Raw genomic sequence first — 129,736 nt, 5'->3', positions numbered from 1 at the left:
CTGCCGTGGACACCCTCACGCTCTTGCCAACACCAAGAATTAAAGTTCTTTATTTTTGCCAACCTGATAGGCACTATAGTTTGAATATTTATGTTCGCATTTCTTTAATTATAAGTGTAGCTGAGCATTGTATTGATTCTTAGGAACTGTTTTTGTTTCTTCTGTGAATTATCTGCTTACTGGCTTTGACACTTATTTTTGTTAATTTGCAGGAGTTCTTTATATATTAAGGAACTGTCATTTCCCACAGGATAAATATAAGATTGTTCTCATAATAAATGCTCACTAACCATTTGTTGATGACTTAATTTATGATTTAATCTGATTTCTCTAAAGCAATTTTAACCTACTTTTCCTCCAGGTTTTAAACTCTGAGTGACCTTCTCAACAGGAGCAACAGGACGTGACGTGCACTGGAAAGGCTGTTGTGGAGCCTCTGTGACACTGGGGCCTGTGAATATGTCAGGTGAGAGAGCCACCCCCCCCCATGCCTCCTTTGACTTTAAACACTTAGGAGGGAGACTGTAAGAATCTCTGCAGTGTACTTTGTCCTGGAATGGGGATAATTACATCAAAAATTAGCATTCAAATATAGATTCACACTCAGAAATGATAAAGTCACAGGCTTTCCATCCCATCAAGAGTACCCGTTTTTTGTCCTTCTGAGGAGCCAGAAAGACCAGAATTGGGGCTGAGGGGAGAGCCAGAGGCTCGGGTGTCCATTTGGAACTCACGTAGCTCCATTTCTTGTGAGAAACCCAATGCCCGGCCACAGAGCTGTCACAAGTGCCCCACGGGAGCTTTCTCTCCCCTTCTGGGGGAATCCTCTGACCCCACCTCAGGAAGGAGGCCACCTGGGGCAGTGGGCAGGCTTTCACCGGCACAGCCAGGACTGGTCACTTGGCATAGGAAGGTGGAGCCGCAGGCCGAGTGCCCAGCTGCCCTGTGTGGCTCTGAGCAGGTGGCATGGGACTAAACTACAATCAGAGCCCAGTAGCCAGTGCAGAGGGTGGGCAGTGTTGATGGGGCGGTAGGAAACAGGGGGAACCAGAGGTGCTCCACAGAGATCCCTACCTGGGTGTTGGATTCTGTCTACCATCCCCCACCCCTCTACCCCCAAGGGTGTGACTGTCCATGGGGCTGTGCTGGGAGTCAGGGAGGCCTTACGAGGTAGCAGGGGTCGGAGGGCAGAGCCAGCTGTCCAGGTGGGGACAGCCTGAGCACAGACAGGTATCACCTATCTCACCTGACCTCAGACTCTGTGAAGACTGCATAACAGAGCCCTCACTCAGCAGTTAGAGAAGAAAGTTTCTTTTCAAGTATACAAACACGCCTTTTGAAAAATGACCTCAGCGAGTGGCAAGGACTCGGTGTGGCACAGCCTGTGTTCTGTGGCTACAATGCCATCGGGTGGTAGATCAAAGATCTAAGGCGGCCTCAGAGGAACCCGTTTGGGCATTTGAAGCTCCTGGCGTGTCTGGTGTGGAGGGACGGAGAACCTTGTCCTCTCTTAGTGCCCTAAAGTCCCTTCCAGGCAGTCGCCAGGGGCACCCATCCTCATGCTTGTCTCTGCCCCACAGGGAACGCCACCCCGGTGACCCCCCCTGTCCCTGTGCCTCCGTTCCCCGGTGTGGACCCCGCGAACTGCAGCGTGCCCTTTGAGGACAGCAGGGTTTTCGTGGTGACGCTGTACTGTGCGGTGTGCGCGCTGGGGCTGCCCGCCAACTGCCTGACGGGCTGGCTGGCCCTGGGGCGGGCCCTGCGGGGCAACGTGCTGGCCGTGTACCTGTCGGGGCTGGCGCTGTGCGAGGCGCTGTACGCCAGCACCCTGCCGCTCTGGGCGCTGTACGTGCAGAACCAGCACCGCTGGACGCTGGGCCCGTGGGCCTGCAAGGTGACGGCCTACATCTTCTTCTGCAATCTGTACGTCAGTGTCCTGCTGCTGTGCTGCGTGTCCTGCGACCGCTTCGTGGCCGTGGTGTATGCGCTGGAGAGCCGCGGCCACCGGCAGCAGAAGACCGCCATCGTCGTGTGCGCGTCGGCCTTCCTGCTGGTCGGGCTGGTCCACTACCCGGTGTTTGACACGGAGCACAGGGACACCTGCTTCGAGACGGTGCCCATGGACGGCCGGACCGCGCGCTACTACTACGCGCGCTTCGCCGCGGGCTTCGCGGTGCCGCTGTCCATCATCGCCTTCACCAACCAGCGCGTGCTGAGGAGCGTGGAGCTGAGCGAGGGCCTGAGCGCCGCTTCCAAGGCCCGTGTGAGGCGCACGGCCGCGGCAGTCGTGGGTATCTTCCTGCTGTGCTTCGCGCCCTACCACGTGCTGCTGCTGGTCAAGGCTGCCGCCTTCTCCTACTACAGAGGGGACAAGGTCTGCGTGTGCGACTTCGAAGTCCGAGTGTGCACGGTGTCCGTGGTGTCCCTGTGCCTGTCCACGGTGAGCAGTGTGGCCGACCCCATCATCTATGTCCTAGCCACGGACCACTCACGACAAGAGGTGTCCAGAATCCACAGGGAGTGGAAAAAGTGGCTTGCCAAGACCGATGTCACCAAGGTCACGTGCTTCAAGGACTCAGAGGAGGAGTGCTCACCCATGTCGCTGGCAAATGGCCACATGTTCCCCAGGCCTGTCCAGCCCCCAAGGCCACAGCCGGACACGTGGGCCTCTCTGTGTAGCCTGGAGAGGCTCGGGGAGGAGTCCTGCTGAGTCTACCAGCCAATGTCCCCAGTGCTGGCCCTGGAGGCCCTTCTGGGAGACGTGCCACCCAATTCTCATGAGCCCCTGCAGCTTGGGTCCCTGCCCCCCAGGCTTGCCCACAGGGCCCCACACAGCAGGTGGCAGCATGCCCAGGGAAAGGGTGACTGTCCCAGGCTGCAGGGAGGCCCCTCATCCGTGGCTTGTCCTGGCCAGCTCACTTGGCTGTTGGCAAACAGCAGGGCTTTTGTCAGAGGCCTCGTGCCCGCCTGCTGCTGCTGGCAGCTGGCACATGCCGTGCTCAGGGAGGTGCCCGGTCAGCATCTGTGCTGATGACTTTATTTTCCAAGCTTTGCTGTGGGTGTTGCTTGATGACTGTGGCAGGGCCTTTGTGCTTGTGTCTTAGAACGTCTACAAACTGCACACCTTCACACATGCTTGGGCACTGTGGGGCCTCTGCTGGGCTGGCTCTGTGCCAAGCAAGTGATTCTGAAGGCTGCCGTGGACCCCTCAGGGGAGCTGTGGCATGGGTCCCAGCGGCTCTGGCTTCCAGCAGTCAGCCCATGTGTCGTCTGTCAGGAATGCATTTTCAGGAACACCAATGGCTGGAAATGCCGGGAGCCCCCAGGAAGAGTAACAGCAGCCAAGGAGGCTCAGAGAATGGCGGCAGTCCCTTTGTGCCAAGGCCTCCTGGATCATTGTCAGCGAGGCAGCCGCAGCCTCGGGACAGGGCGAATGAGGAACAAGCAGGTAATGGACCCTCGGCCTCCAGCCCTCACCAAGGTGTGACAGAGCGCAGGACTGGATCTGCTGTGTGGCCACGAGAAAGTGGGCTCCCTGGGAACTGCACAACTCAGACACAGATCCTGGCTCTGCCCCTGACAAGCCTCTTCTAGGCCAGGTCACATTGCCACCTCTGTTTCCCCATCTGCAACAGGGCCAATGACACCCACTTCACCGGTCAGCGTAAGGGTTGACCCCACCATTGTCTCAGGCACCCCGGGAACATTCAAGCTTTGTTGTCCAGCCTGTGGGCCGTTGTGTAAATGGTGTTCTTGTTTCTGTGAGGCAGCTGCCCACTGTGTTCTCCACGACACACTGAGAACACACATATAGAAACTGGCTTCAGAAATAAAAACGCAAAAATGCATGCGTCAGTCCCATCTTCCTCTTTAAATGAAATAATGTCATTTTGCCTTCTCATGTAAACGTTTCCCTCCAGGGCTCTCTCAGAGGCCAGGCTGGGGACAGGGGCATGTGCCCTGGGCTTGCAAAGTGATGGGTGGGGGTTCTAGAACAGTCTGGAATATTCAGGGCTGGGGTGAGAGTAGACAGTGAGAGGGACAGGTAACGAAATTCTGATGGTGGGTCATGTATTAGTCTCTTGGGGCAGCTGTAACTAATAACCACAAACTGGGTGGCTCACAGTTCTGGGGGTAGGAAGCCCAAGAGGAAGGTGTCTCAGGGCTGGATCCTCCTGGAGGCTCCGAGGGACAGCCTGTGCCAACCTCTCTCCCAGCTCCCAGGACTGCTGGCAACCGTGGCCTTCCTGGGCTGCTGGCCTCATCACTCCCATCTCTGTCTCCGTCCTCAGGGAGCCGCCTCCTCTGCATGTCTCCGTGTCTTTGTTTTTATTAATTAAATGTTTATTGGGGAATATTGGGGAACAGTGTTTTTCAAGGACCCATTAGCTCCATGTCAAGTTCTTGTTTTCAATCTAGTTGTGAGGGGAGCAGCTCAGCTCCAAGTCAAGTCGTTGTTTTCAATCTAGTTGTGGAGGACGAAGGTCACTGGCCCATGTGGGATTCGAACCAGTGACTTTGGTGTTATGAGCACTGTGCTCTAACCACTGAGAAAACCGGCCACCCCCATGTCTGTTCTTTTTTAATTTATTTACATTTATTGGGTGACATTCGTTAATAACATCTGTAATGCATCATCTGTATATTGCATTATGTGCTCACCACGCTCCCCTCCCAGACGGTTAGTGATGACCTCATTGTGACCACAAACCTTTCATCTCACACATATGCTAATGGAAACTTTGCAGGAGGGACCAGCAGTGCTGAGAGCCACAGACAGCTCAAGTGTGAGACTTTCACTCACTCACTCACCCACCCATCCATCCATTCACTGGTTCATTCCTTCCCTCCCTGTCATCTGTCCCCTCCACAATATGCTACCCAAAGTGACTGAAGGGACGAGGGAGGCAGGGACTGTGAGGTCTGCCCTTGAAGCCCTGAGGTCTGTGCAGGAAGGTGAGAGCTTAGGAGGGGAGTCCTGAGGGTCCCGCAGGGGACCCTACCTCCCCAAGCCACCCTACACTCTGAGCTCTTCCCAAAGGTGTGTCCCCAGACTGGGGCTCCCAAGGGACTGGACACCTGCTATTGATTGATTGCTGTACTCCCAGCACCCCGGACAGGATCTGCCCCTGACTAGGCCCCTCATTTCTCCCCAAGTCACGATGTGGGGACAGATGGCTGTGCATGGGTAAGGCCTGTGCCAGCCAGGCCCCCTGACTCTTTCAGCACTCACATGAGTCCAATATTTAACAAGTTACCAAACAACCTAATGGACCTTCAACCAGACACGTTCCAGCTTCCTACCCTGACAAACACAGCTGCAAGATCAGGCCCTGCTCGGCTCCCCTCCACTCCACTTGGTACTGCCAGCGCCTGGGGGAGGCTGTGCAGCCCGAGGAGGTGGGCTCAGAACCGTTTGGCTGGGGACTCTGGGGTCCCACCATCTGAATTGGTCTCAAAGAGGTGGCATGGCCCAAGAGGGCATACCTGGCCCAAAGCCTCCCGACCCTATGGGAGGGATGTACCAGGGGAGGGTCATGGGGTTGCCGCCTATGCCAGGCCGTCTGGAATGTCAAGTGTGCTGGTGGATGGCTCTGGGGTGCTGATACCTATCGGAGAACTTAGTCCTAGTGGGGCAGTGGCCCAGGCTGCCTGGCATTACCCTAACGCCATCTGAAAACCCCCAGGACTTCTGAAGACAACTTCTTATGGACAAGCTGTCTCACCCCTCTGTGCCTCAGTTTCTTCACTAATTTGGGAATGGCCGCCATCCCTGCTCGCAGGGCTGTTGGGGCATTAATCAATATCATGCCTGTCCTGCTTAATTAAGGTTGCTTACTACTGAGCGACCAGAGACACACAGTGGTGGCTCCCGGGTGGTCTTTCCAAGTTCATTCATACAAAGGCCGTGTGTCCCCGTGGTGGCCCCTAGAGGGCGCCGCGCGGCCGAACGAGCCCTTGAGACTCGGCCGCGGCCTCCAGGGGCAGCAGGTACAACGGAGTGACTGTGCTCCAGGTGTCGGCCGCGTGAAAACTCGGGCTTGCGGAGCCGGCCCACCCAGAGGCGACCGACCCCGCGAGTCCCCCGGGCTCCACGCCGCGTCTGAGAAGGAGGCCCACTGACACAGACAGCCACTCTGTCAGTGACCGTGACCTTAGCTGGCCCCTGGCCTCAGTGTTAACTGCGAGAACCTTGGGGCGGGGTGGGCATCAGGGCTGGGGTCAGGTGGGGAGGGGAGCCTGGAGTCCACTCCTGGGTGGGAGGGACCAGTGGGGCAGGGGCAGCCACGCATGGACAGACCTGTGGCCCAGGTCCCAGAGGGGCACAGAAGCCCTGCAGGGCAGCGTGGCAGTGGCCAAGCGTGCAGTGGGGACACCCTCCTAGGAGGCATCTGGTGCTCACCTGCCACCTGCTGCCCATCACACAGGTGCCTCCGTGCCTCCCTCAGGACTCATGGCCTCCACACCCACTGGGATGGCCAGAGCCATGAATTTGGACCCCGTGGTTATGGTGGGTGTGGCAGCTACGATGGAAACAGTCTGATGGCTCTCCAGATCAAACGTGGAGTTACCCCACGACTGGCAGTGCCACTCCTACGTTCTCCCCAAGAGAAGGGGAAGCACAGTGCACCCCATGATCACACAGCACTGTCCACAGCACCCCAAAGGGGAAAGCAACCCCCCACCTGCCCACATGTGCCTCTCCCACCCCCACCTGCGCATGTGTGCCAGTCCTGCTGGTCCTCCACGCCCAGCCACACATGCATAACAAGACGTGGCGCATCTCGCAAGGGAAGATGACTCAGCACCAGCAACCCACAACGTGCGGTAGCCCCCAAAACACCATGCTGCGTGAGAGAGCCCAGATGCCAGGGCCACACAGCCACAGTGCCACGTACATGAGGTATCCAGAAGAGGGGAGTCCGTAGCGATGGAAAGTGGGTTAGCAATTGCCAGGGCTGAGGAGGGGACAATGGGACAGCAAAGGGCACATGGCTCCTTCTGAGGTGATGGAAGGTGCTGAATGGCTGTGGTGGTGGCTGTACGTGTGGAAGTGCACTGAAAACAATGGCTGTGTGGCATGCGATTACATCTCAGTGAAGCTGTTTTAAAAAAATAGACACATAAGGCCCCCTCCTGTCCGACTGTGGCCCCAAAGCCCTGCAGAGACAGTCCATTGTCCTGTTGAGGGCATTGGGGTTGTTTCCAGTTTGGGGCTACAACGGATAGCCCTCCTAGGAATCTTCTTGTGCGAGCCTTTCTGTGATCGTGTGTACACACATCCCCAAGGAGCACAATGGCGGAATCATAGACTGTGTGGCTTTGCCACGTGGTTCTCCAAAACTTGTCCCAAATCATAGCTTTGCTGACCTCCCTCCAGACTGTCTTGGCTTTATGTATTTCCGTATCAATTTTAGAAAGCAAGCAAGCTGGGATCTCAATGAATTGCGTGAATCTAAAGGTAAGTTTGGTGAAAGCTGACACCTTGACAAGATGAGTCCTTTGATCTGTGGCCCTGGTATATTCGTCTACCATTTACAGAGTTGTTAATTTCTCTCAGCCGTGATTTGCACTTTTCCACATTCAGGCCTTGTGTTTCATTGTTAGATTTATCCCTGGGCGCTGATGTTTTTGATGCTTTGCAAATGGTATCATTAAAAAAATTTTTTAATATAAAAATAGTTTGTTACTTGTATAGAAATGTAATTGATTTTCCTGTATTGACTGTTTATCTGACAGTTGTGCTTAATTCTTTATTAATGTGATCTTTATTATCTGGAGATTTGCTATGGACTGAACTCTGTCCTACTCAAATTCACGTGTGACTGTCTTCGAGAACAGGGCTTTTAAGAGGTGACTGGGGGTAAATGCGGTCAGAAGGGTGGGGTGCTGATCTGGTAGGATTGGTGGCCTTATTAAGAAGAGAAAGAGCTATCTATCTGTCTCTCTCTAAACTGCTGTCTGCAAGCCAGGAAGAGAACTGTCACCAGATGCCCAACCTTGTTGGAACCTTGTCTTGGACTCCCGGCCTCCAGAATGATGAGAAGTACATTTCTGTGGCTAAGTCACCCCCCATGGTATTTTGTTACGGCGCTGAGCCAGCTGCGACAAGATTCTTTGGATTTCTTCTCTTCAGGGAATAATGATTTCAGTTATTTTTAAATCTTATACCTGTTACTTCCTTTTCTGGCCTCTAGGCCCTGCAGCATAAGGTTGGCAGGAGTGGGGGGAGCAGACATCTTCCCGACCACAGGATGGAACTTCCACATCTGCACTGTTTCACTACGCATTTGTTGACGCAAGAAACACCTCAAACTGTGGATAACTTTTATGAGTTTTTCTGCGCTAAACTGATGATTTCTGGGAAGCAGGATCTCAAGGGATTGAGAAAATGCTCCAGAGAATGGCAGTTTTGCAGCTTATTTTATACATTAGAATCAAAGGAGGAGACATAAGGGGGGTTTATATGGAATCCACGGGTGGTACGTTAAGGGGGTGGGAGACAGCAAAGCGGGGAGATGTCTGGGGGAGATCTCTCGGATAAAAAGGAAAACGGAGAGACACACACTCCTTTACATGGGTGGGTACAGGACAGACAACAATTAACACTGCTGCTAACCTGCACATGGAGATGGTATGGGAACAACAAAATAACAGTGAGGGGATCTGTGGTCTGGGCTCTGGTGGGAGGTTGTGCCCTGAGGGGTCTGGGGAAGGAGATTCCTCTGACATTTCAAAGGTATGTTATCTTAGATGCAAAAAGACAACAGACAGGCTCACTTCAGGTAAAGAGAGACCTTTGTCAAGGAAGCTACAGGCGTAGGACGTGACTACCCGCCATGACCCGCCTTTAGTTAAGAATTTTGATGTTCAGACCATCCTGTGTTCAGACCATCTCATTACTGAGCTTGTCACTGCCATGTGGCCCTCCTGAGCTTGTCAGGTTTAGTATGTGACCCCTTTCTAGTCCACACATTACACCATTTCCTACAGGTTTTTTGTAAATACACTTTATTCAGCTACAGGGAGGTCCCTTGTTGTGCAGTGAAGAAGTGATCCATGCCAAAGGCCAGGTCTGGTCCTTGCCCTGGCATCCTGGGAGGTGATCTCCAAACTCTCGGGACGTCCTGCCTGCTAGTGGTGTCTGTTAGCTAGCGGCCAGGGGCTGTCAGGTGTGCCCGCTCCATGCATGGACCCTCCTGGACCCTGCCCCATGCACCTCTTCTGGCTGACTTTAACCTGTATGCTTTCACGCTAATAATCATAACTGTGAGTGTAACAGTTTTCAGCAAGTATTTTGAGTCCTAGTGAATTACTGAAGCTGAGAGTGGTCTTAGTGACCCCCAAGAGTGCAGTGAATATCAGAACCGAGGGTGGTTCTGTGGACTGCTGCTAACCTGGCACCTTACTTTCAGGTTCCTACATATTTTATCATGAATTTGTGTTGAATTTTATCAGATAATTCTTCTCCACCGGAGATGTTTATTTTTTTATTCTCCTTCATTTTATTAATGGGATGCATTACATTGGTTTGTTGAATGTTAAAGCATTTCTGGAATGCTTTCCATTCCTGGAATAAACCTAATTGGTAGTGATGTGTTCTTTTTTTTATTTATTTCTGGGTTTGATTTGCTACGATTTTGTTTGGAATTTTGAAGGATGGTTGCAAGAGAGACTAGCCTGTAGTTTTCCTTCCTTGTTATCTTCTCAAGTTTTAGCACCGAGGTTAAGCCGGCTCCTGATAAGCTGGGGAGAATTCCTTCTTCACTACCTGGAAGACTCTGTATAAGGTTAATGCAATTTCTCCCATTCTTTATTCTCCTTGTCATTAATTTTCTTGAATACAACAGTTCCTTAAAACAAATAAACAAACAACGGTAACTCCAATATTGTGGCCAACCATGAGTCTGTTATCTGGGTTTTTTCCCCCTTTTTTGCCATGTTTTGCTCTTGTGTCCTGTTAATTTTTTTTAATTTCGTGCTGGAAATTTTGAGTGAGAAAGAATGAAGGCTCTGGAAGGTTATCACCTTACTCCAGAGGGCATTTTGGATCTTTGCCAGTCTGGCAGTGGAAATCCACGTAGCTTCACTTGCGTGGCTCTTGCTCGGAGGCTGAGTGCCTTCAGTCCAGCTTACCAGCATATTTTTTCCTTTGCTCTGAACCGTGTGTCAACATCCTTTGCACTTTCTGCTGGTTTGTTGGTCTTCCTATTTGCAGAATATCCAGGTATTAAGAAATTCAGTCTTTTGTGTGGCATATGGTTGGGAGCAAAATTTTCCCCTAGTCTTTCCCCTGTTTGACACGCATACCCTTTAAATATTTAGGTCATCACATTTATCACAGCCACTGACTTTCACCCCAGGACTGCGGTGACCTAACTGGGCGTTCTACTTCCGCCTCCTCCAATCAATTTCAACAGTGATTCTTTTCAAGCCCAGTTCAGGGCCCGCCCCTCTTCTGAGCAATGGTCTCCATCGTACTGCGAGGAAAGCCCACCCTGGCTTCAATATTCTGAGTGACAGGCTCCCTCTCAGTGCAGCGAGGCCCCTCCTCCTCACCTCCCGACTGGTCCAGCCGGTCCCTGTGCCTGGAACTCGTCCCCTCCCTCCGTTTGGGCGTGTTCTCAGAAGCCGCCGGGGAGGCCTGCGCGCACAGGGCCCGCACTCGGCTTGTGCAGCGCTTCCCACCGAGGTCGGGGCGCTTCTACTGGGAGAGCACTGCAGCCCCGCCCGCGTTTAAGAAATGGTACTGGGATGAACGGATTCCGGATTTTGTATCCTATTTCACACCCTTTCCACTAAGAAATAATGTAAAAAACAAACTCCCGTTTTCTACTTTTATGGTTTTGAGAGTTATTTTTTGGCCAGTCGACCGTTTAAGTTCTTACACGTAGACCTGGGAGGCCCCTGTTGGGACCCGTGCTGTCCAGGGAGCCGCTGCCCGGCCCTCGCCTCCTTTGCTCTCCCCGCCGCCCTTCTCTTCTCTCCTCCCCTCCCCCCCCCTCCCCTCTCCCCTCCCCTCCCCTCCCCTCCCCCCTCCCCTCCCCTCCCCTCCCCAAGGCCCCGCCCCTAACTCCCTAAAGCCCCGCCCTGATCCTCCTGCTCCTCCCGTCCCCCTTCCGGTTCTCTCCCACCCACGCCTCCCGCCCCGCCCTGCCCCCGGGTGGCAGGGCGCAGGCGCCCTAGAGCCGCGCGCGGGGACGTGGGAGTCGGTGGGGGCGGGGCGCTGAGGGCTCCAGCCCAACGGCCAACGCGGCCGCGCGGGAACTCCGGAGCCAGGCCCCGCCCCCGGTTTGAATCGGAGGCCCCGTCCCCTTGCTCAGCCAATCAGCGGGCGGGGCGGGCGGCGCCGTGGCGACTCTTTGTGGGCGCTGAGCAGCCCCGCCCCGGTCCCGCCCCTCCCTCGGCGGCGGGCGGCGGCGCGGACGACGGGAGGCCAGGTGAGCGTCCGAGCCCGGCGCCCGGTTCCTCCGCCTCGGCGGGTTCCGGAGGGCGCGCTGGCACGTGCGGGCGGCCCTGGGGTGCTGGCGTGGGCGGCGGCCGGGGGCCGGGGGGCAGCCTGGGGGCTCGGGGGCCGGGGAGGGGCCCGGCCGCGGGGGCGAGGGGGCGGCTCGGGGCTGGGGGCGACCCGAGCGTGGGCGGCGGGCGCTGGGGGGGGCGCGACCCGGCCGACCGGCGGCCCCCCGCCCGCCGAGGCGTAAGCCACCGGGGATTCCCCGCGTGCTGCCGACGGCCTAAGCCTGCGCTTCCCGCACCGGCCCCGGAAGGGAGGCCGCTGCGTGTTTGACCGCGCTGGGGGCGCTTTACCAGGACAGCCCTGGACGCGGGCTTGTCGCGCGGCCCGTGAAGCGGCGGCCCCCGGCGGGGACCCGCGCGCCGTCTTCCCCGGGACTTGGTGAAGGTCAGTGCGGGCTCCTCCTGAGGCCCCCGCGGAGACCCGCCTGAGGACCTGGGGGCCGTGGCTGCCCCTCCCCCGGCGGTCGTGACCCGTCGTGGCCGTGTCTGGGTTGCCTTCCCACTCTGCACTCCTGCGGAGTGGGGTGTGGGAAAGGACGTCGGCAGGCAAATGCTGCGAGTGCATCGAAGGTCCTTGTAGCGGAGCTCGGTTTTGCTGGTGACCCAACGCCTTCCAGATGGCCGGGTCTGGGGCTCCTTTCCCAGGGCGGCCTGCCTGTGAGTGTTCCCTTCCTTTGTTGCCTGTTTTAACTGCTTTGAAAAGCAGTGTTAGGATCTTCTCAGTGGTGCCCCCCTGTCCTCGGCAGGTCAGGGAGTAGCCGCCTAGGTGCCGGCCTGGGCCTCCGGGTCTGAAGCTGGTGCCCTGCCTGCCTGGGGTGCAGTCCGGCTCACGCTGCCCAGGCCGCTGCGGACTGCGGGAGGGGTGGGCAGAGGAGGCTCCCAGAGCCGGGCGAGCGAACTGTGCAGTGGGCTCCTGTGCTGCCCGCCCCGCACATGTCCCCTGGGAGGCAGCTGCCGGGACTGGGAAAAGTACCAGGAGCCTGCTTCCACAGCTCAAAAACAAGCTCGGCTCTACATTTTCCAGAGCTTTTTGGATTACCAAGAAGAGTCCCCCAGGTAAGTTTGCTGGGAGACGCTCTGCTCCAAGCAGTGTTCCCCGCTGCATTTCCTCTGCTGGTAGCATGTGTGCTGCAGGCCTGAGTTCACGGCTCTTCTCAAAGGAGCCAAGAAAAAAAGGAAGTCTGGCGTTTTATAAATGTCCAACATACAACTGCTCTATTTTTAGGTTTGCCATGTTTTATAATTAAAGTTGAAACTCAGAATAAAAAGTCTGTTGTGACCTTTGCAGGTTTATCTTGGAAAGAGGGCAGGCAAGTTTCCCTCACTTGCTAGTGGAACATTCACAGGCAAAGAAAGTTTGTATTTCATTCCAGGTAATAAAAAAGTGCCCGAAATTCATTTTGTAGAAACATCTTAGGAGAAATGTCAGACCGCAGCAGGGCACCACGTCTCACCTGGGCCCCGTTCTGGGGACCTTGCCAGCAGCTCCATCTTGTTTCCTTTGAATGTTGCGTTTCCCAGCAGATCTCATGGTGGTGTTGAGTTGCCGCGGCTCACAGGAGTGCCTCGCGGTGGCTGAGGGTCATGGGCACAGCTCGAGCCTGTGCCAGCCCGACTGCCTGGAATCTGGGGATCTGCGTTTCCCACTGGCCATATGGTGTGAGGCGACCTGGCCGCCTGGGTTCTCTCTGCCTGGGAGTCTCTGGGTGGGCAAGCATAGCATCCTCGCTCCACGTGCCATGTGGAACTGCTCGGTCCCTCTGCTTTCTCTGGTCAGCCCTTGGTCTGGAGGAGGCTGAGGGGCAGTCCTGCATGTTGACTTTGGAGGGTTTTGAGGGGAATACCTGCAACCCTGAGCACTTGGGGGGATTGGGGCATTTCACTAGGTAGGCAGCAGCACCTTCCGGCCGATTGTGGCGACAGTGGAGGGGGAAAGACCTAACAGTTCTGTTCAGAATTAATGCGAGGCAGGCCGTGCAGTTAGGACAACCTCAGAGCAGCTCGTTGGGTCCCCATGTGAGCAGGGTTCAGTGCCCTCAGGCCACAGTCACCTGGGCTCCGCCGAGAGCTGTGCCCACCTAGGGGTCTTGTCCTCATCTTTGCCCCCCCACTCCGCCGGGTCGCTGCAGAGCCATGCTGACTTTGCCCCAAACACATGTATGTGTCTGAGGCCCTTCTCCTGGGCTCAGCCTGACCCCTTCACCCAGGCGCATGGCCTGCCCTTGAGCTCCTCCCTTCTGTAGGGTCAGCCTGCCTGCTTTCTTGTTAAGTGGAACAGCACTGGCAGTGGCTGGCATCGGGGACATAAGAGCAGTGATTCAGAATGACTGAATGTGTCTTTGTCCTGCTGCGTGTGCAGTGGGCGGTACCTGAAGTGGTTGTTTTCAGTGGATGGTTGCCTCCCCAATCAACTTATTTGTCCCTTTTGTGCATCAGCACTGTGTAAGTTGGGACAGTGAACAGGACAGATGCCATGTGCAGGCTCCTCGGTTGTGACAGTGCACGCACTCGGAGCCATGCCGCTCACACCGCTGTCCTGGCCAGTTCTCTCCGGACAGTGTGCTGTCTTACACTTGGGTCAACTGTGCCTGTTCCAGAAGCTCACAGAAGTACCGTGTTTTCCTGAGAATAAGACCTAGTCGGACAATCAGCTCTAATGCGTCTTTTGGAGCAAAAATTAATATAAGACCCAGTCTTATTTTACTATAAGACCGAGTTTTATAGTATAGTATAGTATAGTATAGTATAGTATAGTATAGTATATAATATATAATACTGGGTCTTATAATTTTTGCTCCAAAAGATGCATTAGAGCTGATTGCCCGGCTAGGTCTTATATTTCGGGGGAACGGGGTAGAATCCAATGTGTTTTTCCTTTTTTATTCAGCATGTTTTACGATTCATCACGCTGTTGCCAGGCTGTGTTCCACTGTTAAATAATCACGATTCACCATTCCATCTGGGTGGGGACAGGCTGGTGGGCCATGGTGGGGAGCTCAGCAGCACATGTGACAGCACAGAATCTGCTGCAGGGTGGAGGGAACAGCCCCTCCCTGTGTCCTAGTAGGTGCCCTGAGGGATCCTGTGCTGGGCTGTCCACACAGCCCCGTCAGAACCCACGTCACTAGCAGGGAGCTGGTGAGCGGTGTCTGTGGCACGGATGAGGGTCACTGAGGCACACTGTTTACGCTGGGATAAATGCACAGCTGTGGCAAGTGGTGAACTTTTATGTGACACAGAAAATGTGATGATGACAGCTGTCAGCTCTGCAGACCAGAAATGCTCAGAGAAAAGGCTGGAGGGAGCTTGCTGATTATCCTCCCGTTAGGGTCCCAGTTGTCTTACTTTCTGACACTTCCCTGTTAGCTGTGAGCTGCGGGAAGGCGGGCGGAGGCCACCACCACTAGGCAGAGAACAGGAAAGGGAGCCCGGTCCCTGGTGAGACTGGGGGCCTGTGGGGTTGCCTGGGGACACATTTGGCCTTCTCTGCCCCTCCTAAGCTGGAAGTGCAGACAGTTAGGGAAGCCGTCAGTTACGGATCAAGCCTGGCTTCCAGGGCTGTCCCTCGGGCCAGAGGTCTGACTGCAGCAGGCTTTGCAGGGACCCTGAGTGGGTGCTGGGTGTCTGTGTGTAGCTGCTTTGCTGTTCAAATGTAGGCTGGGCCTCTGGCCACCCCACCAGCCCTTGTGGCCTCCTGACCTTCCCGAGACCCTCGCTTCTGTCAGCAAACGAGGGCCTAATTACGTCATTCCAGTGAGTTTAGTTTGGACCCTAAATGAAATCCATCCTCAAGCAGAGTTGGAATTTTAGATGAGGTTGGAAATACTAGAAGCCAGAAGTGAAGTGACTACTGCGGAGGAGCCCTTGAAACTTGATCTTTTTCCTCAGTGTGGGTCCTTTTTGTATCAGTAAAAGTCATTGTGCTTTTTGCAATTATTTTTAACCTTTTAAACCACAATTAGTTTTGCACCTATCGAATAGTTTGACATAATCTTATATTTATTCTTGATATACTTAGTAATTTTAAGCCAGTGGCTTTTAAACAAATGATGGGGGAGGGTGTAAAAGTTGAATTTGCAGCCCAAACAAAAAGTTTAAGTCCTTTATTACTAGAAGTAGTTGGAACATTTTTTATGTATTTCGGTGGTAAACTGTTTCGTCATCCACATAAAATAGTATGCAGGCAGGAGAGTGCGCGGTGCTGGCAGAGAATGGCAGTGGGTTGGGCTGTCCTGTGCTGGTGAGGAAGCCCTGTTTGCTGCTCTGGGAAAATTAGCCTGTGAGGGAAAGTTAGCTGTGGTCACTTGTGTAATATTTTTATTTTGAAATACCTATAGATCTACAGGACGTAGCAAAGGAATGTCTCGGAGGTTACCCTCCCCTGGTGGCCACAGAGCTGCTTCACGTGGCGTGTGCGTGCACGTGTGCATTTCGGGGCACTTAACACGTGTAACCAAGGACCCACCGCCACAGTCCCTCGCAGAGTGACTTGCTGGCCACACCCACTCATCTCCAGGTCCTGTTCAGACTGTCACAGTGATGAGACTTAATTCCCTTGAGGTCCGTGCAGGTTTGAGGTATCACTGGCCACCCCTGCCGGGGGTGCAGCAGCTTTGCCAAGCCCGGGAAGGCTCGTTCCCCTTTGGGGCCACGAGCGCAGCTGCTCTGAACATTCTTGTACATGTTTTTGCATGACCATTGGTTTTCACATCTCAAGGTTAAATGCCCAAAAGTCACTTAACTTTTCCCAGTGTTAAGTACACGGGAGGTGAGATCAACCATGTTTCCCTGAAAATAAGGCCTAGCCGACAGTCAACTCTAATGTGTCTTTTGGAGCAAAAATTAATATAGGACCTGGTATTATATTTATTATAAAGACCCAGTTTTATATTATAGTAAAATAAGACTGGGTCTTGTATTAATTTTTGCTCCGAAAGACGCATTAGAGCTGATTGTCCCGCTAGGTCTTATTTTCGGGGAAACACGGTTACGAGGCTGAAAGGAAATTCGGAGGATGGGGACCTTTCTATTTAAGGGTGAGGCTGGCACGCGTGAGCCTTCAGAGGCTCCTGGGCAGGTGGGGAGGGCGGCAGCCAGGCCTTTAGGACAGCACTCTACCATCTTGGCGGCCACCCGCTTCCACCCCATTCTTGGGGAGCCCCTGGGCACATGGCCAGCTGTCGTGGGGATCCATAGGGTTGGTATTTTTAAAAGAGGAAACAAAAATTTGCATAGTAAAAAGACTAATCCTCTGAATAACACAAATATCTGCAATAAAAATGTTTAGCTACTTTACAAACTTGAGAAGAGAGAAACTTAATGCTCACCTTGTAGAAAAGGGGGCCTTTGGGAGGCGCGGCGAGGCAGTGTGGGGGAGGTGGCCCTCTTCCCTCTCGTCTAGTCCGGCCAGTTCAGGAGAACGGCGTCCCCGTCTTCTGATTCTGAGAGTAGTGCACGGCCCTGAGCCTGCAAGGAGGACCCCAGCCTGCGCCGTTCCGTGCGTCCTTTGAGGCTGGAAGGAGTTGGCATGGCGTGGTGCGGTGTTCTGAGGCTCTGGCTGTGTGCGCTTGTGCCCCCCTCACCTTGGCCGTCGTGAACGCTGTCCTGTGCGCTTTGGTGCAGCTCCTCTGGGCTGTCAGCACTACGGGAGGGGCTTCTGTCTGAAAGCACTGGGACAGCCCCCTCTGGGCGGCACCCTCAGTGGCAGGCTGGGCAGAGCTCTGCTCTGCTCTGCTGGGGAGTGGTGCTCAGAGCCCGCCTCACGTTGCTGTCCTCATGGGCAGTGACACTAGGTGCTCTTTAAAAAGGCACTTCTGTTTTTAGTCATTTGTCTTTTCTAATGGGGACAGTAGTGCTGCTGTCCAGAGGTGGCTGTGCGTGACTTAGACTCCTGCCGTTCCCACCTCTCCCAGGGCCCCGTGTGTGCCAAGGTCACCTCTGTGACGGATGGAGACTGGGTCTGGGCAGGGTCTCCCAGGGGCTCTGAGATGTGCTAAATGGCGTCTTCCTGGGTTTCCCTAGGACAATGTTTGCCCGAGGGCTAAAGAGGAAGTGCGCTGACGGTGACGACGCAGAGGGCGCCTTGGCCAGCCTACAGCGGCAGTCGCTCCTGGACATGTCTCTGGTCAAGCTGCAGCTGTGCCACATGCTGGTCGAGCCCAACCTTTGCCGCTCGGTCCTCATAGCCAACACCGTGCGGCAGATTCAAGAAGAGATGACCCAGGATGGGACTTGGCGGGTGGTGGCGCCCCAGACTGCAGGACAGGCGCCACGGGACCGCCTGGTGTCCACGGAGATTCTGTGTCGCGCAGCCTGGGAGCAGGACGGGGAGCTCCCTGCTCCTGGCTCGGCTGACGGCCACGCACCAGACCTGGTGTCCCATTTGTGTGGGGCACCGAGTGCACCGGCCCCAAGGATCACACAGGGCTGTGTTTGGGACGTGGACGGCCCTGGGGAGGACAGGGGGAGCTTGCAGAAGTCTCTGGATCAGATATTTGAAACACTGGAGAGTAAAACCCCCAGCTCTGTGGAAGGGCTGTTTGGGGACATGGACAGTCCTTACTACGACCTGGACGCTGTGCTGACCGGCATGGTGGGCGGCAAGGCGGGCCACGGCGACGGGCTCGAGGCCTTGTCCTCTGTGGCCGCCCCACCCCCCAGCTCTGGCTGCAAGTCGGACCTGGGTGAGCTGGACCACGTGGTGGAGATCCTGGTGGAGACCTGAGCCGGCTGCCCAGCGGGACAGCGGGACAGCAGGACGTGTCACGACCCCACGACCCCGCCGCCTGACCCGGCAGCCTCTGCTTCGTCTGTGATTCCCAGCTGGGCCGGGGCAGCATCCAGTCTGCCCGCTGCCCTCTCCCCTCCTGTCTCTCGGCGGCAGGGCTGTTTCCTGCAGGGTGCCCGCCCGGCCCGGCCGGGCCCTTGTCCTCTCGGAGTCCCGCCGCAGCTCCTGGAGGATGTGAGCCGCCAGCTGCCTCCAGCTTCGTTTAACTTTAGATAGGTGAATTTTTTAAATTAAGTTTTATATGTTTTGGGCAATATTTGGCTTAAGATATATTTTTTAAACTTTTTATACTTTTATCTCTAGATTTTTTTCAGCTATTTTCTTAAAAGTATATTTTTTCTATAAACATCCTCTGCTGCTAATTAGAAACGTTCACAACCTGAACACTTACAGTGGGTTTCAGTTTTAAGGTTTTAATAAGGAGAGCTCTTTTTCATGAGCTTCGCTGTACCCGAGTCAGCAGGGTTCACGGGTCACAACTTTTCTCTTCAGATTGACATGGGCCGTGTCATCCACTGCTCCGGTCAGCGCCAGCGCGGTGGACGGTGAGCCTGCTCTTCTGAGTGTCCTGACCGACGTGCTGTGCCAGGCTGGCCTAGGAACTAAGTGTAGGATTTGGAGCTTTAATTTATGCCTATTTATATGTAAATGTCATTGTGTGGAAGTCACTGTCCCCAGTTGATGTTGGGACACCCAGGTGTCGCAGCTCCCTGAGAAGCTGACTCGGGGGTGGGGCCCCGCCTGCCCGCGGCAGGAGCCTGGCTGTCTGCCATGTGCCAGGTGTGCTTGTCTGCGTGCTGTGCGAGTGAAACGTGCCCACGCCAGGTCTGGGAAACTGGTGTTGGGACCCAGTTTTAAGATTAAATGTAAGTCTAGAATTAACTGGACACAGGTCATTTATGGCCACTCGATCTTGAGGGTAGTCGGCAGTGGGATTGGTGGGGTGGTGCCACTTACGGGAGCTTGTGTTGGCTGCGCCCGTGACCTTGCAGGACCCGAGATGGCCCACACCTCCTACATCTTTTTCTCCGGTTTACGTGTACGAGACTGTACTCTTCCCCACCCCCACGCTTCCTGTTACTCATGCTTTTTCTTCCTTCCCAAGCCCTTAGTCAAAAAGGTTTGTTTTCTTTTGTGCATATGGCCATTCTTTAATATCAGTGATGTGCACCTCACTTTATTAAAAGGTTATTCAACAAAACGGAAGCGTGCTGCGTGAGTGCATCTGTTTTCTGGACATGGGAGAGGAGTTTCACTTAATGTATTAAATGGCCAGTGGGACCACACAGGTCCCAGACGATGCTCCCTTCCCCCAGGTCTGTGCCTGAGGGCAGCGGGGTCGGGATGGGTGAGAAGTGCAGGCGGCCTGCAGGGTGGACTGTGGCGTCAGCATTCATGGATTGCTCCCTTCAGGTTTTGACAGTATTTCCTTCTCCTTAAAGTGTATGTGTCTTAGAAGCAGTACACCTAAAGCAGTTTTTGTGTCTTTTAATAGCATTTTTATGTTTTAAAAATACTTGTTCAATTCCAGAGTAGCTGGGGTGTCCATTTTGCCAGCCTTCAAAGTACGAAATATTCAGAGGATGTGGGCAGGGAGGGCCGAGCAGGCCTGTGGGTCAGGCTTCAGCTTTGAGGCTCCTACCCCAGTGCCACAGCTGAGCCTCAGAGGCAACCTTGTCCTGCCAGCACCCCTCCTTCCCCCTTGGCTCTTGTGGTTCTTTCTCAGCTACCCACTCATGTTGGGTCCCCTGGACCTCCCGGGCTAGCTGATGGTCCTCCGTGGAGGAACAGGCGGGTGGCCAGTTGCTGCCGATGGGTTTGCACAGTAAGTGCAGGACTCAGGCCCTTTAGGCCCCTGTGTGCACATGGTCGTGGCTTTCTGTAAACTGCAAAGGAAGGCCACTGTCCACCTCCCACCCCTCCTGCCCCTGGCCTGGCCGGTGGAGCGTTGTGCAGTCGGAGCTGCGGGGAAGGGCAGCTGGGCCGCGTGCAGCGGGCACCATCACCTGTTTCCTGTCGCCTCGGCCGGGAAGGACTTTGGGGGTGTGCTGACCAGTGCCACGCCGGGCACTGGGGGGCATGGGGAGGGCAGGGCAGGAGCCAGGTTTGGGGGCTTCCCAGCCCTGACAGCAGTCAGCGACCACAGCCTGGCCAGTGACAAGTCGCTAAGCTGACAGAAACTTCTGAGCCGTCAGTAATAAACAGACTACATCGAATTACCTTTTTGGGTAGTGAGATTACGAATACTGTCACATGAAGTGATTAAAAAATTCACCGTCAAGTGCAGGAAAATGTATTGAGATGCGTCAGGAATTAAAGTATTATTTTTCTGGAGTTTGTGGAATTTATTGGTTTTGCCTTTGTATAATCCTTTGTTTTCTCATTCTATTTCAGCTTTCCCTTTGTCTCATTTTGTGCGTATGTATTCTTAGGAAAGAGCCCCCAAATGTGTGCCCTGCAGCCCTCCCTGCCCCCCCACTCCTCCCCAGTTCCCACAGAGCAGCAGACGGGACAGGCACCAGGCATGCACATTGGCCGCTGGAAGTTGGGAGGGCTGCCCGTGCCATGGCGGGCGGGCCCAGCGCCTGTGAGGGGAGGACCTTGGGATCCAAAGCAGATTTGGACTGTTTCCAGGCCTGGGACGGGCATGCGCCCCGTGCCGTCTACTGGCGTGCCTCCGGCTCTTGGCCTCCTGCTTGAGCACTCAGCCAAGACGAGCCCCTCCTGTCTGCTGGCCACGAGGCGGGCGACAGTCTTCACTAACCGCCTCGCCGGGTCCTGTCCCTCCCGCCCCACATGGGGACCAGAGCTGATGCCGGGGCCCCTGCCGTTGAGAAACTCACTCAGGTTTCTTTCAGCCCTGAGCTCCAACGACTGTGAGCCATGATTTTGTAGTTGATTGGGCTTGTTCTGGTCAGGGTGGAGTGACTGCTTCTTACGACTTGTACATCTGAATTGGGTGATCGGTCAGCACTCACACCATGTCTCTCCCAGGTCACAAAGCCCTTCCCGAGCAGACTGGCCAGATGGCGGGACAGAGCCAGACTCGATATCTGGTTGGACGGGGAGGGGAGGGCGTCATGGCTTCTGGCTTGTGGGGCTGGGTGGGTGAGAGTGGGAGGAGCTGGGCGGGGGCATGAGGCTCAAGGGGGTCTGGAGGTGCTGGCTTACCCAGAGTGTGCAGGTGAAGGGCCAGCATCCACCTTGGAACCTGGGGGGGAGGCAGGACGCAGAATGGTGTTTTGGGTTGTCAAGTCGAACAGCCTGGAAAACCACAGCGTGTCCCAGCAGGCCTCTGTTGCCGGGGCCCCAGGAGTCCCCAAGGTGGTGACGGAGGCAGCATGGCAGAAAAAATTAACCAAACGTGCGGCACCAAAATGTCTGCATTACCCCTTAACATAGGCCCCCAAACCACATGCAGCCTGGAGGAGCTGCCCCTGCGGGGAGCCAAGGGCACCAGGGTGCTGAGTGACAGCTAGTTCCTCCCTGTGGCAGGTGACATCTGCCAGTCACTGGCTGTGATCTCCTGGCCTCCAGTGTGGCCTTGGCAGCACAGTGATGGCTGGGGTTGCACTGCGTGTGCTGGGTGCTCCGCCCACCTCGGACCCCAGGCCTCCCCTGAGGCACAGGGAAGGGCTGCTGGCAAGGGCAGGCTGGAATGACAGCATTTCTGGCACAGCCCCCACAGAGCTGATGAATCAGCAAGAACACAGGCGGATCCAGGCCATTTTATTTGCTAAAATGTTACAAAAGTCACTGCCTATTCTGGCTCTGCCTTCGGAAGGGGATCTCCAAGGCTGATGACCAGGGACAGCTCGCCCACAGGGTGCAAGGCCACTGGGCAGGGACCCGGAGCCCTGGGCAGTGCAGCTCAGGCAGCCAGGCCTGGGTCCCTCAGAGGGTGTCCCCCGGCTGGCAGCACCTGCACTGGGCAGGCTGGGGGAGTTCCTGGGGACCCCGGCGCCCATTCATGGTGAGGTGGTGAGAGCTGGCTCTGCCCAAGGACCCTCCCCTGAAGCTGACCCAGCAGGCGCAGACTTGGGACTGGTCACCACCAAGTAAAGCAGGGGATGTGAAGTCCTCAGCTAGCCGGTCATCCCGTCCCAGCAAACGTCACTAGGAAACAGTGTCATTTTCAGGTTACGGCGACTGAAGAGCTTCCTCCTTGGCGCTGTGACGCACCGCCCGTGCCCGTGGAAGGGCATCTGCAGAAAAAGGCTGTATGTGACGAGGCTCCCTGCCTGTTGCCTGACGTCCCTGAGAGCTGGCATGGAGACGGCACACAGTCAGGATATGTGGCCGCCCGCCTTGGCCCACCCACCCGCTGTGGGCCCCCGGCAAGGCTGTGGGCTTTTCTCTCCGGCGCTGCTGAGACACCTGGCCATGCAGGGTGACCAGAGGCATGGGGACAGGTACACAGCCGTGACTCAGCAAATGCTGGGACCCCGCCCACCATGGAGGGCCACACTGTGCAGACCAGGCCAGTCTCTGTATCCCAAGAGACTACAACCCCAGCCTGTGGCCCTCAGGATAGTGGTGGATCCCGTTTCCTAGGTGGGGTCACATGGCCATCATGGTGGGCGTCTGGTCTTTGTAGAGGACACTGCTGCCCTTCATGCTCTCATCCCCAGTATCCACTGCTGGACTGACCATGAACAACCCCCACAGCCGCTGGGGCATTTGTCTTGGTGCTTTAACACAGCCTGTGCCATGCACCTCCAGAACTTTCTACCTCTTCCCATGCTGTCTTCCTAGAGCAGATGGACACAGAGTGCTGGGCACCCCTGAAGAGGGCCCTCCTGTAGCCCCGTGGTACCTGTCAACCGACACCAAACTTGCCCATCTGCCCTCCTTCCCGTCCCAACTCCAGATCAGGTCCTCGTCTCCCCACCCCAGTGGCCTCTGCCTGGCCCTCACCGGCAGGGCTCTCTCCCCGCCCAACATCAAAGCAGATTGTGCTGGACCCACCACCACGTGCCACCCCTGCCTTCTGGGGTGGGGTGCGGTGTGTAGAGTGAACCCCAACCATGCTCTGAGGCCCCTGGTGGGGCAAGGAGCCAAGGGAGCCGGCTGGTTACGGCGCTCCTCAGAAGACCTGCTCCAGGGGCAGGCAGGAGACCCGTCCCGGCAAAGTCTTCCCCTTGCTCTCCCTCTCCCACCCACTTGTCTGTCCCCTCCTGCCTGAGCCCCTGTGGTAGGTGCCACTACAGCTGTTGCAGGACCGTCAGACCACAGAGAAAAGCTGCAGAACAGGACATGCCTCCCTGCTTCCACCAGGTCCCCTGAGCCCCCCCCCCAGCTCTGCCCTTCGGGTCTTTGAGGGTGACATGTTTGTACTGCAGTGGCCCCCAGGCGGCCGGCACAGCCCCCCCACGGCCGTCCTGTGCTCACCTGGGTCTGGATCAGCGCTCTGCAGCCGTGCACGCGGACGCTGGACACCCCAACTTCTGCAGCCTGCCGGAGCTCGGAACCTTGCAAACCGTGACCCTGGCCTCCGGAAAGGCTCTAAGACACACACCAGTCAGCCAGCAGGGCGGCGAGGAAAGGGTTGTTTCTGCTCCCCTTCTTCCAGCAGCCTGCTCTTCCCTCAGCCTTGGCCACTGCCACCCACCACCCTCCTGTCACCTGTCAGGGGCTCACGGCTGTCCCCTCCAGGACTGCAGGGCCGCTGAACCTTCACACCTGCAGGCCTGGAGCTAGCTGTGCCACCTCTGAGCCTCCAGGTCAGGCAGCCTGCCCTCCGTCCTCCCAGCTGGTCTCCTGGCACTGGGACACAGCCAGGTGACGCCTCTCAGGCTCCTTCCAGTCCCTTGCTTCCTTCCTGGAGAGCCCACTGTGGCCTCATCTCGTGCCCCACCTGCCTGCGCCTTCTGTGTTTTCCATGTTTGGAAATTTCCATAATACTTAAGCATGGAAAAGGGTCTTGCCAATTTGACTGCCCACAGCCAGCCCTCCTTAAAATCCTCACTTTCTTTGATGACTTCCCAGCAGGACTGCTGCCTTGTCCCCTTCCCCTACTCCTCAGGGTTACCCCACTGGGATGCCTGTCAGGTGCCCATGGGCACGACCATGGCCCCGTCTGTGGCCCCACCTCGCCTTCCCCACCTGCTGGCCTTGTCCCCCACCCTGCAGGAGCCACCTTCTGACAGAGGCTTCGGTCAGGAGGGGCAGTCCTGGAGGTGGGGCAGGGGTGGCCTCCCACAGATGGCTGTCGGCTTTCGGGTCGGAGGCCACCTACTGCACCTCACCTGAGCGGCATCTACTCCGAGGACAGGGAGCAAGTTTTCTTGGCAGCGGGACTTGCGCCACAGGCAGTGGGACGTGGCCGTGCTATTTGCGCTCTGAAGAGCTCTCCAGAGTTTTCTGGATTCAGGACTGGAAAAGGACGCACGAATTAAAAGCAGCCTTGAGAGCCTTCAGAACAGGAGACGAGTGGGGCCTGGCCCTTTGGAATTCTGAAAAGGGCGTCCCCTCAGTTATTTGTCCATTTACTCCAACGCCTGCCCGCAAACACCAGCACCTCCTCCTCCCCGCGAGCATGTCCCTCACTTGTCTGCACACCGGAGTGTCCCCTCCTAGGGGCAGACACCTGCCGGCCAGGTGTTTCACTGGTCGTGTTCCCTGTTGGTCTCAGGCACCTACACCCATGCTGGTCACAAAGGTGGCACAAACCAGGAGCAGACTGAATGCCTAGCCCCGCAAACAAACGATGGCTGTGCACTGTGCCATCCACCGTGCCAGGCCTGCATGGAAGGGAAGGGGACAGCTAAGTGCCTGTCATTGCCCACTCGCCCCAAAGTCACACCAACGTCCCATCTCACAACACTGTCCAGTCCTGCCCAGTCCCGACAACCAGGACCACCCATGCCCCTGGGTGTCCCAGGGTCACACTGCTACCAAAGGCTCCTCTGCCCACCTGCTGGCTGGACCATGCCTTGGGGAAGCACCACATCCAGAGGGCACACCAGCCATCTGGGCACTGCTGGTGGCAGCTTCCTGGGTTCAGGCCTCCATCCCCAGGCCTTTGCCAGGGGTGTCCTGGGGCAGGCGCTGGTTCGGACCACAGCAAGCAGCTGGGACTGGAACTGGGGCTGGGGCCCAGAAGAGCCTGTTTGCACAGCTCCCTGACAGAGTCGGCCTGTCTGCAGGGCACACAGAGGGACCAGGGGAGCCAGCTCATGCCGACCTTCACCTCCTCCCTCCAGGGCCTTGACCTCCAGCTGCACAAGTACTGCCACCCTCAAGTGACACCTGTTTTTCTCTCCGTGCTCAGTGACAGGATATCTTAGAAAAGACCATCTGTAAACAATTTCTTTGTAATTTCCGGTGGGTGATTGGCCCCAGGCACCACCAGGAGCACCAGGCAGGCTGACCCTGTGGGTTGAGAATGTCCCTCCAGGGCACGGGGCCAAGTGCCCAGGAGATCCCTCTCTCGCTCCACCAGCACTCACACTGAGACCTGGTCACTTTGTTCCAGGTGAGCTCGCCGGGGGCGGGCAGAGGCTGACCATGGCTCCGAGAGGGAGGGCCACAGTCAGGGCATCAGCCATGCCACCGGGCCCTCCCAAAGGTAGTGGGGACTTCAGGAGAGACGACGCTCTCTTTAAAGATAAAAACAAAGGCCTCGTGTCCATTTTGTCAATCAACAGTGTAGACGCAGAGTTGCTATAAACTATTAGCCCCAGTTGAAGTTCATTACCAGCATTTGTGTGCAGACCCAAGGCCTGGTTCCTCACCGCCAATCTCTAAGAGATGACGTAAGGTGGGAACATCATCAGTCACCTGCTGCACTGGTACTTCTTGAAAAGCAAACCTAAAAATGTTCTCATAGCTGAGAATGGGCTGAAAAAGGAAAGAAAAACATACCAAAGTTAGGAGAAATACGCACGTCATGTCACCTGATTCCAAATACATACTTTCAGTACAAGTAAAATCTATAAATGATTGTACTGTCATATGACATGTTCATTCCCCAAAGTCACCATGCTGTGCACAACCACGCAATGAAAGCCACAGGGTGTGTGGGAAGAGCGGGATAGGGCACAACAGGCAGACCTTGAGACGTGAAAGACAGAAAGGCGCCAATCAAAACGTTAGCACCATTTCCCTGTGGTAAGTGGTTGAGCTCCATCCATACAATAAATTGGGCACTTCTCGGAGAAAGACCTGAGGTCTGCAGGTTGTGAGGGAGCAGGAGGTGCAAGAGGAAGAGCTGTGAGGCAGGTGGGACCCTCGCCCCAGGTGGTGACGGGTGGGGGAAGCTGAGAAGGCTGGGCGGCGCCTGGGACCTGTGAATGCATGCAGCTTTCTGCATTCACCTGGTGTTTCTGCAAAGTGTGTGTTACATTCAGACTGTTCCCTGATACATCAATCACGGTGGAAGCAAGTCCTGCTTCCAAAAGAAGTGTGATAGCAAAGCTGCCTAGAGAGGGTCTAGAACCAGCCAAACCTTTTCTTTTTCTTCTTTCCTAGTTCTTATGGAGTTCGGGGTAAACCATTTGGGAAGAGATGGCAGAGAGACGGGGGTAATGGAACAAAGAGGAAGAGAAAGGATCAGAGGCAGTCACAAAACAGGTGGCTACTGGTGGTCAGGCTGGGAAGGGCAGTAGTGAGGGGTGAGGGGACAAGGCCTGGGCTGAGGCTCCGTCATGACACACACTGAACTGTGACTCTGGGTGAGACTCTAATAAGTAGCTGGGCGATTCAGACAAAAAGCTCTTCCTCCTACCCCCTCTCTTTGCCGGCTCTGAACTGGGGCCAGAAAAGCATAGCCAGGTGGATGGGCAGTGGGCGGACTGCAGGGTGGAGGTGAAAGTGGGGAGAGGAGGGTGGGAGGCCGGTGGAGCTGAGGAGTGTGCATGGTTGTGGCCCAGCCTGAGTTGCCCCCCCACCCCGGGGGTGACCATTTCTGCAGCCTCATTCCTTCTCTGGCTCAGGAGGATGGGACTGCTAGCCACATGGCCTGGGACAAAGGCCAGGACAGGAGCAGACCCTGACCCTGGTCAGCGCACCCCAGCCTGAGATCCGCTGGCCTTGCAGCATATAAACACCTCCTGCGTACTCTGTAGAAATACCTCAGAAGCTGAGATGGCAGCAGTCCCTGTCACCCAAGGTCCGCCCTGGTGAAGTTGCTGAAAACCACACTCGTTTTGGGCGGAAGCAGTTCTTGGCCCCTCGGGTGCTGTGGCCCTCACTGGGAGTTCAAAGAACTGAGAAAATTGTTCCAACTTGGCTGAAGACTCCTGGAAGCATTCAAACTGCCCCCAGGCACCGCTGTGTTCCCCCGGGTGCAGACCACCCGAGGTGCAGGTGGACAGGCCCTCACTGAGCCCAGAGGTCGTGGCTTCCCCATCTGATGGAGGAAGGTGGGAGCGCCTCCTCACGCACTCCACGTGGGCAACACTCTGTGTCCCAGGGCCCGCGCCTGCACCGCTGTCTCCAGAGCCCTGCTGGAGGGGCACGTCGCCTGCAACGTCTGCGAGGTCACTCAGAAGCCTGCTTAGAAGGGGCGTCTGGCCGGGCTCTCCGCCCAGCTCCTGCGGGCCTTCCATGTTGGTGTCGCCAGGCCCGCATCGACGGGAAGATGCCCGGGAGACACACACCCTGCTGTGCCGCACGGCCCAGCGCCGGACACGGCCTCGGGGAGTGCTGATGCCTGGTGGGGGTCCAGTGTCGCTGGGGAACAAACACAAACCACGTACAGCCTGGTCACCCAGGGCAGGGGACCGAAGTCGCTGCCGGGAGCACGGAGGCTTGTCTTAGGGACTAGCTAGAGGCTGTGGGACGGCCCGGCCTGGGAGGCGGACGAGCTGGGGGTCCTGCCTGGGCCAGGTGGGCAGAGGTCAGGGAGGCCCACTCTGGCCGAAGCGGGGGAGTCCGGCACCCGGGGAGGTCACCGCCCAGAGGTCCCCTGGCGGGAAGGGCCGGACGGCAGCCGAGCGTCGGGGTCAGCCGCTGAGGCCCCCGCGGGGGCCCGGCCTGCGGCTCCGACCGGCACCCACCTTGGCCGCGTCCCCCCTCCGCCGGCTGAAACAGCCCGCCGTCGCTGCGCGAGCTCCGGCCCGTTGCCCGGCAACGGCGCGCACCAGCCCCGCTTTCCGGCGTCGCCGCCGTGACGTCACGTTCCGGCGCCGCGCGGGGCGTGGCAGCGCCAGGCCCCGCCCCCTGGGCCCCGCGCGCGAGGTGAGTGGCTCGGCGTCCTGCACCCCGGCACCTCCCGGGCGCAGCGGGAAGAGGGCCTCCTAGTCAGTCGTGCGTGTCGTCGTGCCTCGGCCCCGCGCTGCCCACGTCCCCCCGCGGCCCTGCCCTGCTGCACCGCCGCAGGGTGCTGTCGTGCGGCGTGTGGGGTCTATTCCGCGGGCTCCGCAGGACGGCGACCTCTGCCCTGCAGACTCCACGGGCCCCGTCCTTCCGAACGTGTGCAGAGATGAGGGGCCGCCGCTCCCTGCCCGACCCCGTGCAGTGCCCTGACTCTCGCTCTGGTCACCAGCCCTCCTGCTGCCACTACTCGGCGAGGGCGCCAAAACCAGCCCGGCCCGCCTGCCAGCCCCCTCGCAGGCACGCCGGGCTTTTCCCCATCCGCCGCCACCCCCGTCTTACGAAACCAACTTGGGTGTGTAAGGTTCATTCCAGCCTCCCCAGAAGGGACCGTCGGGCCTGGCGCAAGCCCTGATCCATACCCCGTCCCCCAGACCACCTTGTGCTCGCCTGTCCCCACCCTGTGACCTGGAGCCCTGCCCTGCCCAGGCCCTGTCCTACTTGCATGAACCACCCACTCTCTCCCTGGTCCTTCTCAGCCGAACTACTGAAAATACTAATTTTAAATATCACCAGATGAGATCATTCTCTGAAGCCTGGACCACAGCCTCCGCCCCCTCCCCTGCTTCCTGCGGGGCCCAGCGGCCTGCACTGCAGCGAGCGAGCAGTGCGGTCACACTGCCCAGCACTGCTGGCTCCCTTCTGCCTCACTCGAGACCACCTCGGCCCCAGTGGTCCTGCTGTCCACCCACTGCTTGGAGCCGTCATCCACTGTCCTTGCCTTCCTCAAATCCAGGGAGTTGCAAAGGGATAGGAGTGTTGTCCTCGTGCAGCTGGGGAAACTGAGGCCCAGGCCCAAAGACCTGAGTGAGAGGTGTTGCCAGAGCTGGAACCAGCTCTTCCACAGCTCCCCACGCCCTGTCTGAACCTCAGTGGACAGTGAGGAGGGCATGTGGCCCTCAGGGTGCAGGATGAAAACATCACCTGGTGTGGCAGCTGCTGAGTGCCCCCCAGCGAAGTCCATGGCCTGAATAAGGGACCTTCCAAGGTAAAAGGGACCTTACAGACGTGCTTATATTCAGGCTCTTGAAATGAGAAGACGGTCCTAGGGTATGCTGTTGAGCCCAGTGTCATCACAAGGGCCCAGCCCTGGCTGCAGGAGGAGTGGGGGCAGCCCAGGTGACTGACAGGTGGCCTCTGGCTCCTTGGGCCAGCACCTGGGCAGACTAGGCATGACATGGGGCACCAGCCAAGGGCCAGGCCTCCAGGAAGGTGGGCAGAGCAGGCAGCTGTTCAAGGTTAAAAGGTTTCACCAGCTGGGGGGACTGGCCGGAGGGGCAGGTCCTCATTACAGTGGGGGTGCAAGCCATGACTCCCCAAGGGGCCACGGAGGGGGTGGGTATGGTGTGGCTCTCCCAGGCACCTCTCAGGAGGGACGCCTTGGTCCATCCCTGAACCCCAGTAGGGAGAGGACAGCTTGTATGCCGTCCCTGAGTCAAGCCTCCTGTCCTAGCGTCAGGAGGCGGGAGTGGCCTCCCTCCAGAGCCCCTCAGTGTCTCTGATGAGTGATTGTGAGGGATCCCTCGTCCCCAGAAACACTAGGTGTCCTGCTCCTCTGGGGTCCTCACCCCACTCCTTGGGGTGAGTCGAGGAGGGTGCCTGTCCCCAGGCTGGGAGTGGGCACTCAGCTTGGGGGAGAGTGAAGCAGGGGCCAGCATCCCTAGAGCCCTCCCGACCACCTCTGTGCAAAGGGCCTGGTAGGAGGACAGATGGCAGCTGAGCAGGTGCAGGTGCCCCATCCACCCTGTTGTGCCCTCTACCTGGGCTGGGCCAGGGCAGGGAGGATGGCAGCAAGAGCTAGTTTTGCTTATGCCGCTGTCTGCTTCAAGGAGATATCAATCACTGATGCACTGGGCGTTCCTGGGGCAGCCGGCCACGGGGCGGGGGGGCAGTCGGGGGGTGTTCTGCAGAGGAGCTGGGCCTGCCAACATGTGGCTGGCAGCCACTGCTCCTCACCCAGTCCACACCAGTGCCCTGCACTGCAGTTCCGGCACCCAGGTACCCAGCCTTGGGAAACTGTGGGCGTCTGGGACCCCGGCCAGGGCCAGGGCTGGGTGTGGCACCCGGTGCCCCTGGTTTAGTGGTCCCAGGGAGGATGTGGAGCCTGTGCGAGTAACTGGAGCGAGTCCTGCTGAACCACCGCAGGCCCCCACCCCATGGGCTGCTACTGGGAGATGTGTATGCGCCAGGGATGGCCATAAGTTGGGCCCTTGTCTCCATGCCTCTGGGGGGCACAGCAACTTCTGAGTCATGCCCAGCTACTGTGGCCATCACAGTGGGGCATCTATCCCCAGAGGGGGACATCAGGATAGGGCCAGAGCTGGGCATGATGACAGGAGCTCCTGGCAGCACAGGGCTCTGCAGCATTCTCACTGCCAGGCTTCGGATGGGGTAGGGACAGTCGGGGGTGGCACAGACGGGCTTCCTAGGTCTCACCCAGGCAGCTTTCTCCCGTCTGGCCCTGTGATCTGGGGCCAGGCTGGGACTTCTGAGGCACATGCAGGCAAAAGAAGGGATGGGGAGGGAGGAGGAATCCGGCAGAAGTTGGCAGGAACCAGTCTGGCGGGCCCTGAGGCGGGAGGTGGCAAGGGCCAATTTGTGGGCAGTCTCCCTCTGCATCCTACAGCCGACCATCTGTGGGTTACACTGCCTGGGGGGCCAGGCCCTCCCAGAGATGAAAAGGGGCCCATGGGGGCTAGTGCAACAGGTGATGCTAGCCTTCTGCCTCAGAGCAGGAGGTGAGGGGAAGGGGCAGCCCCTGGGTTGGGGGGGTCCCTGCCCACCCCCATCCTGGGACCCAACTTTCCAACTTCAGAATAAGCAAGGCTCCTGCAGGACAGTGTAAGCCAGCCCAGCCCTCACCAAGGGCCCTGCCCCCAGGACCCCAGGAGGGTCCCTGCCCCAGCCTCCCCCAGGCCCTGGCTGGCCAAGGCTCCCAGGGACCACTTAGGTGCACAGGGGCCAGCAGTGTGTGGCTCTGCTCCTCTCTCAGTGGCCATGTGAAATCCCCTCCTCCTGGCCTCTACTTGGGTGGGGCAGCCCCCAGCCACCCTCCCAGGACTCCATCTTCCCCCTCCCCAGAGCTGAGGGGAGCCCCCGTGCATTGTGCCTGACAATTAGTATATGTCACATGGAGTGAGGCCACTTCACTTTGATGGGGCCCAGGGTCCAGTGGCTTTGCCAAGGTTCCATGCCTAATGGGGCATGGGGACACAGAGCTGGGTCTGTGTCTGAAGGTCTCTGATTGCACAAGTCTGCCCCTTGTTCCCAGACCACCACAGCCAGACGGGCAGGCTGAAACCCCTGACAGACTCACACAGACGGTGGACACACCCATGGACATAGACAGCTCTCCCCACCCCCCACTCTGGGTGCACACAAGGGACTGGCTCCCATATAGGCAGAGCAGAGCAGGTCCCCAGGAAAGGAGATGGAAGCAGGGTCTCTGGCCCCAGGTCATGCTGTCCAGCCTGAGAAAAGACACCAGGGCAGGAGAGGTGAGACCTACTTGAAGGACGGGGCTGTGCACCGTCATGCCATGGGTCAGAGACACAGGAGGCTGCCAGGGCCTCTTCCCGGCAGTGATGTGAGTGCCTGTCTGACCTGCTGCTGGAAGGCTGCCCGGCCACAGCCCACTAACGGGAACTGCCGAGCATGAGTCATCTGGAGACAGGCTCACCTGGGCCCTGATGGCCGTGTGCATCCCAGGGAGCCCAGGATGGTGTGTACCCGTGTGTGCACATGTGCATGTGTGTGTGTCCTCAGCCTGCTGTGCATGTCCCGGCACATGGGCCCGAGGGGGTGCACGTGTGTGTGTGCCTGTCTCTGAGTGCATGGGGACATGGCCAAGTAGATCTGTGTCTGTGTGTTGGTGTGTGTCTGTCTCTGAGTCTGTGGCAAGTCTGTGTGTCTGGGTGGCCCTCCTGTTGCAGCCTGGCCTTCAGGTAAAGGTGTGTGTCTCCCTTCATCCATCTCCGCACCATTCCCGGGCAGCCCCAGGAATGGCCCTCCTTGGCAGTATCCGTGCCCTCCTGGGTGTGTTCTGGCCCAGGCTCCCCACCCCAGTGCCCTTACACCAGCCTGACCCTCAGCTAATGGCCTACTACCACAGAAAGGGAACTCTCTGGGGGCCTCCCCACTCCCTGCCCACTCCCCCAGCCCTGCCACCTTCTGCACAACCCCCAAGCTCGAGCCCAGGGTGCCCCCCAACCGTCCAGCTCCAACTCTCACCAAGTCCCCTCTGCCAGCTTCTAGAACATCCTGGGAGCGGCCAGCTCCCTCCTCCCGTGGTTGCCCTGGTCTAGGCCCCCTACTCTTGCAGGGTTCCTGACTTCAGCAGTGCCCCCAGGCACACCGCCAACTGCCTGGTGGTCTCTCCTCAGCTCCCAGTGCCCAGTCTCGCTGCCTCCTGCCCCACTGGGCCTAACTTTCAGCGGGTGAATCAGCCTCGGCTCTCTCATGCCCGTCCTCTGCACACGCAAGACTCGGTTGTCTCTGCCCGTTTCCTCTCTCCCGAGGTCCTAACTTCGACTGTGTGCCAGGAGCCTCCCAGGACCGCTCCCACGCTCCCACCCCCACGGCTGCACCTCGCTGCTCCGCAGAGCACAGCTCCAGGTCGGGAGGCTGCAGGGCAGGGTCAGATCATAATGCACAGCCTCTTTCCGTACCGCCCCTCCCCCAAGGACGCCCCGCATCCAGTTTGTCACTAAAATGTCTGTCTCCGGCTTGGGAGGTAAGACTGCGGCGCGCGGACCGAGTCCGGGAGCCTCCGCACCGCCACTGGACACCCCTCCTGGGCAGGGGTCCAAAGTCAACTCTGGACCGGAACTGCGGGGCTGGAGGGATGGGGGCGGGGCCGAGTTAGGGGCGGGGCGGGCCTGCCGCGGGCACCCGGCCGGGGGCGGGGGTCGGACTAGAGAAAGTACGTGGGCGGGCCTCGGGGGGGGCGTGCCGTAAGGGGCGTGGCCTAGTTCTGGCGGGGAAATTGCCTGGTGGAGGCGGGTCTTGGGCAGGGCCTGGCCGCCTGGGGGCGGGATCAAGAGTACTGCAACCAATGGGCTGAATGAGGCCAGCGGCACCGCCCGTTCTCGCTCCGCACTGGCGGAGCGCGAGCTGGGCGGGCCGGGGCGGGGTCCCAACAGTGGCTGGGTCGCTGGGCGCGGGCTCGGTTCGCAGTCCGAGGCCCGCTGTCAGGGCAGCTCAGGCCAGCTGAGGTTTACCGCGGCGCCCGCCCGCTCCCCGGGCCCCGGTGCGCAGGGGCCGGACCCACGACTGGACGCGACGGGCCGCCGCCGGCCCGCACCGCCCCGCCGCCAAGATGTGCGACTGCTTCCACATGGTTCTGCCCACCTGGCCTGGAACCCCCGGCAGCGGTGCGCCTCCTCCACGCCTGCAGCCTGCTCCCCCGGGTCGGGTGGGCGGCGCAGGGGCGCGCGCAGGACGGGTCTGGGGCGCGCAGTGCGAGCTGAGCTGCGGAGCTGGCCGGGGTGGGGGTGCCTGGGGGGCCGGCCTGTGGTCTCGCGCGCGTCTCTGCGCCGCGGTGGCTGCTCGGTTCTCTGCCTCCCTACTCCTACGTCTCGCCTTTTACCTGTTCCTGTCTTTCTGCCTTCCACCCCTCTCCGCCGCTCACTTTGTCTCTCCGGGTCGCTGATTCATCTCTACCACTCTGTCGCTCCGCGCCTTTCTCTGTTATTCACAGTCTCTGTCTGTCTCTCTCCCTCTCTGTCATTGTCCCCCTGCTGTAATCCTCTGGGAAGTTGACCTGTCCCTAGAAGCGGCAGCTTGGGGAGGGCAGCATGTGTGGGTGGGGCAAGCTAGCCGAGGGTGGCCAGTCCTGCCCTCTGACATGTTTTAGGAGAGAGGACTTGGAGATACTGGCCTTGGTCCAGGACTGTTAGGCTGGGTGGGGTATGGTCCACGGTGTGGCTGCTGTATGGCTGGGTCACTGGTTGGGGGGGGGGGCCTTGGCAGGACTGGACCTGAGGTCTGGGGCTTGGTGAGGGGCTTGAGTGGGGTCAAAGCTCAGGCCACAGGGTCCCCAGTGCTGGGCAAGGGAAGGTGAGTGTTGCCCGTGGGGCAGTACCCCTCCCTGTGCACCTCTGGCCACAGAATGGGAACCAGGTGCTCTGTGTGTCTGGCATCTGTGTGTCTGGCACTGGGCCTGGTGCCAGAGCCTGGTCATCTCAGCATATTGGAGGGCAGGGCGGGGCAGGACAGGGGCAGTCCTTCCAGCTGCAGGTCGGTAATGCGACAGCCTGGCCACACCCAGGCCACCTGGCCAGCTGCCTGCAAGGGGCTGGGGCCTCGCTGTATTGGCGCAGTCTGGACCCCACTCCTTGGGGAAAACAGATCGATGATGATAATGGTGCTACTGATGCAGAGGGGGTGGGCCCTCGTCCTGGGCATGCCCTTGCAGCTACAGCAGGAACCACCGTGGCCTCCACTGTTGCCCATTTGTCTGGTTAGCATTGAAGCCCAGCTGACCTCCTGTTGGCCCCCCCACCCACATGGGAGCCCAAGGCACCCTGATTCTTCCTGCACAGCCAGCAGCAGAATGATGGCCAGTGTTGGTCGGTGGGCCCCAGCACTCCCTCCCCAACTGTGCCGGTCCTGGCCCACATCACTGGGGCCTCTGGGGATGGTGGCACATCACAGGGAGAGGAGATGGGGCCCGAAGGACCTGGATTGTTGCTCTGCCTCCAGCTCCCGTGCTGGCCTCTTCTCCATTCACAGGCTGCCCAGAGGCCCCCCAGGCTGCAGAGTGTAGGGTCCATCTCACTCACCCTCCAGCCTCGCAGAGGCCCTTGTTGGGCGCTCCTCCCCAGCTGAGGCCCTTGTTCTCCACTTGGACTCAGTGGTTCCCCGGCCTCCTTGTGTCCAGCCTATAGCACCATTTGCTCTTAGAGAAGAAGCTCAGTGTCTCTCCTGGGGCATTGGTAGGAGATCTGCTGGATCAGAGCAGGGGCTGGTGCAACATACAGAGTCCCAGCCACCTTTGCACGAGGCAGGGAACATGCATTCCTGATAAGTACCCTGAAGGTTTATTTGGCCCAGGCCTTTTCCAGCCACAAATCCTTCCCGGCAGGCCGGGACGGGTTTCCCACCCCGCCCTTCTGCGCAGTCCGAGCCTGCCCGCCTGTGCCCACCACGTCAGGTCCTCTGAAGACCCCCCCAGAGCCTGTCTGCACCTCTACCTGAGGTTGGGGGAGAGACACTCCCGCCTAGCCTCCACGCAGAGGCTGCGCCCTGGTGGCTGCTCCGGGAACATACCAGGCGTCCACCCAGCGTCACTGCGCCTGGCCACTGGAGCGCCCCTCCCTCCAAATGGCCCTCCCAGGTGACCCTCCCTTGTTCCTATGTGAGAGAGGAACTCCACCTGGGTGCACCGCCCCCATGCAGGGCACCAGCCACTGCATCCCATGATGGGCACCAGCTGTCACACCTCTTCCTATCCCAGGGCCTGATGGTTCCTTCCAGAGGCAGTGCAGGGTCCTGGGCAGCTAGCCTCCTGACTCCTCCCGGCCTGAGCCCCCGCTGAGGGGGGGTGCCTGCCACCCATACATCCATCTGTGTGTTCCAAGGGCCCTGGGACTTGGGAGATCATACATCAGGGAGCAGGGCCTCACCACTGTTCATTCAGCAAAGGTGAGTCAAGTGTGGGTTCCACCATCAGTTCAGCCTCAGGTACATGGAGGAGTCAGGGAGGGCTCCCTGGAAGGGACAGTAGCGCATACAAGATGCCTGGAGAGAGGCAGCTGGGGAGCAGCAAGGGGATTAACAGGGTGGGCCTGGGGGTGGGGTGGGAGTTACGAATGGAGAAGGGCAGCGGCCAGGCTATTAGGAGGGAGAGCTGTGGTTTGAGGGCACCAGGGAGCTCCAAAGGGTTTTAGGGAAGTTCCTGTGGGAAGAGAGGAGGCTGAATGAGAAGATCTGGGGGCTGAGAGTGGGAGGTAGGGTGAGCTCAGAGGGGCACAGTGTGGACAGGGAGCCTGAGCTGGACACAGCGAGACCTGGAGGCACTCCCTGACCCCATCCCCACTCCAAGGGCAGCTGCCCATCTTGGCCAGGGGCCTGGTCAGAGCCCTCAGGGGCCTCTGTGCCAGGCCCTACACACCCCTGCCTCGACCTACAGGTTTCCTTGTTTTTCTTTTTTTGGAAGCCACAGGCACTGGGAGCCAAAGGTCTACCTCATTGGGATGAATATTTAATACAAGCACTTTCGAAAATGGAAAAATGGAGCTGGGCCCAGGAGGCCTGAGGGGCTGACACGGGTGGGAGGTGGTGATCTCTGCGTCTGCACCTCCCCCCCCACTGGCCACTGGTTCCTACCCTGTAGGGAGTCAGGGAGACCCTGCTGACCCAGTGTGCGTATGTGAGGGGTGGCCTTGGGCCCCTCTCCAGAGAGCTTTTTGGAAGGGACCCAGGCAGGCATGTCCTGCCCAGGCGTGATGATAGAACTGTGAGCAGAGCTGCTGATTCCCCAGCAGCCAGCAGAGGCAGGCTGGCGGCGGCCTCCTGGGCCAGTCAGAAGTCCTGGGAACGGTCCTCAAGCCACACTCCTGCCTGGACACGGCGCCAGGTGTGGGTGTCCACTGCTGAAAGGACAGCTGAGGCTCAGAAAGGAGTGGGCCTGGGACAGGAACCTGGTAGGGTCCTCATCTGGGCAGAGTGGGGTGCACCGGCTGGCTCAGGCCCACTGCCTGCTGGAGGGGCTGCCCAAGCACTCGCGGCTGGGTGGGTCAGAGGCTCTACCCGCTCAGCCAGATCATGGCCCCTTTTGGCTTCACCCTTGCTGGCCACCTGCTCGAACATGGGTTCTGGGAGCTCTGCCCCTCCTACCTCCCCTGAGCCCCTGATGCCCTTGCTCCCCACAGCTACCAGTCTGGCTGGACCCTCAGGGGTAGGAGAAATGGCCTCCCAGGGCACCTGGCTGTGGGACCTTCAAGGGCATCCCCCTTCCTGTCAGGCCTTACTCCTGGGTGGTGCTAGCACCCGAGGGCTCCTCGTGACACATCCCTCGAGAATGCCATGCTCAAACCTGGCCTTCTTGGCAGCTGACTATCAGCTGCCCCTGGTCCTGCTCTGCCCCAGCCAGCAGCCAAGTTCCCATGGTGACTCCAGGCAGGGGCCTGGGTTCCAGGCAGCTTTGAGCTACAACTGCCTGGGCAGAGGGCACTGCAGGCACGTGCTGGACAGCTTGGATCTCAGGACCCCTGGTGCCACAGCTTAGCACATGCCCGGTGACTGTCCTTTCAGCTGGTCCAACACTTGCCGCCCCCGGGGCCTGGCCACCTGAGCCAGGGGTCAGGCAGGTGGGGTCCCTGGGAGCTGAGGCAAGTGGGCAGGGCCTTGCTCGGAGCTGTTCCTTGCTGCGGGACTGGAACCAGCCCAGGGCAAGGTGTGGCAGGCAGCTCCCTGGCTCTTGCCCCTACAGCATGACAGCGGTCCTGACCCAGAGCCCAGTGCTCCCAGCCAGTCTGCTTGTGCACCTGCCACTGCCCAGCTCCTGGCAGTCCCGGCACCACAGGTACACCAGCCCAGGGCTGTTGGCGCTGGCTGCCTGTGGGGAGAGTCCAGGGTCTGAGCTGGGAGGACGCGCCAGGCAGAACAAGTGGCATGTGCTTGTGCCTGCAGTTGGGAGAGGGCATATGGGGGCGCAGAGCATGGGGGTGTGGGAGGGTGGCATCGCTGGAAGAGAGGTTCCCTGACTGCTTGAGATGGGGGCCCCGCCAAGGCAATCCCATTGGTACCGGCCAGCAGGCAGGGGGACAGTGGGGTTCAGGGATGGGGACGTGGCTTCACTGGTTTGGGCACCCAGGCTCAGGAAAGAGGAGGTGTGGTGACCCTCTGTGCCAGCATCTTGCCCCTCCTTCTAGCTAGGCTCAGCCTCTGGGACCTGCTGAGTCAGCCAGCCAAGCCCTGCCCGGCGGGGCCGTGACAGTCTGCTGGGATGTCAGGCAGTAAACAAAGAGTTCCCAGGTGAGAACTGCCTGGGTAGTGGGAGTGAGTGAAGTCACTGGCCAGCATGCCTGGCCAGCTTCCTGTCTCACTGCAAGTAGAGTTGTTTGTGACCTTGTGACCGTTAGGTTGTTAGGGCTAGGGGAGGCCCGAAGGCATCTGGGTTCCCTCCCTCCTTCCAGGGCACAACGTGGCACAGCCCAGGGCCTCTCACCCTCTTGCTCACTAGTGGCCCCTGCCCGGGCTGGCTGAAGCTTTCTACCTGGGAGCCCTCTGAGTGGCCAGGGGCCCTTCCCTTGCTGTCACCCCCTCCGGCTACTCCTTGCTTCTTGTGTCCAGGTGGGGGCCTAGCGCCCAGCAGCTCTTTTCAGTGCCTGCTGTCCTCCTCTGCTCCAGGAGCCCCCAGCTCTGCAGCTACCATTGGTGACCCTGGCCTGTGGTGGGCAGGGGTGTGGGTGTGGGGCGTCCCATCACTGCCCCGCCTGGGACTGGGCCTAACCCCTCACTGCCCTCAGACCCCAGGATGGGCCCTCAGCTGTGCCAGCCTGCTCAGACCTGCGTGTGGGGTGCAGGTGTTTACAGCCAGCTGGGCCCCACCCCACAGGGCCGTGGGGTGCAGGGTGGGGTGGCCCTGGCCCTGGGACCCAGCAGATCTGCAGATAGCACAGCCTGTGCAGTCCTGCCAGGGCCTGCAGGGCTTGGAGCTGGGAGGGTTTTAGGAGCCAGAATCGAACCCCTCACCCCCACGCCCCTGCGCCTGGGGGACACTGAGTCCTGGGGGCTGGCCGGGGAGGTGACAGCAGGTAGAAGACCAGGCAGTAGGATCTCTGGGGAGCTGGGGACTTGGGGGTGTGTTCCTCTGCCACCAATTATGTGCATGTGCATTGGGGGAGGGGGTTGAAAATGCTGGTTCCAGGGCCCCCACAGCAGTACATCAGACACCTGGAGCTTTGTGCTGTGGGGGCTGCTGAGTTTTGGCTGAGAGGTGTGGCCTGGGTCATGCTGCCCTCAAGGGGCACAGGGAGGTGGCCGGTGGCCAAAGCCACTTCTCCCAAGGTCAAGTGGGTGGGCTTGGTCCAGCCCTGCTCTGGCCTTGGTGGTCCTGGCTGTGGAACAGGCTGGCTATGCCCTGGACAGAGGTCTCAGCAGAGCCCGAGGGTCCCTGTTGCCCCGGGATGCCCCGTGGAGCAGGGATCTGTGCCCATCTAAGGTCCCTATCAGAAGGGCAGCCACAGAGAAATTGAGGCAGAGAGCCTGTGCACAGCCTGCCTGGAGGGTCCTGTCTGATATCTGAGTGTGTCTACCTGTCTGTCCACACAGCAGGACCAGGCTGGACTGGACTGGACCGGACCAGGCTAGGCCAGGCTGGTGGTGGTGACTCAGACATCCCCGTGCTGGGCTGGGTTTCCTCCCCAAGTCAGCTGCTTGGGCTGGGGGGGTACTTTGGGGGAGGGGTGGGGTCCCAGCTTGGGCCAGTAAGGAGGCCCACTCCCTCTGGTGGGGCTCTGGGCCAGCCTGGGAGGAAGGCTGAGGGCGGGGCAACAGAGGGAGGGACCTGGGAGGGCAGCTGCTAAGCCACGAGCGGAGCCCTGGCCCTCACTTCTGGGCAAGCAGGCAGGACGTCGGCCCCGGTAAGTGGCAGCCACTGTCCTCTGTACCCACCCGGCACCCCTGCCCCCAACCCCTTCCCGGGTTCAGCCTTGGTTACCGGCCATCTCACCACTTAGCAGGCCTGTGGGGGCTGGGTGGGGGCTCAGGGCGGGGCACACAGCTGAGCTGGACATCTCCCTGCCGCTCTGGCCTGCCCCAGGCCAGCCTCCAGCTTATGTTGGAGGGCGGGCTTGTCAGTTCAGCAGTACCATCTCAGTCCTAGGACTGGACCAGGCAGGTCCCAAGGCTGGACCAGGTAGCCTGGAAGGGGGTCCTCAGATGATGGTCCCTGTCTTTGTTTGGCGCGCTGGGACCCTGGGGGTGATGGGGGGCAGTTCAAGCAAGGCTGCTTATCTGCAGGTGCCAGGTGGGCTGTTGGCCACCCCAGCAGGGGCAGTGCTGTGCTGGGTGTCTGGGGTGCTGGTTCCATCTGGGAGGACAGGACCTTGGGGGCCGCTCCTTTCAGCTGCCAGACTCTTTGGAGTTGGTGGGCTGGCATGCCTGCCCTGTGCCTCAGTTTCCCCACGGACTGAAGGAGGTGCGTTGGGCCCACCTGCTGCCCCTCCCAGCACCTGTGCCTTCAGGCTGGGCAGAGCTCACCCCTTTCCAGGAGGGCTGCCTGCTCCTTCCCTTCCCCCCATCTGCCCCTGCACAAGCATTCATTATGCACCACTTTGTACTGGGCTCTGAGTGCACGGTGAGTAAGGTGTTCTGGGGACTGGAGACCAGGCAGTGGCCAGAAGCAATAGCGGGGTGGCCAAGTGTTGTCTGTGAGCTGGTGGAGGAAACATGTGCGGGGTGCAGAGGCTGGGGTGAGGTGGGGAGGCAGGAAGCCTGGGCGTGGAGCTGCGAGGGGCTGGGGCACAGGCCGCAGCAGTGAGGCTGGGTAGGCTGCTGCGGGGGCTGGGCCAGGCTTGGAGGAGCTCCTCTGAGGCCAGACTGACTGACAGACTGACCGACGACAGCACCAGGGAGCTTTGGAGGGGTGCTGCAGGGCACAGTGCCCCAAAACCTCCTGGTTGCAGCTGGGGCGGCACTGGTAGTGCCTGCTGGGTGGGTAAGGAGCCCTGGGCCCCAGGCCTAGGGGACCAAGGCTGACTCCCACCTTCCTGGAGCCTAGGAGGCACAGCAGAGCCTGGCCAGCCTCCCCATTTCAAAGTTATCTTGAGAAATGTTGGGGGGGGGCAGGCCCTCAGGCACTGCCTGCTGTTGCTTCTGAAAGTCTGAAGGTCTCATGACTTATCAGCCCAGCCTGGCAGTTTCCTCATGAATTTTCAGGATGGGGTGACACCCAAGTGTCCGCATATGCCCATGTGGGTGCTGGGCTCTAAGCCCGGGGGCTCCATTCCCATGGCTGCCTGGCCAACTGTGCACTCGTGTTTGGGGGAGGGGGTCCCAGGCCCAGACACACCCCGTGGCCACACACGCACACGTACGTTGAGGGTGGACCTCTCCAGCCACCATCTAGGGCCCCCTTTGCAGCTATCCTCTCTGCCAGTGACATGTTCCCCAGTGCCACCATTGCCCTGGTGACATGCAAACTTGCCCCCTACACCTGGCCCCACCTGAAGGCCGGCCACACTTGGGCCCCAGGGGCAGCCAGTTTGGATGCAAACTTGGGTTTTGCTTAAGCAAAATTGCCCCACCCATGGGTGGCCCTACTCTGGGATCCCCCCAAGAACTCCCATTTGGCTGGTGCCACTGGGAGCGTCCGCAATTGGTCCAAAGCTCTGTGGGCAACTCATCCTGGGCACAACCGCCTTTCTGCGTTCCCTCCACCTGGTCCCCCAGCAGGCCTCCAATGGTCCTTGGCCCCGCCCCCCTCCAGACTCTTCCTGGAGGCCCCACCCCAGAGGACTGCAGTCCCTGGACTACAGCTTTGGGTGGGGGGCACCCAAATCCCCCAGGCCCTCCTCCCCCTAGCATTTAAGGCCTGACTAGGTGGCATCTGAGGCAGAGGAACGGTTAGGGATGGGTTGGATGGACATGCAGCCTGGCCAGGGGGCTGGGCCTCGGTTGGGCCCTGAGCCAGGAGGAGTGGGGCAGGGCACTTGGGAAGGCACAGGTGCCAGCAGCCAGACCTGCTGGGCCTGGCTCAGTGTCACCTCCACATCCTCTCTATAAAGTGGGGCTTGGTGACCTTATTATTATTAGTCATTACCTTAGGTGGCTGCTGGGGCGGGCTGTGTACAGAGCCTGTCTGTGGGGTGTGGGACACTGGGCCACCCACCAGTGTGGGGTGGGGGCACTGGGCCAGCTCAAACAGGCTGACGGGACAGCTCCCCTGCATTAAGGACTGAGGAGTGGCCCCGTCAGGACCTGGAGACTGGCAGCACGGTGCTCTGGGGGGTCCTGGGGTTCCTCCGCCCTCTGCAGGGCACGGGTTGGAGGCTGGCAGAGCTGTCAGCTGCCTTGCCCCATGATAGGCAGGATTTCCTCCTTCCTGTTTGTGCACCCCTGGATGAGGCTGGGTTTCTGCCTTAAGAGGCACAGAGGAGCCCAGAGCTTGAAACTATAGCAGGCAATTTCCCAGCAGTGTGGCCTCCCCAGCCCTCTCTTCTTCCCCATGGGTGGAGGGCCCTGCATGGGGCTGGCTACAGTGGGGCTGGCTGGGCCTCCCCATCACAGGTTCCCAGCCAGGGTGTGCCCTGGCCTTCCAGCTGTCAGCACTGTCCTCACAAGCCCATGATGCCCAGAAGACTCCTCTGGAGTCTATTTGGGGGTGCAGCTTCTCAGGGACTAGAGACCCTGCCCTACTCCAGGGGTCTTCCACCGTGGTGCCCCTAGCACATTGCACCCTGCTCACTAGCCTGGTGCAGTCCCTGCCTGGGTCCCAGAGCCTTTCCCTTTTCGACACTGCCCCTTGGGGATATGCCTGCCTGCCCAAGAGGGCGGTCACTGGCCCTTGTTTTGTTGTCTGACTCAGAGACAAGGCTGTGAAGGCTGGAGGAGGTGGGGGCTGGGTGTCTGGGTGCACTGGGAGCTTCCAGTCTGCCTCCACCCCCTGGCCCCAGGCAGGCAGGGACCCTCAACTACCCCAGCCAGGTGAGGGGCAGGCAGGGCAGGGCATGTCCAGTCCTTGCTCCACCCCTTCTGGCTGGGCCAACTTGGGCAAGGGACTTACCCTCTTGCAGCCTCAGTTTCCTCATTGCTTACCCACAGTGCACCCACTTTGGGGATCGGAGGTGAGGGTCTGGATAGAACTGGAAGGGAAACCAAGGCCAGATAGAGTGAGGTTAGCTGGTGGCTTCGGCATAGGAAGCAGGCTTGGTGTGGAACGGGCTCCAGTCTCCACCACTCTCTCCTGCAGGGCAGGAATCAGGGGCGGGGGGGCGGAGACTCACTCCCCACACCCCTGTGCAGCCCGTCCGTTCTTCTGGATGGGCAGAGCAGCTCTCTGACATCCATGGGGAAATCAAGGCTCCAAGAGGGGACATGCTTGCTGAGGGTCACACAGCAAATTGGCCGGAGAGTAGCAGCCCAGCTGCACTTCTCCAGAACTGGCTTTCCTGCGTTGGCTGCATGAGGACAGGGATATGTCCAGGCCCTGTGCAGAATGCCCACCCACTAGGTCACCAGCACTGCATGTTCCAGAGCTGGTATGAGACCTGCACAGTTTCTGGGAATATTAGTACAATTTGGGGGAGGGGTGGGGCCTGGTGTGTGTGTGTGTGTGGTTTAAATAAGTGCTTGATTGTTGAGTCACCACAGAACTATTTCAATTGTCTGTTTCTCTCCTGCAGGGTTGGCAGGGTGTTTCTCTAGGAATACATCCAATTCGTCTAAACTTTCAGATTTATTGATATAAAGTTTGTAATTTCTTCACTTCAATTTTATGTAGAATTTAACTTTTTTTTTTTTCAAAAAAGGGTACAAATCTTAAGTGTGTAGCTTGCGGCGTTTTCCCAAGGTGGGTACTCTCGTGTAACCAGTCCCAGGCTCGAGAAGCCGGCCCTGCCAGCCTCCCCCAGGGCTCCTGACTAGTGAGCAGGATTGTGTGGGACTGTGAGCTGCACACAGAGTGGTTGTTGGAGCTCCTGCACCACCAGGCACTATATGTCAAGGTCATGTTCAAGGACTTGGTCACGTGGCATGCGCAGGTGGTTCATTTGTCGGCCTCACTGTGTAGTATTCCACTGTACAAAGCCCCTCGCACCCCACCGCCAGCCCCGTTGTTTTTCATTCTCCTGTTGATGGACACTGGAGCCTTTCTTGTTTCTGGGCACTGCAGTACTGCCCGGTGGGCATTTGTGTGCCCACCTTTTGGGGCATGTACTTCTGCATTATTGCGGGCCGTGCACTCGGGTGTGGAGCTGCAGGGCTCAGCCAGACATGGGTAGATACTGCCAGGCTGTTTTCCAGAGTGACAGTTCCAGTTCAGCTCAACCGGCAGCACCGTGTGTGGACGCCCTTCTTATGGGAGTTGACTGGTGCCTGCTGTGGTGTCATTGGCACTAACCTGATGATTAGGGTGCTGACTGCCTCTGCAGGTGCTAACTGGCCCGCTGGATGTCTTCCTGTGTGAATCGCCTTCCCAGGGGTTTCCTGCCTGGATGCCTAGCGGCTTGTCCATCTTTCTCTTTGCTGTGTGGGAATTCTTGGTACCCTCAGGGTAGGAGGCTTTTTTCTGGTCAGTGGGTTGCAAGTCTGCTGGGTCCAGGGCTCAACTTCACTCCCTCAGTGGAGTTCCTTACGAACAGAAGCTCTTCATTTTAACATCAAACAGCACTTTATCAGTCATTTCTCTTCAGGCTAGCTTTTTGTGTCCTTGTTAAGAATTGTTTCCCTGCCCCCAGACTCATTTCCACTTATCTTCTGGAAGCTTGATTGTTAAACCATCCACATTGGCTCTATAATCCACATGAAATTAGTATTTTCTGTGGCTGATATAAGAGTCGAGATTAACCTTTCTCCATATGACATCCAGTGGACCCAGCAGCAGTTATGTAAAGACCTTCCACCTCCCACAGCTTGGTGTCTAGATGAATCTGCTTCTGAGGCCTTTGTTCTGTTCTGTTGGTTTTAGTTTGCATTTCCTGATGACTAGCAATGTTGACAATTTTTTCTTGTGTTTATTGGTACATCTTTTGAGATGCTTCTTTTTTGTTTGTTTGTTTGTTTGTTTGAGATGCTTCTGTTTGAATCTTTTGCCCATTTTTTTTTAGGCTTTTTTTTTTTTTATTGGGGAAGGGGAACAGGGGAACAGTGTAATTCCAGGATTTTTTTCCAAGTCAAATTGTTGTCCTTTTAATCTTAGTTGTGGAGGGTGCCGTTCAGCTTCAAGTTGTTGTCCTTTCAGTCTTAGTTGTAGAGGGCGCAGCTCAGCTCCAGGTCCAGTTGCCATTTTCTAGTTACAGGGGGCACAGCCCACCAACCCTTGCGGGAGTCGAACCAGCAACCTTGTGGTTGAGAGGACGAGCTCCAACCAAGTGAACCATCCAGGAGGCAGCTCAGCTCAAGGTGCCGTGTTCAATGTTAGTTACAGGGGGCGGAGCCCACCATCCCTTGCGGGACTCAAGGAGTTGAACCAGCAACCTTGTGGTTGAGAGCCCATGCCTAGTGGGAATCGAACTGGCAGCCCTCAGAATTAGGAGCACGGAGCTCCAAACTCATGAGCCACTGGGCCCGCCCTCTTTTGCCCATTTTTAATTGTTTTTTGTCTTTTTCTATCCAGTGGTAGGAGTTGTTCTGGGTGCAAGTTCTTTGTCAGATGATATGTTGCCTTACTAATGTCTTTCAAGATCAGGAGTGTTTAATTATGATGAAATATAATTTATCCAACTTTCTTTTATGTATTCTAAGAAAACTTTGCCTCCCCCAAAGTGGCAAAAAACTTCTCCTGTTCTCTTCTCATTCTCTAGTTTTACGTTTCACATCTAGCTCTGTGATTCATTTTGAGTTAATTTTTATGTGTGATGTGAGGTAAGGGTCCAGGATGTTTCCCCCCACAAATAAATATCCAGTTATCCCAGCACCATTGTTGAAAAGACTGTAATTTGCCTGTTGAAATAACTTGGCTACTTTGTCAAAAATCCATTGATAACACAAAGTGTGAGACTCCTATGGATTTTATCCCGCTCACTCATCTTTCTGTTTATAACATACTGTCTTGATTCCACTGGGGGTCAAAGAAAATGCACAATATGATTTAAATTATTTTAAATTTATTGAGCCTTTTTTTAAAAAGTGTTTTTCTAGGACCCATCAGCTCCAAGTCAAGTAGTTGTTTCAATCTAGTTGTGGAGGGTGCAGCTCACAGAGGCCCGTGTGGGGATCCAACCGGCACCTTGTTGTTAAGAGCTCTGTGCTCTAACCAACTGAGCCAACAGCTGCCCCTGTTCAGGCATTTTTCAATGTCCCAGCATATAGTCTATCCTGGTGAAGGTCCCATGTGCACTTAAAGTAATGTGTATTCTGCTGTTGTCAGGAAGAGGGATCTTTAAGTATCTCATTGGCTGATGGGTGAGTGTTCTCACCTTTTCTGTTTTGTGAGGCTGTGGGTTACTGAGAGGGCTGTTAAATCTTCTGCTGGAATTGTGGATTTGTCTACTTGTCCTTTCAGTGTCACCAGTGTTCCCTTAAGTGTCCCTAAGCTGTGTTAGCAGGTGTACACATACTTAGGTTTGTGTTGGAGGAGATCATTGAGAGGACAAGACTGCTGGCTGACCCTCAAGCTGGACCCGGGTACTCAGTCTCGTCACCACCTCTCCCATCCTTGGAATATCTGCCCTCCTTACCGTCCCACCATGGGAGCCATTTTCAAGGCCAGTCTGGAGCAAGTGATGTGCCGTTGAGACTATGTGGAGGCCTTTGTGTAAACTTTAAGATTCGGGTGGGTGGCGGGGAGATGAACTGGTCTTGCAGTTGCACAGACCTGCCTCTTATGTAAGTTCCCTTGCTAATGAAGCCAGCCACCTACGAGTCTGGAATGACCTGCTCTTTCCTCAGTCTCTCCTTGCACTTCCTGTAATTGGGGCCTGTTTCATTTATACCTGGGAAGCTCCCAAGGTTGCAAACTAACAGTTTATTATGGGTTTTTTTGGATGAATTATCCCCTATTTATCATTATGGAATATTATGATTAGTTTTTGCATGCTATATATTTTTCTTTGCTTCCACTTTTAAACTATATATATTTATAGCCCAATTCTTATGCGTAGCATATAGCTAGGTCTTGCACTTTTATCTCGTCTGACAATTTCTACCTTTTGATTGGCACTTTGAACCCCACTGTGATTAATGTAGTTGCCCATATGGTTGGCTTAGATCCTACCATCTTGCTAATTGCTTTCCATTTTATCCCATCTATTCTTTGCTCCTCTTTCCCTCTTTCTTACCTTGTTTTAGGATTAATTAAATATATTTGCATATGTAATCACTCAATAATATAATGATATATACATTACATATGTTTGTATATAATGTATTTTTAGTATCCCAGTTTATTTCCACTACTGGCTTATTAGCTATGATCTTTTTTTAACAGTTGCTTTATGATTTATGCTATGTGGCTTTCTTCACGACAGCACACCGTCAGACATTACACTGCTGCTTGCTGAACGTGAGAACGTCACAGAGTAACCTCCCTCCAGCGTCCCCAATCCCATTCTTCATACTGTACTTGTCACATGCTTTACATCTATGTATGCAAAATTCTACACTTCTTGTTTTTGTCTTATGCAGTCAGTTACCTGTTTTTTTAAGCTCTACTGGAGTGTAATTTACATACCATGACCCCACCCACTGTAAATGTGCAATTCAAACATTTTCAGTAACGCTGCAGAGCGGCACAGCCAGTCCCAGCAACTTCCACCCTCCTCAGATTCTCCTGCTCCTGTTCAGGGTCCATGCCACTCCCACTCCTCGCCCTAGGCAGTGTTTACCGGACTCTGGTAAAATGTAGAGACTGTCATCCAGTACATATCCTTTTCCTCCCCGCTGTTTGCTATTACTATCACATGCATACTGCATTTCTGTATCTTAAAGTCCCAACAACATGGCATGAGAATTCTTGCTTTATGTGAGGAGCTGACAGACTCTGGCCTGTGTGCTAAGCCCTGCCAGCTGCTGGTTTTGTGGATAAGGTTGCACTAGATGCAGTCAGGCTTGCTCATTTGCATGCTGTCCACAGCCACACCCGAGCCACAGCCCTGGGGGTGCAATGCACAGACGTGCAATAGTGCCTGTGGGGCTGAAACACTGCTGGCCGGCCTTTGACAAGACGAGTCTGCTGAGCCCTGCTTTATAAAACCTCTTGTCTATTAAAAGGAAGTTAAGGGATGGAATGAGGAAAAGGAAATGTCTATAGCATATTTTATATTTGCCCACATAGTTACCATTGTCTTCATTCTTCATGTTTTCCCTGTGCATTTGAGTTTAGTATCTGGTGTCAGTTCCTTTTCTTTAGCATTTCTTGTGAGGCAGATCGGCTAGCAATGGATTCCCCACGTTTCTTTATTTGCAAATGTCTTTATTTTGCCTTTATTTTTGAAGGCTATTTTACTAGACAGAGAATTCTTGGCTCACATTTCCTTTCAACCATTTGATTATGTCATTCTCTCGTCTTCCAGCTTCCATGTTGTCAGATGTTCATTGTATTGTTGTGCCCTTACATGTGATGGGTTGTTTTTCACTTGTCGCTTGCAACGTTTTTCTCTTTCTCGCACTCATTTTGACTGTGATGTGTGTAGGTCTGGGTCTCTTGGTGTTTGTCCTGTTTGGGATTTGTTGAGCTTCTTGGATCTGTAGATTGTTTTCAGTCATTATTTCTTCAAACATTTTTCTGCCTCTTTCTCTCTCTCCTTTCCTTCTGAGACATCGACCACACACAGCATTGCTATTCTTAATGTTGGCCCACAGATCTCCGATGCTCTGTCACTTTTCTTCAATCTTTTTCTCTGTTCTTCAAATAGGTTAATTTCTATTAATCTACAAGTTTTTCCATTTTTTCTTCTGGCACTTCAGTGCCACTGTTGAATCCCTGTAGTAAATTTTTACCTCTGGAACTGCCACTGGTATTTTTTATAATTTCTATTTCTTTACAACAGTTTCCTTTCATTGATCCATTATATTTTCCACTAAATCCTTAAACATGGTTTCCTATAGTTTTTTGAACATGTTTATAATAGTTGCTCTGAGGTCTGTGCTAAATGTAGCCTCTGTGGACACTCAGAAAGTTTCCATCCACTACTTTGCTCCTGGACACAGCACACACTCTCCTGCTTCTGTGGCAACCATGGCATTTTTGTTGTGTGCTGGACGTTCTACGTTCTACATTGTAGCAGCTTGGGTTCTGAGTCCCCTCAGGGTTTGTTTATTGCTTTGTTGGTGTGTTTGCTTAGTAACTTTCTTGGACTAAATCCGTGGAACCCGTCACTTTGTCCGGGCTCCTCCCCCTCCTGGCTCACCGCCCTCTGACCTGAAGTCACAGCCTCTGCAGGCCCCTGGCTATGGGTCCTCCCCTAATGCCTGCATGCACTCTAAGACCCAGCGTTCAGAACGGGGTGACAGCATCTCCATGGTGCTCATGCTCCCCTGGTCCCCCACCCGCAGGCCCCCGCCCGGGGTCTACCATCTGGCCCACCCCCAGACCCCACCCCTGGCCCACTGTCTGGTCCACCTTCAGGCCCCACCCGTGGTCTTCCACCTGCACGGCTCCGCTGACCCAGCCTCTCTCTCAGCAGTGTCCGGCCGGCAGCTGCAGCCTGAGGAACCAGATGCAGAAACTGAGGAGGACCATTCTGTGAGTGAGGACTACGGGGGCCCATGCCCACCTCATGCCTCCCCCATCCTCTCCTGGGCCTGGGCAGAGCCCGAGTGGCTGAGGGTAACCTGATTCTCTCCTCCTGCAAGGTGACTGAAGGGCCCGTGGATGAGATCATTCGGCCACGGCCGCAGGGGTCTTCACCTGTCTATGAATGTGTGACTGAGGGTGCCGGCTTTGAACTCCTGGTAAGCCTGCTGGACAGAGACCCATAGGCTGAGGGAAGACCAAGGTGTGGGACCACAGGCAGCCACGTCTCCTCCTGCATCGCCCTGTGTGCACAACTCACATACTTGTCTGTTCAGCCACGCCCCCTGCCCTGCTGCCCACTCAGCCATCCTGTCTGACTCCTCTGCCCCCTCCCAGGACCCTCCCTTCAGCCAAACACAACCAAGGTGGCGCATGTGTGTTTGCAGTGTGTGCATGTGGGGAACAGCCCTCACGCTCCTGCATGTGGTGGGGCACGGGAGGTGTGTGTGCATGCCGTCTCTGGAGAGGAGATGCAGACAGGGTCCCCACAGCTCGCGCTGGGCTCCCTCTGCACGCAGCTGAGCTCTTGAAGTTCTCAACCTTTGAGCTGAGGCCCCTGGCCTTCCCAAGACCCTCCCATCCCCTGGGCTGGGGCAGGTGGGTAACCCTCAATGTCTGCGGTTATAGGAAGACACGTCAGACAGGCAAGGCTCTTCAGGGAGACGGAGATCCTGGTGGAAGCGGGATTCAGGGGACTCACGGACATTTTCCAGGATGAGTCATTCAGAGGTGGGTATGGTGGGAATTGGGGGCCAGGAAGGTGGACCCCTTCACCAGGGCCCCAGCCAGGGGGTTGGAGGCCAGAGCAAAGAGAAAGGAACAGGGAGGCTGGCAGAGTGCCACTGCACCCTGTGGAATGGCATGCCCATCCCTTGTCAGGCCTGAGGGTGGCAGAGGCTCTAGAAGACTGGCCCAGGCTTCTGCCAAGACCCTATGTGCTCATGATGAAGATTCCTGGCCAGAGGGCTGGACTCCTTCACAAGTCCGCAGCCAGGGGACCTAGGTGCACAGACCTCAGTGTTCGCAGCTGTGCATGGGCACAGCCGCTGCCTGGAGTGTACGGGCCACAGAAGTTGGTAGTAAGGCGGGCACTGCCTCCTGAGGCAGACTGTCCTGGCATGGGCAGTCCCGGCACTTCTAAGGCTCCACTGGCCCCCAAGGCCCCATCATGTCTGAAGTCAGGCCAGCTGCACTGTTGGTTGTATTTCCCTCAGAATTTATGATATTCCATGGCTTGAGCAAGAGCTGCTTTGTTTGCTGTCAAGCTTGGAGCATGTAAAGAATGAATGAGGAGCAGTAGAGGAAGGCTCTGACCGTTGCCCAGTCCTGCTGTGGACAGGCTGCCCCTGAGTCCTGGCAAGTGAGGGTGGGGACAAGAGGAGGCTCCTCCCACCAGAGGTGGCTGCAGCTGGCTTCTTGCGAAGCTCGGACACAGCAACCCAGGCCATCCTGGCTGTGGGCCCTACCCTTGCCTGCTGTCACCTGGATGATGGGCAGGGCTGTGGGCTTCCTGTCCTCAGGGGAGGCAGCGCCCTCAGGACTGATGCCCATGGTAGGACAGGTATGCTCACCATGGACCTGATGTGCTTCTGCTCCGTCCACGCAGGAGGCGACATCTGTGACGATGAAGACCGAGGTGGAGGCTGGAGCGAGTGGCTACAGTGTCACGGGTGGTGGGGACCAGGGCATCTTTGTGAAGCACGTTTTGAAGGACTCCTCAGCTGCTAAGCTCTTCAGCTTGAGAGAAGGTGCCATGGTCGCCCCATCCCTGGAGTCCCCATGGTCCCCATGAGGATGGGAGGGACCAGGAGGGGGCTGGGCCACACCTGGAGCTCAGGATAATCACCTGTCATGCTGGTTTTTCCCACCTGTGAAACAGGTGGGCTCCTGCCCACCCAGGGCTGAGTGGAGGGAAGGGCTGGGCAGCGTGGCAGGCATCCTTCCCTTCCATGCACCCCTGTAGAGCCCTCCGTCCCAGCAGGCATGCGATGGGGGAGCTCAGGCCTGAACCCCACTCTGTCTTTGTCCAGGAGATCAGCTGCTGAGTGCAACCATATTCTTCGACAACATTAAGTATGGAGATGCTCTGAAAATCCTTCAGTACTCAGAGCCGTACAAGGTTCAGTTCAAAGTCAGACGCCAAGTGCCCACCAGAGTGGATGTGAACAGGGCTGCCAGCGCAGCTCAGCATGCCCCAAAGCCGACTGAGAAGCAGGTGAGGCAGCTGGCTGGGGCCGAGGTTGGCATGGGCCCCACTCACCCCCTCTTCCCCTAAGCCCAGGGCCACAGACTTTCTGGACTGCCACCAACAAGTTCATTGTCCTCGTGTTTCAGGGAAAGGACATCACTGATGGGGGCACCGCCACACCCACAAAGACGATGGAAAGCAATGGGGACCAGGACAGACTCATCGACAAGCCCAGGGATGGCAGAGGCAGGAGGCCCCAAAAGGACAGGCTCTCCTGGCCCAAATTTCAAGCCATAAAGAGCAAGGGTGGGCGAGGGCCCCGGAGGTCACACAGTTCCTCGGAGGCTTACGAGCGGGGGAAGGTGCCTGCTCTGGGCCCCACAAGCTCAGACACCGAGGCCGAGTTTCCACCAGACGAGCAGGAACAGGAGGCAGGGACAGGCAGCCGACGCAGGAGCAGGTTCCTCAACCTGAAGTTCAAAGTGGGCTCAGGGAAGGGCCCATCACTGGCAGGGCAGCCAGTCACAGGGTCCCAAACTGGGGCTGTCCATTTCAGAGTGCTGGAGGAGGCGGGGTCCTGGGATGCCAACCAAGAGGCCACTTGGGCTGGTGCACATGGCACAAAGGACGACAGGACAGCAGAGGCTCAACAGGGGACACCTGCTCTCAGTGGACAGTGGCCCACAGAGCCTGCCCTCTCCTATGAAGCAGACTTAGGGGGTGGGTCAGACATGGCTGCCAGATCCCAGAGGAAGACAATGGAGAAGCGAGTCCGGGAGGAGACAGTGACCGAAGGGAAACCCAGGGCAGGCCGAGTCCCCACACAGAGCAGAGGAAGCACTAGGGAGGGAATTAAAGTGCTGGACATGGAAACTGCCACATTGCCTCTGCAAGACAGGGCAGGTGAGGGCCACACACAGGGCCACCAAGCAGACGTCCAGATACAAATAGTCAATCTAAAGACACCCAAGTTTGGATTTCCTAAACAAAAAGTGCTGGAGACAGAAGGAAGCATAGCAGTGCTGGAGGGGGAGCCGAGGCAGGAGAAGTCAGCCACCAATATCGTGATAAAGGGTGACAAGAGCCCAGACACAAACAAAGACCGAGACCTTGCAGTGCGTCAGACCAAACAGGATAAAAGGAGAGCAGAGAGATCCATGACAACAATGAAAGGAGGAGACACAATAGCTTGGGAGGAGAACATGGAGGGAAAGGAAGAAAAGATGAAAATACCAAAGTTCAAATTGCCGTCATTTGGATGGTCCCCAGGAAAGTACGCAAAGTCAGTCACAGAAACACCGAAAAGCGAAATAGAAAGGGAAAACCAGAGACACACTCTCCTGAAGGAAGTAAAATTAGAGTTGCATTTAAAGAGTAGTGATGAAGATGAAGAAAAAGAACAGAAAAGACCATCAAAAATAAAAGAAGAACAGGAGAACGAAGAAGGGAAAGAAAGAAAAATCTCCCTGGGAGACAAGGAGATGGCAGCCAGGGACAGCAAGTTAAAAATGCCCAAGTTCAAGATGCCCTCCTTCGGCATGGGAGCGCCAGGCAAGTACAGCGACGCCTCGGTCGAGGTGTCCGGGTCACAGGTGCAGGCGGACGGGCGCCTGCCCTCCATCCAGACTGACGTCAAGACCTGTGACCTGAGCATAGACCTGCCATCTGCCGACGTGGTCGTCAAGACCGGCGAGCTGGGCGTGAAGCTCCCGGAGGGCCATGTGCCCGAGGCAGAGCTCCAGAATGGGGACGGCAGAACCAAACTGAAAGGGCACCTGCCCTCGGTGCACATGCCCAGCATCAAGATGCCCAAAGTAGATATCAAGGGCCCCCAGGTGGACATCACAAGGCCCAAACTGGACCTGAAGGGTTCCAAAGGCGAGGTGCCAACCCCCGACGTGGGGGTGTCGCTGCCGAGCGTGGAAGTGGACATCCAGGCGACGGGCGCCAGTCTTGACGGTGACGTGGCCCTGGGAGACAAAGAGATGGCCGCCAGGGACAGCAAGTTCAAAATGCCCAAGTTCAAGATGCCCTCCTTCGGCATGGCAGCGCCCAGCAAGTCCAGCGACGCCTCGGTCGAGGTGTCCGGGTCACAGGTGGAGGCGGACGGGCGCCTGCCCTCCATCCAGACAGAAGTCAAGACCTGTGACCTGAGCATAGACCTGCCATCTGCCGACGTGGTCGTCAAGACCGGCGAGCTGGGCGTGAAGCTCCCGGAGGGCCATGTGCCCGAGGCAGAGCTCCAGAAACGGGACGCCAGAATCGGAATAAAAGGGCACCTGCCCACGGTGCACATGCCCAGCATCAAGATTCCCCAAGTAGACTTCAAGGGTCCCCAGGTGGACATCACGGGGCCCAAACTGGATCTGAAGGGTACGAAAGGTGAGGTGCCAGCCCCCGACGTGGGGGTGTCGCTGCCGAGCGTGGAAGTGGACATCCAGGCGCCGGGCGCCAGTCTTGACGGTGACGTGGCCCTGGGAGACAAGGAGGTGAGCGCCAGAGACAGCAAGTTCAAAATGCCCAAGTTCAAGATGCCCTCCTTTGGCCAATCGGCATCAAGCAAGGATTTGGGAACATCCGTGGACGTGCCCGTGCCCAAGATCACAGGGGAGGTGACCCTGCCCTGCCTGCATGGCGAGATGCAAGCCCCAGAGGGCAGCGTGCAGCTGCCATCTGCTGAAATCGAGCTCCCAGGGGCTGAGGTTGAGGTGACTCTCTCCGAGGGGAAGGTGACGCTAGGCGAGCTGAAGGGCAAGGCAGAAGGGGCCAGGTTCAAGGGCCACATGCCCAAGGTGCAGAGGCCCAGCATCAAGATGCCCAAGGTGGACATCAAGGGCCCCCAGGTGGACATCATGGGACCCAAACTGGACCTGAAGGGTGCCAAAGGCGAGGTGGCAGCCCCCGACGTGGGGGCGTCGCTGCCCAGCGTGGAGGTGGACATCCAGGCGCCGGGCGCCAGTCTTGACGGTGACGTGGCCCTGGGAGACAAGGAGATGGCCGCCAGGGACAGCAAGTTCAAAATGCCCAAGTTCAAGATGCCCTCCTTCGGCATGGCGGCGCCCAGCAAGTCCAGCGACGCCTCGGTCGAGGTGTCCGGGTCACAGGTGCAGGCGGACGGGCGCCTGCCCTCCATCCAGACAGAAGTCAAGACCTGTGACCTGAGCATAGACCTGCCATCTGCCGACGTGGTCGTCAAGACCGGCGAGCTGGGCGTGAAGCTCCCGGAGGGCCATGTGCCCGAGGCAGAGCTCCAGAAACGGGACGCCAGAATCGGAATAAAAGGGCACCTGCCCACGGTGCACATGCCCAGCATCAAGATTCCCCAAGTAGACTTCAAGGGTCCCCAGGTGGACATCACGGGGCCCAAACTGGATCTGAAGGGTACGAAAGGTGAGGTGCCAGCCCCCGACGTGGGGGTGTCGCTGCCGAGCGTGGAAGTGGACATCCAGGCGCCGGGCGCCAGTCTTGACGGTGACGTGGCCCTGGGAGACAAGGAGGTGAGCGCCAGAGACAGCAAGTTCAAAATGCCCAAGTTCAAGATGCCCTCCTTTGGCCAATCGGCATCAAGCAAGGATTTGGGAACATCCGTGGACGTGCCCGTGCCCAAGATCACAGGGGAGGTGACCCTGCCCTGCCTGCGTGGCGAGATGCAAGCCCCAGAGGGCAGCGTGCAGCTGTCATCTGCTGAAATCGAGCTCCCAGGGGCTGAGGTTGAGGTGACTCTCTCCGAGGGGAAGGTGACGCTAGGCGAGCTGAAGGGCAAGGCAGAAGGGGCCAGGTTCAAGGGCCACATGCCCAAGGTGCAGATGCCCAGCATCAAGATGCCCAAGGTGGACATCAAGGGCCCCCAGGTGGACATCATGGGACCCAAACTGGACCTGAAGGGTGCCAAAGGCGAGGTGGCAGCCCCCGACGTGGTGGCGTCTCCGCCAAGCGTGGAGGTGGACATCCAGGCGCCGGGCGCCAGTCTTGACGGTGACGTGGCCCTGGGAGACAAGGAGGTGAGCGCCAGAGACAGCAAGTTCAAAATGCCCAAGTTCAAGATGCCCTCCTTCGGCATATCGTCACCAAGCAAGGATTTGGGAACATCCGTGGACGTGCCCGTGCCCAAGATCACAGGGGAGGCGACCCTGCCCTGCCTGCGTGGCGAGTTGCAAGCCCCAGAAAGCAGCATACAAATGCCATCTGCTGAAATTGAGCACCCTGGGGCTGAGGTGGACGTGACCCTCCCCGAGGGCGAGGTGAGGCTGGGCGAGCTGAAGGGCAAGGCAGAAGGGGCCAGGTTCACGGGCCACATGCCCAAGGTGCAGATGCCCAGCATCAAGATGCCCAAGGTGGACATCAAGGGCCCCCAGGTGGACATCACGGGACCCAAACTGGACCTGAAGGGTGCCAAAGGCGAGGTGGCAGCCCCCGACGTGGGGGCGTCGCTGCCCAGCGTGGAGGTGGACATCCAGGCGCCGGGCGCCAGTCTTGACGGTGACGTGGCCCTGGGAGACAAGGAGATGGCCGCCAGGGACAGCAAGTTCAAAATGCCCAAGTTCAAGATGCCCTCCTTCGGCATGGCGGCGCCCAGCAAGTCCAGCGACGCCTCGGTCGAGGTGTCCGGGTCACAGGTGCAGGCGGACGGGCGCCTGCCCTCCATCCAGACAGAAGTCAAGACCTGTGACCTGAGCATAGACCTGCCATCTGCCGACGTGGTCGTCAAGACCGGCGAGCTGGGCGTGAAGCTCCCGGAGGGCCATGTGCCCGAGGCAGAGCTCCAGAAACGGGACGCCAGAATCGGAATAAAAGGGCACCTGCCCACGGTGCACATGCCCAGCATCAAGATTCCCCAAGTAGACTTCAAGGGTCCCCAGGTGGACATCACGGGGCCCAAACTGGATCTGAAGGGTACGAAAGGTGAGGTGCCAGCCCCCGACGTGGGGGTGTCGCTGCCGAGCGTGGAAGTGGACATCCAGGCGCCGGGCGCCAGTCTTGACGGTGACGTGGCCCTGGGAGACAAGGAGGTGAGCGCCAGAGACAGCAAGTTCAAAATGCCCAAGTTCAAGATGCCCTCCTTTGGCCAATCGGCATCAAGCAAGGATTTGGGAACATCCGTGGACGTGCCCGTGCCCAAGATCACAGGGGAGGTGACCCTGCCCTGCCTGCGTGGCGAGATGCAAGCCCCAGAGGGCAGCGTGCAGCTGTCATCTGCTGAAATCGAGCTCCCAGGGGCTGAGGTTGAGGTGACTCTCTCCGAGGGGAAGGTGACGCTAGGCGAGCTGAAGGACAAGGCAGAAGGGGCCAGGTTCAAGGGCCACATGCCCAAGGTGCAGATGCCCAGCATCAAGATGCCCAAGGTGGACATCAAGGGCCCCCAGGTGGACATCATGGGACCCAAACTGGACCTGAAGGGTGCCAAAGGCGAGGTGGCAGCCCCCGACGTGGTGGCGTCTCCGCCAAGCGTGGAGGTGGACATCCAGGCGCCGGGCGCCAGTCTTGACGGTGACGTGGCCCTGGGAGACAAGGAGGTGAGCGCCAGAGACAGCAAGTTCAAAATGCCCAAGTTCAAGATGCCCTCCTTCGGCATATCGTCACCAAGCAAGGATTTGGGAACATCCGTGGACGTGCCCGTGCCCAAGATCACAGGGGAGGCGACCCTGCCCTGCCTGCGTGGCGAGTTGCAAGCCCCAGAAAGCAGCATACAAATGCCATCTGCTGAAATTGAGCACCCTGGGGCTGAGGTGGACGTGACCGTCCCCGAGGGCGAGGTGAGGCTGGGCGAGCTGAAGGGCAAGGCAGAAGGGGCCAGGTTCACGGGCCACATGCCCAAGGTGCAGATGCCCAGCATCAAGATGCCCAAGGTGGACATCAAGGGCCCCCAGGTGGACATCACGGGACCCAAACTGGACCTGAAGGGTGCCAAAGGCGAGGTGGCAGCCCCCGACGTGGGGGCGTCGCTGCCCAGCGTGGAGGTGGACATCCAGGCGCCGGGCGCCAGTCTTGACGGTGACGTGGCCCTGGGAGACAAGGAGATGGCCGCCAGGGACAGCAAGTTCAAAATGCCCAAGTTCAAGATGCCCTCCTTCGGCATGGCGGCGCCCAGCAAGTCCAGCGACGCCTCGGTCGAGGTGTCCGGGTCACAGGTGCAGGCGGACGGGCGCCTGCCCTCCATCCAGACAGAAGTCAAGACCTGTGACCTGAGCATAGACCTGCCATCTGCCGACGTGGTCGTCAAGACCGGCGAGCTGGGCGTGAAGCTCCCGGAGGGCCATGTGCCCGAGGCAGAGCTCCAGAAACGGGACGCCAGAATCGGAATAAAAGGGCACCTGCCCACGGTGCACATGCCCAGCATCAAGATTCCCCAAGTAGACTTCAAGGGTCCCCAGGTGGACATCACGGGGCCCAAACTGGATCTGAAGGGTACGAAAGGTGAGGTGCCAGCCCCCGACGTGGGGGTGTCGCTGCCGAGCGTGGAAGTGGACATCCAGGCGCCGGGCGCCAGTCTTGACGGTGACGTGGCCCTGGGAGACAAGGAGGTGAGCGCCAGAGACAGCAAGTTCAAAATGCCCAAGTTCAAGATGCCCTCCTTTGGCCAATCGGCATCAAGCAAGGATTTGGGAACATCCGTGGACGTGCCCGTGCCCAAGATCACAGGGGAGGCGACCCTGCCCTGCCTGCGTGGCGAGTTGCAAGCCCCAGAAAGCAGCATACAAATGCCATCTGCTGAAATTGAGCACCCTGGGGCTGAGGTGGACGTGACCCTCCCCGAGGGCGAGGTGAGGCTGGGCGAGCTGAAGGGCAAGGCAGAAGGGGCCAGGTTCACGGGCCACATGCCCAAGGTGCAGAAGCCCAGCATCAAGATGCCCAAGGTGGACATCAAGGGCCCCCAGGTGGACATCACGGGACCCAAACTGGACCTGAAGGGTGCCAAAGGCGAGGTGGCAGCCCCCGACGTGGGGGCGTCGCTGCCCAGCGTGGAGGTGGACATCCAGGCGCCGGGCGCCAGTCTTGACGGTGACGTGGCCCTGGGAGACAAGGAGATGGCCGCCAGGGACAGCAAGTTCAAAATGCCCAAGTTCAAGATGCCCTCCTTCGGCATATCGTCACCAAGCAAGGATTTGGGAACATCCGTGGACGTGCCCGTGCCCAAGATCACAGGGGAGGTGACCCTGCCCTGCCTGCGTGGCGAGATGCAAGCCCCAGAGGGCAGCGTGCAGCTGTCATCTGCTGAAATCGAGCTCCCAGGGGCTGAGGTTGAGGTGACTCTCTCCGAGGGGAAGGTGACGCTAGGCGAGCTGAAGGACAAGGCAGAAGGGGCCAGGTTCAAGGGCCACATGCCCAAGGTGCAGATGCCCAGCATCAAGATGCCCAAGGTGGACATCAAGGGCCCCCAGGTGGACATCATGGGACCCAAACTGGACCTGAAGGGTGCCAAAGGCGAGGTGGCAGCCCCCGACGTGGTGGCGTCTCCGCCAAGCGTGGAGGTGGACATCCAGGCGCCGGGCGCCAGTCTTGACGGTGACGTGGCCCTGGGAGACAAGGAGGTGAGCGCCAGAGACAGCAAGTTCAAAATGCCCAAGTTCAAGATGCCCTCCTTCGGCATATCGTCACCAAGCAAGGATTTGGGAACATCCGTGGACGTGCCCGTGCCCAAGATCACAGGGGAGGCGACCCTGCCCTGCCTGCGTGGCGAGTTGCAAGCCCCAGAAAGCAGCATACAAATGCCATCTGCTGAAATTGAGCACCCTGGGGCTGAGGTGGACGTGACCGTCCCCGAGGGCGAGGTGAGGCTGGGCGAGCTGAAGGGCAAGGCAGAAGGGGCCAGGTTCACGGGCCACATGCCCAAGGTGCAGATGCCCAGCATCAAGATGCCCAAGGTGGACATCAAGGGCCCCCAGGTGGACATCACGGGACCCAAACTGGACCTGAAGGGTGCCAAAGGCGAGGTGGCAGCCCCCGACGTGGGGGCGTCGCTGCCCAGCGTGGAGGTGGACATCCAGGCGCCGGGCGCCAGTCTTGACGGTGACGTGGCCCTGGGAGACAAGGAGATGGCCGCCAGGGACAGCAAGTTCAAAATGCCCAAGTTCAAGATGCCCTCCTTCGGCATGGCGGCGCCCAGCAAGTCCAGCGACGCCTCGGTCGAGGTGTCCGGGTCACAGGTGCAGGCGGACGGGCGCCTGCCCTCCATCCAGACAGAAGTCAAGACCTGTGACCTGAGCATAGACCTGCCATCTGCCGACGTGGTCGTCAAGACCGGCGAGCTGGGCGTGAAGCTCCCGGAGGGCCATGTGCCCGAGGCAGAGCTCCAGAAACGGGACGCCAGAATCGGAATAAAAGGGCACCTGCCCACGGTGCACATGCCCAGCATCAAGATTCCCCAAGTAGACTTCAAGGGTCCCCAGGTGGACATCACGGGGCCCAAACTGGATCTGAAGGGTACGAAAGGTGAGGTGCCAGCCCCCGACGTGGGGGTGTCGCTGCCGAGCGTGGAAGTGGACATCCAGGCGCCGGGCGCCAGTCTTGACGGTGACGTGGCCCTGGGAGACAAGGAGGTGAGCGCCAGAGACAGCAAGTTCAAAATGCCCAAGTTCAAGATGCCCTCCTTTGGCCAATCGGCATCAAGCAAGGATTTGGGAACATCCGTGGACGTGCCCGTGCCCAAGATCACAGGGGAGGCGACCCTGCCCTGCCTGCGTGGCGAGTTGCAAGCCCCAGAAAGCAGCATACAAATGCCATCTGCTGAAATTGAGCACCCTGGGGCTGAGGTGGACGTGACCCTCCCCGAGGGCGAGGTGAGGCTGGGCGAGCTGAAGGGCAAGGCAGAAGGGGCCAGGTTCACGGGCCACATGCCCAAGGTGCAGAAGCCCAGCATCAAGATGCCCAAGGTGGACATCAAGGGCCCCCAGGTGGACATCACGGGACCCAAACTGGACCTGAAGGGTGCCAAAGGCGAGGTGGCAGCCCCCGACGTGGGGGCGTCGCTGCCCAGCGTGGAGGTGGACATCCAGGCGCCGGGCGCCAGTCTTGACGGTGACGTGGCCCTGGGAGACAAGGAGATGGCCGCCAGGGACAGCAAGTTCAAAATGCCCAAGTTCAAGATGCCCTCCTTCGGCATATCGTCACCAAGCAAGGATTTGGGAACATCCGTGGACGTGCCCGTGCCCAAGATCACAGGGGAGGTGACCCTGCCCTGCCTGCGTGGCGAGATGCAAGCCCCAGAGGGCAGCGTGCAGCTGTCATCTGCTGAAATCGAGCTCCCAGGGGCTGAGGTTGAGGTGACTCTCTCCGAGGGGAAGGTGACGCTAGGCGAGCTGAAGGACAAGGCAGAAGGGGCCAGGTTCAAGGGCCACATGCCCAAGGTGCAGATGCCCAGCATCAAGATGCCCAAGGTGGACATCAAGGGCCCCCAGGTGGACATCATGGGACCCAAACTGGACCTGAAGGGTGCCAAAGGCGAGGTGGCAGCCCCCGACGTGGTGGCGTCTCCGCCAAGCGTGGAGGTGGACATCCAGGCGCCGGGCGCCAGTCTTGACGGTGACGTGGCCCTGGGAGACAAGGAGGTGAGCGCCAGAGACAGCAAGTTCAAAATGCCCAAGTTCAAGATGCCCTCCTTCGGCATATCGTCACCAAGCAAGGATTTGGGAACATCCGTGGACGTGCCCGTGCCCAAGATCACAGGGGAGGCGACCCTGCCCTGCCTGCGTGGCGAGTTGCAAGCCCCAGAAAGCAGCATACAAATGCCATCTGCTGAAATTGAGCACCCTGGGGCTGAGGTGGACGTGACCGTCCCCGAGGGCGAGGTGAGGCTGGGCGAGCTGAAGGGCAAGGCAGAAGGGGCCAGGTTCACGGGCCACATGCCCAAGGTGCAGATGCCCAGCATCAAGATGCCCAAGGTGGACATCAAGGGCCCCCAGGTGGACATCACGGGACCCAAACTGGACCTGAAGGGTGCCAAAGGCGAGGTGGCAGCCCCCGACGTGGGGGCGTCGCTGCCCAGCGTGGAGGTGGACATCCAGGCGCCGGGCGCCAGTCTTGACGGTGACGTGGCCCTGGGAGACAAGGAGATGGCCGCCAGGGACAGCAAGTTCAAAATGCCCAAGTTCAAGATGCCCTCCTTCGGCATGGCGGCGCCCAGCAAGTCCAGCGACGCCTCGGTCGAGGTGTCCGGGTCACAGGTGCAGGCGGACGGGCGCCTGCCCTCCATCCAGACAGAAGTCAAGACCTGTGACCTGAGCATAGACCTGCCATCTGCCGACGTGGTCGTCAAGACCGGCGAGCTGGGCGTGAAGCTCCCGGAGGGCCATGTGCCCGAGGCAGAGCTCCAGAAACGGGACGCCAGAATCGGAATAAAAGGGCACCTGCCCACGGTGCACATGCCCAGCATCAAGATTCCCCAAGTAGACTTCAAGGGTCCCCAGGTGGACATCACGGGGCCCAAACTGGATCTGAAGGGTACGAAAGGTGAGGTGCCAGCCCCCGACGTGGGGGTGTCGCTGCCGAGCGTGGAAGTGGACATCCAGGCGCCGGGCGCCAGTCTTGACGGTGACGTGGCCCTGGGAGACAAGGAGGTGAGCGCCAGAGACAGCAAGTTCAAAATGCCCAAGTTCAAGATGCCCTCCTTTGGCCAATCGGCATCAAGCAAGGATTTGGGAACATCCGTGGACGTGCCCGTGCCCAAGATCACAGGGGAGGCGACCCTGCCCTGCCTGCGTGGCGAGTTGCAAGCCCCAGAAAGCAGCATACAAATGCCATCTGCTGAAATTGAGCACCCTGGGGCTGAGGTGGACGTGACCCTCCCCGAGGGCGAGGTGAGGCTGGGCGAGCTGAAGGGCAAGGCAGAAGGGGCCAGGTTCACGGGCCACATGCCCAAGGTGCAGAAGCCCAGCATCAAGATGCCCAAGGTGGACATCAAGGGCCCCCAGGTGGACATCACGGGACCCAAACTGGACCTGAAGGGTGCCAAAGGCGAGGTGGCAGCCCCCGACGTGGGGGCGTCGCTGCCCAGCGTGGAGGTGGACATCCAGGCGCCGGGCGCCAGTCTTGACGGTGACGTGGCCCTGGGAGACAAGGAGATGGCCGCCAGGGACAGCAAGTTCAAAATGCCCAAGTTCAAGATGCCCTCCTTCGGCATATCGTCACCAAGCAAGGATTTGGGAACATCCGTGGACGTGCCCGTGCCCAAGATCACAGGGGAGGTGACCCTGCCCTGCCTGCGTGGCGAGATGCAAGCCCCAGAGGGCAGCGTGCAGCTGTCATCTGCTGAAATCGAGCTCCCAGGGGCTGAGGTTGAGGTGACTCTCTCCGAGGGGAAGGTGACGCTAGGCGAGCTGAAGGGCAAGGCAGAAGGGGCCAGGTTCAAGGGCCACATGCCCAAGGTGCAGATGCCCAGCATCAAGATGCCCAAGGTGGACATCAAGGGCCCCCAGGTGGACATCATGGGACCCAAACTGGACCTGAAGGGTGCCAAAGGCGAGGTGGCAGCCCCCGACGTGGTGGCGTCTCCGCCAAGCGTGGAGGTGGACATCCAGGCGCCGGGCGCCAGTCTTGACGGTGACGTGGCCCTGGGAGACAAGGAGGTGAGCGCCAGAGACAGCAAGTTCAAAATGCCCAAGTTCAAGATGCCCTCCTTCGGCATATCGTCACCAAGCAAGGATTTGGGAACATCCGTGGACGTGCCCGTGCCCAAGATCACAGGGGAGGCGACCCTGCCCTGCCTGCGTGGCGAGTTGCAAGCCCCAGAAAGCAGCATACAAATGCCATCTGCTGAAATTGAGCACCCTGGGGCTGAGGTGGACGTGACCCTCCCCGAGGGCGAGGTGAGGCTGGGCGAGCTGAAGGGCAAGGCAGAAGGGGCCAGGTTCACGGGCCACATGCCCAAGGTGCAGATGCCCAGCATCAAGATGCCCAAGGTGGACATCAAGGGCCCCCAGGTGGACATCACGGGACCCAAACTGGACCTGAAGGGTGCCAAAGGCGAGGTGGCAGCCCCCGACGTGGGGGCGTCGCTGCCCAGCGTGGAGGTGGACATCCAGGCGCCGGGCGCCAGTCTTGACGGTGACGTGGCCCTGGGAGACAAGGAGATGGCCGCCAGGGACAGCAAGTTCAAAATGCCCAAGTTCAAGATGCCCTCCTTCGGCATGGCGGCGCCCAGCAAGTCCAGCGACGCCTCGGTCGAGGTGTCCGGGTCACAGGTGCAGGCGGACGGGCGCCTGCCCTCCATCCAGACAGAAGTCAAGACCTGTGACCTGAGCATAGACCTGCCATCTGCCGACGTGGTCGTCAAGACCGGCGAGCTGGGCGTGAAGCTCCCGGAGGGCCATGTGCCCGAGGCAGAGCTCCAGAAACGGGACGCCAGAATCGGAATAAAAGGGCACCTGCCCACGGTGCACATGCCCAGCATCAAGATTCCCCAAGTAGACTTCAAGGGTCCCCAGGTGGACATCACGGGGCCCAAACTGGATCTGAAGGGTACGAAAGGTGAGGTGCCAGCCCCCGACGTGGGGGTGTCGCTGCCGAGCGTGGAAGTGGACATCCAGGCGCCGGGCGCCAGTCTTGACGGTGACGTGGCCCTGGGAGACAAGGAGGTGAGCGCCAGAGACAGCAAGTTCAAAATGCCCAAGTTCAAGATGCCCTCCTTTGGCCAATCGGCATCAAGCAAGGATTTGGGAACATCCGTGGACGTGCCCGTGCCCAAGATCACAGGGGAGGTGACCCTGCCCTGCCTGCGTGGCGAGATGCAAGCCCCAGAGGGCAGCGTGCAGCTGTCATCTGCTGAAATCGAGCTCCCAGGGGCTGAGGTTGAGGTGACTCTCTCCGAGGGGAAGGTGACGCTAGGCGAGCTGAAGGACAAGTCAGAAGGGGCCAGGTTCAAGGGCCACATGCCCAAGGTGCAGATGCCCAGCATCAAGATGCCCAAGGTGGACATCAAGGGCCCCCAGGTGGACATCATGGGACCCAAACTGGACCTGAAGGGTGCCAAAGGCGAGGTGGCAGCCCCCGACGTGGTGGCGTCTCCGCCAAGCGTGGAGGTGGACATCCAGGCGCCGGGCGCCAGTCTTGACGGTGACGTGGCCCTGGGAGACAAGGAGGTGAGCGCCAGAGACAGCAAGTTCAAAATGCCCAAGTTCAAGATGCCCTCCTTCGGCATATCGTCACCAAGCAAGGATTTGGGAACATCCGTGGACGTGCCCGTGCCCAAGATCACAGGGGAGGCGACCCTGCCCTGCCTGCGTGGCGAGTTGCAAGCCCCAGAAAGCAGCATACAAATGCCATCTGCTGAAATTGAGCACCCTGGGGCTGAGGTGGACGTGACCCTCCCCGAGGGCGAGGTGAGGCTGGGCGAGCTGAAGGGCAAGGCAGAAGGGGCCAGGTTCACGGGCCACATGCCCAAGGTGCAGATGCCCAGCATCAAGATGCCCAAGGTGGACATCAAGGGCCCCCAGGTGGACATCACGGGACCCAAACTGGACCTGAAGGGTGCCAAAGGCGAGGTGGCAGCCCCCGACGTGGGGGCGTCGCTGCCCAGCGTGGAGGTGGACATCCAGGCGCCGGGCGCCAGTCTTGACGGTGACGTGGCCCTGGGAGACAAGGAGATGGCCGCCAGGGACAGCAAGTTCAAAATGCCCAAGTTCAAGATGCCCTCCTTCGGCATGGCGGCGCCCAGCAAGTCCAGCGACGCCTCGGTCGAGGTGTCCGGGTCACAGGTGCAGGCGGACGGGCGCCTGCCCTCCATCCAGACAGAAGTCAAGACCTGTGACCTGAGCATAGACCTGCCATCTGCCGACGTGGTCGTCAAGACCGGCGAGCTGGGCGTGAAGCTCCCGGAGGGCCATGTGCCCGAGGCAGAGCTCCAGAAACGGGACGCCAGAATCGGAATAAAAGGGCACCTGCCCACGGTGCACATGCCCAGCATCAAGATTCCCCAAGTAGACTTCAAGGGTCCCCAGGTGGACATCACGGGGCCCAAACTGGATCTGAAGGGTACGAAAGGTGAGGTGCCAGCCCCCGACGTGGGGGTGTCGCTGCCGAGCGTGGAAGTGGACATCCAGGCGCCGGGCGCCAGGCTACAGGGTGACATGGGCCTAGGAGACAAGGAATTGTCTTCTAGAAGTATGGCATTGAAGATGTCTAAAGGCAGTGTGCCTTTTTCTTCTTCTTCCAATTTGGTTTCTGTGGTTTCTTCGGGACTTCAAGGTAGTGACCAGTGTCTTGAAGGGAGTTATTCTCTCGAGCTCATGGATCCCAGTGTCGGTGTAGGTGACATCTCTGTTTCCACAGTGGACCTTGATGGGGGCCCATCAATTGAAAGCGGTGGAGCAAAAAGCAAAATGAAGAAATTCCGTTTTAAAATGCCTAAGGTCTTTTCCCCTGCAGGGAAATCCCGTAAGAGCTCGGTAGGCTCTCATGCAGATTCGGGGGTTTCTCTTCCTGGGAGTGGCTTGGCCAGCACCTTGGAGTTCGGCGGTGGTGGGTCTCTTGGCGAGTGTGAGGCCTTCGGGGAGCCATCCATGCAGGTGCCGGGGCTTGGGTGGTCCAGTGTTCCTTCAGACAAGGTTGATGTCAGCGGCCCCCAGTCTAAGTCGTCCGCTCTCCCTTCCTATGAGGGTGTCACACTTTCAAAGTACCAGGTGACTCTCCCCAGAGCCACCGTTTCTCCAGTGCTGCCTCCAGGTACCCTCTCTGCACCCCAGGGAGATGCTCACATTTCCAGCGAAGAGTGTACTACAGACGTCTCATCCTGGGAGAGGCTTCCATTGTCCCAAACTGACAGCCACCCTGGCCCAGTGGACCCCTCGGTTTATACCTCTTATGGTCAGGTGACTTTTCCTAAATTTCACCGACCAAAGTTTGTGTTTTCAGCTCCAGAAGCAGGAGATGTGGAGGGTGCGCCCCGGGCCGTAGGGGCTGCCCTGTCTCCTCCCAGCCCAGCGTGGGGAGTCAGCTCCTCAGCCGAGGAAGTCACGGTGTCCCCAAGGCCTGGTACTCAGCTGCCATCTGCAGTTGTGTCCATGTCTGAGGTGACAGAGGACCCCGTGGGCACTGCCTGGACAGCAGGAATGACTCCAGGCGGGGACCCAGCTGAAGATGCTGACTGTGAAGGGAAAGGCAGTCCCTTGAAAATGCCACAGCTCAGGCTCCCGTCCTTCAGGCGGTCCCCGAAGAAGGAGATGGATCCCAAAGAGTATCTGGCACATAGCCTGGTTGTTGACGTGCGTCCAAAGGGCACCTTGCCTGGGCTTCCTGTTTCCCAGATGGAAGCAGACTTGGACAGAGAGAGGGGAACGGTCAAGACACCTGGTTTTTCTGTGCCCGAACTGGCAGGTCCCAAAAGGAGGGCTTCCATGGGAGGGACTGGCCTGCCACAGGGAGACCTGGATCCCTCCCTGTCTAGTTCCCCAGCTGAGGGTGCCTCTCAGGCCACAGTGAGGGCCAGCAGTGAGGGTGGTGTTAGGGGCACTGGCGCAATGGTGGGCCCCCCGGAAGGAGCAGGCGTGGACCTCCACCTGCCACAGGTCCACCTTCCCAGTGTGAGCTTTGCCCAACCCGACTTCAGACCCACTGAGCTCCAGGAGGAGGTGAGCCAGCCTGCAGGTGAAGTTCCTCTTCCCAAACACAGCCTGTCTCTGGGAGATGGCAGCAAAGGGTATGGGCTCGGGGATGGCTCAGCAAGCCAGCCTCGGGGGCAGGTGACGGACCCCTCAACAGAAGACCCCCTCCAGGCATCCAGTAGAACAGCAGACACTGCAGCCCCCACAGTACGAAGTGCAGAAGGAGACGCTGCGATGGGAGACGCGCGGGTGGGCTCTCAGGAGAGTTGGTTTCGAATGCCCTCGCTCCGCCTGCCCGGCTTCTGGCGCTCCTCCAGGGACAGAGGTGTAACTGAGGTGCCAGCACCTGCTGCCAGCCCCCCAAAGCCAGAAGCACAAGCTACAGTCAAGAGTCAGGGGGTGAGTGTTCCTGCCTCAGAGGTGGCGGCTGCTGTGTCCCCACAGCCCCCAGAGGCAGAAGCAGACATGGCACGTGTCCCAAGGCAAACTCTGGACAGCAAAAGTTTGAATCTGCACGTCTCTCCTGCCGGGAAGTCCGCTGCTGACCTTCCCACTTCCGAGGTCCAGCTCCATCCGTGCCAAGTCTCCCTGTCCCTTCAGATGCCCCACAGGAGACTTTCAGAAACCAAAGCTCCTCCAGGGGAAGTGGACAAGACTCCTGCCAGGGGGTCAGAGACAGCAGAACACCGGTCGTCCCCCACCGAAGGCCCTCTGAGGCTGAAGGCTTCCAGGACTGATGTGCCGTCCCAGATTTCCATTGTTGACATGGGTCAGTTCTGGGAGGATTCTGTGCTGACTGTCAAATTCCCCACGTTGAAGGTGCCTAGGTTTACCTTCCCGGCCCCTGGCTCCACTACCGATGTCTTCATCCCCGCCGTGAGAGAAGTGTGGTCCCCAGACAGCAGCCTCGACCTGGCCCTGCATAAGCAAAGCCCTGGAGTCTGGGATGCGAGCATCCTGAAGGCAGGCGCTGGGGTCCCCAGGGAGCCGCCTGGGGTCTTTGACCCCTCCTTGGAAGCTTCCCCCATTTCTAAGGTCAGAGTGCACATCCAAAGTACTTGGGTTGAGAGCCAAGAGGTCACCACACAGAGTAGGGTGACAGCAGAGTTTGCTGACCTCTCAGAACCCCAGGCGTTTTCTACTCAGATCGTGCGGGAATCAGAGATTCCGGCCTCTGAGATCCAGATGCCTTCCTACGGCTTTTCCTTGCTCCAGGGGAAGGTCCCAGAGCGCCCCTCAGAGGCTCAGGTGCACATGGTCACTGAGCACTCTGGGCCGCTGGAAGCCTTGCAAGAGGCTCCCCAACAAGTCACCCCAGGAGCCAATCCCGTTTCCGGAGACCACCCGCCAGACAGTGGAGAACCGTTTGAAATGATCTCTTCCAGCCTCAACATGCTGGCACCGCAAACATTTACGTTTGAAGTTCATTCTGGCCACCAGTTTGCAGAGAGCTGTTCCGACGAGGAGCCTGCGGAAATCCTCGAACTCCTGCCTGAAGACGGCCAAGAGGCAGCTGCACCCCTGGAGGGTGAAGACAGGGAGGCAAAAGAGAAACCAGAAAGCAAAAGGTCTGGTCTGTTCCGGTTTTGGCTTCCAAACATTGGGTTTTCTCCCTCTGCCCAGGACACAGGCGCTGGTGCCACAGAAGTTGTGCTAAGACCTGCTCCTGTGCAAGCACAACCTGAGGTTCTCTCCGGGGTGGACCTGCCAGAGAAGCAGGAGAAGGCAGGCTGGTTCCGATTCCCCAAGTTAGGCTTCTCCTCATCGCCTACCAAAAAAAGCCAACGCACTGAGGACAAGGTGGGCCTGGTGGAGCCACAGCTCCAGGAAGAAGCAGTCACTTTTTTTGATGCCCAAGAAAGCTTCTCCCCTGAGGAGAAGGAGGACAGGAAGCCAGCAGAGACTGTGGCCACGGAGCCGGGCCCCAGAGCCATGGTGACATCTGCAGCCAGCAGCGAATTGGTCCTGCAAGAGCAGGGGCAGACACGCCAGTGATGGGCCTGTACCCAGGCCCACAACCAAGTGAGGGACGCAGGTGTGACTTGTCAGGGGAGGACACAAGGAAGTCGGGAGGCCGAAAGTGTGTCCCCTCAACTCACAGAACGGAGCACCGAGCAGAAACCTTGCCACCATGGCAGATGCTCCTATCATGGGACCAAAGTCGTGCCCAGCTCCCCAAACTTTGGAAGCAAAGGAGTGTCCTGACTTCCCACAGGACGCCAAGAACCCATGGGGTCGTGTCTCCCTGAAGACACTGCTGGACAAGCCCTTATTAACCCCTTTTCTGGGGACCCACCCATGATGCCCCCGAGAACATGGCTGTTTCTGTGAGGAAGGGGTAATAATGGCTGTGCGTGTGGACGCAGGGTTTGGTGTCACCCTGTCCTGCCCCTGTTGCTGCTTCCTGCCCAGTGTAGGCTCTGCTTCCTGCTTCAGGCAGAGGCTGGCATACCCTCTGGAAACCCTTGCCAGCACGCTCAGACAAAGCCCACTCCTCTGCTGACTGTCCCACCGGCCAGCTTTGGGGGCTTCGTGTGGCATGCACAGATGCTGTAAGCGCAGCGCTAGCTGTGCTCAGCAGAGGCTGTGAGGACGTCCGTGAGCTGCGAGGAGGTTCCTGCTGGCGCTGTGGCCCCTGCATGGCCGTCGAGCCCCTCACATACACGCTGTACAGACTCCCCACTCTGCTGTTCCCTGGATGGGCAATAAAGGAAGTGACACACCCACGGTAGTGCCTGTGAGGGCTTTTGTCTGGGGACACGCACACTCCTGGTCCTAATCGCTACTGAGTCACTCTGGAAAACAGTCACGGTGAATCTCAGAGTGGCTTTCACTTAGCCATTTGTCGTCTTGTGAGCCAGCAGCTGGCAGAGACCAGGAGGAGGAAGGCAGGGGCCCAGGCGATCGGTGTGGCAGGGGACATGAACACGCATGCCCCCGCCAGCTGGAAGGCAGAGCAGGGGCAGCACAGAGAGGGCCTCGGCCATGACAGGGGCCCATCTCAGGCTTCCTTCACTGCAGTGCCCTGCTCTCAGCGCCCTCAGCCAGGGACAGCTAAGGGCGGCCAGTCCACCTGGGGTGGAGAATGAGATCCAAATGTGTCTCCTCCTCCTAGTGGCCCCAGACACCCTCCTGGTCCCATAGGCATGCAGTGTTCTGAGGAGCCTGGCCCAGTTGGGCTCCTGGTGACATGCCCCTTCTCCCTTCAGGGACATGGCGGCTGTCATGGCTGTGAGTACAGGAGAAGAGCTGGGCTCTGAGCCCCTCTGGAGGACTGAGGGCCCGGAAGGGTGGCAGCCACAGGGAGTGGGACTGTGGGTGGGGAGGAGAGACTGAGTCCGTCCCCCGAGCCACTGCAGGCAAGACATGTCTGCCTAGGGCTGGCAGGAAGTCACCAAGTTAGGGGCATGGAATCCTCTGGAAAGTGAGCTGACACCAGGGCCCCGAGTGGGGAGGCGTGAGGGAAGGTCAGCGTGTCCTTCAGCCTGCTATCGTGCTCCACCCCCAGGTTCCCGGCCTCCCTCCCTGTTCCCATGCAGTTCCCTGGGAACAGTGTGGTGGGGCCTGCCCGGCTCTGTGAGGTCTTCAGCTCTCTCTGACCCTGGACTCAAGGCCTGCGGTACTGGGCCTTGGTCTGAGGCCGGAGAGCCAGCGGTCACATCCCATGGGGGCTGCTGAGCAGCACAGACCCCCGGTCCCACTGTGTATGAATTAGCTGTGCCATGTGACAAATCACCACAAATTAGCGGCTTAAAGACACACACTTATCACTCCCAGTTTCTGTGCTCCAGGAGTCTAAGCACAGCTCAGCTGGTCCTCTTCCCAGGGTCCCACAAGGTTGTGATTGGGTGATGGTGAGGCTGCGGTTTCATCTCCAGACTTGACTGTGGAAGGAGATGCTTCTGAAAGTGGCATTGGCAACATGCAGTGCCATGTAGGCCCCTCTGTGGGAAGTCTCCCAGCCTAGCAGCAACCAGCAGGGGCGCTCCCAGCTGTTACACTTACATCCCGTAACCACCTCTGTGCAGTCTACTGGTTACTAGCAAGGACAGGTCTCCCCGAGCCCCAAGGGGAGGGGCTCACAAAGGGCAGAGTTCCGGGAGCCGGGGAGTGCGTCTCTTGGGAGCAGGCCTTCCCAGCTACCACTGAAGTGTGGCCACTGGACCGGAAGTGTGTGGAAACAGGCCTTGCCCTAGCTGAGGGCCACTGGGCAGTTAGTCGGCTGTGGCCTTTGTACCTGTCCCATTGTGGCCTGGAGCACAGAGCCATCCTGGGCAACAGCTCACAGACCTGGGGAGCAGGCCGAGAGCTCCAAGACACGTGCAGCTGCAGGGCCGACAGTCAGAGAGCGCGCCTGCCCAACAACCCTGCAGGGCAGGCGGGTCCGGGCTGACGTCTGCACCTGGGCAGGGGGGGGAGATGCCAGGCCTGTCTCGGTCTGTGCAGCTCCCAGCAGGCCAGCCCCCACAGGCCTCAGCAGCCTTGCAGTGCTGCATGTCTGGGCAGGGAGGCAGGCTGCGTCCGGGGGGAGCCCCTTCACAGAGAGGATGCTGTCTGAGGGGTCCAACGGCAACCTAGCTGCTCTCCTAGGGGCACGGGACTGGGGTGGGGGCTGGGGAAGGGCGCCCAGGAGTTGGGCGAGCAGGACCCCAGCATCCACTTGCTTAGCTCCCTCTGCATCTAGTGCCCCTTGGACCACTGAGCCAGGCCCACGCTCCAGCCTTGGGTGACCTCGGGGCCTCCGCCATGGCAGGTGGACTCACAGCCTGGGTCAGCAGCCAGTCGGAGAGACAGTCGTCTGACCCAGCATTCCTACTGGAAGGGCTGGAACAGAATTCAGAGCCTGCGTCTGCAGAGCAGGTGCTAAGGTGGTGCCCTGGTAGGGCAAGCTCCAGGGGGGCTGCATCCAACCCCGTGTGAGTTTGGCATGCCCTTCCCAGCTCAATCCTAGGTCTTCTCCACTCTACCCCACAGTCCCGGGCCCACCCCCAGCCCCTCCGACCCCCCCACACCCTCACCCCCCCACACACACACCCCAACCCCTGCAGCAGGCCTTGCCCCACAGTCCTGAGTCTCTGTCGGCTACACCAACAACTAACTGCCCAGAATGCACCTGGTGGTCATGGGGAGGCCAGTCCATTCGCTCTTGCTCCCCCACCCCCAGCCAAGGGCGCTGGGCATGAAAGGATCCCTCCAGAGTCACTCGTGTGCCCACCTGCTGCCCATCCCCGGGTTTCTGTGGGCTAGGACTGGGCAGTGACAAGAGTCACGAGCTCCCATGGCAGACACCCTTCACCTCCTTGCCCAGCAGCCACGTGGACATGGGCTCTTTGCAGCGTCAGGAGGCTGAAACTCCATTCTCAGGCTGGGGGGCGGGTTGCAACACTGCTGGGTGCACACAGAGGGGGGGAGGCACACATGCTCCAAAGGCCCCACTGCGGGCCCAGGTTGCAGTTCTGTGGGGGTCGGGGAGAAGCATCCTGGGGGTTCCCTGGAGGAGGTGAGGTTTAGGGGTTTGTATTTGGAGAGCAGGGGACAGCAAACAGTGTGCACCTCTGGACATTGGGCAGTCTTGACTCTGACCAGAGCTTGTGAGGCAGAAGCTGCTTGGAGCTCAGACTGGGGGACAGACGGGAAGGCCTGGTGGAGGCCAGTGTCCACTGAGAGCTGTACAGGCCGGGAGCCGGGCAGGGCTGGACCTCAGCCCTGCCACACACAGTCCTGGCCCTGGGCTTGTCCGTCTAGGCCCACGGCATAGTGGGAGCTCCAATCTCGCTCAAATAGTTGCCGCAGCTGCTCCTGCACGGTGGCCACCCCTGGCTGGGTGCTGGAGTTCCTCTGGCTGACCACCAGGCCCACACCCGAGGTGCTGCTGAAGTAATCTTCCGACCAGTTGGAGGTACCTGTGCGGCATATGAGATAGCAGTGCTGGGCAACTGGGCTCATACAGGCCGCTCCAGCCTGGCCAGTCCTATGGCCTCAGTCACAGTTTTGGGGACACATGGGCACCACGGCTGCTCTGCTGCCATCGAATTCCACCCATGGCAGCCCCTCCTGACAGGATGGCCAGCTGGCTCTTCATATGGAACTGTGCCCACATCATCTGGGGACAGGTGTCCTGACAGTGTTCTGGGACTCGGTGCTAGGATTCCCCAGCCTCCCCTGTGGGGCTGGGTGACAGCAGGGCTGGTGGACTGTCCTCAGAACTCCAGGGGAGACCCCATGGAGACCCCTCAGCAGCCCCTGTCTTGCGGGATGCATGCTGCATAGAAGAGCAGTGCCCCCTTCAGCACCCTGGCCTGGCCATGGCCTGGGGGCATGTCCCCTTCTGCAGATTTGTGTGGCCTCTGTGAGTCCCGTCCCCTAACGTGGCACGCTCAAAGACTTAGGGCCCTGAGGCTGCCCGGGCTTGAGCCCCTGCCCAACCCCTCCCCCAGCGGCTCACCTATGTAGGCCGCTTTCTCCGTGACCATGAATTTGCTGTGGTTTACCCTGCTGAACGGGATGTTGGAGTGGTTCCCCACGGGCACGATGAAGACTTTCTTTAGGGACAGAGAGGGAGCGTGTCAGGGAGTGGGAGAGCCCCCCCAGGCCTCCCCCCCAGCCCAGAGCCAGATCCTCACCACATCCACTGACAGGCCGGCCTCGGGGTTGCTGAGGGCTTGCAGGGACCGCAGGTAAGGGAACATGCTAGGGTCCGTATTGAGGCCACAGCTGACCAGCAGGCGCACCTGCACGCCTCTGCTGAAGGCCGCCGCTCGCAGCGCGTTGTCCAGCACTGGCCAGTACCTGGGGAGGGGAAGCTCAAGGTCCTCAGGTCAACTGGGGACCCTCCTGCCAGGTCCCCAGGAGGGGGAGTGTGCCCATTGGCAGAACCTTCTCCACCCTGCAGGCCCCCGGCTGCCACCCAGACCCACCTGGCAGGGCGGCTGAAGCGCGTGGTGGGGAAATACTCCATCACGGAGACATAGATGAACCTCCGGGCTGCCGCCATCACTGTCAGCAGTGCGTCCAGGTCCCGGGTGCGGCCATAGGGGCAGAGCGCGGGCGGCGACGCCTGCACAGGGAGACAAGGCCCCGAGGGCATGCCCGTGCTGAGCTGCTTGGCTCCTGGACCTGTGACCCACCATGCACCCACTGCCCACATCTGGGATCCAGGAGGAGGACAAGAGGCGTTGGCTGGAGAACTGGGAGGACAGCAGGGCTGGCCCTGGCTTCTCTGAGAGACAGCCCCCGTGCCAGGCAAGGTTCTGCACCCGCTCAGGGACGTGCCCTGCTCTAACACCCTGCTCTGTAGGGCAGCCACTGACGTAGCTGGGGGGCCACCCCTGATAGAGGGCATCTGCTGGTGGGCACGAGCTGCCCGCCCCTCAGTCTTCCTCCTTTCCCTGCAGGGTAGCAGAATCACATGACGAGCTGTTCCTGTCCCCACCTACGCGGCCTCTTGACCCCACCCGGCAGTGTGCTTGGAGACCCCAGGGCCACAGGACACCTGGCACTGCGCCAGGGTCTGCCAAAGACACTGCTGTGGCGCCTCGCCCTAGGATCACAGCCCCCCCACAGTGCTGGCTCCCCGGGCTATGTCCCTGAGAACCCAGCAGAGCTGTGGTGTCTGCAGAGCAGGCCCAGGTGCAGCAGGGTCTGGCTGGCCAGGAGGGCAGGGTCACTGCTCGAGCCCTCTTACAGAAAAGTAGGCAGTAGTGGGCACTCCGGCGAAGCGGGCCCGGAGGGGCTGGAAGTGGTTGATGTGGGATGAGAAGTGTCGAGGCCAGTGTTTAGGGAGGACAGCCTTGGGCGCCCCCAACACCCAGTAGGTCTGGAAAGTCTTCTCCAGGTCCCGGGCCAGGCGGCTACAGTTGTAGATGACTGCGCCAAGCTCCTTCACCTGCAAGAATGGGACAGCGGCTGTGGGAGGAGACCGCTCTGGGCCCTGTGTGGGCCCCCCAAGCCGGGGTGCTGGATGACTGCAGTCCCCACGAGGGTGGTCAGTCCATAGCAGTGTAGTAGATAGAGTGTTGGGGAAGCTCTGGGGTGGGGTGCCCAGTGGGTCCCTGTTTTTCTCGAATATTGTATTCCAACGATCAAAGCAATACATGTTTATTACCAAAATATCACAGAAAATGCATACAAACACAAAGAAGAAAGAAAAGATCATTTTTCTCTTAATTGTCAAATGCCAACCATGATTACCTTTCCCATCATTCTTTGACGGATTTTTAATGCCTTGCTTTTCCTACAAGGGACCAGGCTGAAGTGACCCGTTGCATGAAGTTCCACAGCCTGAGCCCAGTGGCTGTGTACAATTCTGTAACTGAAGGGACCAGCCTCCTGCGGGCCCCCTGTGGTTATGCTATAGATGTGGCTGCATCAGCCAAGCTTCTGTTCAGTGACTAGCAAAGCCCCCAGAGTGTGGGGAGGGGATGAGCGGCAGGTGGGTGTCCCACTCTGGGCCCTGGGACTCACCTGTGTCAGGGACCGCCAGTCCATGTTGGCACTACCCATGTAGATATGCCTCCCATCCACGACCCAGAATTTGGAGTGCAGAACGCCCCTGGTGAGCTGCCCCATGGGCACGTGTCGCACCTGGGCACCTGGGCGAGAATCCAGGACAACAGGCTGAACTAGCGTCCTGGTGAACCTCAGCTCTTTACAGGTGGGTTGGCTCATTTATCCTCACAATAGCCCTAGTGGGTCGATGCTATTATCATCCCCATTTTACAGGTAGGGAAACTGAGGCATTGACTGGCTTGGGCCTCTCTGCAGCTCCAGTCCAGAGCCTGCCTTTGTAGTGATGGTGTCTACTGCCTCTTGTGCCCAGCTGAGCTTCCACCCACAGGTTAGAGCACCTGGGCTCAGGACACTCCCAGCTCCTTGGAACCAGCCAGTCTTGGTGGAACTGACTGGCTGGAAGGAAGGAGCTGGCAGCTCTGGACTCCTGCCTCCCGTGGTCCTGGGGAAGAGCAGGGTGTTTCCCGGCCTCCCCACAGCAGCCCCACTGCGGCGTCCCTCTCCACGGCTCCAGCCATCAGCCACGCCGGCCCTGGCACAGAGGTTACGGGGCAGGTACCTACCTCGGGTAGCCAAGACCTGCAGGTCAGTAGAGTTCCTGGCCAGCGTCGGGTGGCTAGTGGCCACGGCCAGGGAGACGTTCCTGTCCAGGAGCTGCTGCAGCTTCTGCAGAAGGGCCTCCCCCTGCGAACGCAGCCTTGAGTGCCAAGCCCAGGCCAGCCCTCCGTACCTTCCGCCAGGAAGGACCCAGCCTTCCCCAGGGGCCACCCAGACTGCCCACAGCTCAGAGTCAGACGGATGTGCTGCCAACTGGCAGTGAGCCTGCAGGGGACCACCTGCAGAGAGGGGCAGGAGAGGGGTGGGTGAGGCACACACCAGATGGGACGATGAGTCGTTGACCCCAATGTCGGACCCTGTGAGGGACCAGTAGTAGGAAGCCACGTGGACGCTCTCCTGGGCGGAGTCCAGCAGCTGCTTCCAGGCCTGGGCCAGGGGCTGGGCAGACGGGCTGCCAGCTGCAAAGCGCAGGTCCTGGGGGGTGCTTTCCACGAGGACCAACCTGCAGAGGGAGCGAGTGGGGCCCGAGCCTGGGCTCAGACGCCATCAGCCTGCCTGCCATTACCTGCTATGTCCCCACTAGCCAATCGAGGGGGTATCAGGGTCACTGCCTGCATGGCCTCAAAGCCGAGCCCAGGCCAAGTGTACAGGGAGGGGCAGCCGACAAGACTGGGCAAGGCAAGCCTGAGCCCAGCAAGCCTGAGGGCGACGGTGACATCCAGGTGACATCCAGGGAGGGGCCTAAGAGCAGAGCATATTGGGGACCCAAGCCCCACCCCCAGGACCCTCACCTCACTGCCCACTTTCCCCACGAAACTGCATCTTCCAAGAGGAGCTGGCAGAGGGCAACTTAGCACACCGGGCAGAACCCAGGGGGACCACAGGCGGTGGCCAGGGACTGAGACCTGCCCACCCCCCCAGCAGACCTCGCGGGTCACTCACTGGCAGGAGTCCAGCTGCTGCTGTGTGGTCTCCCCTCCAAGGAGCTGCCAGGTCAGGCTGGAGCCGCGTCCCCGGGACCTGGCGGGCCCTTCCTTGGGGTGCGGCTGGCCCCAGACGGACACATGGGGTACTTGCCACAAGAGGTAGATGAGAGTCACGGTGCCAAGCCACAGCATGGCCAGTGTTTTCAGCACCTGCAACTGGAGAAGGCGTCCCCAAGGGGTTCCCGGTTGTGTGGGCACGCCCTACTTCCGGGTGGGCCGTGAGGGTCCCTCCAGTGCTGAGACAGAGAGTGTCCCCAGCTCCCAGGGAAGGCCAGCCCTGCCGTTGGGGTGGGGCCGGTGGGCAAGGGAGAGGGGGATGGCACTGCACTGAGCAGGGCCCAAAGCCACCGTGGTGGTGGGATCAGCGGGTCTGGGACCCACTCTGTGCCACATGGTAACTTACTATGCTCCCAGAACCCCCCCATCCACGACAGGGAGGCGGGCAGGTGCCGAACAGCCCGCTGGTTGGGGTGATACTGAGGCTCCCCCATGGCTGGTTTTGTCCTTGCCACCCTGCCCATGGGGCCCTCTGACGCCTTGGCTCCCAGTCCTACCATGCCCGCCTCTCTGCTCCATGGGCTGGGGGTTGGCATGGGGCAGGGCCATGCAGGGGCCACCGCATCTCTCTGTGGAAGCCTCAGCACCTGCATAGAGCAGACTGGTGTCACCCACAGCCGCAACCTGGCCCAGAGTGGCCCACGGTGCCCAGGCAGCTGGGCGCCTAGGACACCCCGTGGGGGACCTACAGACACCTGCTCAACCCCCAGAGGCCTCCCCACTCCTGCCCAAGGTCACACCCCGAGTGTGAGGCTCCACTCTGCTGGTGGTGGACCCTGACACTGACACAGCTCCTGGCCTTTCACGTGTGTGTGTGTGTGTGTGTGTGTGTGTGTGTGTGTGTGAGTGGCTGTGTGTTCCCCTCTCTCGGTCTCCCTCTCGGTGGGTGTCTGGTGTCAGAACCTCAGTTCCTTGTTTCAACCACAACTGTAGTGAGTGTGAGAGATGGTTCTGCTTTTGAGTTTGGTCCTTATTGTAGGCCTAAAAATAACCACTTCCCTTCCCGGGTTGGGCCCCTGTCCTGGCTGGAAGGTGCCACACAGAGAGGGTGGAGAGGCCCAGTATGGGCTGAGTGGGGACCCCCTGATGTTACCAGCGGGCAATTGTCTGAGTGGGTAACCCATGATGCTGCCTGGGGACCGTGGGCTGAGTGGGGACCCCATGACATTATTGGGGGACCATGGGCTGAGTGGGGACCCTGTGATGCTGTCCGGGGACTCTCCCTCTGCAGCAGGACTCTGCAGCCAACTGGGGACAGAGGACTCATCTGCTTAGAATGATCACTCCCCAAGGAGCCAGAAGGCAGATCGGCTGCTCCTCTGCTGGCGTTGGACCTCTCCCCACAGTGGCCTCAAATGGCACCATACGCAGGGTGCTCCTGAATTCAGTGTGCCCTCCCTGGGGTAGAGAAGAGCCTATGCACAGTGACTGGGTCACCCTGGACAGGCAGCTGCTGACATGTACACAAGGGACAGGCACAGCCTCCCCTCGCTTCCTCTGGACTTGGTGGGGAAAGGCCTCTGCGGCCTGGGGCCTGGGCCAGGTCAGGAGCGGCCTGCTCAGCCCTCGGTGTCTGGGGTCTGTCAGGGGCTGTCCTCCCATGGGACACCCTGGCTGGCCTCGGCGTGGGGAGGGAGGCCACAGGAGCTGGGCCTGGGGACTGTGTCTGCCCGGAGCCAGCACATTACAGGGTGGGGGGGGCCTGGAAACCAGAAAGAGAGGGTGACTGTGGCAGAGTCTCTGAGGGCTGGCACCCCTCCCTGCTGGGAAGTCCCCACAGAGGGGAGTCAGGGTGCCTCCCCACCCCCAGAAGGGAGCTCAGGCCTCGAGGGTGCTCCCCCAGGCCCTGGCCTCGCTGGCACTTACCTCTGGGGGTCCTGCCTTGACACCCATCTTGGCTCCAGCCCCAGATGTCAGGCCGTCAGCTCTCCAGTGGGCGGGCTCCAGAGGCTGCCTCTACCCACCACCCCCACTTGCATCGTCTCTACAGCCTGCTGCTTCCCCTTGCGCTCACTTCCTCTTAGTCCTGATGCCTCCCTCTGCTCTCTCAACAGATATCTGAAGCAGGGTGGGCCAGCCTGGGGGTGGAGCTGAGAACGTTCACCTCCAGACAAAATCATTCTTCCTTCTGCCTCCCAAGGAGGAAGCATTCCAGGCACAGAGTTATGTATCAGTTAGGCCTAACGCAAGCCACAGGGACCCGACGAACTGTGGCTTAGGGAAGATTGTTTATTTCTCTCTCACACTAACCGGGTTCAAAGGCTGGCAGCCCGGAGATGGTGTTGGCTGTGCAGCCATGGGAGCCAGGTCCCTCCAGCTCTCAGCTGTTTCCTAGGGTTGACCAGCAGTTTCATGGCCCCACAATGGCTGCTGAAGCTCAGCCATCACCTCCATGTTCCTAGCAGAGTGTTAAGGACATCCCAGAGGCTTCCTGGAAGTCCCATAGGGCACTTCTACTTACATCTCATGATCTAGAACTTAGTCACATGGTAACACCTAGCTGCAAGGAAGGCTGGAAAATGGTAGCAGCGAGGACCTCCATCCTGGAAAATGCAGGTGGGGCCACTCATTGGCCTGTCTGAAAAGGGAGGCCCAGCTGTAGGCTGCCGTGCTCAGCCCTAGCAAGGGGCTCTGCCTCTCCCCTCTCTCCTCCCACTGGGGCTTCCTGAATATAGGACCCTGCTGTACTGCAGACTTGACCCTTAGAAGAGCTCTTTCACTTTAAATGAGTTCTGAGTGTCTGCCCCAGCTCCCCCTTGTAAGTTCTCATTCAGGGTAGGGGCTATAGGGGACCCTGTATAGGGTGCTGGCCTCAGGGTGACCACCTGGCACTCAGGTGGGTAGCAGTTCCCAAGCTCGGGGTCAACAGGGGGTCCCTGGGCCAGGGTGGGTGGGCTGGGAAGTGGATAGGGAAGAATGCCACCCAGATCCCTCATTTCTTCCTGGACCCTCTATGCCAATCTGGCCTTGGGGTCATCTCCAGGCCACAGCCAGGGTGGTCTCTACTCTCCGGCTGGACGCTGATGCCTGAATGTTGCTGGACCAGGGCTAGGGTTTTTTTCATTAACAAATGCATCCTCACTTTCCAGGATAGTTTCAAGTTGTTGTTCAAGTGGCTGCTCAGCGCTCCCATTGCTCCACGTGCCCCACAACACATAGCGACGTCAGACGTTTTAAGTCCGCCAGCCTTGTGGGTATGAACGGTGCTTGAATTACCTGATTGTGAACAGGACGTGCTGTTTCTGTGTTTGCCCCTCACAAGGGCCTCCTCTTCCATGAAGCCCTATTTATGTCTTTGGCCCATTTTTAAATTGAGTTGTTGACTTTTTCTTATAGATTTGGAGGATTTACTTAAGTTTCTTCATTGTCACACCTGACATTAATATAATATTGTATGTCAACTGTAAATGAAGAATAAAAAATTCTTTAAAAAAAAACAAAAAATGGAATAAAAGTTTTTAGACTTCATAATGATAAAAAGACTCATCAACCAGGAATACAACAATTCTAAATTATATGTACCTCACAACAAAGCTTCAACATAAATGAAAAAAAATTGACAGAACTGAAAGGGGAAATAGAGAAATCCACAATGGCAGTGACAGACTTTAACACAGACCTCACAGTAACTAGTAGAAAAGTAGAAAAAAAATTTAAAAATTAACATGGCTATAGAAAACTTGAGCACAATTAGTAAAGCTGATCAAATTGACAAGAAAAAAAAAAGGAAGTATAGGGCAGCCGGATGGCTCAGTTGGTTAGAGTGTGAGCTCGTAACAACAGGGTCGCCAGTTCCATTCCCACATGTGCCAGTGAGCTGCGCCCTCCACAACTAGACTGAAGGTCAATGACTTGACTTGGAGCTGATGGGCCCTGGAGAAACACACTGTTCCCCAATATTCCCCAATAAAAAAAAAGTTTTTTTTATGGAAGTATACATATTGTTTTCAAGATCATATAGGACAGTTATCAAAATTGTCCCTATACTGGGCCACAGAGCATTCTCTAAACCTGACGAAATCATTTAAAGTATGTATTCTGACCACAGTGGAAATAGGCTACAAATCAATAACAAAAGAATAACTGGAAAATTCTCAAATGTGTGGTCATTTCTCAACATACATTGAAATAATTCATGAGCCAAGGAAAAAAATCATAATAGACATGAGAAATTGTTTTACCTGACTGATAATGAAAACGCAATATATCAAACTTTAAGGGATCAGCTAAAGCTATGCTTAGAAGGAAATCTATTGCCTTAAATTCATATATCAGAAAAATAATTCTGGAAATCAATGCTTATCCATCTTGAGAAGGAAGTTGTGAGAGAGAGAGAGAGAGAGAGAGAGAGAGAGAGAGAGAGAGAGAGAGAGAGAGAGAGGAGGGAAGGAAGAAAGGAGAGAGGGAAGAAAGGAAAAGAGAAAGTCTAAAACGGGAAAAAGAAAACAACAAATAAACATAAAATAAATAAGAACAGAAACTAATGAAACAGAAAAGAAAAATAAACACATAATAGAGAAAATCCACAAAATCAAACACCCAGTAAGACTGAACAAGAGAAAGAAGGTAGGAATCACCAAAACAGGCAGTGAGAGAGAAGGAACAGACCCTACAGATACTTAAAAGATAACAGGAGGATACTAGGAACAACTTCACTCTATTAAACTCATTTTCTATTCTTCATCACTTTTTAAAATTATTATTACAATGTAACAATATAACACACACTCGTATATGCAGAGCGTACAGATTTCAAGAGCTCAGCCTGATGAATGTGTACACACAACGCACCTGTGTGGTCACCATTCACGTTCCCTCAGCCGACACCTCCTCCACGAGGTAACCAAGACTGTGACGTTACACACATGCTCACCACATTTACTTGTTAGCTTCTGCTCATGCCTGTGGATTCATCGGAAGGTTTGAAGTCCAAGATCCTCTCTATTGCTGCGTTCTGTTCAGTGCACAGACGTAGCAGGAGCGATACCTGCTGTGTTGATGGCCATGGGTGTCCCCAACGTGGGACTGTAGGATCAGAGCCGCTGAGAGCACACTTGCACTCTCTGGTGATCCTGTGCAGTCAGCGCTCCTGGGCGTGTGCCTACTCGAATCGCTGGGTCAGAGGCAGGAGAGTAAGGCTCTAGTAAACACTGCCAGCTTTCCCCCAGATTATCAAACTGCTCCACTCTCACCAGCCATGATGCAGGCCCTGGTTTGAGCGATTCTGGTGGGCACCATGGTATCCCATGGTTTTAATTTGCATTTCTCTGATGCCAGATGACATGGAGCATCTTTTCATGCAGTTATCTGACCACGTGGATATCCTCCTGCTAACTGCCTGATCATGACATTTGCCCATTTTTTATTGGATCATCTATCCTTTTCTGGCTTGTAGCAGTTATTATATATTTTGGAACAAATTATTTGTTAGATTTAAATATAGTTAATATTTTTTCCTTTTCACTTCTTAAAGATGTCTTGTGATTGTCTTTGGGGACAAGTGGGGCCAAAGAGGTGAGACCACGTCTGTTGCTCCCTCCAGGCCTCACCTCTAGCCGTGGTCCCACACTCCTGACTCCTGAAGGTATCCACTGGGTAGCAGGAGGGCCAGTCAGCACAGACTGGTGTGGGGAGCACAGTCGGCACGGGGAGCAGAATTAGTATGGTGGAACATACTGGTGCGGGGAACAGAGCTGGTGCAGGGAACAGAGCTGGAGAGGGGGACAGAGCTGGTGAGGGGGACAGAACAGGTGAGGGGGACAGAGTTGGAGAGGGGGACAGAGTTGGAGAGGGGGACAGAGCTGGAGAGGCGAACAGAACTGATGAGGGGAACAGACCTGGTGAGGGGGACAGAACAGGTGAGGGGGACAGAGCTGGTGAGGGGGACAGAGTTGGAGAGGGGGACAGACATCGTGAGGGGGACAGACCTGGTGGAGGAACAGACCTAGTGTAGGCAAAATGCTGAGGTACAAGCGTCTCCTGTTTTGCTGGCTGAGTGACCCTGTGACAGGCTGTGGTGGTGGCTCTGTGGGCTCCCAAGCACAGCGGACAGTAGCTCCAGCCAGGTGTGTCCCTCATGACCGCCCGCAGTATGAAGACATGGGGGTGTAGGCGCTGGGTGACGTGACTTCAGCACACAGTGGTGGTCAGTCCCCTCCACAGCCGTCAGAAGGGGAGAAGATACCGGGAGCCCAGGGCTCAGCACAACGCCCTGCCCTCCTGCTGCCTCTCTGGGCCAGGCACAGCCTGCTTGGGGGAGCGCTCTTGGCCGTTGCAGCCTTCAACCACTTGAATACAATTACTTTTCTCTTTGAGAAGCAAACATCTAGAAATTTCCCTGCTTTGCTTTCCCACCTGGGCCGCCACCTAGTGGCGACCTCTCCGCATTGCAGTATCCCTCGGTCTTGGGCATCAAATTGGATTTCCCAGCCCAGGGAGACAAGCACCGCCTTGCCACTCACCACCGGTGGAGAAATGAGGCCAAGGTGAAGACACGGGGGTGTTGCCACGTGATAGAATGATTTATTAGAACAAATTCCATGAGAAATCATATAAAATAACCATTTCCTGAAAGACACCCACAGACCACCTGAGGACAAACACAGAGGAGCCTCCACGAAGCCAAATAAGTTACCAATCCCAGGTCAAGGGCTGGAGGGGGGGACACAAGTTTATGAATAAAAAAATTGTACAGTGAACGTGGGGGGAGGGGGTGCCGATGGAGAAGGGTGCGTAGACAAAGGAGCATGGCGGCTGTGACCAGTTTTCAGGGATGGGCTGTGGGCAGCTATTTGGGGCATGCAGGGGTTGGGGGACTCAGACTAGCACCTCCTCCGAGTGACACAGCAGGCTCGCGGCGTGGGGGCCGGGCGGGGACCCCACTGCCACTCACACACGTAAACGTCAGGTGTGGCACAGGGCTGTGCACTGGCCGGCACATCAGCTGAATGTAAACAGGGAGCCGCATCACCCCACGGCCTCCGCCCAGTGGGACCCTCCCACAATCGACACTTGCACAGATGCCAGGCAGGTGCACAGTGCCCACACCACTCTGGTGGAGGTGGGACCCCCGCCCCACCTGCCACAGCCACCAGGCTCTTTGGCTTAGAGGCTCCAGAAACACAGGTCCCCCAGGAGGGGCCACCTCTGCTCGCCTGGCCCGTCCGCTGACAGAATCCTGAGAAAACGAAACTGCTCCTGGCGCCTGTCCCTACCCCACCCCAAGGGATCAAGGGCCTACGGGGCCCAAGCTGCGTGCAGATGCCCCTTTAATGCCCACAGTGTCCAGGACAAGGGCGATGCATTGTCTCGGGAGCTTCTGGAAGCCTGGCTCTCGCCACTTTGGTCTAGCGCTCACCGGCACCCAGCCCAGAACCACTGGAAGCCCAGTGCAGAGGCCCAGCACCCGTCACTGGGTCAGGTCCTGAGTGTGCAGATGTGCCTGGGCTGGCTGCGAGTGGGGGTGTGAGTGCTGCGTGTGCACGTGTGTGGCCAGCCTGGCCCACGTTCGGCTGGCCTCCCCTGCAGCCGCTCATGCTCAGTGGGTTTGGCAGTTGTGTTGGCACCAAAGGCTTGAAGCAGTAGGGTTCCTGCCCCAAGCGTCTCCACGGCCACAGCCCTGCCCCAGCTACTGGACTCTGGGGCAGCTGGGGGCCACCAGGCTGCCCAGCAGAGCTGGCCGCAGCACCCTGCCTAGCCCACACCCTCAAGTCCTGGGGTGTCACAAGCCCCTCACAGCTCCATGTTTGGCACTGAATGACCCCGCAGCCCAGCCTGTTTGCTTGGCCCCGCACAGCACAAAGGGTCAGGACAGGTGAGCACATGCCGCCCTCCCCCAGATCACAAGGCAGGGAGGGGCCCTTCCAGGCCGGGGAAGCTGCTAAAGTGGAACAAACTGCTCTTTCCATGAAAGCTAAAGACAAAAGTAAGTGGTAGAGAGGAGGCGGGGATGGGCCCGCAATGCTGGCCCTTGGCAGTGGCCGCAGCAGCAACTGGGCCAGGAGGCCGGCGGGGCTGGACAACCGGCTGGGAGCTGAGAGGGGGCCTGGGCTGGAGGCACCCGCCCATGGGGTTATGGCACGTGTGGGGGTCTCTGGTGAACCGTCCACAGGCAGGAAAGCTGCGGCGGTGGGTGGGGTGAGCAGGAGGCACCAGACGTTCGCTCGCACACAGGGAGGCTGCCCCGGCCCCACCACCTAGATCAGGAACCTCTCTGAGTCTGGGAGGAAGTCGGGGAGGAAGGAGGGGTCTGGGAGGCTGGGGGACCCACAGTTGGCCCTCTGTGGGAAGCTCCTCAGTGACAGGGCCGAGGGGGGCGAAGATGGGCTCTGGGCAGCTGGCCGCACCTTCCCGAGCTGGGCCGAGCCCGCAGAGCCCCTGTTTCCGGTGAGCAGGTCCAGGTTCCCGCTGGGGTCCACAATAGCATTGATGACTGGGGTCAGGGAAGGGGAGGAAGGGTTAGGCCTGCCGAGGGTCCAGCCATGCCTCCCACGGCCGCCCTGGGGCCTCCCTGAAACTATGGGCATGAGGCAAGTCTCCCACCAAGGGCCCTCGGGCCCGCCCTCTGCCTGCCTGGACTGGAAGCACCAGTGAGGACCCCCAGGTCTGGGCCATACCCACCTTCCAGCTGCTTCTGCACACGTCTCAGTTCTTTCAAGATGGAGCTGATTTCCTGGAATTGGGGCAGGAACGGTAGATGGAACAAATAGAGCCAGACCCCCAGTGGGTCACCTCGCCCCTGGGGCTCTAGAGGCAGGAGTCGGGGTCCCAGGCTTGGGCCAGCTCCCCCACTCCCTCTCGGTAGCCAGAGGGGCTGGGGACCTAAGTCAGGAGGGGCCTGCCTGTCCCAGGGGGGTCCGGCCCGCCACCCTCACCTTGTTGGATGTCTTCAGGAGGGGCACCTCGTTCTCAGCGTTGATCCTGGCTTCCAGGTCCTCCCATGCACGCCCCGTGTTCTGAAAGAGGATCCTGCCATGCAAAGCGGGGGGCAGGCAGAGGGCGGTGAGGGTGCGCCTGCAGCACAGCCCCCTCCCAGGCCGCTCCACCCACCATGGCGGTGCTCACACCACCCCAGGGGAAACTGAGGCCTGGAGCAGCACCTGGGCTGCTGGCACCAGAGTCCATCTCTGCCCGGCACGGGCCACCCTGGCGGCTCTGGCTCCCCCAGGCCCAGGGTGTGGTTGCCGGGAGCCGCGACAGGCACACGTGCCCGTTGGAGCCTGCGTGCTATGAGGGCACCAGCCCCACAGGGCCCCAGCTCCACGCATGTGTTTGTATCTGAGGGCAGTTTGGCTGGGCACCCACTAAGCAGCCGGAGCCTGGCAGCCCTTCCCCTCCCGCCGGGCACGTGGGGGCCGCTCACTTCATCTTCTCGGCGAGGTGCTCTGTGTTCTCGCGGATCGCGTGGGACAGCTGGGACACGGGGTTGAGCATCAGGTTATCGAAGATCACCTGTGAGGACCAGGCATCAGCACGGTGCCCAGGTGCCCCCCAGAAAGCCTGCCCCTCAGCCACCCGCCACCCGGCCACCCCAGTCAGCTGAGGGGGCGGGTGAGGCGCCTACCTCCTCGCGGTTCCGAGCCCGCGTTTTGTTGGCCAGGGGCTCCTCGCGGCAGTCATTCATGTTCTGGTCCAAGTCCTGAGAGCTCAGGGAGCCGGGTGGCACCTTCTGGAAGTTGAGGCTGGCCTCAGGGATACGCTGCACCAGCTGTGGGGGGGGTGTAACTGAGCTGGGGGGAGTCGCCAGGAGGTGGAGCACCTGCCCTAGTATGATGGGCGGACCGAGCAGACCCCAAGCCCGTGTGCTCAGGGTCCCTGGATGTCAGCACCCCTGTTGGAGGCAGGTCCCAGACCCCGTGCTCCCAGGGAGGCTGTCAGGGGAGCTGAGCACAGGATGTGCCACAGGACCTTGGTGAGGCGGCCCGGCTCACTGCCCTCTGCTGAGGGGTGCCAGCTGCCACCCCAGGGCCTGGGGGTCCGGACCGGGCTCACCTCCTCGTGGGCCGAGATGGTGGAGGCAGGGATGCTGGGCATGTTGCCGAGGGAGGAGCTTCGGGCGGGCCCTGGTGAGCCCAGCGAGTCACCATCACCGGCCACGTCGTGGATCTCCTGGGCAAGGATGGCCACGTCCTTCACCAGCGTCTGGCTCAACCTGCAGCAGCCAGGAAAGAGGGCAGATCCTGTGGGGACCTCCCAGCCAGGCCCCGGAGCGAGGAGGTCATGGAGCCAGGTGGGACTCGATGTCTCCCCTCCCCAGGCAGACAGACAAGGCCTCCCAGGAGGCAGCCACTGAGTGAGGGGCAGGGGCGGGGGTCAGCAGCCTCCAGCTTGGCCTAACCGGCCACTGCAGTGCTTCCGACCAGGAGGCCCAGATTGCTGATGCCCCGGGGCAAGGGGCGTGGAGCTGGGGCCAGGGACTAGGCAGGAAGGGTGGGCAGACACCCACAGGCTCTGCGCCATCTCTCCTCCTCGTCTGGCCACCAGGGCTAAACATCAGTGCTGCCCTAGAACATGCAGGGCTACACAAGCCCTGCTCTGCAGGCAGGGAACCTGAGGCAGGGGAGGGTGGGTGGGGTCACAGGTGAGGGTCAGAAACAGGCAGAGAGTAATGCAGGTCAACCCAGAGAGGCCAGGGGCGTCCAAGTGGAAGGCGGCTCCCAGGCCACTGGAAAAGAACCGGCCAGCAGGGGACCGGGAGCAGCATCGAGTACCCCACTGCCCATAAAGCCCCGGCTGGAGCCCACAGCCTCCGTCATGGGCCCTCAAAGCCCCTCAGGCCCACAACCACATGTTCTACACCCGAGCCTCAGCCCAGGCTTGGGACAGAAGGTCCCTCATCGCTGTCCACTGCTGCTCCCCTTGCTCACGAGGGGACAAGCTCTACTCTACAGTCGCCCAAGGGACTTGGCCAGGTCGCTGTCCTCAGCCATCCCACCTAAGCCCAGGAGCTTCCCGGCTGGCCCAGGGACCTGTTCATTCCCGAAGGCACCTCCAGCCCCTGCCCTGGCATGGCCACCGGAGCTCTGCTCCCCAGCACAGCTGTCCTCAGCCCCCTCAAGACAGGGGGCCCCACCCTTCCTACATGGAGAACATAGGATGTCCCTCCAAGTGCTGATGACAGAAACCGACTGCTGCCTCAGTGCCTGTCCCCACCTGCCTAGCCCTTCGCTCCATCCGCTTCCTGTACCCAGCACACTGGCGTGTGTTCAACCTCTGGGAGCAGAGCCCGTGGGGGGCCACGGGGCCCTGCGGACGCCTCCTTTCTTCCAGAACCACACGCCCTGCCTTCTTGGCTGGCCCCTTAGCCCTCCTCACCACCACTCCACACAGGCGGCTTCGCCCCACCTCCCTCCGGCTGTCCTGGGCACTGGCCCGGGCCTCCTCTCCTCAGGCTCGTATGTCCTCTGCACAACCCTGCGTTGCCCAAGGCCTCGGTCACCACGCTTGTGCTGGTGAGGCCCACGTCTCCATCCCTCACACCGGCCACTCTCCTGGAGCCACCTGCCTCTGGTCACCTCCTTTCGGGCACCTCAGAGGCTCCAGAGTGGCATCCTCACGCCAAACTGTCGCCGTCCACCAGCCCTGTCCTGCCCGGCCACCGCAGCCCTGGCCGCTGCTCAGCAAAAGGCCGCCCCTCATGCCCTGCCCTCCTCTCTGCACCATCTCCCAGCACCTGGCCCTTCCGCTGAGTGAGTGCAAGATCAAGTCCACGTCGTAAAACTCTTGGTGGAGGCTTCCTCGTACCAGATGCCCCATCCTCCCAGGCATATCTGCACCCCTCCACATCCATCCATCATCCAGCTGTCCACAGCCCCCATCCTTCCTTCCATCCACGCACCAACCTGACCCTCCGTCATCCATCATGCATCCATCAGACAAGCATTCTTGGAGCCCATTCTGGAACCCGTAGCCCCGTCCCTGCCGCCCTCAGGGCACTCTCGGCCCCCAAGGAGGCCCCAGCAGATGACGGCTCCCGCTGTGAACTGATGGGGCTCACCTGGCGATCTCCGCGATCTCGGCTGTCTGCACCACGAAGCCGTAGGGGTCAGGCTCCTCTTCGTCGTCGTCTGTGTCGCGCAGGCCGGGGGTCCGTGGCCGGGCCCGGGCAGAGCTGCCAGGCCGTGGCGTCTGCGTGGCTGTTGAGGCACGGGAGCGTGTGTGTTTGGGGGAGCTGTGGTGGGAGCCGTACTCTTCCTCGGAGGTGGACGTGCAATCTGAGCCCTGCTGCCGGCGATGCGTGTCTCGGGTGAGTGAATTGGTTCCAGAGGCAAGAACAGAACACAGCCTCGCTCAGTACCCACTGCAGCCCAGGGTCCCTATGGGCAAGGGCCCAGCAGCTGCAAAGCCCAGGGAGTGCAAGGCCACCACCAGCCCAGAGGCACATGCAGGGACGGGCAGCCTGGCATTTCCACAGGCCCAGAGCCACGTCCATTAGATGGGAACCAGAGCCTTGGTGGCAGGGGCAGTGGTGCGCGCCCAACCCAAATGACCAAACCTTCCAACGGGACCTACAGGGTGACTGAGCAAGGCCCTCACAACATGCTGGGTCTTCTCACCCTGAATCCTGGCCCAGCCCTTCTGAGCCCCCTAGGTCCCTGCGGTAGCTGCAAACATGCACAGTGGGGGGTGGGGAGTGTCCCACCAAGCAACTGTGGTCCTCAGCCATCCGCCCTCTGCCCTTCCTCCAGGGAAGCCATCAGCCCATCAGCACTCCCTGCCCAGAGACCCCAGCTGTCAGCATGGAGCGGGGGTGGGAGGGGGGGTGAAGGGGGGGGCAGCAGCAAGAAGCTGGGCCAACAGCACCTACACCTCAAACCAATTCACTCCGAGAATGGCTCAGCTCCCAGCAGAGTGAGTCCGGCTCAGTGGACATGGATGTCCACCTTCCCTGGGCAGGAAGCCGGCTCCAGCGGCCACAGCTCCTCGCTGCACACATGGGCAGCAGGCTCCATGGGGCCTCTGCTCGTGGGGTGGGGAGATGGACACAGCCGTCCCCTGGCTACAGGATCGGGGCTCAAGAAGTGCCCAACGGAACTGCACGACCACAGCAGCCCAAGCAGAGTACCCACCCCCAGGCCCTACCCCATATGGACGCCAGTACCCCACGTGGACAGCTCGGCCTGCACACATGCCACACGCCATCGCGATCCCAGCCAGAAGTGCAGACCTCCAGGGACAGGGGCAGCCCCACCAGAGAGACAACAAGGGCCCCCCCATCCTAGATGTTGTCGGGGTCTTCTGCTCTCACACCAGGGCAGCCTGGGGGCTGCGGGAGGCCGCTACCTGTGCACGCCCACCCATGGGAACAGAGGTTCCTCTTGGCCTGGGACAGGGGCCCTGAGACCAGGCGCTGGGCTTCCACATAGGAGCGCAGACCCACTGCCCGGGCCAACTGGGCCCCAGCCACCCGCCCACTGCTGGCACTCACTGGGTGAGGAGTATCGCGCACTGCCTGGACGCGCCCTGCTGAAGGGCTGGCGGGGAACCGTGGTGGCACTGGCGGTCTTCCTGGCGGCGGCCCGAGCCTCAGCCACAGTGGGCTTGCGGCCTGCGCAGTACACCTCGACGCTGCGGCCAGAGAAGCTGGCACGGGCGGGGGCCGCGTCTGAGTCACTGGGCCCCGTGAAGGAGCCCGCCCGCTTCCGGGGCATGGCCAGGATGTCCAGGCGTGACAACTTCTTGGCCTGCTCGGCGGCTGGCCGCACCACCGGCTCAGGGTTGGCCAGAGACCCCCGTTCACCATCCACCACTTCCGTGTCCGAGGCGTCCCCCAGTCGGGCCCGCCTCAGCCGGGAGGCCCGCGTGGGCCGTGGGGTGGACAAGCTGTTGGAGCGGGTCAGCGCCTGCTGTACCTTCTGAGCGCTGGCCGAGACTCGGTTCTGCTCTTCCCGGACAGATGGGGACGGCGGTGGGGCAGTGGGTTTTCGGCGAGACGCCAGCCGTCCTGCCCCAGTGGCTGTGGAGGTGTCATTGTCGGAAGTGACTGTGCCAGGTGGGTGGGCAACCCCAGAGCCTCGCTCGTCGGGCCAGTCCAGGCTCCCCTGGGACCCCTGGCCACGCCGTGTAGCCAAGCGCCGTGCCAGCTCTCCACGGCCAGTGTCCGCCGGGCTCACTGGGAGGGGCTGTTTCTGTGACAGCCGTTCCTGGGCACAGCTGAGGGCAGCTCCCCCCAGGTCCTGCGCAGACGGTGGGGAGGGCGGCTTCTCCTTCTGCAGCCCCATGAGCCGGGGGCTCGTAGGGCTGGGCCCATTCTTGCCACTGAACAGACTGATGGTGCTGGCCGTGTCCACGTCAGAGCCCCCAGACAGGGAGTCCTCTGGCGGCCCGGGGGTGCCGCCCACCTCTCCCTCTGTGTCTTCCACAGACTTGGAGAGCAGTCGGGCACCCAAGGCTGCCAGAACTGTCTCTGTCTCCTTCAAGATCAGCTGGGTGTCCTGAGAATGGAGGTCCATGCGCGAGGCCCGGACTGCAGCCAGGTCCTGCAGGAGGGGGTGACTGGAGATTTGCGGGAGCTGGCCAGGTGCAGGGGGACCACTGGTCGGCTCCTTGATGAAGCTCTCCTGCCGGATGAAGGCCAGGGCCTCCTTGGCCTGGGCAGGGGTGGGGCCCTCAGGCTCTGGGGACCGCCCTGTCTGCAGCTGGATGACCACCCTCCCACTGGTGCTGACGTACACACCATCCCTCGCCGGAGCGCTGGGCTGGGCCACCTGCCCTGGGCCATCCACATCCCCGGCAACCACAGGCGTTTTCTGGGGAAAGGCAGCCTCCCGGTTCTGGTCCCCGATGAAGAAAGAGGTGGGGGCAGGGTCCCCGGTGGCTCTTGGTGAACGCTGGCCCCTCGTCCACACCAGTCTCTCCTGGGGGCTCCTGCGTCTCTCCTCCTGCAGGCCCCCATCTGACCCGCTGGCATCGCTGAGGCTGTCGGGTTCCAAGTCCTCCTGGCCCAAGAGGTGGCTGGCTGGCTCACTGCCTGGCTCTGGTGGCCCAGGCCCGCTCCTCCGGGTGGCCTCAGGGCCGGCAGGGCTGTCCGCCCTGTCGCTGGGTAGCTGTGGGAGTAGGCGTCTATGGCGCACAGGCAGAGCCCCCTCAAGCTCCCCAGCTGTGCGCCCCGGGCCATCCTCTGTGAAGACAAGGGCAGCCTGGTTAGAGAGGGCAGTGGGGGATACTGACCCTGCTCCAGGAATGGCTGGCACGAGCTCGCACCTGTGTCCCCGGTCAGTGGCCTGAGGCCACGCTGGCCAAGCCCCCTGTCCCCACTGTACCACTGAAGCCACTTACCTGCCAGGCCCGGGTCTGAGTAGCTGTCAGCCAGGCTGGCCCAGCGGGACACCCACTTTTGACCCCCAGGGGAGCCCGGCACTGGGGGGCCCTGCAGAGAAAAGGCAGAAGTGTGTCTGTGGAAGGAGCCTCACAGGGAGGTACTGAGGCCAGGAGGGGACGTCCAAGGCAACCACCCCAACACCTGGCCCCACGCATGCCATCTCTATACCCATGCCTGAGCCCGGCTCAGTGGCCGAGGTCAGCAGCTGCAGCTCGGCCCAGCCCTGCCCCTGGGCAGCACACACCCAGGCACCCAGCTTGACTCGGGGCCTCAGCGCCTGCCCGATGGGCACACTCCTCATGCAACATCTGGCCTGGCCTCATCTGGGGGCTGGAGTCCAGCCCCAGGCAGGCCCAGAGCCCCCGAGTGAGTCTAGGACCTGATGACCCTGTCCTATCCCAAGGGCAGTGTCTGCTACCTGGAGCTCCCCCTGAGGGGCCACGCCCACCGGCCGGGAGGTGAACTCCTGCAGCAGGGCCATCCGCTGGGTCATCCCGTCACCAGACTCGTCTCTGTCCCCTCTGATGACTGGGCGAAAAATGGCCGAGGACACCCTGGAGAGTTCAGGGGACTCGAGTACGCCAAACACCTGCCGGGAGGGAGAGCCGGGCCGAGGGTCAGAGTGCCCAGCAGCCGCCCTCTGCCCAGACAGAGACCCCACCCTGAACACCTGGAGGGCAGGGCACCTGACCGGCCAGACTAGGCAGCGGCCAGGACACGCAGCCTCACTGTGCAGCTCGTGTTGGGTGGGAAAGTAGCCCCAGCCCAGGAGGAGGCAGGGCCCGAGCGGGCGGCCCGCAGCAGCCCCACCTGGTCGATCATCCTGCGAGCCTCCTCCACCTCCTGGTCCTGAGTCTCTGTCTCGATGGTGTAGGTCCCTGCGTCACTGAGGCTGTCATCCTCCTCCTGTTTGCGTGCCTTGGTCAGCTGCGGGTCAGCGGGGGCTAGCGGTGGGGTTGAGGGGGCCACGGGACTGGCCCCATGGGGCATCAGGGGGCTGGGCGGCTCTGGGGCTGCCTTGTCAGGGCTGGCCCGGGCGGCTGGGGAGCCCTCCCGCAGGCACTGGACCATGAAGTCCTGGGTCAGACGGGAGCGACGCCCCACGCTGCCGAAGGGGCGGGCACAGGCCCGGGCAGGGGCCGAGGGGGCGCCCAGCCGCTCCTCTGTCTTCTCGCGCTTGAGCGAGCTGGCCCGCTGTGGCCCCGAGCTGCCCGGCCCCCGAGCAGGGCCCGGGGCTGGGGCTGGGGCACCTGGGCGGTCCCTGTCGGCCAGCCCTGGGCCTCGGCGCTTATCGGCCTTGGGGTCCCCAGGGGGGGTATGGGTGAAGGACTGGGAACGCTTCTTGCGGGGTGTGTCCTCGTCGAAGAATTCGATGACAAAGGCCTGCTGGTTGTGCAGCAGCTCCTGGGGGTCCCGCTTGATCTGCCTCTGCAGCAGGACCTGGTCTCCACTGTCCGCAGGGACCCCGGCGGCCGTGGCTGCCTCGGCCATGGGACCCTCCGAGTCGCTCTGTGTGCCGTCCTCGTGCTTGTGGCCTGAGGGCAGGGGCCGCCAACTCATCAGGCCGAGGGAAAGGAAACAGCGATGCCTGAGGGGGGACAGGACGCCCCACGCCCCACGGAACCCAGCACGCGCGACCGAGATGAACACCAGGAACGCTGCTCTCCCTGCCGGGGCAGGCGGGTCGGGGGCAATTAATTGAAAAACCTGAAACTGATCACGCTGAGCAGGCCCCCCACCCCTGGGGCGAGCAGACTCAGACAGACATGGGGCTGCGTGGCGCCCGGTGGCTCCACGGCGGCACTCACCCTTCAGGGTACGGGTGTGGGTGGGCAGGTCACTCTTGGTGCTGTAACGGTCATCGCCGGGGCCGGCCCGGGGCAGCAGGCTGGGATCATTGTGCACCAGCCAGTCGGCCACTTTGGTCTCCGCGGAGACCGCCTCCACGGGCGTGGCCTTGCCGGGCGGCCGGCGCCGGCGCAGGGAGAACTTGGTGACGTGGTCCCGGATCTTCACCTGGCCCGGGCTGCACTCGTCAAACTCGATAGTGAAGGACGCGTGGCTCTGCACCACCGGCGCCACCCCGCCCCCGCCTGGCTCCCCATCCTGGGAGGGCACCTCGCACGTGGGCACCTCAGGGGGCCGCGGTGGCTGTGGGGCCTCCTTGGTGGGGATCTCGAAGTAGCTGGGCTCCCGCCGGAACGAGTAGCCCTGAGGCTCGATGGGGTCCCGGAAGCCAGCCGTTGACCCAGTGAGGTCCCCATCCTGCTGTGCCAGCTCCTTGGGCCGCTCTGGCGGTGGGGACACAGGACGTCAGGAGGGACTGAGGGCAGCACTCTCACCCACCCACCTCTGCCGGGGCTGGCAGCTGTCTTCCCCAAAGCGGGCAGCACCAGACCACCCCCCCGAGTTCTGAGGGCCTCACAGACCAGCCTCGGGACCTACCTGGGTACGGCCCCTCCTGATACCGGTCCCCAGGCGGGATGCCGCCATCGTCCTCACCCCACCAGGAGGGCTGCCCATACAGGGGTGTGCGGTAGGCTGCTGCCTCTGCACAGGGAGAGGTTGACCCTGGGTTGCATGACCCCAACAGACAGGAGGGGAGACCTGGAGCTGGGGAAGACTGGAGTCTGCTGGGGGCCCTGGCATCATCTCTCAGCTCGGACCTGCAGCCACCCAGGACCCTGGCCAGTCGCCAACTGCTCTGAGCCCTATTTCTGCATCAATGGCAGTGACTCTGTGGCCACTGGCCTTCCCCCATCCCCATCTGGGCCTCCCCGCGGGGTGGCTATTCCAGGGGCAGCTCCTCCCTAGGGCGGCACTGTCCTCAGCACCCCATCCTGAGCTGGGCAATGCCTTTAGCCGACAGAGGCGTAAGAGGCTGGCAACGAGCCCACACCCAGGACCAGCCTCTCTCCAAGGGTCCGCAAATGTTCAGGCCACAAATGCGTGACCCTGGAGGCTGTGTCACCACAGTCTGACTAGACTACACAAGGTGCTGGGTGCGGGCACACAGCAGGTGTGTCTGCAGAGGGCTAACAGTGCAGGTGCACATGGGGAGGTGTGTCTGTAGAGCGGCGAGGGTGAAGGTGTGCATAGCTCGGTGTGTCTGCTGGGTGCAGGGGTGTAGGCATATGGGTGGGCGTATCTGCAGAGGTACAAGCATGCGGGCACATGGGTGGGTGTGTCTGCAGAGTGTGGAGGCACGTGTCCATGTGTGCACAGGTAACTGAGCTCACACGTGAGCAGCGTGTGCTACGGCTGTGGGGCGCTGTGAGCCCAGGAGCTCTGAGGTAGAGCAAGGGCTTCTGTGGATGCAAAAGGACTGCCCTTGGGCGAGGCAGATCAGGGAGAGCTTGTCGGGAGATGTGACCGCATACCTGCTCCTGGTTTCCGGTCCCCCCGCTCCGGCCTGGGGTTCGAGGACTCACAGTAAGGTGTGTGCTCTGGCAGCCCCTCGCCTCTCTTGGGCACCGGAGCCTTCACGCTCACCTGCAGCTGGCTGGTGTACTTCTCGTGCTGGGGGCAGCAGGCAGGGGTTAGGGGCGGGCAGCCACCTCAGAAGGACACCCCCACCCAGGCCAGGCCCAATCCACACCCAAGCCTCGGGGCATCCTCAGGACCACAAAGCTTTCAGGAAGGAGCTGGGGCTTGTTTGGGGTGGGGGATGGAGAAATGGGCAGCAATAACCAGAGGGAAGATGGCCACCCCGGGCCCCACCAGAGAGAGGGGTGGGACAGGACTTGGGGCATAAGGCCAGCCACTCAGGGGCTGTCGGGGGAGCAGATGGTGCGTGCATATGTGCACGTGCACGCATGTGTGTGCATGCCAGGCCCCATGTGGTTCAGCTCTGCAGTCGTCAGAGCCAGGCTTACACTGGCTTTGTGACTCTGGACGGGCCACCCATGCTCCCTGTGCTGCCAGAGGTCCATTTGGCAAATGGGCTGAGGCCAGTCTCCCCTGCTCCCCAACACAGGGCTCCTGGGGAAAGCGCTGGACAGGGTCCCCCACCTGCTATAGCCCCCCACCCAGAACCCTCAAGCCTGCCTGCAGCCTCAGCCACCCCTTCCTGCCTGCTCCTGGCCCCCTCCACTCATGCTGTCCTGATCAGGGTCATCCAGTTCCCAAGAAGCGGATGGGCCCTCTGGGCTCTGGCCACACCCGCCACGTGGCTGCAAAGGCCTGGAGGGGAATGGCTACCTCCCCACCTGCCAGACTGGGTGATCTGGTGGGGCAGGTCAGGACAGGCCGTCTGGCTTGGCAAGGCCAGGGCAGCCCAGAGGCCTGAGAGTGATGGGCAGTGGTGCATGGGGGGCTGTGGGACCCAGGGGACCCCAAGAGCCGGCACTGACCCTGAGTGCCTCCTCAGGGACGCGGTGCTGCACGCGCTCCAGCACATACATGTTGGAATGTAGCACGAGTTAAGAAGAACAGGGAGCAGGAGAAGGAGTGGACAGCAGCCTCAGGCCCGGGAGATAAAAGGACCACTCCCAGGCCAGGCAGATGGATGGGGAACTCGTGGGACACTGTGCTGCCCCACAATGTGGACACCAGAAAGCACACACACCCTCGTTTACCAGGCGTGTGTCCACAGTTCAGGGACAGCCACTGGGGGTGGGCTGGAGGGCAGAGACTGCTCCAGGTCACAGCACGTACATGCCCAAGGGCCAAGGGCACACCCTCCACCCCCCACTCAGCCCAGAGGTTATGGCACATGTCCAGCTCCTGGCTCCCATCCCAGACCATTCATCAGCCCCCGGCTTCTCAAGGTTCCAGGGTGGGGAGGGTCTCAGCCAGTGGCTGGGTCCACATCCACAAGCGTCTGTGCCAGCGCGAGTTCGGACCAAGGTGGGCAGAGGACAGGATGTGCTCTTGTGGCGCATGTGGGCCCCAGGCTCCCCAGGGCGGAGGCACGGCCCCCAGTCACCGTGTTTTGAGCACAGAACGCCACACCTGTGCAGCTCCCAGGGCACACAGGGCCTTTGGGCCCCAGGGAGAGCTCACTTGTCCCCCAGGCCCTGTGTGAGCTCAGGCCTGCGGTGGCCGTAGGGTCAATGGCCGGAGCCTTGGCCTGGGGGATGGGTGGCAGGGCATGGAGTGTGGGCTGAAGCCCGAGCCCAGGTTCACCCTCTAACCTCTGTTAGCTGTGACCACTGAGGCCCCACCTGCCCCCGGGATAACAGAGCGTCTGTGGCTCTGGGGACAGAGGGAGAGGCCAGGAGGGTGGACAGTGCCAGGAAAGGATATCGTAGCCGAAGCGAATGACATCGTTGAGCTTCAGCGTGACGTACTTCTGGTCGGGGATACGCGTCTCATTCACGAACGTCTGTGGAGGAAACGGTGGCAGGTGGCAGGAGGCGGTGGGTGGGGCCCTGACCAGAGCCACCTTCCGTCCTGCTCGGGCCGGCACTGCCCCTCCCACATGTGTGCCCGGCCTCGTGTCCCTCCCGAAAGGACAGCAGGACAGATGCTGCGGAAGGACTGGCCAAGGGGCTCGAGGTGCCAGGCCTTGCCCAGTGCCCAGGGACCCTGACGTTGCCCCTCAAGCAGAAAGCCTTGGGCAGCTTTGTGAAACAGACCCTTCCTTTCATCCACATAGGGACAGGTGCCGGCCCCAGCCCCCCACCAGACCTCAAAATGCCCTCGGGAGCGGTGAGGCCAGGCAGGCTGTGCCAGGCTGTCGGACATTGCCCCCATGCAGGCCTGCGGGGCGTCAAAGCACCAGGGTCTGGAAGCCCTGGTCCTTCCTGCAGAGGCTTCTCATCAGCCGCCAGTGGACAGCACACTAGTCCGTTGAGGGACCCAGTATGCTGAGGGCTTCCGGGGCAAGCCAGGGTGACAGAGGGATGATAGATGTGGCTTTAGCGTGGCAACTGTGCCCAGAGTCTTGCAGAAGAAACAAGGACCATGCAGGACTCATCACAGGCCGGCAGGCCAGTGGGGACCAATGTCCCAGGCAAGCGTCCCAGGCCAGGGTCTACTGTGGCTAGAGACAAGGAGCAGTGCACCTGGGAGAGCCGCAGCCAGGCCAAGCTCGGTTTGGGACACATTTATGCAAAGTGGGGATCCTTGGGCACTGAGGAGGGAGCAGAGGACAGCAGCTCCAGCCTGGGGACAGCTGCGAGGCTCTGCAGACCCGCCTTGCCTGCCAGCCTGGGTCCTTGTCTGAGTCTAGTGTCACACGGGCAGGCAGGAGTGGGCCCCAGCTCTGTGGACATTGCAGGCCTTTGAGGAATCTGCCCCTAGGAGTCGAGGAGCAGGGACCAGCGAGCAGCCTCAGGGACCCTCTCAAAGCCCACATGGCCTGGGGGCCTGGGGCCAGTGCCCATGTGGGCACAGGAGAGGCCGGCTTGCCTTGCAGCCCATCCGAAGAGGGTTGCTGCATCTGACAGGAGCATGGAGGGAGCGCAGGGCTCTGGGAACTGACCCCAGCAGAGACCCCAGCTGGGAGTACCCAGGAGGGAGCGGGTGGGTGGAGCACGTGTTGGCAGGGCCAGCCTGAGCCTGCTGTGGGACCCCCAGCTGAGGAGGGACAGGGAAGGGCTCTCCTTGGCTCCAGCTAAAGGGGTCAGAGGCTGGTGGCTTTGTTTTCTTATTGAGACAGTCTCCCAGGGCAGGCTCCGTCCGCCAAACACAGAAAGAAGCAAGACACCCGGACACACACCTCCAGGACAGACACAGACTGACCAGGGCTGACCTGGGCCCTGGACAGGGCCACCGCCTGCCTGTCTGATTTCTACCCCAAACACAGGTTCCTCTCGCCTGAGCCCCTCCCTATTTCTGCAGTCAGGGCCTTCCTCCTGGTCACCTCTCTGTCCCCATCACCCCAACCCACAAAAGGTCACATACCCTCAGGACAGGGGACCTCGGCGCAGCCCCATCTGTCTGGGCAGCCCCACTTCCCAGCCTGCCTCCCCGCCCACCTGAAGGGCCTGTCCCCCAACGCCACCACCCCTTGGAGGCCCTGACCAGGGGAGCCCCCCTGAGGAGCCGAGGACGGACACTTACCCCATTCAAACTGCCCAGGTCCTTCACCCAGTGCTCGTCCCTGTCCTGGTCGTAGTTGATGACGGCATGCTGCTTGTCCACACTGCGGGACTGGGGGACAAAGACAGCTTTCAGGTGTCCTTCCTGGGGAGGCAGGGCCCAGGCGACAGGAGCCCCCATCATCCCCCACCCCACCACAATACCAACCGCAGCCCACCGCCTCAGAGCTCATCAAATCCACCCTCACACCTCAAGTGTGTGCCCTGGAAAGCCCCCCCAGGCCTGACCCGGACACCAGGACACGCTGCAGGGGTTTGTCAAGATGCCCGGTGGGTTTCCCCACCCCACTGCTGTGACCCCTCCTTTTGTGACCAGCCCTCCACAGCCAATAGACCGGAGCTCCTCCTCCCCCACCAGCTTGTGGCTGCTCCTGGGTCAGCCGTGGGAGGGACTGGGAACCCTCTGGTCATCTGGGACATGATGTTCAGTCCCAAGGCCAGGTGGGGGCGGCCAGGCGGGGACGGCCAGGCAGGGACGGCCAAGTGAGGAAGGGCAGGTGCAGGTGGCCAGACGGGGTGGCCAGGTGGGGATGGTCAGGCAGGGCGGGCGGAGCAGGGGGAGGATGGAAGGGGCAGGGGCTCAGGGAGAGGTCCCCCCAACTCCTCGCCTGCCCAGCCAGCCCCACTGGGGCTCACACGACCCCTCCAAACGACAGGCGCGTGCACAGATGCATGAGTGATATGTCTCGGACCCTGTAGTGAAAGCGTACGTACACAGGACTCACACATCCTGAGCACACCCTGCCACCCCGCTGCAACGCACACGTGCACACACACAGGTGCTCCCACCCCGAGCCTTCTAACTGTCCCCTGGCCACGACTCCACCCGGGACCTCGTCCCCGAGGACAGTCACCCAACTCCCTCACACGGTCAAGCTGGAGGGCCGCAGCCGAGCCCCCAGCCGCACCCCTCCACTGCCAGGGCCTGGGGACAGAGGCAGGGACAGGGTGCTGAGGTTACATTCTACTTGCTTAGGCCCTGCCAGTGTGGCCGCCTCACCCAGCCGCGAGGCCGGCGGTCTCAGCACAGAGCTGCTGACCCACATTATGGAGCCCCTGGATGTCTGGGTGGCAACTGTGTTCCACAACCTGCGAGGCCACAGGCCTAGGGCCCAAACCCGGGAAAGGCCAGCAGAACCGGTGAACCCAGGACACTGGCCAGCACTGGCCCTGATGACAGGAGATGACCCTGTGCGCCTCTCAGGCAGTGTCTCCACAGGACCCCCAGGCCCGCCTCCAGAGCACACAGCAGGAACGACGGGCTGTCACTCGCTCCCCACTGCCTGGGACATTTACCCCCACGGGACAGTGGCCCAGGACCTGAGTCCCCGAGTCATACCACCAGGCTTCTCAGCTGTCATCGGTGAGTGCCCAGACTCCCTCCCCCGGGCAGCTGGCCGCCACCATGGAGCCCACTTTGTCTCTAATACTCTCCACTTGCCTAGTCCCCTCTCAAGGATGGGAAGTCCCCAGAGACCCGGGCACACGGCGGGACACAGGGAGGGTGGACACGGGCTCTGGCCCAGCCCTGACGCCACCAAAGTCACTCAGCTTCGCCGGGGCACCAGAGCAGGACCAGAGAGGAGGCTGAGCGCCCTCCTCCGTGCTCAGCCTCGTCTGGGTCCAGAGGCCCCAAGGTGGCCGGCTTGACCCACAGTGAACATGCTGCAGGGAGGGACCGGGGGTGGCATAAGGAGGGGACAAGTGGGGGAACAGACTCTCGGTCCTCAAGAAGGGATCACAGGTGCAGGGGTGAGTCAGAAGTCTGCGGGGCCAGCCAGGGCCTCCCTGACAGAGGCCCCCCCTGAACCACTTACCCAGCACTGCCCATGGGAGCCCGCAGAGGCTCAGGTCAGCAGTGCCATCTGCTCCAGGTGTCCTCCCCAGGAAGCCCCCCAGACTGATCATGGTGGGAGTCCTGGTGACAACTCACCTGCCTCCTAAAGCAACAGGTCTCTGGCAAGGTGAGTGTGACCTTGAGACCTACTGCCCAATGGCCCCAGGCCTTCCCTCTGCCTGTCTGAAGTTGGCACCATGGCCAGACAGCTCCTGGCCACCCTGGACGCCAGGCACCCCCTCTTGTATCAGACTCCCACCTGTCCCCACGCAGGCCCACCAGGTGCTTACCTCCCCCAGGGGCTGGCCCTGGTGACCCTCCACTGCAGCCCTGCCCACTGGCCCCAGCCTGGGCCTCCCCGTCCTGGCACGTCTGGGGACACTGGCACTCCATTCTCTGGGCCTCAGTGCCCTGGCTGCCGGGTGTTCGAGGAGCTTTCACAGGACCCGGCCACAGGGTGGGGTTGACAAACAACTCCCTGGGGTGTCTGGCTGCTCAGGCTCGCCCCACATCAAGCCAGGTGACTGCCCCTCTCGGCACCTCCAGGATCAGGCACCACGGTTCCTTACAGCCCCGCCTGGCAGCTGGGAGGACCGGGCTCAGTGATGGGGCTGGGGGCCCACCTCCTCCTGCACAGGCCAGCTGCCCGCCTCAGCCCTGCCCTGCACACAAGTGTCACTGAGCCACAGGGACACGCTGTCTCGGGAAAGCGAACCCCAAGGCCTGGGGGCCAGGCTCTGCACTGTGGCAATGCATCAGACCTCTGGGGGCCTGCGGCCCGAGAAGGGGCAGGCCTCGCGCTGCTGGCTATTCCACACCAGGACACAGTGGGTGAGGGCCAGCCCCAGCCTCTGCCTGGCCCACGGCAAACAGAGGTGGGCAGCAGTAAGGGCAGTGTCCCTCGCACCTGGGTGCCACCTTTGCTGATGAGTGACCCCGAGGGGCTTCTGGGCTGACCTTTCAAGCCTGAACAGCTCTCCTCCCTCCCCAGGCCTCAGACAGCTCCTAAACACACCGCCTCTAGGCAGCTCAAGCCAAACCCAGTTCTTCCCTCACCATCCACCTGTCCCTCCAACCTTCCCCAGGGTACCACCCGCCAAGCTCCCAGCTGCTCCAGCCACCCCCACCACAGGGCACCGATGCCCAGCACCCCTCAGTGCGTCCACCAACCTACATCCCTGCGTCCACCTCCCTCCTGCCTGCCCAACCCCCATCCTGCCCTGCCTGTCACTCTTCTGCTCAAACTTCCTGGAAGGAAAGGCCAGCCTTGCCCCATGAGCCACAGGCCCCAGAGACCTCTCCAAACCTTCCTCTCCCCACCCCACCCCGGCCAGCTGCCTGCTTCCAAGGGCTCTGGAGGTGCCATACCTGGGTCCTCTGCCCAGGACCACCACCCTGCCTGTGCCCACCTTCCCTCTCCTAGCAAGATGCCCCACCTTCTGGCTCCCTGGACACAGCATGGCCCACCCTCCCGTTTGTACCCAAAGCCTGGGCTGCCCTGTCCACCTCTGGCCAGCAGCTTGTCACAAGGCACAGCTCTGGCCAGATCCCCTCCCTAGACCAAGGGTAGGACTCCTGGGGAACAGGCAGGGAGGAGCTCCACCCCCAGAAACCTCCCTCCCTGCCCGACTCCCCCAGCCAGAAGCAGACCCCAGCAAGCCCAGGCACTCAGAGGCTGGAGGCCCGCCCATGAGGGATGGAGGCAGCCCCTGGGCCTGGGCCTCAGACTCGAGACCGAAAAGGACACAAACCAGGCCCCACAATGCAAGACGAGGGACGGCTGTGACAGACGAGGGACGGCTGTGACAGATTTGTAGCCTTCCTCTCCAAACACATGGAGTTTGGGAAAAGGGTCTAATTGTTGATCGTCACTCTATAACGGAACAAAGATGCGCTTCCACACGACATGCGTGCTACCCTCAGTGGGGACCGCCCTGCCGGCACACCCTCCTGCCAGCTCTCCCAGCATCACCCAGTGGACCCGCGGGGCCTGTGACATGTGCAGGGGCTCCCGGGCCATCTACCGGCCGTGGTTTCCGGGTCAGCACGCCAGCCAACAAATCCCAGCTGTCACACACGCCCACAGCACAAACCGGGCAGGAGCAGGGAACCCCTTGCCATAAACACACACAGGTGTGCACTCACATGCACATGGGTGCACACATGTGTACACATACGTACGTGCGTGTGTGCACATCCATGCATGTGCAGGCACGCCCTGCACCAGAGCTCCGGGCCACCGGGGCAGGAGCACAGCCAGCAGTCCAGCTCTGGCAGCAGGCGGACCCGAGCCTGTGTCCCCACTCACATTTGCGTCATTTACCACGTCCTCACTGGCTCCAGCTCTGCGCACTGGAGCCAGGACACTGTGGCAAGCCGGCGGTGGTGCCGCTCCGAAGCGTGGGGTGGCACACGGCCAGGCTGGCGGCTCTGCCTCCAGAACAGGGTGGTCCCCCCACCTCCTCCGGTCCCGAAGCCCAAGCCACGGCCCCTCCTACCCAGATCAGGGCACAAGCCTCCAGGACAGCCCCCAACTCCCAGCCTCACCTCCCCCTCACCACACTGCCTCCTCCCTCTTCCCTGCACAGAGGGCCCCCCCCCAGGCCAGTGGGCAGCCCTGTCTCATCCCCAGTGCCACCTCCTTAGGCTGGGTGAGGGGCAGGCTGGGGCCCACCAGATGTCTGGCGGGTGGGGTGACCTCAGGTGGGGGTGGGAGCGGCACATGGGGACATCCGAGGTGTGGGTAAAGAAGAGGGAAGTCGGGGTTTGCCCCAGGATGGCAAACGAGGTACACCCGTGACAGACGAGGGACGGCTGTGACAGATTTGTAGCCTTCCACTCCAAATACATGGAGTTTTGGAAAAGGGTCTAATTGTTTGGATGGCTGTTGGGGACGTTCACACTGGTGGGGACCCCAGTGGAGGGGACAGAGGATGATGGGCCTCTGAGAAGCCCAGGGAACTGACGATTGCAGGAGGGTGGAGGCTGGGACAGGCTGAAGCCATGATGGGAACCATGTGAGCAGAGCAGGTGTGGCCAGCACGTCCAGGGGGAGGCAGGTGGTGGGGAGAGTGCAGGGAGGTGGATGAGTTCCCACACACCCCACTCACACGACCCCCCGAACCTCAGCTTCCCTACGTGATGGAGGGCTGAGACCACGTTGCTCCTGTCCTCCACCACCAACTAGCCAGAAACCAGGAATCAGACCCCACACACACTCTGTGTACCCTGACACCCCACAACTAGCAGCCTCTCCCAATACCTGGGAAAGAAGCAAGCAGAGTGAGCGCCTGCTGCAGGGGAGGGAGCCGGGTGGGGGGCGGGAGGAGCTCCCCAAGGCCCCACAGGCTCCCATCACGCGCTGCCTCCTCCAGAGGCCCTCCTGGCCACCCTGGTCAACCAGCAGGGCCATCAACAGGCCATACAGGTGCAGCATGGAACACACAGCACCACGTTGGGTCAGGGCCTTCTGATCTGCCACCAATCAGGGTCATGTCCCACACCACCACTGGGGAGCCACCGGCCACATCCAGGCCTCAGGGGCCACTCCACAGGGCTGCGGGAGGCAACCTATGCTCACTGCCTGCTATGAATGCTCTTCACCCTCTTAAGTGGTTTACAAAAATCAAACAAAGACTATTCATGACGCCTGCACTTGACATGAAAGTGCTATTCCAACGTCTGTAAATAAAGCGTGTGGTGTGGCCACACCCACGGGAGCTTCCGCAAGCTGCCCCCAGAGCCAGGAGCTGCAATGGAGGTGTGCAGTCCACACACCCAGCCTTTCAACATTCAGCCCCACCCCCAGCAGAACCACGGACTCAGTCTCCCTGACTTCAAAGGCATGGAGAAAAGGGAGAAGGGGAGACTGTTCCAGAGAAGAGTCTGGACTCTGGACCCAGCCAAGTTCTCACGTTGTGTCGGCTGGGTCCAGAGTCCAGAAAACCAGAGGACGTTGGGGGAGAAGCCAAGGGTCTGGATGTGGATGGCGTCTGCTCCTGGGAGGGGGACCAGCCCACGTGAACATGCATGTGGCTGGGGCCCCTGGCACCCAGGAGCCAGGGTCTGAGCGAGTCTACCCGAGCAGGCCCCTTGGGCAGACCGAGTAGTGCAGCCCCCCTAGAACACTGGTTTCCTTCTAAGAGCCCTGCAGAGGGGGTACGGAGCTTGGGGGGCTTGGGGACGGGGGCCGTGTGCCATGCCACAGAAGGGTCAAGGTTGCAGGGGGCCCACTCAATCACACTATGACAGGCAGAGAAAAGGACAGCCAAGTTAGGGAAGACCCTACAGGATCTGCCCACTGCCCCTCGTTCCCAGGCAGCCAGTCGTGTGAGCCCCACAGAAGCCAAACTCGCACTCTGAAACCCTGGCCAGAGAGGACAATCCTGACTGCCGAATGCAGGCCCCTCATGCCTGAGAAAGGGCCCCTCAGGACGCCTCAAAGGGACAGCAGCCACCACGAACAGGCCTGACGGCTGCAGCTGACTCCCCACCCAACTCACAGCCCAGGTGGGGCCCCCAGAAACAAGGAAGTGGACAGATCCACTTTCCAGCACCTTCCAAAGGGGGGCCCCACCCCTTGAGAACCTGACAGAAGCCTGAGCACCCTTCTGTCAGACCCACACTCAGGCCCACTCGAGGCCCCAGAGCCCACCGGTGGGTTCAGGCCCCGGGTGGCTGCATGGAGGCCCCCTCACCGGGAGTCCTGGCGGTGCCCGCACTCACCTGTAGCATGAGCTCACACTCGTCACGCCCCACGAAGATGAGCTCTCGTGGTAGCCGGTGGCGGGTGCCACTGCTGCTCACCAGGAACCAGGAGGTGACACTCATCTTGGTGATGGTGGAGCCCGTCTGGCCCTGGGGGGGAAGGAGTCATCAGAGCAGGCCCCCTGTCCGGGCCAGGCTGAGGGCCCTGGACTCACCAAGGCCCAAGCTCCTTCACGGCGCCACTGCCTCAGCCACTTGTGGAAACGCCGGGCTCCAGCCACACCAGGCCACCTGCCCCACCCAAGTGTGTCTTTCCCCATGGACCCCACCCCAGCTAAGGTCGTCTGGTCCTCCAGGGTGCACTAGTTCTCCCTTCTAGGTGCCAGCGGTTGAGTCTGTGGCCATCAGCTGCACTGCACGCATGTGGACCCACCCATGTCTCCCCACGAAAGGACCAGGAGAAGCTGCCCTCAGTCGGGGTCCCCACAATGCCAGGTCCATGGCACCAAATGCAGGACAAACTCTGAACCAGAGGCTCTGCTTCCCCCTACCGGACACTCCAGGACGGGCCCCAGGCACAGGAGTCAGGGGGAGACAGCTGGAGACAAGCCCCCTGAGCCACCAGTACTCCTACCACTGAGAGGAGACCACCGGTCCCTCAGTGGTCACTGTGGCCACCCTGCAGGGGCCCCTAGGCCAGGACAGTACCGGCAGTCAGGCCCTCAGGCAGCCCCTCCGATGCCCAGGAAGGCAGTGATGCTTTGGTACCCGAGGTCCTGGGGCACCCGCAAAGGAGGGTCTGAGGGCTGATGTGGTCAGGGTAGCAGGGGAGCACATGGTGGCTTGAGAGGCACCAGAGGGGCAACCTGGGTGATAACAAGGGCCGATGTCACCCCTGGACTAGGCCCTGAGGCAGTCGGAGGCCCACGACCCTGCTACTCCAGGACAGCGCCAACCCAGGGCAGCCAGCGTGCACCCTCTCTCCCAGGGCCCTGCTGGCTCAGAGCACGCGGAGCTGTCACCACCCAGCACAGGTGCACATGGCCTCCACATGCGCCCAGGGTCCACTCTCACTGCTCTCACACACACTCGTGGTAAAACTCAACCTGAGGCCACCACAGGCCAGGCGGTATCCTAGCCTCTGGCAGACAGTTGTAACCAAGACACACAGCAGCCCTGGATCACGGGGCTCCCCTCCAAACAAGAATGAGACGGTTCTGAGAAGGTTCCAGAGACACAGAGAACAACAAAGTGGGGGAAGGATGGGCAGTGTCAGGAGGGCTGTTCATGGAGTGGTCAGGGAAGGCTCCCAGGGAAGGTGCCATCTGAGTGTGCAGTGAACATCTGGGGGTGCATTCCAGAACTGAGGGGACAGCCAGGGCAAAGCCACTGGGTCCTAGGGCCCTGGGAGTCCTGGAGGGAGAAGGAAGTCCCTGGAGCACTCAGGCTGTGCTGCACCATTGGGGGAGGGGGTCGGAGCAAAATGAAAAGGCCAGACCCTCTCCAAAATGATGAGTTTCAAAACAGCGAGAGCAGAGCATTAAACAGAGGGCAGGGACCTGTTCACGTGTGTGAAGCACAGCCTGCGAGGTGGCCTGAAGTCCTGAGTCCATGACCTGACTCAGTGCGCAGAACAGGTGGCAGGCTAAGCAGGACACTAGTAAAGAAGAGAGCCAATCACCAGGGAGAGATGATGGTGCTGGCACCCTGGTGGGAGCAGAGGAGCTGGGGGGCCGGGTCCTGGGGCCTCCGAAGGCCTGGAAGCCCTGGCCTCAGCTCCCTTCCAGGCGCGCAGCCGGCCAAGCCAACACCAGACCCCAGCCATCTGTGAAGGCCAACGTGACCATGTACCCCTAGCATACCCTCATGTCACCTCAGGCAGGCAGGTGAGAAGACGGAAAAACCGCCCCAGAGGGCAGCTCTAGCTGGTCAGAGCCCCCTCACCCTGGGCCCCCTGCCCTTCCTGGGAGTCCATTGGGGGAGACACTAGAGACCAAGGGACGAGAGGCCTCCGCGGCCTAGACAACCTCGGAAACTCTTCAGCGGACAGTGGGGGAGATGACAGAGCTCTCTTGGAGAGCCCCCACCCCCCCTCCCGATTGCCAGCCCCCAGTCCCAGCCCAGACTCCTCCCATGCCCCACACTCTGTCATCACCTGCTACCAGCTCCCTTGGGCAGCGGGCACAGAGACCCTACCCAGAGGCCACTTGCTGCCTGGCAGCCAGGCCTCCCTGCCACCGACAGCCCAGCCTGAAACGCCCAGGCCTGGGAGCCTCAGGCTCCCCCAAAGCCTGAGGCCGGTTCCGGGCTGGGCAGCCATCGTTGCTAGGAAGGAGAATAATAAACACCCCAAACTTGTCCCCCCGGCCGCCCCAGCCAGAAGAGCCCCCCGCCAGGAGCGCTGGAATCGCCGATGCGTAGGGCCCGGGAGCCGCGGGACCGGGCAGGGCAGGGCAGGGGCAGCGGCCCGCGGCTGGGAGGAGCAGACGGGACGGAGGCCGGGCCCGGGCCGGGAGAGCAGGCGGGGGCAGCGGAGAGACGGCGGCGGCGAAGGGAAAGGAGGAGACAGGGCGGCGGAGGGGGGGCGGGGAGGGACCGCGGGCGGCCGGCGACCAGGCCGGGAGGCGGCGGGCGGCGGCGCCGGGCCGCGGGGGGGGGAGCGCCGGCCGGGGCGGCCACGGCCGAGCGGTGCGGGCCTGCGCCCCCTCTCCCGGCGGCGTGGGCGCGCTGGCGGCGGCCCCCCCCCGGCGCGGCGCAGCCCTGGGCCGCCTCGGCAGCGCGGGACCACCGGCCAGGTGCGCCGGCGCCCCCGCCCCGCCCCCGCGCCTTCGCGCCGCCCGCCGGAGACCCTTCTCCCCCGCCCCTGCCCCCTCCCCGCGCCGCCCCGCCGCAGCGCAGGTGCGGGGAGGGGGCCCCGGCCGCCGCAGGCGCGGGCGGCGCGTCTTACCTGCGGCTCGGCCCTCCCGCCCGGCCGGCGAGCGCTGGGCCGGGCCGCCGCCTAGGACCTGCCCGGCGCGGCCCGCACGCGCGCGGAGCCCCGGCCGAGCCCGGGGCAGAGAGGCGACCGCGGCCTCGCGCGGCGGGTCCCTGACGTCTGCGGGCTCCCGCCCCGCCCCGCCCCGCCCCCGCCCGGCCCGGGCCCGCCCCCCGCTCCTCCCCCGCCCCGCCCCGCCTCCGGAAATTCAGGTTAGGGCGGGTCCGGGCCCCAGGTGAGCGCGGTGCCCGGCTCCCCGGCGCACCCTTCACGCCGCGCGGCCCAGCCCGTCTCCCCAACCTGCCCTGCCTCTCACAGACCCCTCCCCAACCGTGCCCCTCCCTCTGGGCTGGGCCCCGACCCCGCGAGCCGGGTCCGACGCGGTGCCCCAGCTGGCCCACGTCCGGGCCCCGGGCCCGCGGGTTAACGCTTAACCGCGCCCCGGGAGCCCGAGGCTCGAGCCGCGCCCCCAGCACCTAACCTTTGGCTCCGCCCGCCCACACGAGGGGAAGAAGGTGTGGTGACCCCAGAGTCCTGCCCCGCCCGGACCCTTACTCCTGCGTCCCGCACCCCCCCCCCGCGCTCCCTCCCCAGGAGTCTCAGGCTGGGCTTGGGCGCGGGGGTCGTGGGCATCGACCGTCCTACCTGTGCGCGGATGTGGGCCAGACCCTGCCGAGGAGCGGGGTGGGAGTGGGGGCCGGGGGTGCTCAGCGTTCCTGGGGTGAGTCCTCGGAGCTCTGGCCCTATGCTGGGCGCTATGATAGAGGTGTCGGGGTCGCGGGAGCTTGGAGGAAGATTAACGCTAGTGGCGGGTGCGGCGTGGGAGACGCCGCGGCGGAGCGATTGCCCTGCAGGTGGGGAAAGGCCTGAGCTCAGACGTGAAGGTGAGCAGCGAAAGTAATGCGAAGTCCCGGGAAGTGGGTTGAGGAGGGCGCTGTGCCAGGAAATCTGGGCGGCTGGAGCCGCGGAGTGCCTGCCCTGCCCCGTACCCGGGCCTGCTGCCGCCCCGGCCGCCCTCCGCAATCCGCCGGCATAGTCAGCGGCTCACCGCAGAGCCCTGGTGCCTGGTCCTGACCCGGTTGGGAGCACCTGGAGGGTGGAAACCCACCTGCAGTGGGAAGCCTAGGAGCTTGCATGAAGTGGGCCGGCCTCCTGTGCAGGCTCCCGCGCCGGAGCGGTGGTGGGAACACAGACCGCAACGGGACCCGAGCGGTTCAGCTGCGGGGGAGGGGGGAGGGCCCCATAGCGAGGAGATCAAGGAGTTTGGACTTCATTCCAAGGACTGTATGGCGCCGAAGGAGGGTTTGGTGCCAGCTGAGGTCTGCTCAGATGAGGGCTTTAGAGAGCCCCGGGCGGGAACGTATGGATGGGAGAACTGGTCTGGGGGTAGGGGGATGGTCAGATGTCCAACCACAGGCCCTGAGCTGGAAGAGGGGCCCCGTAAGAGGGGAGGAAGTTGGGCTCAATATTCTTGGTTTGGCCTCCAGACCTTAGGGATGGCATTAGTGGACCCGTGCCCCACCCCCCACTCCCACTGGCTTCCGGGTAAGTTGGCCTCCAGCCCAGAGGTTGGGGAATTTCCCCGGCTCCCTCCCTGCTGGGCGCAGACCTGTTCTCCCTGAGGCCCCAGGCCCCACCTTCTCAGGGCCTGATTCAGCACCTGCTGGCTTCTCCAGTCCCTTGTCCACACCTTGGTGAATGGCCCTTTAAAAAAGTCCTTCTCTCTCTCCGCATCTTTCACCTTCCAGGACGCAGACTTCCTCCACCGTTTGGGAAGGGAGGAGGCAAGGAAGATGGCCCGTGGTCACCTGGACCCCGTGCTGCCAATGGGAAACAGGTGAGCAGGCCAGGAAAGCAGGTAGGTATGCAGGGCTCAGTTGAGAGTTTGACACTGGAATGGGGAGACCTGAAGACACTCAGGTGAGCTGGCCAGTAGCATTTGGGAGTTCAGCACAGAGCTGGGGGAGGCAGTTTTAGGCGTCATCAGGTGTGGGTGGCCTTGGAGCCATAGGGAGGGGGGTAAAAAGAAGGAGGTAGAGCCAGGAGCCTGCAGGGGAGTCGGACAGGGGTGAGGCCACAGTCCCCCAAAACCGATCCATATATTGACTGCAACCCAATAAAGAAGCTACAGTTTGTCTTTATAACTATGCAATCCATTTGTAAAGTCCATGAGGAAAATAAAAGTGCAGGAACGAATAGGCTGAAAGGACTCGAATGGACAGGTCTCCAAAGAAGATACACAGATGGCCAACAAGGGCATGGAATTATGCTCACCATCCTTAGCCATCAGGGAAATGCAAACCAAACCTACACTGAGACCACTTCACACCCACTGGAATGGCTGCCACCAAGAAAAAATGGAGAGCTGGCCCAGTGTTTCAGGTGGTTGGAGCGCCCTGCTCCTAACGCCGCCGAGGTCGCGGGTTTGATTCCCACATGGGCCAGTGAGCTGCGCCCTCTACAGGTAAGACTGTGAACAACAGCTCTCCCTGGAGCTGGGCTGCCGTGAGCTGCCGTGAGCTGCTGCGGGCTACGGCATGCCGCCATGAGCAGCCGGTGGCCAATGTGAGTGGCCGGCAGCCGGCGAGAGCTGCTGTGAGCGGCTGACCAATGACTGGCAACCGACTGCCTCAGTGGGGGGGTGGGGGCACGGCTCATAACACCTGCATAGGCCACGGAGCTGTGTCCTACACAATAGACTGAGAAACAACGGCTTGAAACAGAGTTGGGGTGGGGGGAGGCAGAAGAACGGGAAACAAGAAAAAATGGAAAATGCTGGTGTTGACAAGGATGTGGAGAAATTGGAACCTCATGCGCGGCTGGTGGCAATGTAAATGGTACAGCCACTAACAGTATGGTGCATACTCAAAAACTTGGAAACAGAACAATGTTTTATGGCCCAGCAATCCCACTGCGGGGTGGAATTCCCCCGGGAATTGAAAGCAAGGACGGGAACAGATATTTCTGCCCCTGTGTGCACAGCCCACTCACTCACAACAGCCACAAGGTGGCAGCAGCGCAGTGTCCAGTGCTGGCGGGAGGATGGATGAGAAACGTGGACACAGATGTGCCTGTAATCAGAGAAATGGGGGTGCGTGCCCCCTGAGATCAGAGTGCCCACCTACGAGACTGGCAAACATTGGAAGTTTTGAAAAGGGATGGGAGGATGGGGAAGACAGTCACCCTGTTACTCGCCGGAGTAAGTCTGAGGTTCTGGGTGAGGAGACAGTGCCAGTCCGCTTTCCAAAGGCACTTGTCCGACCAGCCTTCCACCTCCCGGGATCCGTCCTGAGGGAACGTTCGCATGTGTGCACTCAGCATACGTGTGCTTTACATCACTGCTTTGCTCCTAACGGTGAAGCTAGAAGCAGCCAGAACGCATGTCCATCCAAGGGCACCAGCGAGGGGAGCTGGACGTGGCACAACAGCTCCCTGGGTTGGCACAGAACCATCTTGACACTAAGCGAGCCCACAGCCCCCCCCATGCCCCTCTACAGAATCAGTCACCGTGGTGGCCTCTGCACATGGCCACTGGACCTTGTTTCCTGTTTGCCCTTGGTTCTGCCTGATTTGGTTAAACCAGAAGCTGTATTAATGATTACAAAATTGGCTGTATTCTTCGGGGGAGAGGCAGGACGGGGCCTGGGCGTTTGGTGCAGAATGTGGGCTGTGAGGCTGTGTCCCCCACCCCTCGTGAAGGGCACAGTGTTGCAGAGCCCTCCCTACACGGGGAACATGAGATAGGAAGGGCAATATCACACCCTTTCCACACTCATGTCCCCATTGTCCCTCCCCTGCGTTCATGTCCGCATTGCCACCCCCATACCTGCACTGCTCCTGCCTGTGTCTGGCAGGACTGCCTCATGCTGTGGGACGGTGGTGATGAGGAGCACCAGTCGGGAAGCCCTGGTCGTCTTCTGTTGCCCCTCAGGCTGGAACACAGAGCGCCTCTGCTCGGGGTCCAGGCTCGTGATTGCCGCCCTCCCCTATCCATGACCCTGCAGCTCCCGTGATGGACAAGGCGGTGAAGGACTTTGGGGCCACACCCCCCGTGGTCCTTCCTCAGAGAACATGGAATGTTCTTGCCACTTGTGCCTCAGCTCTCCACCACACAAGCACCGAGGGCCACCTGCCCCAACACCTCTCCCTCTGACCCTTCCACTAGAACCAGGTTCCTTCAGCCATTGGTGGAGAGCTCTTGACCTTGGAGAGGGTGTGTGGACCCAGTTTTTGGTGAAGGAGATGTGAGGGGAAGTCTGCTGTGGTTGGCGGGTGGGAGAGGTGCTTCTGGAGATGCCATTCCTCCCATTTAAGGGCGGCGTGGAGGTCAGAAACCACCCTCCACTCGCTGTCTTTGCTGGGTGAGGACGTGATGCGTGGTGCTGCAGCAGCCTTCATGTGACCAAGAGGAGACCAGGAGCAGAGCTGAGAGGCCAGGCCAGGCCCTGCCATTGCGGACTGGACCCGCACCAGTGAGCACCTGACTCTTGTGAAGTCAAACAAGCAAAGAGCCCTCACTATCATGTAAGCTGCTTCGTGGTGAATGTTCTGCTGGCCGAAGCTCTGCACCGTCAATGTCACTGGTGTGTTCAGATCAGCTTCCTCCACACTGTGTCTTGGAATATTGGTAATAAACGTTTCTATGAAAGAAAAGTCAACTTGAGTGATACATGCATTTTTTTAGATAAAAATGTGTTAGCCCTACCCCCCAGCCGTGCCCACTGAGCACTGAGCCTTTGTTCCTGGGGACCGCCTGGGGACCCCCAGGGAGGTGTCTTCTCTTTCGGGATGAAGCTGGGAAACAGCTCCGTCAGCCCTCCTCCAGGGTGGCCCATGAGCCGGAAGACCTGGAGGACACTGGCTGGGGCCAAGCTCTAGAGAGTCTGCTCTGACGTCCATGCCATCAGCCCTCACAGCTCTCAGCCAGGAGCACGTCCTAGGAAAGGACCACAAAGAAAGGCACGACAGGACGTCAGTCAAGAAGACTTACTGGCGTTCACCCTTGTATTCTCTGTGTGCAAACTGCCACTGGTGGGTGGTAGCACTGGTGATGAGTGACCACTGCTGTCCTATTAGCAAGTGACCTTCTCGAAGCTCTTCTCCCCAGGTGTTGCTCCGTCTCCACCCGGGTTGGTCCCCAAGGGTTAGCTCAGGCGGGGACAGAAGAAAGTGCCCCCCCAAGTCAGGACACCCGAGAGAGGGTGGCACCTGTACAGCCTGGTCGCCTCCCTGCCGGTCACTTGGATTCTCCTCATGCATCAGAACCGGGCGCTGCAAAGCCACCCCTAGACCTGTGGGCACAGCTCTGGTTAAATGTGAGGTTCGTTGTGGGAAGACAATGGCTGGAGACGGCTCTCCCCATTGGATGCTGCAGCAGTGACACCACGGGTGGCCTTGCTGGATGGCTGCTCAAGCACAGATTCACTGTCCCACCCACACAGGCCGCTGGGATGATGCGCTGCCCCTTCTGTCGTCCGGGAGCATGAGCTCGGGACACAAGGGTCTCCACAGCCCCGAGCCAAGATGTCTTGATGTGTCGAAATAGCACTTTTCTTCAGCCAAGTGCCTTTTTATTTTGATTCACATCTCAGATTTATTTTACATTTTCAACACTCGACCTTAGTTCCCTGTGTGTAGTTTAACTCACGCACATGTGCTCTTTGTACGTTTGAAAATGGTAATAAAAGCCAACAGTTTTTAATGCGTTTCAACAGCATTTATATATATTATGATGCACAACCCCCCTTCGAGTCCAGGCGTCTGCTCTGTCCCGTCCGTGGCACCGCCAGCCGTGCCTGCTGGCTGCTCCGAGTCAGGCATCTCGCTCTACAGTTCCCACACGTCACGGGCCCCTTCGCTGTTCACGGCACACCAAACACGTATGCTGCCCAGACTTGTTTCTCCTGGTTCTGTGGCTCGAATAGGGAAGTACCATGTTAAACAAAACACAGCAAGGCCTTATGGTCTCACAGGGCCCAAATCAAACAAGGCAGAAACCAGGATTCTCCCACGTAAAGGCAAAGACTGCAGCCCCTGGAGGCAGGCAGGGCCCGACAAACCCTCTGCCAGGTGTCAGGACACGACAGACGTGCAGCTAGCATGCTGTTTCCCTGGGGGTCCAGACTATTCTGGAAGGGACTAGGTGAGTGGTAAGACTCTTGCCCGACACCACACACCAGGGGAACCGGACGAGCTTAATTAAGGTTCTGGCTCTCTCAGCTCTAATTTTAGAAAGAGAAGAAAAAAACAAATACTGTATCTTGATATGTTTTCTCTCTTAATAGGGTTCTTACTGAAAGAAATGCAACCTGATGTCTCTCACTATTCCTTTATAAAATTTAAAGCATACAAAGACACACATATAATTTTAACAATTTCTTACATCAATTCACTCATCCAGTAGATTATTTTAATGTCTATCAAGCAAACCTATAGCACCGGTTATATTTATTAAACCATTTAATTTTCAGTCATAATTATGAAACTCCGTGTGCCCAGCAGTAAACTCTCAACACAAAGCAAAAAGTCCTGCTCCCGGGTGTGACAAAAGCAAAAATCAGACAAAACTTTGCAGCAAAAGCAACTCTAAAACATAGACTTAAAAAGAGCTGTTTGAAGGTATGTGCGAGCAACCGAGGCAGCCAGGACTCCGGGGGTCAGCACCCTGACCAGAGGGTCACACTGACATGAGCCCGGCATTTTCAGCTGCTTTCCTCGTGGGGACACCGGCTAATTTGTGGATGGTGCTGGGCTTAGGGGCCAGGTGGGACACGCAGCTGGGAGCTTTCCGCATTCTCACCGGCCCCAGGAGACAAGCGTCGGTGTTGAGAGCTACCACCCACCCTCTGTGTCTCTTTTCCCCTCCAGGTATCTGCCCATTTCTATGCTGTTTGGGGTGAGGGCTAAGAATCCAAGCAGAGGGTGGCAGCTAAAAGCCTAAAGGGCCGATGCTTAGGGGTCTGGTGACGTTGCGGGGAGAAGCTGGAGTACTCGCATCCAAGAGAAGCCATCTGGAAGACACCCAGGCTCTCAGGGGAGGCCCCGGAATGTGACACCCAGCAAACGAAGACAAACTCGTCCCCACCCTACACAGGTTTTCATGCACAAACGTCCAACATTCACTCAGAAATTACCAGGCATGCCAGGAGACAGGAACAAAAGCAAACAAAAAACTAGAGAAAAAGAAGCAGACACAGAGGACCCAGGTATTGGGGCTATTAGACATGGATTTTTAAATAATTATGATTAAAACAATCCAAAAACAAATGACAAGATGGAGACTTTTACCAGAGGCCTGGAATCTGTGAAAAAACAAGCAGATGGAAATGAAGGACTGGATGGGTGTCATAGCTGATCAGCCTCAGCTGACCCTCGCACAGCAGCCCGTAACTTGCTCCTGGGGACACTGCTCCTGGCTCTTCCCCAGCATTTGGGGCTGCGGCTGCCACCATGGCTGCCTTCCCGTCCCCATCCCACGCCCCCCCCCTTCTCAGTGCGCACACCAGTCCTGTCTCAGGTGTGCTTCTGGGGCATCCTGAAGCCTTGGAGGGTCCCCAGTGTCAGGGCACTCCTGACACTGTCAGGGCACTCCTGACACTGGGGAGGGTGGGCTGAGGGCTGGCCACTGCAGGCTGCAGGCCAGGCTCTGGGCAGGACTGACCTGTGGGGGCGGGGAGCTCCGGGGGGGAGGGCGTGCTGGGGTGGGGAAGGAAGGGCCATGGCCCCCCTTGCCTGAGGGCAGGGCCCCCCACCTGCCTTGGGACCATGTGGGAGGATGGCAGCTTATTCCCCCAGATCCTGGGATCCTGAGCAAGCAGATGGCGGGGAGGCCTGGCCTCCTTCATCCCTTTTCCCGGACCTGTGGTCTGGCTTCTGTGTCTGCCTGGCAGAGAGTGGCAACCCCAAAACACAAACCAGCTCTTTGTGGCCTTCAAGGTCAAGGTACATACCTGAGCCCAGTAGGGACCCACCTGATCCCACTCCTTACCTCGAGCCTCACCCGGCTTTAAGCACCAGGCCACCACTCTCCCCTCAGTGGAGGGGAGCCCTCTGCTAAGGGGCCTGGGCTGCCCCATGGGACCCGTAGCTCCAGGCAGGCAAGGACTGGTCATCAAAATCTCCCCTGGTGAGCTGTAGGGAGGGACGTTAGGGCTGGGAGCAGGGTCTGTCCTGCAGGAACCCAGCCCAGGTGGCGAGCACAGGCGCTGGGGACGTCCGGGAGGTGCAGAGCTCCGCTGGCCTCTGAAACAGACAGCTCTGAGGTTGACTCTGCTCCACACTGCCCGACCCCAACCCTGCTGATAACAGCCGGGGCAAAAAGAGAGGACAGCCATCCCATTTATGACACAGACCACTGTGACACAATTAGCATATGCATGAAAAGAAGAATCACGAAGGCATTCTCTGAGGATATGCTTGGATACTGGACAATCTAAGAGATTCAGTAGAAACAACGGCTGTTAACAAAATGTGGTGAGCTGGCAACAGGAGAAAGGTGTGGGACCACCATCTTCCTTCTTCTGTTTCAATAATGAGCTTCCAGGATGGAAAATCTAGAAATCAGTGACAAAGAAATATAAGAAACTGAAGAAGCTCACTAAGGCAGGCGCAGGACCTACGAGGAAAGCTATGAAATCTTACAGAACGGTATAAAATAGGTTTTGAAGAAAGAAAAGCAATGCCAGTTAGAACCCCAGAAGACCTTTCCAGTGATTAAAATGATCCTAAAACTTATGTGGAGGAACAAATGCCCAAAGAGAGAATAGAAAAGAGCAAGGATGTGCCTCTCCAGGGGCCAGGCCAACTTCTGAAGCTACTGCAACCCAGGAAACAAGACACTGATGTAGGGAGAGACAGAGATCCATCTGCCAGAATCGAAGTTCTAGAAAGAGTCACCACTGTGCAGGAGAACCTCATTCACGACAGACGAGGAAGGCAGCTTCAGTGCGGAAGGGCGGGTGACTGCTGAGCGGTGCGGCACAGCGAGGATAGACTTACAAGGTGCGTCAATGTTAAGACCAGATCGATTAAATGATGAGCTGTGGAAATCAAAATAATTGGAAAACACTAGGTCAGCACATATGTTATCTAGGGTGGAGAAGAGCGCCTTAACTCAAGCTGGACCCTAAACTATAAAAGAACGGTAGATATACTTGACTGGATAGAAATATTAAGTTTTGTATGAAAAAAGATACCATAAACAAACTCAATATAAAAATGGTAAATTTGGAAAAATATGTATTTGTAAAGCAAGCGACAGACAAATGATGAATATCGATAATATACCAAAGGCTCTTGGAAATTGACAATAAACAGATTTTTAAAAACCAGCGAAAGAGGGACAAAGTAGAAGTAAGCAAGCCACAGAAGAGCAGAGACAAATGGTGGACAAACACATGGGTTCACCGGCTATCAGGAAAACGCCACTGAACCCACCCCTGCCACAGGCTCCACAGCCCACTGCCACGCACTGAAGTCAGGCTGGTGCCTAGTGGGCCTGGGCAAAAGGGGTCAGAGACCCTCAGACGCTGACAGTGGAAATGAGAATCATCACCACACCTTGGGAAGCAGTCTGTCAACCACAAATATGATTAAAGATACAAATGGACATCAGTCCCGATGGAGAATTTCTGCCATAAAAATAAAACCTCTGTTGCAGAAAATATACGTTCACAGTTGTCTGGTGCAATATTCTTTGTAGTGGCACGAGAGGAAAAAACTACAATAAATAAAGCGAATGGTGGTACAGACAAACGGCTCCTTCGTTCGGTGATGCAGGGAAGAGATTCGTGCTGGACCACGTGCCTGACACTGTTTTAAGAGCCAGGACTGGCAACAAATGAAAGCTCCAGCCCTTATGAAAGTTTTATTCTAGTTAAGGAGACAGAAAGTAAGCAAATAAATATATCTAAACATTACGTAGTGCTTAGTACTAAGATCAAACATCATTCAGGAGAAAAAAGGAAGTTAAGAAAGTTTCATTCTATGATAGTATCTAAAAGAATGAACTATTCAGGAGTAAAACTAACTGAGTCAGTGAAGGCCTTGTAACTCACAACCACAGAACACTGTGGAAAGGAATTGATGAGGAACTAAGTGAAGGGGAGGACACCCATGTTCATCGATAGGAAGACTCAGCATCGTACAGATGTCAGTTCTACCCCCAAGCAGCCAACAGACCCAACACGATCTCTACAAAAATCTCAACAGCCTTTTCTCATAGAAATAAAAAGGCTAATCAATCCCCAAATTCATACAGCATTGCAAGGGACCCCAAACAGCCAAAACAGTCTTGAAGAAGAATAAAGTTGGAGGACTCGCACTTCCCGACTTTGAAACTCACTGCAAAGCCACGGTGTGCTGCTGGCTTAGGACAAACAGTATAGTGCTGGCTTAGGACAGATATGTGGAGCCACAGAAAAGCATACAGAGCCCAGCAATATACCCTCACGTATATGGTCGAATGATTTTTAACCAAGGTGCCAAGACCATTCACTGGGGAAAGCACAGTCTTTTCTACAAATGGTGCTGGGAAAACTGGATATCCACACGCAAAAGAATGAAGTGGGACCCTTCCCTGATATCATATACAAAAGTGGATCAAAGACTTAAACTTATGAACTAAAACTATTAAACTCTTAGAATAAAATCTTCATGATTTGGATTAGGCAACGCTTTCTCAAGTATGACACCAGGAGCACAGGAAACGAAAGAAAAAAATACATAAATTGAACATCATAATTAGAAAACTTGGTGAATCAAAGGGCATTATCAAGAGAATTAAAAGGCCACCCACAGAATGGGAGAAAATGTTTGAAAATCACACATCTGAGAAGGGATTAATATTCAGACTATATGAACAATTCCTGCAATTCAGTAACAACAAAAAAACCAACCCAATTCAAAAATGGGCAAAAGACATTTTTCCAAAGATACAAGTGGCCAATAAGCACATGAAAAGATGCTGAACAAAACTACCATGAAATACCACTTTGTACCCATTATTTAAAGAATGGAAAATAACATATGTTGGTGGAGAAATTGACAAACTTTTCCTAAAATTCACATGGAAATGCAAGAGCCCCCAAATAACCAAAGCAATCTTTAAAAAGAAGAACAAAGTTGGAGAACTCGCACTGCCTAATTTCACAATTTATGCAAGTCTACAGTAATCAAGATAGTATGATAGTGACATAATGTAACATATGGATCAACAGAACAGAACCAAAAGTCCAGAAATCAGCCCTCACATTTATGCGCAATTGATTTTCAACAAGAGTGGCAAGACAATTCAATGGGGGGGAAGAACAGTCTTTTGAACAAATGGTGCTGGGACGATTGGATTGCTACACTTAAAAGAATGACATTGGACCAAACCTCACACCATGTACAAAAATTAACACCTAAATGTAAGGGCTAGAGCTACAAAGCTCTAAGAGGAAAACACAGAAGTGAGTGTCTATGACTTTGGATTTGCCAGTATTTTCTTAAACATGACACCCAAAGCACAAACAACAAAAGAAAAAAACAGATAAATTTGACTTCCAAAAATTAAAAAATTTTTGTGATTTGAAGGACACTATCAAGAAAGTGGAAAGACAGTCCACAAAGTGGGAGATATTATTTGCAAACCTTATATCTGATAAGAGTCTAATAACCAGGATACATAAAGAACTCTTACAGCACAATAATAATAAAGATAAATAACCTAATTAAAACACGGGCAAAGGATTTGAATAGACATTTCTCTGAAGAAGATGCATAAATGACCAATAAGCACAGGATAAGATAGTCAGTATTATTAGTCAGTAGCGAAATGCAAATTAAAACCACAATAAGATGTCATTTCACACCCACAGGATGGCTAGGATCAAAAGGAGCCCCAGTGACCCGTGTTGGCGAGGGTGTGGACATTGGAACCCTCGTGCAGTACTGCTGGGAATGGAAAATGGTGCAGGCTTTTTGGAAAACAGTCTGGCAGCTCCTCAAAAGGTTAAACAGCGAATTACCATATGACCCAGCAATTCTGCTTCTGGATATACAACCAAGAGAAATGACAACATACCGTCCACACAAAACTTGTACCTGAATGTTTGTAGCTATTCATAAAGCTGAAGAGAGAAACAACCCCAATGTCTGGGAATGGATGGACGAGTAAGCCTAATGTGGCCAAAAAGTGGCCTATCCATACAGTGGAATATTATTCAGCCATGAAAAGGAAGGAAGACTGAAACGCCACAACGCGAGTCTGGAATCATCATGCTCAGTGAAAGAGGCCAGACACAAAAGACGCATATTTTGATTCCAGAAGGAATAGTGGTCACCAGGGGCTGGCAGAAGGAGGGATGGGGAGTGACTGCTAATGGGTACAGGGCCTCTCTTAGGGGTGGTGAAGTGTTCTAGAAATAGACTGCGGTGTCGGGTGTGGTTGTGAATACTAAAAACTGCTGCATTACACACTTATTTAAAGGGGTAAATTTTATGGTATATGAATTAATCTTAATTTTAAAAGTTTATGAAAAGAGAGGAATTACAAACACTGCGTATAAACATCATCCTACAACTATTTTGCAGTAAAGATCTGTGTGTTTGATTCTATATTAATACATATGTATTACACTTCAATACAAAATAAAGGGAAAATAGGACCATAGCACACTTAAATCCACCAAAAGAACATACAAGGACAACCAAAAGTGACTTTATTCCCAGTAACCCCAAACTGGAACCCCATGTCCAGGGATGGGGGTGGGTTCCGTCACCCAAGGAAGCCGCCCCGTGCCCCAAGGTCCATGCATCTCATGGACATATTATTGAGTGAAAAAAGTTGGATGCAGACAAGAGTGGACTGTGTGAGCCATTCAGATGAAATTCAAAACAGGCAAAGCTGGTGAGCTGGGTGGAGGTCAGAGCAGCGGCCGCCTGGGCGCAGCCCTGACTGAGTGGCACCAGGGTGCCCCCTGGGGGCACGTGAACACGGGTGATTACAGGGGCGTCTGCATGTGTGAACATTACCTAACTGTACACCTAAGATTTGGACACTACTCCTCAATGAAAACATGTTAAATGAAGACACAAAGCATGATTTTTAGCGTGCACATGAGACAAGCTTTTTGAAAAAACAAAACAAAAAACCTCACATGAACACTTTATCCTGGGAGCAGCCCGGCGGGAAGAACGGGGTGGGGCCAGCGTACAATGATGGAAGGGAAACTGTGTGCGCCAGGGCCTCATCCCAGCTCCCAGGACCTGCCCTCGGCTGGCGTCCGCTGAAGCCTTGGGGTCCGCCTCCCTCTCCCCTGCCTGGCCTGCCCTCTCCCTCCAAACCGGCCACCCGCCCCAACTCACCGAGGCCCTGGACCCGGAACCCTCTCCGCCACCCCGGACCACCCCAGTCGGCTTCCCTCCCGCGGCTGCCGGGCACAGGAAGGGGACAGTAATGCGTGCTGTCACCTGCCCCCGCGCTGAGGGCCGCCGAGCCACGCCCACCCGCCTGGGTTGCGAGGGGCTCCGACAGCACCTGGGGCCACCCACCCAGCGCCTTGGGCACGTGAAGGCGCGCGGGGCGTCCCACTGCAGAGACCCCAGAGGGAGCAGCCTTGGGGAGCGCCTGCAGCAAGTGTTTTGGAGAGAATCCAGCAGAAGGGGAAGCCCTGGCACTGGGGGCCCCTAGGCCTTGGCCGCGAGCTGCCCGGGCTCAGGGCCCACAGGAGAGGAAGAAGCGGCAGAGGGCCGGCCAGGCGCAGCCAGCGAACCCCCACAGTCCTGGGGTACGTGGAGCCCGCGGCTCCCGCCCCGGGGCTGCCGCCCCCACGCCAGCCGCGCAGAGGCCCCCGCCGAGGCCCCCTCCAGACCCTGGCCTGTCATCGCCCCGCCCCCAGACACAGGGCTGCCCTTCCAGGTCCCCCCGCGCCCCGCTGGGCTCCTCCAGTCCCTCAGCGGCCGCTGCCTGCACCCACCCCCGGCTTCAACACAGGCCTGTGCCGGCCGCTCCCACAACCTGGTCCCCAACTGGCCTCTTCTGCTCCCGTTTCCAGCACAGCCCCCAAGCCGGCGCCAGAGCCGAGGTCACCTCCCTGTCACCTCCCAACCATCCCTGTACCCTGGTACCGGGAACTGGGCCCTGCCTCACTGCCCCTCCTCCCACGCCGGGTGGACCACGCGGGCCTTCACCACTGCGGGGGCGCCAGGACCGGGGCGGCAGCCCCCCAGCTCTCCGCTCGGCACACAAAGTCCCCGTCCCGCGTGCAAACCCCACCATGGCGAGCGCCCGCTTGAACTCCCTGCTTCCCGTTTCTCTGCCCATCCTCCTTCTATCGCACGCCTGATGCCCGCGCCCCCGCAGACTCGGCTTTCTCCCGCCCTCTCGCCTAGAACGGATGGAGAGGGCGCGCCCCGGTCTCTGCCCCGTAGGCCTGCGCCCTCCACCCCGGCGGGAACCGAGTCCCTCCGCGTCAGGAGTGTTCCAAGTGCTGCTGCTTCTCCCCTGCGTTCCGCGCTCGGCGGCGGCGGGGGTTTACGCCGCGAAGTCGCAGCGCAGCGCGGCGCGGAAAGAGGGGAGCCCCGCGCGGGGCGCCATTGCGGCGCGGCACCGCCAGGCGGCGCGCTGCTCGCGGGGACCAGACCAGGCGGCCTTGAGGCCGCGCTGGTGATGCTGAGAGAGCCCAGCGGCCAGGACAGGGGCCTCTCTCTCTGAAGACACCCAGGTCCGCCGTGTGGCCCGGGGAGGACTTCGGACGCCCGCTGTGCAGCTGTCCCGGTCCTCACAGCTTCCCAAGTGGACCAAACCGTTTGCGGGGGGAACTGTCATTTGGGAATTTTAAAGCGCTCGGTTTGCCCTGCAGGGCCGGCAGAGACCGCCGTGGCCCAGCCTCCTAGGGTGCGGGCCACCCGAGGACAAGAACCGAGGTCCGGCAGCCTCCCACGCCCCGGCCCACGCCCCGGCCCACGCTGGGCTCCCAGCCCTCCCACCAGCACCCCTGCACGGCTGGCTTGCGCTTTGGCAGCCGCTCCTTCCTCCTCCTCCTGTTGCGTCCACACAGCAGCCGGGGGATGCGGTCAGAATCCCAGCCCGATCCCGTCCCTTCGCGCGTCAAACCCCCCAGCGGTGCCCACTCACTCGGAGTCGGAGTCAGTATCTCCACGCGGGCCGCACGGCCTGTGTGCCTCTCCGTCCTCCCTCAGCTCCACACACCGCGGCCTTGCTGCACCCAACACGCCAACAAGCTATGCCTGTCTCCCTCTGCCCAAATTTCCTCAGGGGACAGGCCAGGCCCGCCAGCCCTCGCCTCTGCCTGTCAGCACCTGGCATCCCAAATACTCACTTTTCTATTTGCATATTGGGTCAGGGACTCCGGGGGTTATCACATACTTGCTCTGAACAGGCACCACTGGGGCGTCTGAGTGCCACCACGTCAGTGTGGAGGGTTGGGGAGTAAGTTTGGCCCAGGTCTAGCTCATAGTGGGGCCGGGGGTCCCTTGGACCTGTCCTAGGTTGTCTCCCCAGTTCCTGAATGCACTGAAATTAGACAGACTTGGCCACTGGCATCATCTCCATTTCAGGTCTCAGCGCTCCTGACATCAGATCTGGGGGCAGGGGGGGCTCTCCCACACCAAGCAACTCCCTAATTCTAGGTGAACACCGGCTGAGTGTCCTATGAGCCTAACTGTCTACATGAGATGGCATCAGACATCATAGACCAAGGACTCAGTCCCGAGATGGTGCCATCGCAGACGCCACCTGCACATGCAGGCTGTCATCTGTGCTTCTGGCTATGAAGTGACGATCGGGGTTCCTGTGCTCCCTGCTTGGGTTCAATAATTTGCTAGAGTGACTCACAAAGCTCAGGGAACACACCCATTTCTTACAATGGACACTGATAAACAGCCAGATAAGAGGTCCACAGGGTGAGGTCTGGAAGGGTCCCAAACATAGGAGCTCCCGTCCCAGTGGAACTGGGGTGTGTGACCCTCCTGACTCATGGATGTGTTTGCCAACCAACAAGTTCATCAAATCTTGTTCTTCAGGGGGTTTTATGGAGCTTCATCTCCAGCCCCTACCCCTTCCCCAGAGGTCCAACCCTCTACTCACGTGGTCTTTCTGGAGACAGAGGCTATCAAGGGAGCCCCCCCCGAAATTCACCTCATTAGCATAAAGGCAGGTATTATCAAAAAGGGCTCCTTACAGGTAACAAGACACTCCTGACACTCAGGAAATTCCCACTGTTTTGGGAGCTCTGTGCCCGGAACTGGGGACAAAGACCAAACATCTTTCTTACATGCCATGGGCAGAAAGGGCCAAGCAGCACTCCAGCCTTGCCAAAAATGTAACCCAAAGACACAGTATATCCTTCAGGAAACTGAAATTAATATCCTGTTAAAGACTTGAATAACAGGGATGGTGACTGTAAATAATGGTCCCCCAAAGAGGTCCACGTCCTAATCCTTGGAACCCTGGAAGCTGTGTATACAGGACCTCACACAATAAATGGGATTTTGCAGATGTGATTAAAGTAAGGGTCAGCCCTACTGACACCTGACCTCGAACTTCTGGCCTCTAGAACTTCCAGAGAATAAATTTCTTGTTGCAAGCCACCCAATTTATGTCACTTTGTTACAACAGCCTTAGAGAACTAACTCAGAAGCAGTGACCCACTTCTGAAGTATGGAGAGCGGTGGACAGTGTGGCCCTCAGCCCCAGAGTATGGGCACTGTCCCAGGGCCCATTCATTAGAGTCCCCTGCCCTGGCCGTCCTCCCACCCAGGGAATATGCCCCTCACAGCCTACCTCCCTTCCTTCTCCACCATGATCCGGGAACCTGAAACCCCAGAACTCCTGCCCAAACAGCATGAGCCTTCTTCCCCTGCTTGTTCAGGCCCCGTCCACAGGTCTGGCCTGGGTGGGACACGATGCTGGTGGGCACACATCCAGGTTCAAGCATGGCCACTTGTGCAGCAGAGTGAAATGCTTGGCCTCTCCGACTCCCTCTTGTACAGGCTTGCTTTGTGCCCATGGCCTCCAGGCTAATGGCTCCTGCTTAGTCTTGCACACAGACACGCCAGTCCTTAGAGGGATTTTGCTCCTGGCTTGTTTTACAGAAAGAGCCCTTACCAAAAAGTGCCTCTCCCAATGAGACAGGGAAGTAGGTACAAAAATCATGATTGTTTATCAAAGATATGCAGGAACCCCAGGACCAGACTCACATAGACTAAAGTCAACAGACTAAGAACAAGGAAGTTTCACAATCTTCCTCGGACCCTTGCTGGCACTCCAATGTCAGCGGTGGTCAATCACCTCTTGCCCCTCCCATGCCCCCTTCCCTTGACATAAAAGGAGCCTGAACATACTTTCTTAAGATGTATTTGAGGTACCACAAAGGCTCCCATCTTGCTGCCTCCTCCAGCTGCTGGTGGTGGGTGCAGGTGCTACATTCCTTGGCTTGTGGCTGCAGCACTTCAGCCTCTGCCTCTGCTGTGACATGGCGTTGTCCTGTGTGTGTGTGTTTGTGTGTGTGTGTGTATGTGTCCAAATTCCCCTCTTCTTATAAGGACACCAGTTGTATAGGAGTAAGGCCCACCGCAATAACCTCATCCTAACTTGATGATGTCTGTAAAGACCCTACTTCCAAATAAGGTTGCATTCATAGGTAGCAGGGCTTAGGATTTCAACACTGTGTTTGGGGTACACAGTCCTGCCCATAACCGTTGCAGATAACAGAATCCACTCTAGCGTGTTTAAGCAGGTAGGGATTTATAAGAAGTTATAAGATGACTCCCTGAGCAGGCTAAGCTTCTGGGAACAGTGCGCAGACCCCTAGTCAGACAGGTCTGGATGAGGGATCCACTGTCCCCACCACGCCCGGGACCACTGTCTCTGCAGCAGCAGGAAGTTGACACCATTGCAGCGCAGAAGGATGCTGCCTTTGGTGGGAGCAGATCCAGCTGCCCGCAGATGTCCTGGTGTAGCAGCCCCTTCACACAGGAAGTCGGATGCCTGCCCTACTGGCGAGGGGAGGCAGACCAATGTCATCCTCCCGAATTCTAAGTGGGAAAATGAGGGGCAGGCGGGCCCCAGCTCAGGTGGTTGGAGGCCCGGGCTCCTAGCACCCTACCACCTGGGAGGTCGCAGGTTCCATTCCCACATGGGCCGGAGAGCTGCGTCCTCTGCAGCTAAGACTGTGAACGACGGCTCACGTGGGCCGGAGAGCTGCGTCCTCTGCAGCTAAGACTGTGAACGACGGCTCACGTGGGCCGGAGAGCTGCGTCCTCTGCAGCTAAGACTGTGAACGACGGCTCACGTGGGCCGGAGAGCTGCGTCCTCTGCAGCTAAGACTGTGAACGACGGCTCACGTGGGCCGGAGAGCTGCGTCCTCTGCAGCTAAGACTGTGAACGACGGCTCACGTGGGCCGGAGAGCTGCGTCCTCTGCAGCTAAGACTGTGAACGACGGCTCACGTGGGCCGGAGAGCTGCGTCCTCTGCAGCTAAGACTGTGAACGACGGCTCACGTGGGCCGGAGAGCTGCGTCCTCTGCAGCTAAGACTGTGAACGACGGCTCACGTGGGCCGGAGAGCTGCGTCCTCTGCAGCTAAGACTGTGAACGACGGCTCACGTGGGCCGGAGAGCTGCGTCCTCTGCAGCTAAGACTGTGAACGACGGCTCACGTGGGCCGGAGAGCTGCGTCCTCTGCAGCTAAGACTGTGAACAACGCACAACGGCTCACATGGGCCGGAGAGCTGCGTCCTCTGCAGCTAAGACTGTGAACGACGGCTCACGTGGGCCGGAGAGCTGCGTCCTCTGCAGCTAAGACTGTGAACGACGGCTCACGTGGGCCGGAGAGCTGCGTCCTCTGCAGCTAAGACTGTGAACAACGCACAACGGCTCACATGGGCCGGAGAGCTGCGTCCTCTGCAGCTAAGACTGTGAACGACGGCTCACGTGGGCCGGAGAGCTGCGTCCTCTGCAGCTAAGACTGTGAACGACGGCTCACATGGGCCGGAGAGCTGCGTCCTCTGCAGCTAAGACTGTGAACGACGGCTCACGTGGGCCGGAGAGCTGCGTCCTCTGCAGCTAAGACTGTGAACAACGGCTCACGTGGGCCGGAGAGCTGCGTCCTCTGCAGCTAAGACTGTGAACGACGGCTCACGTGGGCCGGAGAGCTGCGTCCTCTGCAGCTAAGACTGTGAACGACGGCTCACGTGGGCCGGAGAGCTGCGTCCTCTGCAGCTAAGACTGTGAACGACGGCTCACGTGGGCCGGAGAGCTGCGTCCTCTGCAGCTAAGACTGTGAACGACGGCTCACGTGGGCCGGAGAGCTGCGTTCTCTGCAGCTAAGACTGTGAACGACGGCTCACGTGGGCCGGAGAGCTGCGTCCTCTGCAGCTAAGACTGTGAACAACGCACAACGGCTCACATGGGCCGGAGAGCTGCGTCCTCTGCAGCTAAGACTGTGAACAACGGCTCTCCCTGGAGCTGGGCTGCCGTGAGCAGCGACCACCGACTGGCACCTGAGGGGACTGGCAACCCACTGTCTCAGCCCACTGGAGCGCAGGCCCATAACACCAGCGTGGGCCAGGGAGCTGCGTCTACACAACTAGACAGAGAACAAGGGCTTGAGGAAGGAAAAGAGAAGTGGGAAAGCGGGTTCATGGTGTGGGGACAAAGGGCAGAAAGGGTACTGAAGACTGCGGGGCAGCCTCAGGGACGACGGCCAGCACAGCCCTTAGCTCTGCTCCTCTGCAGCGCCCCTGAGCTGCCGCGGTCTCGGGTGACGTGGCTCTGGCAGTGGAGCCCAGTGGGCGCTCCTCGTCCGGCTGCCCACGCTGGGTGGCCGCAGGGCGCTTGAGGATGCTTTGATCGTGCCTCCGTATTCAGTGACAGAGCCCGGCACTGACGGGCACTCCCAGAAGGACGGGTCCCGACCCTCGGGTCGCCGTCGCGCGGCCGGGAGGCGCACGGGGAGCCCACCAGGTAGATCCGACAGGTAAGTCAGCGCCGAGTGCCAGC

The 129,736-nt window shown here is 59.1% G+C and overlaps 6 protein-coding genes across 15 annotated transcripts; 3 read left to right on the top strand and 3 right to left on the bottom strand.

Annotated features, from left to right (window-relative positions):
- The first annotated feature begins 361 nt into the window (after positions 1 to 361).
- On the top strand, positions 362 to 3,847 carry GPR132 (G protein-coupled receptor 132). The gene is made up of 2 exons (XM_081048552.1): positions 362 to 466; positions 1,581 to 3,847. The coding sequence occupies exons 1-2, from the start codon at positions 460 to 462 to the stop codon at positions 2,708 to 2,710; spliced, it is 1,137 nt and encodes a 378-aa protein (XP_080904678.1). The 5' UTR covers positions 362 to 459; the 3' UTR covers positions 2,711 to 3,847.
- Positions 3,848 to 11,380: 7,533 nt separating this feature from the next.
- On the top strand, positions 11,381 to 20,637 carry CDCA4 (cell division cycle associated 4). Of its 5 annotated transcripts, none has more exons than XR_013993413.1 (3): positions 11,381 to 11,441; positions 17,539 to 18,520; positions 18,797 to 19,508. XR_013993413.1 is itself a non-coding variant. In XM_081049395.1 (2 exons), exon 2 carries the CDS (start codon positions 17,543 to 17,545, stop codon positions 18,239 to 18,241), a length of 699 nt encoding a protein of 232 aa, XP_080905521.1. In that variant the 5' UTR covers positions 11,381 to 11,441; positions 17,539 to 17,542; the 3' UTR covers positions 18,242 to 20,637. The 5 variants fall into 5 exon arrangements, 3 of the variants coding, with proteins under 3 accessions (XP_080905521.1, XP_080905522.1, XP_080905523.1); XR_013993414.1 differs by lacking the exon at positions 11,381 to 11,441 and adding an exon at positions 11,638 to 12,573; XM_081049395.1 differs by having other exon boundaries at positions 17,539 to 20,637.
- A 1,619-nt stretch (positions 20,638 to 22,256) lies between these two features.
- CLBA1 (clathrin binding box of aftiphilin containing 1) lies at positions 22,257 to 28,395 on the bottom strand. Its single transcript, XM_081049394.1, is given in 7 exon segments — positions 22,257 to 22,538; positions 22,541 to 22,568; positions 23,696 to 23,809; positions 24,553 to 24,679; positions 26,004 to 26,146; positions 27,379 to 27,979; positions 28,306 to 28,395. Coding segments are annotated over 6 exon segments (1,038 nt in total). The 5' UTR covers positions 27,856 to 27,979; positions 28,306 to 28,395; the 3' UTR covers positions 22,257 to 22,389.
- Positions 28,396 to 33,213: 4,818 nt separating this feature from the next.
- AHNAK2 (AHNAK nucleoprotein 2) lies at positions 33,214 to 70,463 on the top strand. 4 transcript variants are annotated; one of them, XM_081049391.1, is made up of 7 exons: positions 33,214 to 33,353; positions 49,912 to 49,970; positions 50,081 to 50,179; positions 50,649 to 50,750; positions 51,628 to 51,769; positions 52,052 to 52,236; positions 52,356 to 70,463. In XM_081049391.1, exons 1-7 carry the CDS (start codon positions 33,332 to 33,334, stop codon positions 69,735 to 69,737), a joined length of 17,991 nt encoding a protein of 5,996 aa, XP_080905517.1. In that variant the 5' UTR covers positions 33,214 to 33,331; the 3' UTR covers positions 69,738 to 70,463. The 4 variants fall into 4 exon arrangements, with proteins under 4 accessions (XP_080905517.1, XP_080905516.1, XP_080905518.1 ...); XM_081049390.1 differs by lacking the exon at positions 33,214 to 33,353 and adding an exon at positions 33,745 to 33,993; XM_081049392.1 differs by lacking the exon at positions 33,214 to 33,353 and adding an exon at positions 40,110 to 40,209.
- Positions 70,464 to 71,486: 1,023 nt separating this feature from the next.
- PLD4 (phospholipase D family member 4) lies at positions 71,487 to 79,888 on the bottom strand. The gene is made up of 11 exons (XM_081048754.1): positions 79,718 to 79,888; positions 78,349 to 78,438; positions 77,751 to 77,950; positions 77,127 to 77,310; positions 76,814 to 76,934; positions 76,206 to 76,333; positions 75,427 to 75,627; positions 74,660 to 74,799; positions 74,366 to 74,531; positions 74,188 to 74,284; positions 71,487 to 73,645 (listed from the first exon to the last, which is right to left on the bottom strand). The coding sequence occupies exons 1-11, from the start codon at positions 79,742 to 79,744 to the stop codon at positions 73,443 to 73,445; spliced, it is 1,557 nt and encodes a 518-aa protein (XP_080904880.1). The 5' UTR covers positions 79,745 to 79,888; the 3' UTR covers positions 71,487 to 73,442.
- A 4,463-nt stretch (positions 79,889 to 84,351) lies between these two features.
- Positions 84,352 to 109,848, bottom strand: CEP170B (centrosomal protein 170B). 3 transcript variants are annotated; one of them, XM_081048322.1, is made up of 19 exons: positions 109,708 to 109,848; positions 106,779 to 106,910; positions 100,179 to 100,268; positions 98,418 to 98,496; positions 97,523 to 97,581; positions 96,551 to 96,689; positions 95,616 to 95,720; positions 94,979 to 95,461; positions 93,981 to 94,705; positions 93,589 to 93,759; positions 93,128 to 93,218; positions 91,278 to 92,969; positions 89,847 to 90,090; positions 87,842 to 88,001; positions 87,414 to 87,557; positions 87,213 to 87,301; positions 86,725 to 86,818; positions 86,471 to 86,522; positions 84,352 to 86,282 (listed from the first exon to the last, which is right to left on the bottom strand). In XM_081048322.1, exons 2-19 carry the CDS (start codon positions 106,881 to 106,883, stop codon positions 86,047 to 86,049), a joined length of 4,758 nt encoding a protein of 1,585 aa, XP_080904448.1. In that variant the 5' UTR covers positions 106,884 to 106,910; positions 109,708 to 109,848; the 3' UTR covers positions 84,352 to 86,046. The 3 variants fall into 3 exon arrangements, with proteins under 3 accessions (XP_080904448.1, XP_080904449.1, XP_080904450.1); XM_081048323.1 differs by having other exon boundaries at positions 87,414 to 87,518; XM_081048324.1 differs by having other exon boundaries at positions 89,847 to 89,985.
- Between the last annotated feature and the right edge of the window lie 19,888 nt (positions 109,849 to 129,736).

Source organism: Rhinolophus hipposideros, assembly GCF_964194185.1.
Source record: "Rhinolophus hipposideros genome assembly, chromosome: 5".
Taxonomy (NCBI): Eukaryota; Metazoa; Chordata; class Mammalia; order Chiroptera; family Rhinolophidae; genus Rhinolophus; species Rhinolophus hipposideros.
The sequence above is the reverse complement of the archived record's forward strand: the minus strand, read 5'-3'. Positions and strand labels throughout refer to the sequence as shown.

Excerpts from the sequence above, each read along its gene's own strand:
- PLD4 (XM_081048754.1), bottom strand. The coding sequence starts at position 79,744 with ATGGGTGTCAAGGCAGGACCCCCAGAG. Across the intron at positions 76,334-76,813 it reads GCAGGTCTTGGCTACCCGAG|GTGCCCAGGTGCGACACGTG; the intron begins GTAGGTACCTGC and ends ATTCTCGCCCAG. Across the intron at positions 74,532-74,659 it reads CGCTTCAGCCGCCCTGCCAG|GTACTGGCCAGTGCTGGACA; the intron begins GTGGGTCTGGGT and ends TCCCCTCCCCAG.
- CEP170B (XM_081048322.1), bottom strand. The coding sequence starts at position 106,883 with ATGAGTGTCACCTCCTGGTTCCTGGTGAGCAGCAGTGGCACCCGCCAC. Across the intron at positions 98,497-100,178 it reads ACCTGGGCAGTTTGAATGGG|ACGTTCGTGAATGAGACGCG; the intron begins GTAAGTGTCCGT and ends TTTCCTCCACAG. Across the intron at positions 93,219-93,588 it reads CCCCTCAGGGGGAGCTCCAG|GGCCCCCCAGTGCCGGGCTC; the intron begins GTAGCAGACACT and ends TTTTCTCTGCAG.
- AHNAK2 (XM_081049390.1), top strand. The coding sequence starts at position 33,939 with ATGTGCGACTGCTTCCACATGGTTCTGCCCACCTGGCCTGGAACCCCC. Across the intron at positions 50,180-50,648 it reads GTGCCGGCTTTGAACTCCTG|GAAGACACGTCAGACAGGCA; the intron begins GTAAGCCTGCTG and ends CTGCGGTTATAG. Across the intron at positions 50,751-51,627 it reads CCAGGATGAGTCATTCAGAG|GAGGCGACATCTGTGACGAT; the intron begins GTGGGTATGGTG and ends CCGTCCACGCAG.
- CDCA4 (XM_081049395.1), top strand. The coding sequence starts at position 17,543 with ATGTTTGCCCGAGGGCTAAAGAGGAAGTGCGCTGACGGTGACGACGCA.